Here is a 135,447-nt window from a genome sequence, read left to right as displayed (position 1 = left end):
CACCTGATGCTGCCCTCTGGCCTCCACACACACATGCCTATAAGAACAGGTATGTATAACTTCCCACATACACATACAACTGGAAAATCAAACCCTCGCTCTGCCACGGCTGCAGGCTTCTGAGAAAGGAATGAAACACGAAGAATTGGGAATATGTTAACTGGACACAGAGAAGACAGAATACTGCATGCTATCATACTCTTCCTTGTGGATGAAAATTCCAGGGAATGAAACTCCAAAGTAACAATGCTGTCCTGAATTGCTACTCTTGTTATCAAAACCTCACCCAAGTGGTATGATTTCCCGATCGGGTAGTAGTTTCAGTGTTTAGCCTTGTTTCTAGAAGAGAATATTTTTTTCACGGGGAAGCCACATTTCTTCGCCCTACCTCCTCTTTAATCATGTAAATCAAAAGGTCTTAAAGAATCCAATCTGAAGAACCCCTGCAGCCTGGAAAATAAGGATTAGCTATTTAAAACACAAAGGCTTGTCCCAGGAAGACCGAGGTCCACCCTCTGAGTCTGGACTAAAGTATGGCCAACAGATGCAATGCCCTAGTAGCCCCCCATGCACACAACTGGGCACCAGACTTCTGGCCAGCACTGCAGAACCTGTGGGCAGCTGGCCTAAGCGGCCATGCTCCTGCCTCTGGCTTAGTAAGCACTGCCATCTAGTGGAAACATTCTGTATCCACTCTGTTTTGTCAGCAGACCACCTTTTCCAAATCTAACTCAGCAACACCTAGCTGCCTCTGTAACAGTCAGGGCGATTCTACCATTTTTAGCTACCAGGCTTAATCAAAGTGATGTAACACAAAGCCTCGGGCATCTTTAGTGGTCTTAGCTGCACCGCAAAGACACAAGTTAGCTTTTGTTCTCAGAAGAAGCAGAATTTTCCAGGCCCTGGCAATGTAGATAAATTTGGCTGAAAGCTATTGGTTTTCTCTCCTTTAGTATTGTGGCGCATATAAACCTAATTAGAGCATTTGAAGGTTTATGGCGTGGCTAGTAGGGGCCCAATAGCCTTTACTGCATGAGGCCCACATAGGTCAGTTAGGAGAGAAAGTAAGAGGCCGAGTTCTGAGACAACGTGTGAGTGTCTGTGGAGGCTTCTTTTCTCAGTGAGAAACCGGATAGAACCAGACATGAAGGTCGCCTGGATCCCACAGTGACTGGGGGGCTGGCATGTCTCTCCTGTCCAGGGCCCTCTAATTGCTTTCCTGCCTCTGGGCCTCCTCTGTAAGTCCCCCCCCTCATTCATATTCAAGACCATGATTAGAAGCCTTCAACAGAAATGCAAACTGCTTCTTAAACGCAGACAATTGAAATATAAATGTTCCTCTCATGCACTATTAATTATTTTATAGCCTCCCCAAGCACCCTTTGTATATCTAGCAGCCCAAATGATGACCATAAAAGAGGGAGGGTATTATCCCAGGGTTTCTGTCTCTGCTGCTCTGCTCCCCACTCCATCTGTACCCAGATGCCCACTCTCTGGAGATTAACATTTGTTTTTTTTTATGGAGCGAAGGTTGCATTAATGACACGTTTTGCTTTTCTTTCTGAATGAAAAAACAAAACAAGAAAATAAAAGGAAAGGACACGTTTGCTCCTGGGTGCGGTGGAGGAGAGAGTTTATTGCAGATAGAAGGGAGAGCACAGTCAGAGGCAGGGACATCTGGGAGAGTCTATAGTGGACATGAGCAGGCTGAGCTGGGCCGTGTGGGGAGAAGGGGACAGGGAAGGAGAGGAGAGAAAGCGGAACCAGGTGTAGCATCCCAGAGAGCAAAGGTACAAAAGGGTTTCTAGCCAAAACGGCTACCTGATATGGGGATTGGGGCTCCTGGGGGAAGGGGCAATCCAACCCCTGGGCTGGAGAATTGGGACAGAAGGTGGGTGTGTCAGCCACATCCTGTAATAGGTAGGGGCTGGAGGATGCTGGGAGAGCCTGATGGTCAGGCCTGCTCTGATGTGTTAAATAAGCACCTCAGCCATTTGCCTCGGGATTGGAGATTTAACATTTTGTTTGTCAGCTGACCTTTCAGTCACCCATGACCTTGTGACTCTGGTTAAGTGCACTGGCCAGCCCTTGGCCTGTAGTTTCTCCGTCTGTAAAATGGAGGGAAATAGCAGCAAGAAATTGCAGTGGGAGTTCAATCCAGCAGAGCTGCTCAAGCACAATGACCCAAGTCTGGATCCTGGGTCCTGTGCAGCGAGCCAGGTGCAGACGTCAATCGCGATGCCCAGGAGGCAGAGGGGTAGATCCTTGGAGTCCACTGGCAAGCTAGCCTACCCAACCCAGTGAATGGCAAGCTAGCTTACCCAACCCAGTGAATGGCAAGCTAGCCTACCCATCCCAGTGAATGGCAAGCTAGCCTACCCATCCCAGTGAATGGCAAGCTAGCCTACCCATCCCAGTGAATGGCAAGCTAGCCTACCCATCCCAGTGATCTCAGTGAGACATTCCATCTCAAAAAGGAAGGTGGAGAGAAATTGAGGAAGACGCCCAGGATTCTCTGACCTCCCAACTCATACATACATGCTACACACATGAACACTATACACACGTGAACACCCCCCCCACACACACACACAGCAGCAACAACAAATGGAGTCACTGACTATACTTTTCAGCATCAGGCAGGGGCATGTAATTTGACCAAAGTCATGAGTTTACTGTCTGTTAGACACTGTGTTGTAATTTGAAAATTGGTGAAACTGGTGTGTGAAAAAAAGACACCATGCAACGGAGCTCACTTGCAGGGTTTTTTGTTTGTTTGTTTGCTTGCTTGCTTTTTTTTAATTAGGGGAAAGGGAACAGGAAAAAGGGGAGGGAAAGGGGATCCTAGCCTCTGGGGATAGGAGCAGCAGAAAAGAGAAAAGAGAGGCGGGGTGGGGGAAGACAGAGAGACAGGCAGAGAAAGAGGGGGGGATTGAGGGAGAAGGAGAGGGAGGGAGGGAGGGAGGGAGGAGGGAGGGAGGGGGAAGGAGGGGGAAGGAGGAGGTGGGCAGGGCCCTTTTGAAAGGGAACGTAGTGAATGTGCACAGGTGGTGCTCTTAGTGGCTGCAGCTGGGAACGTGTCCTGTCAGAACCCCAAGGACAGGCCAGTACAGTGCCTGAACGCTAACAGGCTGCCTTGTAGTAATTGAGTGGCACACATCGGAAGTGTCGGGGTTGGTCCACAGTATCCTGCGCCTTTGTCTCCGGAACAGCGTCACCTGTGTGCTCACTCATATCAGGTGCTTACAAACGGTTTTTGCTGACTGCTCACTTTAGCAACACGGTGACTGAACACAGGTGAAAGGTTAGCGGCTCCTTCTCACTCTTGTAACCACATGGAACACTCACTCTAAAGGTCACAACCCTAAGGTCAAGAGAACCTAGAACAGTGAGCCAAATCCCCCCAGTTTTCATCTTAGTTTAAAATATTAGTTTATGTTCCTGGTAATCTCAGTCAGGAATACTAAATCAACCAAGAACATTCATCTGATAAAAGATATGCAAATATGTTTATAAATACACAGTATCATCTATAATGTTGACAAGTCAGATAAAAACACCAACTTTCACTTGAAACTGTATTCCCAATACAGGATACAAAGACCTCTCTCTTTCTCCTCCCCCACCTCTTCCTCTTCCTACACACACACACACACACACACACACACACACACACACACACACACAGTATCTATTTTATTTTCAGCTCCACAGATGGTCACAAATTGCTTATATTTTTCATGCACTCCCAACCCCAACTTACATTCATGTACAAACCAGCTTAAGTACAATAGAAAGCTTCAATGCTAAGACTTGAGTTTTAAAAATTACCCATTGCTACCCAACCCCAGATTCCTTTTGTTGCTGGGATAGGTAGTTGGGGTGTAAGGTACAGAAGGCAGTGCAGTCTCATCTGGGACTATTAAAGAAAACAGTCCAGTGCTTAGTGACACTTTTAAGTAAGGAGGTAAAGTTTGGGACAATGCTTCCCAAAAATCAAGTTGACTGACTCATTGTCAAATTATAACTCTTATCTCCAACTTCTGGACAGTCAAGGGGCAAGTGAAAACAGAAGTGGGAGGAACGTCAGTAATGTGGCTGTGTAGGGAGGGTTCAACACAAGAGCTGGCCTTGATGCCAGATGCCTCGCCAGGGAGTTGACACATGGCTCTGCCTTAATTCCCAAAGGCTGGTTAACTATGGAGTGTGCCCAGGCTTATCGCTCTTTGTCTTGTTTCTGTGAGCACTGACTTCTCTTACGTCCTCACTTCCTCTCCCCCTCCTGAGACTATTCTCCATTCCACTGTACGGTACCAAGAGAGAATAAAAAATAAAAAGAAAGGATGACCAGGGTCCAAGTCTCAGAGGGCCAGTGGATGACGTGTCTGGTCCATCTGATGAGGTTTTGGGCTCTAGCATTTGTGAGAAGACATCAAGGAGGCAAAATTAAGGTGGTGAAGCTCCAGAGTATGTGACAAGACATCAGTGACATCAACGCCGCTCAGTTATAGTGGGTGCGGTGCTACGGGGTTTGCATGCAGCTGTGAAGAAAGAGAAGACACGGCTGAGTGGGTCAGCAAGAGCCTGAGCCAGTGCCCAGGGAGGCCAGCAGCGCTGGGAAGGGAAGTCCTGCACACGAGTGGGAAGAGCTGGAGAGGTAGGTGGATGTGGGCAATTGTGCTGGCACGGTTTATCTTAAACAAAACACCCTCTGGCTGAGGAAGCTTTGTAAAGCCCAGGGAAACATGAACCCCTAAAATACGGCAGAACCCCAGCAGGTGACTACAAATGTCAGCATCAGTTGCTTCACGGAGCCTTTGCCATTGGGTTAGAACACACTAAGAACACAGGCACTGATAGAGACAAAGCCCCCCTCTAATGCCTGTAAGAGAAAGGAACTAGCCTCAAAAATCCTCAGCAGGCAAACAGCAGGGCAGGCTCACAGCAGTACGGCTCACATCAGCAAGTCTCTTAGCTTTTCTCCAGCTTTGTAACTTTCAGATTTTTAGAGACATGAGTCGGATGCAACGTTCCTAACCTTTCCCCTAACTGACTATGCAGTCCCTGTCTGCCAGGCAGGCTGCCCCTTGGGAGGACAGCTGACTCTGCGTGGTGATGGAAGCTATAGCTGCTGCCTGTAACTAAGTCTTAACTGGAAGGGAGTTGTGTGCTTGAAAAGTAGAGTCATTACTTAAACATGAGAACCAGAGGTATATCAAGTTGTCATCAAAGGAAGGCAGAGAAATTAACCAGAGGGCAAGAATAACGGGAACACGCGGCACAGGAAGCCGCCCTTTTGATCATGGCCAGGAGTTTTGTCTGCCCAACACTGTGGCTGAAAGGACAGGGTGACAGGCCCCAAATCACAGAGCAGAGACCTGCAGAGCTGGAACTAAACATTTCCTCCTTCCTTCTGTCTCCCTTTCATAGTTTACACAGAGTAGAGGAGGGGCAGACTCCTAGCCACCTGAAGTATCTATGAAATATTCAGTTACATGTAGAATTAGAGTAAACATGAAACATGGATTTCATTTTTATACAAAAAATACTAAAAAGGTTAGAGTGTAATCATTGCTTAGAGAAGGGATTAAATCAATTTTGTATTGACTCAAAGCTGTAATTTCTAGAACTTATGCTAATACCATCTCTATGGATGTTTTAATTAGTATGCATGCTTACCCTGCTTTCAGAGCTAAATGTAGACATGTGAAGTTTGTGTACTTCCTGAGGTTCACAAACGGCCCACTCAGCCAATCCCTGCTTCCTGGAGTAAATGTTTAAAACTGGAAGAAACTGCCTTAGAATGAGAGCCCGGAGTCATGGGGTGAGGAGGCAGAATGACTCCACCGGCCACTCAGGGGACTGACTGAGTCGCCTTCCCACTGAACCGGTGCCTGTGCGTGTGGAACTGGAAGAGTGGAGAGCCCTGGTCAACCTCGGATGCTCAGAATGCTCTCGCTTGATCAGCCAAAGCAATCTCACCTAACTCTGATGCTCTCACTGCTCAAAACGTCATGTTCAGCTCTTCCAAGCTCCCGGCTTGGATCAGTACGGAACTTTCCCAATTTGGCTCTTCTTCGGCGAATAGCCAGTCCTCTTGGGATTGATGAATTCCAAGCTCTCTGTACTCACCTTTTGTTGCGGGTCACGCTGCTCGAACACCCCTTGGGGGAGGGGAGAAAGATGCAGCACTGATGACACTCATGCACTGGGCAGCCCAGCTTGCTGTAGACTGGATTGTTTAGTTAGACCTACCTTTATACCCCCTCCCAAGGTCCTATTGGCTCAGGCGGCTGGCTCTGCTGCGTTGTCCTTTCCTCGTTGGTCTCTCTGGGTCAGGTGTCTCTCTGTGAGCAGTCTCTGGGCATTGAGGCTTGGAGGCTTGGCTCAAGGAGGAAGTGCCTGCTGCGCATGTGCGTGCTCATGCACAGTCTGGGGCACCAGGGCGGGGCGATTGCGGGTTGGGTAGGCTGGCTGCAATTTCTCCTACAATCTTTCATCATTTTCCTAGCCTTTAGTCTCCTCCCGCTTTCTAATACAGCACATTATACTTACCCAGTATCAATCATTCTCTGTCTCTCTCACCCGTGTTGGCAGACATACCTTTGTGGAACGAAGTGGGTTCTAAGTAGATGGTGGTTAGCTTGCCTCTTAGCAAACTCCTGGGAGGTTGTATATTTTTAGGGAGTCACAGAAAATACTAAGTCGCAAGAGGTAGGTGGGTGGTCTTTGGAAAGGTAGCAGAGCAGGAGCAAAACCACCCACCACAGTGGGCGGAGCTTCTGGAACTCGGGTAACCAAAGTTCCTTTCCACCTTCTTACAAACCTTCACCACTGAGTGCCGCTGGGTCTTGGTGGCTCTGACAACTTCCTCAAGCCCTGAGGAGCCATCACTATTCTCCCTATGTGCTCCCTTCCCCTAGGTGGCTATACTCTGGAATTTAGCTATTCATTCTTTTTCTTTTTCTTTTTTTTTTTTTTCTGGTCTTCCTGCAGGGTTAGTATGGCCAGCAGTAGCAGACAGACAAGGATAGAGCTCCTGATTAATCGTTCAGGTGCAGAATGGACGGCAGGGGTCTATGAGGGACTTGACTCACAGTGCGCCTGCTTTTGCTCCAATCCAGAAGCCTGTGTGTGAGAGGAATCCTTTATGTGCTACTTGTCTGCTGCGGGTGACCCATAAACTCCCGACTTAGTGAGTGAGAAGACCTGGCTGAATGCAGACATACATATACCGCATCTCAGTGAGAAGACCTGGCTGAATGCACACATACATGTACCGCATCTCCATCAGCTAGCTCGAACAAAGCATAGGCAAAGGTAGGACCTTCCAGAAAGTGAGAATCGGGGTGGAAAGCCTACATTTTTAAAAAGCAGGGTAGTCCTTGGGGCAGCGGGAGTGAAGCAAGAGCCCGGCAGGAAACCACACTGACTATGAATAGCTAGTTCCGGGCTGTTTACAGCAGTTATATCCAGTCACCCCACTTTTCTTTCTTTCTATTTGATAGACGCTTTCGTACATTCCCAGGCTGCCCTGAATTTGCTATGCAGCAGAAAATGATCTTGAAGCTCTTTTCTCCATATCGGAAAGCTGGGGTTACAGGTGTGCTCGGCCACACCTGGCTCTCTCCAACGAATTTTCAGACTGAACTGCTCAGTCTCTCCAGGTGATTTGATTCAGAGTAATTAGCTACGTTCCCTTCACTACGTTCAAATAGGGGGCAATAAATAACGTGTGAGGCGGGGGCCTATTTTGGCTCGTGGCTTGAGGAAAGACAGTCCATGTTGGCAGGGGAGGCAGCGGAGGGGAGCGTTTGTGGTGACTGGCAACGGGTGCATGCCCCAGCTGCTCCCTGGCATCTCTAAGGACCAGGAAACAGAAAAGACATGGGAAACACGGTCAGAGTATGACCCTCAAGGCTCTACTGACTCTTGTGACTTACTTCCAACAGCAAAACCCAGCGTCTTTTCACTGCTGCCTGAAACAGTACTGCCAGTTAGGGACCACGTGCTCAAACACATGCACATATGGGAGACATTTCATGTTCAGGTGCCAATAGCCATGTGTGGTGGTCCAGTGACTCACGCGCACGTGTGTGTGTGTGTGTGTGTGTGTGTGTGTGATATAGATGCGGTATATGTGAGTGTGCACCACAACCCACAACTACGTATGTCTAGATATGAAGAGCAGAGTAGAAGCAGACACAGGAGCGTTGTCAGGAAACCACATAGGGTGGTTTCACAGCACCCAGTGATGTGGGGTTGGTGGCCTGAGACCGCGCGGCAGTCTAAAATACTGGGAGAAAAATAGACAGGAGTTCACTCCCAGGGTCTTAAAAACAAGTTCCTATGAACAGCTGCAATTTGAACGGAGGGAAGCCTCAAGGTCATGCTCCGTGCACACTAGGCTTGGTGCACAGAGTACACTTCAGACACCAGAGGTTTCGGCCAGGAGGTAATGAGATCGAGTCCCCTGCTGGACCAGGTGCAGCTGGGCACGGCCACGTAAAAACATTTCAAGCAAAACGTGAAGAGGACATGTTGAGTATAGTAGCGTGCGTGTCTGTGAATGGGGGCCTCACACATTTGCAGATGACACTGTCTCACGATGCCAAAGGTTAAACTCCCTCCCCGATAGACATGATGTGGAGGCAATGGGAAATGAGGCGACAGCAGCCGGAGGCATTGAGGTCCCGGAGTCTCCCTCAAAAGCCTTAGAGGTGCCAGCAGAGCTTTGTCCTCGTCGTCAGGCCGTGTTCGAAAAGATACTAACAATGAGTCAATGGTTCCAGGGTTTAGCCTCACCCCCTCCCCTCCATGCTTTCTTGTGCTGGGTGGTGATGGAACTCAGGGCCTTGCTCATGCTAAGCAAGTGTTCTACCTCTGTCACTGAACAATTACCCATGAGGCCTAGCTTTCCTCTAAAAAAAAGAGGTAAACAAACAAACAAAAACAGCATTATTCAAAGTTGTAAGACTTCTACAGAGGCCAGGAATACAGAAAGGGGGCATAGGGATCTTGGGGAAGGGCATATGACACATGTGACCTAAAAGTAGGAGAGAATACTCGGGGTGGCAAGTTTTATGAGCAGTATGGGGTGGGAGAGGAGGAAGGGAGAACTACAATGAATACTGCATGAAAAGTCCTACCTATGGAAATCTACTTTGGGAGGTAATTAAAAGGTAGAATTTAGAGATGTGTGATCAGAAATAGGTTGCTTCAGTGGATAATGATACTCCAGGAAGCCATAGTCTTTTAAACAGAAATCCAATGCAAGAGTCAGCTCTCCCTATGAGTTATTGGTCAGGCAGACCCAAGATCCCCTGTAAAAACAGGCTATTGCCATTGCTTTTGGTTGCCAGGCAAAATTAGACGGGAAGGCTCCACAGCTGAAGACACCACAGGCCTCAGTCCCAAGACATAGAGAAATCGAGCTTATACTGACCTGGAATCATCTTCCCTGCTGGTTAGCTTTCACAGGGCTGGAAGGAAGGTACCATTCAGGCTTTGTGGGGGAGAAAGTTAGCAATAGTTTTTACCCAGCTGTGGAAAGTGTGTGCTAAAGTACCAACTTCTGGATAAGATGTTCCCACCCGTGAAATGATGGAACAATCGTCAGAGGGTAACTGCTTTCTCACTGGATTTAGCCTGGCAGCACTGGAGGGAACTCATGCCTTAGACTGTAAACCTGGTCAGAAGCTGTGATTGTGGAGGTCCTAGGTCCTAGGTGGGAAACTGCCATCGCTGTGTTGCTGAATAAACAGTTGTCAAACTGTCCTCCACATTCTCACGTTTAAACCCAGAGATTAGTGCTACTCTCAGGTCAGAGACGTTTCAAAGGGATGAGAATCAGTAGCTGTCAGTGCTTGATGCTAACAGGGACATTTAAAACATCCCCTCCAAGGCTCAGGTGTGAAGACTAAAGAGGGTGCTTGAGAGACGGTAAGAGCTGGAGGTCTGGGTCACTCGACAATCCATCAAGGATTGCTGCAATGGAACACCATGACCAAAAAGCAAGTTGGGGAGGAAAGGGTTTATTTGGCTTATGCTTCCCTATCACACTGTTCATCATCAAAGGAAGTCAGGACAGGAACTCAAAAGGACAAAACCTGAAGGCAGGAGCTGAGGCAGAGGCCACGGAGGGTGCTGCTCACTGACTTACTCCCCATGGCTTGCTCAGCCTGCTTTCTTATAGAACCCAGGACCACCAGCCCAGGCATGGCACCACCCACAGTGGGACAGGCCCTCCCCCATCAATCACTAATGTCCTACAGGCTTGTTGGCAACTTGATCTTAGGGAGGCATTTGCTCAGTTGAGGTCCCTCCTTTCAGATACCTCTAGTTGATGTGTCAAGCTGAGGTGACTAGCCAGCACAAAGCCACACTTCTTCCTGAGGTGCTAGAGGCAGGTAATGCCTCATGAATGAAGGGGGTCCTGCTCCTGTGGTGGACCCACTGGTAACGTTGTCTTTGTTCAAGTGAATAAGCCCAACCCATGCTCACGAGGCACCCTTAATGGTAAACACTGGGACTACAAGGGAAGGAAAGAAATGTAAGTAGGAGGGGTGGGGAAAAAGGGATAAGAAAATATCACACAGACACACACACACCGCACAGAGACAGACCACACACACACACACACACCACATACACAGACACACTACACACAGACACGCCACACACCTCACATGCACACACAGACACCACACACACACACACGCACACACACACACACACACACACACACGCGCGCGCGCGAATGCGTGTATAAAACTGTGGAAAATCGCCAGCTCTTCCAATGACTGTTAACCTTGCCCAGATTCGGGCCACAGAATAGCACTTTTTCCTTTTGTTTGAACCTGCTAAGGAGAAAGCTTAAAATCCTTACCTAGATTTATTTTTCTGCTCAGCAATATTAAGCAGCTTATTTAGATTCAGAAATGTCAGCTAACTCTGGCGTTCTGATCCCTTCCATCCATCATATCCCGACAAATGCTCCTCTCCAGCAGCCCAGCTAATTTTTCAAGCTCCTGGTGACACACAGCTGGTATCTCAATTCCTAATGAGTCCCTGACTGTACCTGCCATTGTTTGCCACTTCTGTTTTCCACACAGTCTCCGATGTCTCGGAAAATGCGCTTCATATTTTGCTCAAAGTCAAGAAGGTGACGCCATTAGTAGTCACGCTTTCTTCAGTTTATGACTCGTTCTTATGTAAATTAGTCTCTCTCACTCTACCTGAGCATGTAACCCTTCATCTGCACATGGAGAGTTCAACAGTCACTGATGTTTAAAAATCAACTAACTGTATCTGAAAAAAAAGCATATATATGGCTGTATACATAAGTACATAAATCTAAGTTTTCAATCATTTTCTTAGCCCAAGGCATAGCTTTTCACTGGTACCTCCTCACTAATTCCAAATATTTGCCATGCTGTTTAAAGACTAAGGACCTGACAACAGTCCTGCCACACAGCTTTGCTGAGAGGCGCCATCTCCCAATTTCTCCAATCCCAGCACTGGGGCCACTATGGCTTCCTGGAAAAAGTCCTGGTGCCTCTGTTAATCTAGCCCTTGTGTGCCCGCTCTGTTGTCTAATATCAATTTTCCCCCATGCTTAAGATTTTCTAGCTACTAGTTTCTTGTTACAAAAGTCAAGGTATAAGAAAATATAAACAGGAAATTAAAGCGAAGAACTTCCAGGATGGTTACACCCCAGTCACCTTTGAATCCACTGCTGTACATTTGCTTAGCCCCTTCTCTTTGGACATACCCTGCTTTGTGGAGAAAGCTCACTAGGTCCCAACCCTATGCAAATAACCACGAGAAACTGAGGAGAGCTGGGAGCATCGCAGGTCGTCCTTCCCAGGGAAGAGCGGCTCTCCAGTACCAAAACTCAGCCCTGGAAACTTACACATCAGTAACATTATACAGACACATACATGCATTCAGTAACAATCAAGGAAAAAAGAGGCCATGAATTTGGAGAGTAGGGAAGGGTGTATTGGAAAGTTTAGAGGGAAGAAGGGGAAGGAAAAAATGTTAAAAATAAATTAATCCCAAAATAACAAAATTAAAAATAGGTATTAGGCAAACGATCACACATTGATTGTCACATGCTTAGTTTTATAAATGCATTTGTTGTTAAAGAAGCAGATTAAAACTACATTTTTACACAGCACAAACACCATTGAAAAACAGTTTATTAAAAAAGAGAAAAAGATTATACACAATTTAGAGCAGAAAGAAAAGTGTGTAAAACCTTTTAAGAAGTTAGAAATCTGACCAATGGGGACATTACCTATAATAGAAATTCCTTACTAAAAAGACATTTTCCTCACTGAATCTTTATGCTGAACGAAATCATTTGCACCCCAAATTCCTCCAAGTTTCCCCCGTTACTAAGTCAGTAGTTCTCAACCTTCCCAATGGTGCAACACTTTAATATAGGTCCTCCTGTTGTGGGGACCCTCAACCATAAGACTGTTTCCGCTGCTATTTCATAACTCTCATTTTGTTACTATTGTATGGAATATGAATATTGAAAATGTGGCCCCTGGTAGGGAATTACTGTTCTAAGTTGACATTCGGACATCACCCTCTGTATCTGTTGCATTGCTTCATTTCCTTCCTGCTCTCGTTTTCACTCCTGAAGATGGAGTGACCTGCAGTGGAAAGGGCCTCTCATGTGATTAAGCAGAAATAGCTAAGGTCACATTGAATACCCAGGGGCTGTTAACCAGGAGGACCCTTCGGTTTTATTTAGAGGCTCCAGTGCCCTGCTGGGTATAGGCAATTACATCAGTCTTGCAGATAAAAGTGATGGAAACCAATTAGCTTAAGCCTAACGTGTACTTGTGACTGGTATAATTAGGAAGCCCAGGAAGACCCTTCAGCATGTTTATAAATTAGGGGTTCAAATGTCCTCTTTTCCTCTCAGGTGCTTAGGAGTTTTTTTTTTAAAACAATCTCAGTGATACACAAAGATAAATTCTAAATAATCTGTGGCAAACATTGGAATTCCCGTGACAAGATATTTCTAATAATCATAAGCATTCTCAATGAACTAGAATATGGGGAATGGGCATCTGTGTTAACTGCAGGAAAGGTTCTATGGGAAGGCAAAGGCATGTGTGCCCTCCACCATTAAAACCCCCATGAAGCCAGGATCATACTTTATAAAAGACATGAACAAGAGCAATGCGTGCTGACACTTAAGAGCCTGCTCTTCCAGGCACCACGAGCCGTGTGTGTGTGTGTGTGTGTGTGTGTGTGTGTGTGTGTGTGTGTGTGTGTGTGTGTGTGCATGTGTGTCATTAGAGAAGGGAAAGAAAGAAGCTGTTCTTGCTAAAGGAATTGTGTATATGACAGCAAACTGGAGCATAGCTGCTACGCTATCTGCTGGGTGAAACTGGACAGGAAGTGAAATTCATGAAGCGTCTGAATGTGGTGGGGTCTGAATGGTATTTAACAAGGTGCCTCAAGGAAACATTTAGATCATTCCAGGAGCTCTCATTCGTCCACATACCCCGCGTATCTATTTTCCCACTTATATGACAGAGGGGAGACTTGCCTGGAAGCCTCTCCTTATAATGGGAGAACTACTCTTCCTCTTGGCATGGCACTTCTCATCTCTTACCCTACACCCTGCATTCCTGTAGTCATATCTGTGACTCTATAATTACCTGTTTAGATAAATGATCTCTTCACTGTCATCTACCTGGTAAAAAGCCCAAGGTTCCAGAGATCCTGGTGGCGGAGGTGGAACCTACTACTGTTGATTTGTGAAACAGTCATTTATGTCCATAAGTACGGGCTTTCGACCTCAGACCAACTTTTTCACACTCAGCGCATATAATTGAACTGGCCAAAGTGATGACAGTGAAGTTGAACTGCAGTACTGTATGTTAAACTTCAGTTTTAAAAATACCAAACCTAGGGGCTAGAGAGATGGCTCAGAGGTTAAGAGCACTGACTGCTCTTCCAGGGGTCCTGAGTTCAATTCCCAGCAACCACATGGTGGCTCACAACCATCTACAATTCAATCTGGTGTCCTCTTCAGGCATGTAGGCAGAACACTGTATATGTAATAAATAAATAAGTCTTTAAAAAATTAAAAAAAAATACCAAACCTAATTTTTTTAATTCTTTTTTTTTAAATTTAGATAAGAAACAAGGTTTTTTATATAACTTTTTACATGTTACTCTCAGTTCCCTCTCCCTCCCCTCCTCCCCAAACCCCCCATCCCTCCCAAGCCCCCACCCCACTCCATCCCCCCCTCCGCTCCCCAGGGAGGGTAAGGGCTTCCATGAGGGATTTCCAGAGTCTGTCATATAATCCCAGTCAGGGCCTAGGTCCTCCCCTGTTAAGAGAAGCTTTTTCTTTGCTAGCCGCTTTGGTTTATCCCCCGCCAGCCGCCTGGGCTCTGCCGCATTGTAGTCCCCAAATAAACACACAGGAGGCTATATTAATTATGAAGCTGTTGGCCTTGCTTGTTTCTTACTGGCTAGCTCTGACTTAAGTAATTACCCCATAATTGTTAATCTAAGCATGTCTCTTACCGGAGAATAATTCCGGGCTCCTACCCCATGGCGTTACATCTCGAACTCTCTGTGTTTCTCCTTCCCAGAGTTCTCCTGGACTCCTAGTCCCTCCTATCTTGGTTCCCTATAGGCTCAACAGTACTTTATTGACAAATGCACAGGACTTCCCCCAACACTCCCCCCATGTGTCCAGGCTGAGAGAGCATCCCTCCATGTGGAAAGGGCTCCCAGAGTCCATTTGTATGCCAGAAATAAATACTGATTTACTTTCCAAGGTCCCAGGTTCGGGGGCAGGGGTGTGTGTGTGTGAGTGTCTGTATCAGTCCCATGCTAATTTTTAAGTTATGTTTAAAAGGTTGTTGGGGATCTAGGGGGAAGGTCAGGTTACTGAATATGAAGGTGTAGCTCTGAAGATAGACCGTAGCTGTCGGTGGTAGGTGGTAAGCCTACATCAGAGAGAAACATGACTCATCAGGTCTCACTTATTGCATAAAACACTAGGAGGAGGGGAAGGAGCCCCGGTAGAGCCTAAGCAAATCTCACTCAGCAGGGTTTACCTGCACAGAACTCATAGTAGTAAAGAAATCATTTCCTGAGTCCTCTTTGGCACAGGCATCCATCTATACAATATTGAGTTTGTAAAGGTTTTATCTGACAGTGAGCTTCTAAAGGCTCAGTAGATTACAGGCAGAGCTCATTATCTGACCATGCCGACTCTTTTACACGTTCATGCTCTCATGTGCAATAGCAGATGTGAGAAGTCCATGAACTTCTCAAAGCTGCAGATATTAACCATCATGGCTGGTCCTACACAGAAATAGCCTGACAACCCTGAGACAGGAGACCCAAAACTAACGAAAATGTCCAACTCACCAACATGCCAATTATAAAGCTATGGTAGCCTTGACCAGAGGCGGAGTCTTCATTATCAACAGGGTGGGTCAGAGAAGACAGGGGAAGAGCCAACAGACAGGCCGCAAAGTGACCACAGAGGGTGAAGACTTTTGATCACGAAAAATGGCACTAGCCCATGACGGAGTGGAGAGAAGGGAGCTGCCAGTTACTTCAGGCACAGATCCTAATGATGATTTCAAAGGCTGTTTCTTCTTTGTCATCTCTCTAATCTGCCTGAGTGTTTTATACAATTCGTGCGGATGAGGATGATATACAACAAAGAGTCTCAGGGATACTATCTTGGCAATCATGAAAGAAGTTCCTTTAGAGGTAAGCTTGGGTTACAACTGTGAGAAATAACCATTAGTGGAATTCTCAGAAACTGCAGTAATCCTCCAGCCTTTATATATCCTGTTATTTGCTACAAATTCACTGGGCCTTAAATAAGAAACACTAATTTTCCTAACACAACACGGTCACATGACTACACATGAATGTGCCAGTGCAATTGAGTGTGGGGACACCAGACCTTGGGCAGAGACCCACTTCCCCATCAGCCTGGGAGTAGGCAGCTGTAAGACAATGTTTACTAAAAACATGTTTATTAAAAACAATACAATGCCCGGGGCAATAAGTTCCTGAAAAGGGCGTGCCCACACCCTGTCCTCGACCTTTTCCAAAGACTAACTGCCTCTTCAGACCCATGCACCTCCACCTCTGGTGTCAGGGTATATAATAACCAGCCAGAATAGGAATAAAGAAAAGCCTTCTTGAGGAGCTTCTGGTCTGTGTCATCAATCCCGACACCCTCCGCACATTCTCAGATACAGGCTGCACAGCGGGCGTGGCAATTGAGGTACTCTATTACCAGGGATAGATGCTCCTTTTCTCCAAAAATTCTTCAGAAAAAAGCCGGATTGGTGGAAATTCTAGTCAGGAAAGACAAACATTCTACTTAGGAAGGATACATGCTTGAGCTATTTAAAAAAGATTTCAAATCTCAGTTTGCATAGAAAAATAATTTATTGGGCCAGAGAAATGGCTCGCTGAGTAAAGAAATGTGGGTGCCACCAAGTCTTGCCACCTGAGCTTGGTGCCTGGAATACATGAGGTGGCAGATGAGACTCTACCCCCTCCCAGCTGTCCTCTAACCGCCGCACGAGTCGCGTGGCATGCTGCCCCCACCTCTAGGTATACACAAATACACGTAAAACCCTCTTACAATTTACTGCAGAAAGATAATATATACCGTGTCACATGAGTGGGATGGGACCTCATGTTGGGTGACAGTATCTACAGTCACATCACACTTTCACCTTCCATTTTACATACATGCAACTCAGGAGAGCTGTGAACTGTAGTTTATAAAACAAAACCTCAATATTGGCAGTTCTAAGAGAAATAACCCTTTCTTTAAGTACTGGTTTTCTCTTCACTGCTCTTCTTAGCCCTTATCCTACTCTCTGGACCATGTACCGCCCTGTCTACAGGCAGAAGCAACTGACCCCTACCTGCTCCCGTTGAGCTGCCGCACCCACCTCCACCACCTCCTACAGAGATGCTCAGTGCTGCCTATGGAAGACAGGACACAGAGCACAGGGTCAGGGCTGGGCCAACGCTGCAGACTGCCGAGCCCCGCTTCTCACTACTAAAAGCTTTCTAAAAAAGCAATTATTCAACTGTAAAAAGAATGTACTATGAGTATACAACCTGGAGAAACTGTAAAAGCAAATTATGTAAATTACACAGAAACCAATGAACAAAAATAGGGGCAGGGAGGAAGAGAATGAAAGAGAGAGGAAGAGAGGAGAAAAAAATCTTCAAAATTGAAAAACAAATCAATATGCATATGGAAAAAGAAAACAGGGCATTTAAGATCCAGAGGCTTTACTGTTTCATAACAGAATTTCCTGTAATTTTAAAAACATACATAATTCTCTTTTTATCTTTATACATTATAAGACAAATACATACAATGATTTTTGGCAGGCCCAGAATTTGTTATGGAACTGAGGATGGCTTCAAATTTGCGGCAAATCTTCCTGCCTCAGCCTCCGGAGTTCTGGAATTACAGATGTGAGCTATGGTGCCCTGCTGCTCTGTACACAGTCACTTTAAACAAACCCTCTATGCCAAGGTTTACTTTGCCACAGTGTAACTTCTGGACGCCTCTCTTTCTTGTCCATTTCGCTGATGTCTTCAGCGTCTACAGCAGTGGCTTCTCGTGGGTTTTCTTACTGAGCCAGATATCAGGATGAGCCCAATCCACTTTCATTTTCTCCAGTACTATTAAATTAAAACAAACAAAAGAGTTTACTTCACTCTTCATGAGAAAAGATTAAACAACGACTCATAAAAGTGACTTAGTCAGTTTGCTAAATGTCCCAAAAGAGGATCAGGCTGGAACTGACCATGTATGGGATTCTCGAAGCTTGTGGAGAAATAGGTTTATGTGAGAGAATCTTTGGGAGAGCAGTTGTTGACTCACTGTAATAAAATGTCAAATTATTATGTGGGAGAAAAAAATTCCACTCATCACTGGAAGGCAAACCCATCTTAAATTACACTGCAAAGAGCATGCTCTCAGTGCCACACTCTTAAGACAACTGAATACCTGTCATTTCATCCATTCAGCAAGTGCTGAACTCTTCATTGGTCTGAACACACCTAAAGCAGTCCTGAAAAAACAAAGCCAGCCCACCACAGCTGAGGCCAAGAGGGAGGCATCCAGTATCATCTACACCCTCATGCCTTCAGTGTCTATGAACTGTGTGCATGAGAAACTGCCGGCACTCTGACTAAGCTCAACCCGATACAACTTAGAGAAAGAATACAGTAAAATCTTTAGAAGTAACTTACACTTTCAGAAGCAACACACAAAATGACGCACATTATCTGGAACCTACACGTGGCAATAACCAGGCTGGGCTCTATGGGAACTAACCCAAGGCCTCTGACCCAGCAGCAAGGCCCTACCTCAAGAGTCCTCTAGCCATCAGGAAGCATGCTTCCAGCACAACAAAGGCTGGGCCAGGGTGACACTGTTGAGAGGGACTGCCATGAGACACACCAGGTTCTTTTCAAAAGCTTTCATATGATAAACATTGAAAATGCTCATAAAAGGCAAACTGTGGAAGGCCCACACTGACAAGCTAAAAGTCTAAAGATCCTGGAAGCACTTCAGAAATAAAATCCCCATGCGTGTTTATGTATGTTTTTATGTGTGTGTGAGAAAAATCCTGTGACTGAACAGATGGTCTCAAATGATTTTTAAAACACTTCAAAAGTGTCTGTCGATGAAAAAAAAAAAAAAAAGAAGAATTAAGAATACTAAGTATGAGAGTTGGCTCCAACATTCAGCTCCCTATAGTCTTGAAGAACCAATTTTAAAAGGACTTAAGCAACCCCACACCTAAGGCTCAGCGAACTTTGCAGAAGAGGAAACAGAAAGATTCTAAGAGCCAGAGGATAAGGATAAGGGAGTTGCTGTGAGACTGTGTTTCCTAGCAATGTCAGAAGTTACACCCATAAAGTTTCACCAAGATGACTCCCCAAACGTGAGTTGAACAAGATGGCACCAATGAACATGCCGACCTCAAAAGGGAAAAGTCTACACAAAGAACTATATTCAATGGAGGGATGCTGGAAACAGCCCATCCCCAGCGAAGAGACCATCAACTGGTTATCCACTGCAAAATGGTCAGCTCTAAAAGGGTAGACACGAGTAACACTATATAGACTGAACACATATGGCTTTTGAGCAGTTTAAAGATTTTTAATTTAATATTTGTATTTCCTGAGATGGGGTTTCTGTGCAGTGCCTGCTGCTCTCTCTCTCTCTCTCTCTCTCTCTCTCTCTCTCTCTCTCTCTCTCTCTCTCTCTCTCTCTCTCTCTCTGTCTCTCTGTCTCTGTCTCTCTCTCTCTCTCTCTCTCTCTCTGTCTCTGTCTCTCTCTCTCTCTCTCTCTCTCTCTCTCTCTCTCTCTGTAGGCTTTGAATTCACAAAGATCTACTTGCTTCTGCCTCCCAAGTGCTAAGATTAAAGGCATGCAAATTCATGCCCAACAGTTTATTTTTACTTTTGATAAGAAAATTAGTGAAGAAAAGATGAAAGTATTTCTTTTTTATTTATAAATAAGTAATAATGAGAATAACCCTATTCATGACAAACTCTATTCATGTCTAATAAAGTGAAATTGAGTGCATAGCCACAAAAAAACGCTTTAGTGACAGGTATGGACCTGGACCATGTTACCTACTGGTCTCAGTTTTCCAGAAGGTGAATGTATGTCACAGGCAAGACAACCAATTGAGGTAATGCAGGGAGCACACATCAGTGCTGGTGTCTGATATGTGGTTGCTGCCTCTGCTGTTACTGTTGTTTCTCAGCCATTATGACTGTTGTCTGTCTACTGCTCCAAATGAATTAGGAACACGTGTGGGACATGGGTTGACACATCGCTGTTAGTAGCACACAATGATTAGACCTTTAACTACTGTTCAGGGAATCACCTGGCTCTTCAGAAAATTTCTAAATAAAACACAATGAGTTTTCAGTGAAGATTTTCACTGGTAACAGAACTCAGTATTTTGTTTCGTTCCATGAGAAATTGTACACTGCTATTCTTCAAGTCTAGTGGTGAAATGACTACATAATGGGAACTCACAACAGCATCTACTTCTTTTCTTTTAAACTTACTTTGCATCTAGAAAAGTGTGTGCACCGATACCCCGTGGTCCAAACGGATTGCTTGTTACACACAAAGAGGCACATTCTCTACAGAGGTGAGATAGCAGGCACTACATCTAAGGCGTCTGTGCACTGGGCACCCTGAAGGACTTTAGTGTTTTTGCTTAGAATGCGGCTACATAAGAACAGTCATAACTACATGGCTTTAAACTTTATGGTAAGCATGATTAACAGAGCTAGCAGAATTGGGTTTTACTGGACTAATACACACAAGGAAATGTCAAAATCACAGAACATGAGGTATGGACCCACGAGGGACTACTATGCCAAGTCACACAGTAAAAACAAAATACAAACAATAGAAAAATCCCTGATACTTATCACAAGAGGAACAGCAAGGCTACCTCTGTTCCTACTTATATACTCAGCTGAAGAGCAAAGGCCGCTTAGTAGTTGAAGAATAAAATAATAAATTCATAAAGGGGTATTGTGGAAATTTTTTTATCACTCAGGACTCTTATGTGCTCAAAATTAGCACCTTCTATTTCCTACTTATTTGTTCATAAAACTCAAAGTGGTAATACATGTGTAAGTCTCAGTCTTACAATTTTAAAGATATAGTACCAACAATCCTTATACAAGGTGAGTTTTACATCAGTAGACATTGGCCCTTCTACCTAAGCTGGCTTCATCAGAGAATTTTGTTAAGACTAAATGCCACCTAAAGTTCCTCAAGTTCATTGTCTGATGGATTCAAGTTCAGGAAATAATCAAGCATTTATAGTATTAAGTTTAACACTGCTGTTAATGCTTAAAACCAAACACAGCAACTCTCAAACAACTGGATGCAGTTACAGTTATTAGCAGTACAACACTGGCTTTTTGATTGTGTTCTGAACAGGCAAATACCTGTGTTTGCCACACAGATCCAACACAGAAGAGAACATACACAATCCTCACATATGCCAGTGCATATCTGACCAGAAAACTTAGAATAAAGCTAAGAATGAATAGAAATAGATTTAAATATAGAGAAAGGATACAAGAAAAGCTTTTTATTATTCAAGACATTATCAAACCTAGAAAACCTGCATTAAAATACTCTTCAGGAAGTGACAGAAAAGCAGTAGTAAAGAAATAACAGAGATTTAGTGAATACATACAGTAAGGAAAGACTTCACAGAGAATAAGTCTGACTTTTTGACAGTCATTTTCATAATCATCTCCATTATGATATTCATACAAGGAACGTATCAAATCTGAAGGTCATAATCCAGGGCCGCCATGCAAGTTTCCTTATACACGAGACACTGCTACCATGAATACTGACCCATATCCGATGGGTGTACACTGCTTTCCCTGCCCTCTAAACTCCTTTTCTGATACTATAGCATTTAGCAAAACCACTGAGCGTCTAAGTCCATGTGCCAAGACGTCTGCCAAGCCTATAAGTTTCAAGGGGAACTTTAATGGACTGCATGGGACAAAGACTGCTATGAAGGGGTTCTACAATGCTCTTCCATGTAGAAATGGTATTATTTCAAGATGCTCCCTTCACCCACTGCTAAGAAGTCATTCAGGCTTGGTGGAAACACAAAAGCAGGAAGGCTAATGATGTCAGCCAGCAGGTGAGTGTCTCTTAGTACCTGGCCGGGGTGAGACAGGCACACAGCCCCGGGGACTTACCTGAGCAAACTTGTGGATCTGCTCCACCACCGCAGCAAACAGTGCATGGACACTCTCGTCAATCAGACTCTGCATGTAGTGTACAGCCTCCTCATCTGACAGGTCCAAACGGAACTTATCCTGGACCTGGAGAGAACCAGACAGCATCAACCTTTTAATGGAACAAGTCAGGGATATGCTCTGCAGAGTCAGAGTCAAACCCACAGACATCATCAAGATGCCAAGAGTTATGCCAATAAGGAACTCTGAATGCCTCGCTGCCAGTCACAGACACTGACTCCTTTTCAGAACAGAAATGCCATTATTTTAGCTCAAAGTTGCACTTTATATTTGAGCATTCTGGTTATCTCAAGAGCACTGAGTGACAGAAACAGACACAGCAAGGTGAGATCATATTAACAACTCCTGACGTGCACACACCTTGATGGTCATAGTTCACAAAAAGCAATGTTCTAAAAAAGCCTTCTCACAGCAGCCCCTGATCTTAGTAAGGGATTATTTCAATGGGTCTATAATGTCCAAACACAGGGTTTTTTAAGGCTATATTTTAAGGCATAGTTCGTTTTCAATAGCATTAAGTACTAGAAAAATGAGTGCATGCATGAATGCATACATATGCATGTGTGTTTTTCCTCAAATTATAGAAACCAGTGCGACTGAAGAACTATTTTGGATAAAATCTGAATAAACAGTACACAACCTCTTATTTGACTCTGCGATGGCCTTGCTTAAAGACAATGTCTATATTCAGAAACCAAGAATGTTGGAAGCTTCCATAGAAGCCCTTAACTGGTAAAGAGGTATGTTCTTCCAATAATCAATAATCTGATGTCCCTGCACAAAAATCACTGCACTTTACTCCTCTATTATAAATAACCCACATATACTACTTCAAGGTAGTACAGAAGGAAGTAGGATTTCCAAGTAGACAGACAAACCACTTCATTTTGTATTTCCTTTTATTTTAACAACACTGTGCAGTCATCAAACTCACCCTGTTTCCTGCTTAGCTGCCTCCCTCTCCTGCAAACCGCCCTTTCCCAGCTAGTTTCCTAAGCTGGCAGCTACTCTCCTGTTTCCTGTTTCTTTGGTCTGGGTTTGGTGTCTTGCCGAGTTTATTAGGTCTGCTATGGGGAGTTATTTATAGGATTTAGCTACAGAACACTATCTGAGAAGGAGAATGAGAGGAAATGCAACCCACAGCCGCAGGGAGCTGCGTGTGGAGTGCGGCACGTGGCCTGACTCCAGGGCCAGGTCAGAGGCCAAAGAAAAGGAGATGCAAACTTAGGGACAGGCTGGTACTGCGGAGGGCTCGTCTTCGATAAGCTGGTCTCTCAGTTTGACCCCACAGAACAAAACCACGCTCCTTAGATTTCTCTGAGGCAGGATGTTTGACAACTATGGTACGATTTCATAAGAAAAAAATCAGAAAGCATAAATAAAACTCTAGCCTAACTTACCCAAGTTTGTGTAGTTAAGTCAAGTGCCTATACTGCAGAGAGCAAGCATGTAACTGGCACAGAATATTCTTTACCATAGAGGAAACGTTTTCTTTGGGGCTTCCACACATGCGGTCAGTTGGTACTGCGTTCGCTGACTTGCGCTAGGTTCCCTCATTGCCCTCTACCTTCTGCTAGTTCGTCAAGCTACAGCCCCTGCTCTCCAGACTATGTAACCTTCATAAACCGCCCTGCATTCAACGGCTGTCATGGCTGTGTAAGGTACCTTTTCCTAGGTCCACTCTTCCAGCTCTACAGCTTCCCTTGTCCTTCCCATTAGGTCTTCTGCAGCACCCGCGTGCCCAGACCCCACTCATGTGTTTCCACTAAGCTCGTTCACATGAGCAATAGCAACTGCTCAGCTTTCTCAGGGACATGTGTCACCTCAGCATGCATCCTCTCATTGCTTTTGTGTTTGCTGGATGTGCATCACATTTATCTGTCAATAGACCTATTAACATACACATTCGGGATGGCATGGAATAGAGACTGCAGATTCTGCTGTGTTGATGTTAAAATTCATCCTAGTAGGTAGACAGAGCACCAGTTTTAAATATGTTTACTTACATATACTTATGAGAATAATCTGGAAAATGCCTTGAAGCAAAAAGCAGCAAACTGAGAATTTTCTGCACTGCTGTTTGTCTTTCAAAGTTACACGGGCACTCTGCCTGTGCATGAGGCTGGAAACTCAATGCTATTTATCCGTACCCTGCCTTCCAAGTGCCACCTGCATTCTTGTTCACTGTTGTGAGCTGGGGACTCTAACACTCAGTACAGGTGTTACATCAGAACATCTAAGCATCCAGGGTAAATGTTTCCCATTTCCCACTTTGCCTGATTCTTGAAGGTCCACTCGCAATCTTGTGCCACAGTAGACCCATTTCAACCTCTGCATTTTCAAGAAACACAGCTTCTCTGAAAGACTCACTTAGCCAGCAGTAACATTTTCACAGTGGGTAATTACATTTTGAGGAGTCTACTTCACCACCACCAGATGCTCAAATGATCTAAAAGAGAAAGTGAGCCAAAACAGGTTTGGCTGTGTGCTGCAGACATTCTAGTCACCAACGGGCCACATACTGGTGGTGTCCCTGGTGACTGTAACACTGCAAAGTCCTAGCATCCAGTCACAACAGTCCCAGTCACCGAAAGCAGAAGAGACAGTGTCACTTGGGCTTCTGCTTGTTTTTGAGTTACGTGCTCATGTCCTCAGTGTAATGCACTTTGCAGCCTAGTGCCTTCACCTGCACGTAACATGTACCCTCTCCACATGCTGTATCACCGGCATGTAATATGCACACCCCCTCCACATGTAATGTGCACACCCCTCCACATGTAATATGCACACCCCTCCACATGTAATGTGCACACCCCCTCCACATGTAATATGCACACCCCTCCACATGTAATGTGCCCACCCCCTCCACATGTAATGTGCACACCCCCTCCACATGCTGTACCCAGCAACCTCGGAGCCATTCTACCTCCCCTAACCTGTACCAGCCATACAAACTCCCACCTTTGAACGATGGTGCAATTGTCCCTGCTCCTGCTAACAATCCAATTTAGCCTACTTACAGAGAATGATTTGTTAAATGTGAATTTAATAAAATAAAGCCCGTAGATTGGCCTAAGGTTTCTGTACCACACCAGAATTATACAGCCTAGGTTTGCTATATCCAATGATATCTATCTATCTATCTATCTATCTATCTATCTATCTATCTATACAACTCTTAAACTTGCAGGACAATTCCCACAATAAAGCCCTGAAATACATTTTTATAAGAAGCATAATGGTTTTGTTTAAATTAAGTATTTTTTGAGTGTTCAATTTATACAAGCTAATATAAGACCTTCGAATAAAAATAATGTTTAGGATCTCCCACACAGCAGCAGCTTTCAATGAAATCAAATGCAGACTTTCCCCTCATTAAATTCTTCTTAGAAAGGCAGGTTAAGTTGGACGTGACTCTGGAAGATGAAGGCAGGAGAGTCATGACTTAAAGGCTAGCCTTAGCTACATAGGACCCTATCCCAAAATTAAACAAACAGCAGACAAACAAAGCAGAATGTTTTCTCCGTAGCAACTTCTTGATAATGTAATCATAAAAGTAACTACAACAGAGGAACACCTTTGACCTATCCAGATGAAAAGTTTTCACTTAATATTTCCCTTCTGAGTTCATTTATTTGTGCTGTATTAGAATACAAAACCAAAATTCCAAGGTGTAATAGAAGAGGATTTAAAGGAGTAACTTAAAACAAACAAACAAACAAACAAACGCCACCCGCCCGTGGCTGCAGTTACAGAACCACCACAGGGAACTGCTTCAATAAGACATGCAGCCGCTGCTAAAGCAGACAAAAGCCCGTGTCCCAGACTGCATGGGAGCGGACATGACATCCACAGGCTGATGCAACAGGAGCCATGGTCATCCGACGGGAACAATGGGTAATTGAATTTTACAGGTTGCCACAAATACAGTCTGCTATTTATAGCTTCTTGTAATATATATAATTTCATTGTTTGAAAGTTTAATAGGAAATCAATTTAGACAAAGAATGTCTCCATTAAATTCCCCAATAGAAAACAGTACCTTAAATTACTGCATAAACTTGGCACCACAGTTTAGAGGCTTCTTTTTAATTACTGAAATAAAGGGAACAGGAATGACAAGGCACTGGCTGTTAAGTGGTCATGTTTATATGTGGATCCATGAAACATCTCTTTAGTGCCTCCCCCTCCAACCCTCTGAAGACACGTTTTAAAAAGCTAGGAAGATCTGAAACTCCTGGCAGACTCTAGTCGCAAGGCCAAGGACTGTGAGGGAGCACACACTCTGTGTCAAGTGACGCGTGCTTCCACACTAACAAGTCTTGTTTCAGTGCTGCCCGCGTATGAAAAGTTTCCTCCACATTTTCTCATCGCGAGCGTGCATCTTCCCATTCTCAGCTACGCTGAAATTCCCAACAGCACTGCCAACTCAAGACGCGCCCGCTTCCCTTTCTCCCCCGCACCACCCCCATTATCCAGGAAGTAGGAACTTTCATTCACTTTATCCTGTCTGCGGTCTGTTTCTCCTACTACAATGTCTGAGCACGGGGAAACGGACTCTACTATTATCATCACACAGGCACCAGGCCGTGACTTCACGAGCAGGCAGCAGCTCACAGACACCGTGCAGTCAACGAGGCAGGGAACGGGAAGGCATCTCTTCCTGAGACATCTTTCCATTATGTAGCCCACACTGGCACAGACTCTGCTCTGCACCCAGACGGCCTTGGAACTGGAGTCCTCTTGACCCAGCATTCCACTGTGTGTTCATGTGTTTGTTTACTGTCATCAAGCACACTGTGCAAGTCACTGCATAACGTTTAGGAAAACACCTTTGCTTTCTATCATATGGGTTCTGGGGATCAAATTCAGGTCATCAGGCTCAGTGACAAGCACTTTTGCATAATGAACTATCTTGCCAGCCCAAAAGTGTCTATTTTCCTATGATTTCAGTACTTTACATGTACATTTAAATATTTATAAAACACATATTATACTTATGCAATAAGTTAATAGGACCGATTTGCTCATTGCTGAATCTTAGTGAATTCACTAGCTCTGGTCATATTCACAAAATTCTTGACTTCATCAAACTGTAATTTTATTGATTAAGCTATCTGGCAGTCTTTGCTCCAAGCAATTAGCTTGAAAGTATCAGGACAGTGTTGAGTGAGCCCCTCATATAACTGAGCTCTGCTTGGCACACTGACCCAACAGCTAACAACAAGCTAACTCCTGATGCTCAATGCTGATGATGGTGCACTAACTCCTGGCCTGCAGGGAACAAGAGTTCCCTAACACGGGCTTCAAGCGGTGACCTTTGTGCACGTTAACAGAAAGGTGCACACATTTATCTCTTAGTGGATATTTAGGTAACATTAGAGCTCTCCTTCAGAAGATGAAAATCCAGTGAAACTAGGGGAACTGCGTATATTTCATCAAAGTCTGATGAAGGAAAACATAACAAAAGCTGTCTGCTGTTCCCAGTCTCATGCAGCACACTTGTCCCCCAGTTTGTGGCGGGCTTTCTGAACGGAAGGTCTCAGGATTTACTTTAGATGAAGATCAGCGAATTCTTGAAGGCCACGCCAGGGAGACCTTCCTATTGCTGCTGCTGGATTAAAGGACAAGGTCCATATTTAGGGGTTGGGCCCGGTTAACTCCATTTCACAGTTTAGGGCAATCATGTGTTCAAGCAAATGAACCTGAGTAACAAAAATGCCACATGCAAGGAATCATTTCCCAAAGACCTGTAGAGCTCGTTGCTTCCTCTAAGCAGAGAAGCACGGCGAACGTCAGGGCCTGTCAGGCCACCTGACCTGCACTCCCGTGAACCAACCACCTCATGCACACCTCTGTGTTCTCCCAGCTTGCAAGCTGCCCATCAGGAACACGATGAAGCAGTGGAGGCCATGATGCCTCACTGAAGCATAAAGTTTCCTTCTTTTGAAAGAATCAAATCAACTAACACACAACAAAATTTAGTCAGCTGCAACATACATTTCAAGTACTGTTATGACAGTGTTAAATCTACATCCAAACAGGATACTTCACATTGTGATAAAAGATCAGAAAGCAAAGACATCTGTTATGAAATACAGTTTCAAAAAATATGGCAAAATGCCTTTTAAAGTTCTATTTAACTGAAATAAAGTGGTAGGAATTACTAGTCTAAAAAAATATCCAACAAATTTGCTTTCTGGCTCACTTTCCATGAAGGGAATTGCTTTGAGCTTTAACGCAGAGCTGTAAGGACGGCTGGTGAGAGAGCCGTGTGACTTCCCGAAATAGTGGTGGCACAACCGAGGATGCAAGGAAAACAAGAATTGGCCAAAGAAACCGCTGCCGATGCATGGCTCAGCGGGTCAAAGAAGCCACTGTCTGATAAACACTGCCAGAAATTTCCCGAAGGACTTGTGAACACCCACAGCGGGGGAAGACTGAGCACGAGGGAGATACGAGAAATGAGTTTCAAACAGCTACAAGATGTTCTTAATGGAGCAGGTGTCACGTGAAGCCTGGGGCAGGCCTCCTTCAGAGCGCAAGGGTTTCCATCAGTCAATTACCTTTCCTGATGCCTGGCTTCAGTACAGGCAAATTCAAAAGACAAAAAAAAGTAGGACACACAAACAATTTCTCTCCTTCGAAACAAAAAGAAGTTTCATTGAATATTGCTGACCACACCAAAGAAGAAATGGAAAGACCAGTGTACCATCTGCCTGACTAAAACAGGAAACCTTGAAGAGTTTATTTTCTTAAATGGCTAAATAAAATAACCTCTCTACTCAAATTCTTCTCCTAGCCTGTACAAGACGTAAAACCCAAGGAAAGAACTGGCCTCCTTCCTGTTCAATCATAGCTGAACTTCATTTTCCCAAGTCCACTGGGTTACATGTGGTGTGAGTCACGACTTGTAATGCCCGAGCAGCTCTATTGTGGAGAATGCTACCGTCTTTCAGAGATTTTATACGTCTACAGTTAAAATGCTGCACAGTCTCCTCGGAGGTTGGATACTGACATGCACCATTATCTTTTGCCTTTGGATACATTAAACTGCCTTCCATCTGCTCTCATCAGAAGCAGCTACCAGAAAGTAGCTTAAAGGGAAGTACTCAAATCCACCATCTTTCCTCCCATTCTTGTTGGAATTCTAGTTAAGACAGCAGAGTAACTGCTCACACGCGGCACCCTTCATTAGTTATCCCTATAGGCTGTTGACAAAGAAAACAAAAGGCAGGACTCTACAGGGATCCAGTAAAATCCAAAACAGAGGGTACTAGCGGGACACCTACACAAGGACAGCTCCATGACATGGCATCCCCAGCATGGCGACCACCAGGTCAGGTTCCTTGCTGGAAACGTCAAAGGGGAGCCACCCATCTGGGGACGAAGAGCAGCACTTGCCACAGTGAGCCAGGCTCACACTGTGGGTCCAGACAGAACTGAACACGGTGCCACAGGACACTTGGGAGAGTGCTGCTTCTGAAATGCGAACATAGGACACTAGGACTCTTTTGATTCTGTTGATAATCTATGGGCTGGGAAAAAGAGGGCAGGCATTGCTGAAGTCTTTACTCATTTTTATAGATGAAACATGGACTGCATTATATATAAAAAGGAAGTACAAAATTACCTTTTTTACAGTTTTATCTGGTTCAAGAGCAATATCTGGAATGTTTGCATCAACCATCAAGGAGAACAAGTTCAAAATCAGATTTGAATACCTAAAAGAGCAAGAAAGAAAAATGAGCTAGACTCTTAGATTCTTTACCTTACCAAGAACACTTCCAAAAGAGGTGGCAACTGTAACTTTGTGATGACTATTAATCCAAAGTTAGAGACAGAATGAGTAAATATGCAACTAGTCACTGTACTTCCTGAAGTTATTGTTCAACTCCTTGGAGTCACTCATGAGTGACTCATGGGATGGTATTATTTCCCTTCCATTCATTTAGCCATGGTTAAATGACAACCTAGGTAGTCATAAGAAAGCATACACTTGTCATCTAAAAAGACTAATATTCAATGTTACAAAACTCTAGTTGCAGTGAGAGTGTATTCCCTCCTTGTTCTTATCTATAAAGGATATATTTTCTGAAACGATGGGAATGCCATTATTAGATGGAAACTCTAACGTTAACATTCCATGGTACGAGACCTAGAAAGTGTAATATGAAGACCCCAGCTTTTCCTTCAGACAATGTATGCATTCACTCACACTTAAGTTAGTTACTCTGTGATGCTGTTTGTAGTAAGGAATGTGAGCTCAGCTCTGCACTAATAACTTGCTTTTATTTTCTCTCTCTACCTACTGCCAATGCTCCACCAGCAGTCTATAAAACACTGTTTTCCTTCCGCTTTGAGTGAAGCAGGCATCACTGCAGCTATCAATCTGTAACTTCTTGCCTGTCCCCTTCCTCGGGGCACCCTGGCAGAGCACTAATCACCTACGACCTCTTCTCCTGAGAGTCTATAGAACCTCCCAGGGGTGCCACCCTGTGGTCAAAACCTTAACACTGGGCCATTTGTGCGGCAGACAAAGTTGAAACATCTATCAAAATATTACAGTTAACATTATTTTGAATTACAAAACACTAAATGCTATAACAGGATCCAAGGCAGGGAAGCCTGCTTTCAGTGATCTTATTTAAATTAGTATTAGACTAGTATTAGCTGCTCTATCAACTAGAATAAGGCAAGAGAGAATACATGCAATTCAAAATTAAAACTGTTGCTATGTGTAGATGACATAATACCTGGTTATAGGCACAAGCCCTGTAGGATGGCCACACCACCCCTACCCAGGGATGGAATGCGGGCATACCTTCCTTACATGAGGATTTCTGCTGCACTAGGAAAATTCTTCTTGCATAGTTAGGTGGAACATACTGTAAGAGTTCAGTGATCCTGTCACCTTTGACTAACTGTCAGGGTTGTGTTCATGTTCCTAATATCTTTCTTCCTAATAACTTGAGTCATCCAATCTTTCTAATCAAAACACGATAAAAGAGGCACAGAGTGACAATAAAGAAAAAGGACAGAGCAAAATCAGCCTTGTTCAAAGCACATGAGCCGTGCACGGGGCAGACAAAAGATGAAAATTCTGAATAATCTTGAGCAGCATCCAAAACTGAGGTAGAGAAAGTGCTAGAAAACAATGACTGAAGTATCACGCCTGTACCTAGGCCACCGCAGTGGCTACTGTGTTGCTGGACACCGTCTCCAGGGAGAAAGGATGTGGTAAAACTGCTCCTGGCTAGCCTAGTCTCTCATAACGGCAGCTTCTTAACTGACAGGTTACAGATGTAATAATTAGAGGGAAAGCAAGCTCACCTCTGTTGCTGGGTTTATCACTATATGTAGCAAATGTATACTGAAAAATGCCATTATGTCTTTCCAAGAAAGGTCAGTCAGTAAACAAACATTCCCGAAACCGGCTCTAGTGTTTTGTGAGGCGCCAGTACTTGCCCCTCCCCCTCCCCTCGGCACACACACGTGTCCACACTTGGCTCTGGTGCTCCGTGAAGCACCTACAGCGCCCTCACCTTCGCAGGTGGAGAAAGGCCGTGTAGCACTGCTTTCGGAACTCCTGGTACTGCTCGCTCTGTGTGCCGCCCATCCCTTCCACCATCTCTTTATTCAGCTTCATTGGAGGAGGGAGGGGCTTTGGATCTCGGCCCAAGATATACCCAAAATCTATGTGGAAGAGTTTGCCTGGATGCAAGAGAAACTCAGTCATTTCCACAATTATCTTTATAAACCAGCATGGAGACGTTTTATACAATTCATGAAATTATTCTATACTTTTAAATGTGCCCTTCAAAACAGTGTAATTCAATTATTGGAAATAAAAAAAGTAAGCTTAAAGCCATCCCAATTAATATGAATTTAATTTTTTTATCTCATATTTAGAATTGTATCATCAAAGAGCAAACATCTGGTTAGCTCAGAAAGGAATCAGCAGAGAAACTCTTGTTCGTCAGGGTGAATGAACTGCTCTTTATAAAGCAGATAGTCACTTTGATCTTAGCATTCCTAAAATGAAACCCCGATTGTTAGGAAATTATGACTGTAAAATAACAATCCTAATTTCAAATCATATTGTGGCCTTACTCTCTCTGCTCCCTGGCTGTAGACCGGGATCTGAACACTGTACATAGGACTTGCAAGAGCTGAACACAGCTGCAATTCCTCTAAGGAAAGTCCCACATCATAATCTCAGGGCAGACACACAGGAATAGGATCACTCTGCTTGGTGGTGATTCACCACGCAATCCATGAGACACCTAATGATTTACAAGATGCCATGAAACAAGGATGCTCTAGACGGAATTCTTAGAGCAGAGACTTGAGACTTAGTGTTGTCAAGTCCTGCCTCAGAACAGCTTCTGGGAAGGAATTCACTGGCTTACAAAGCTAACTAAACCCTCTTTAGGGCAACCTGCCCATTCGGTCTTCTGTCTGGAATCCAATATGACTTTTCACGTAGAAATGTATTACCACCTTATTTTTCCCATCAAGGGCACCAGCCCTGGAGGACTGGATTTACTGTTCATGAGCACAAGGGAAGCTGTGCAAATCCATTTTCCACAGTGACTCCCGGTTAAGACGCTGGCTACGCCTGTGTGCCAGCACAGTCACTGTGTCCCCAGAAGACACGAGCCAGTGATGGACACAGAGCCTCTATGCTTATAAACTCTGGGGTCCTTGTCACTGGAGGAACAGGCCTTAGAATCAGGAGTATAACTAACCAAAGAACAAAAGAAACATACCCGCTGGCAACCAGTCCTGGTGCCTCTTTCTAAATTGTAACTGTAGAATCAAAAGAGATACTGTAACACGGTACCTAGCACACGGTAAATGCTCTAAAGGTCAGTTGCCACTACCACACTCTCTTCCCTCCCTCCCTCCCTCCCTCCCTGTGTGTGTGTGTGTATCTCACACACGGCAGAGGGTCAAGAAAAATTGAAAACAACAACAACAACAAAAAACCCAAAAACTATTAAGGGAGAAATGATTAAATCTTAACTCGTTCTAAGGGGGGACAATTTAAATGATAGGATTTACTCAAAATTAAATTAAGCCCTTTATCATCCAATAATCAGGTCTTTTAAAGCAGCTCATAAATATTTATTTTAAATACTTCAAATAACATGCAAAAATGAAAACTCTGAACTTCTCTTAAAAATACATCTTGCTCCTGGCACAGCGATGGGCAGGAAGCGGCGCCTGCTGCCAGACTGGTGATGCGAGTTTCATCCCGGGACGGCGTGGGGAAGGGGAGAACAGACTCTAGCAATCTGCTCTCTGACCTCCACACGCACCCCAATAAACTAACAAAGGAATGGATAAATAGCTACAAATGACAATAAAGTGTATATAACAACCGCTTTAAAGATGCCCAAACAGCCAGAATCCACTGTACCTGAGACTCACCGATGACAGCAACTAGGACAATTAAACACAGATGCCACCTCCCTTTCTGCAAGTTTAGACATCTTTATCAGAAGAAGGAACTTTTAGGGAAAAGAGTCAAGGAGAGTGTTCACAACAGCTCGGCTGCAAACATCAAGCTTGGGAGACCGCTCTCACAGCACAGGGAGCAGGTCATGGGAGCAGGAATGCTTATCCTAACTGCCTGGAGACTCACAGAATAACGGTTGTTACGGTGAAACAGTTACACAGAAAAGCCAACTTTCTTCTGCTGGGTCACCACCCTATCCTTTCCTAAATAAAGAAGTGGTCAGGTCATGTAGGAACTGGGCTTGTGTTTTATGGCGACTTCTGGTTAGATGGTACAAGTGAACCAAAGACAGGAGTTACAGTCTGAGACACCCGCACGTCATCAGAGAAGGAAGCATGCTTTGTAATATGTCACGAGGCTCCTGCAGCCTACAGCGGAGCACACACTCCCTAAGCAGTTGCTACTACACTCAAGACTACACTACAACTCATCTTTCTCCCCTCCTCAACTCACAAAGAGCCAGTAAGAGTCCAAAATAAAGAGTCATATTCCATTGTTACTATCCCAAAGCCCAGGCACTACCTAGTACCAGGAACTCTCAATGTGTCTGTTTGCATCTAACAAGCCAAGGCCTTCTTCATTCCAGCTACAGCCCAGAAATAAATACTTCTTTACCAAAAGTTATGGTAATTTCAAGCATCAGTTCACTTGAGTCCTGTGGTGGTGTGATGAGAATTTCACCCATAGGCTCATGTTTGTATCAGTGAAACTGTATGGGAAGGATTAAGAGGTGTGGCCTTGTTGAAGGAGGAGTGTCTCTAGGAGAAGCTCAGAAGCCCAGGCCCTGCCCCAATGTCTGCTGACTGCGGATCCGGCTGTAAGCTCTTAGCTCCAGTGCCAGGCCCGTCTGCTCCTGCCTGCAACCATGCTCCCTGCCTTGATGTTCGCGGACTAACACTCTGAAACTACAGCAAGATAGTGTTTCACCACAGCAACAGACAAGTAACTAAAACAAGTTCTACCATGACTAAGCTATGGTTGTGTCCATAGACATCAGCCCTGAATAACAAAAATCCCCATCACTCTATGGCAGTTTAAATTTGTAGCTTCCTGCTTCTCCAGATGGTATACCAATTCAGTAACAAGTAAAACACCATTCCAGATCTCTTAAAAAAGGAAAGACATCATTAACCGACTACAAGGCCTTCTGATAAAGGTCTTCAATTTCATGGTGGATACATAGCACCCTCTGCTGCTCAACTAAGCAAAGACCCAAAAAGCTAAAAGAACTCAAACCAAGAAAGGAAAATCTAGGGAGCTCTGGCTTACATTTCATCACATTACCTTTAATCATTTAAATTATTCATATTCACTGGACCACCTTATTTTACACATGCCTAGAGTCCCTTCCATCTGTACTCCCTGGGGGCACCAGTGAGTTAAACCTGAAGCGCCACCTCTCACATCAGGGAACTTCACAGAGGTAACAGAAGACCTCTGATGACTTTGCACAGCCAGCACTACCAAAGCACAGTGTCACCCTGAACTGTGCTATGCTGGCAACGAGAACAGAGCAGACAGACATTCCACATCAGTTGTTGAGACATGGCAGCCATATGCGAGAACCCAAAGTTCTCAGCTTCTAATACAGTGCAAGATTTGTGTTCATGGCATAATGGACTAAAACACGCAAGGGACGATGGTTAAAATGAGGCATTTTAAAATAAAACAACTGAAATATACTTCCTGCAATGAACTAAGTCAAATTCACTTTGTTAAAACTCAGACACACACTATTTATAGACAACATAACTTGAAACATTACCATCTGTGCCCTAAACCAAGAATTTTGAAAGCATTTCTCTGGTATTCTTATTTATTTATTGGAAGTTTTTAGGCAGGCTCTCACTGTAGAGCAGGCAGCCTTGCCTTATAGTGACTGGTCACCTGCCTCATCTTTCCCAGTGCTGGGAGTACAGGTGTGAGTTAACATACCCAGCTAGACTTATGCTTGCCTATACTTATTTTTTTATTACTTTCCCTAGTAAAGAAGACTTAAAATGGTTACTGCAGGATGAATTACTGGGAAGATGAATTAAACAAACAAACAACCTTAGCTGGGTAGTGGTGGTGCACACCTTTAGTTCCAGATCTCAGGAAGAAGAGGCAGGTGGATCTCTATTAGCTCGAGGCCAGCCTGCCTTGCAGAGTGAGTTCCAGGACAGCCAAGCCTACATAGAAAATAAACTATCTTGAAACCCACCCCCACTTAAACACAAAACAAAACAAAACAGCAACAACAACAACAACAAAAAAAAAACACCCGACTTTTTAGAAAGAAAAAGAATATTCCTCACAAACATTTCTTAGAAGTTTGTTATAGGAAGGCAAACTTGAAGCGCCCTCTGGTGGAAACTGATGTAGGCTTAAAACTGTAAAATTCACACTCTGATTTCTACAACAATGAGACCTATGGAAACAACAACAAAAAAACCAACGTGGATATCCTCTCAAATTTCATCTTAAAAAATCAACATATACCACAGAGATCATGTCCCACAATATATAGGAGTTGCTATTTTATCTTATTCAAGTTTTTTTTTCCTCTGAGTTTTCTTCTAAGAGTTTCATGTCTTTTCTTCTTAATCTTTTTCATACAATAATTTTGATCATATTCTTTTCTCTCCCTCCTTACCATTTTTTACCCACCCAACTTCCTGGTTTCTCTCTCTCTCTCAAAAAAAAAAAATCAAAAGCTACCAAAACAAAAAGCCATAAAACCCCAGAGACAGGCAGCATGAGGTGTGCCGGCAAGACAGCTGCTCGGCAGTCTAGTCGGCTGAGACAGCTCAAAGCATGAGTGTCGGGAGCTACTGTAGTTCCGGAAGAGCAAAAGGACAGACGCAAGGGAGCTTCTTCTGAAGGGGAAGTCCTGTGTATATGTCAATAAAGCACTGTTGGCCAATAGGGAAGCAAGGTAGGTGGGACTAGGAGTCCAGGAGGATTCTGGGAAAGAGAGACACAGGGAGTCACGATGTAGCCGCCATGGAAGTAAGAGGTCCGGACCTTTTCTCCGGTAAGAGAAATACTTAGATGGGTTAAATACTTAAGTCAGAGCTAGCCAGTAAGAAAGAAACAAACAGCCAACAGCTTAATAATTAATATAGCTTCCTGTGTGTTCATTTGGGACTGATGAGGCTCTTGGAACCAGGCTGGCCGGAAGGCTTCACTCAACATTCTTCCAAATGAGAATGTTCTCAAACACTTCATGACACTTTCAAATATCTTTTTGCTAAAGTGGTAAACTAGCCAAGAACCTCAGTGACAACGAGAAAATGCAAAAAAGGCAGAAACATCTGCTTATGAGAAAAGAAGGCTTTAAACAGTAATTTGAAAACTTAGATTCTGCAAAAAAGGTACAAACACTTGGATTATTTAATTCAAAGAAAGGGCTACAAACAGCCAGGACGATTAGCTACCCATTACCCCAACCCCACCTTCCTGTTCACTTAGCCAAGCGCTGGCTCCCACTCTCAAGGCCTTGCACCCTGACAGAAAGAAGCAACAAGTATAGAGTGACAGGGTAAGGCACATGCTGCTATGGACCAAACAATGACAGGCTGGATAAGAGCACGCTAACTCAGCCCCACAATAACCGAAGTCTGTCCTGCACAGATCCCAGCAAAGAACTTTCCAGAAAGAGGAAGCAAGGGCACTTGTCCTGTGGCCGGAGTGCTGTGACATGCAGACAGAAGATGAGCTGGTGGCTTCAATAAGGGACAGTGAGAGTGCAAAACTGGCATGCTACTGATGGCCCCGGAGCTGAGGAACAGACCGCCTAGCAAGAGTGAAGGGAGGGGAGGCGCGAGGCTGCAGGGAGGCAAAACTATAGAGAATGTCTGCGCCTGTGTCACTGGACTTCAAGGAAGCAGCTGGCCATTCCACGCTGAAGGGAAGGCACAGAGCGAAGTCTAGAGCGCAGGATTACACACTGCACTCAGTGACGAGGCGGGTGCTGTCAGCTGGGAGCCCAGTACTGGGAGGCTGAGGAAAGAAACCCCGAGAACAAGCAAACAAGATGGGTTAATAAGTTATCATGAGGAAGGGAGAAAGGAGTGACCACAGCTTGTACTCCATGGAGAAAGGAAACCACGAGACAGCTGCTAAAGAGAGACTTGCTCACGAGTCCAGCTGTCTGTATGCATTGCTTTCTACAGAAGCTCTGCACGAGGTAGGGGCGATTCCCAGGCTCGCTGCTCAAGTGCCCTTACTCAGTCTGGGCTTCTCCCGAAGTGTCCCTGCTGTTAAGTTCCTTAAGGAGAATCTAGGGCCAGTGAGATGGCTCAACAGCTAAAAGCACTTTCCACACAGTCCCAGAACCTCAGCTGGACCTCCTGAATCAGCATGGTAGGCAGAGAAAACCGGTACCTGGCAGTTGTCCTCTGACAACCATGCATACAGCATAGCACATGTACAACCACATACACACACAGAAAAGAAATGCATTCTAAACAACCTATACCTCATCAACTGGTATGCAACCTACTTTGTTAGTAAGTTGATTCTAGGATAAAGGAAAAAGCACCACATACAAAAATACATCCCCTCCCCCCCTCTCTCTTTCCCCCCTCCCTCCCTCCCTCTCTCTGCCTTCTGAGTGCTGGGATTAAAGACATGCACCACCACTCTCCAGCTAAACATACATCTTCTGATGTTACTGATTTTACCTGTTTTTGTTAACAGAAGGTTATCCAGGTGCCGGTCTCCAACTCCAAGAATGTACGTAATCACACAGTAGCCAGCTGGAAGACACCACAAGTTGGGAAAGACACTCCACTGACCATAAAAGTAATCCACACTACTTTAATTTTAACTTGGTTTTTATCATCTCCAATTTCCACACTAAGGAAACTGCAGCCTCCCTGGACAGTTAGTCATGATTCCCCTTGAGTTTCAATGTCTCTGATTTCCCCACTAACTAAGGAAGCTGCGGCCTCCGTGTCTCTGACTTGGTTATTGTCCTGAACACCAAGAGATATTAGTATTTCCAGCAACAAATCTTGAAAAAGTTTAGTCAGATTAATCAAGTTTTTTGTTTTTGATTTTCTTAAGTTTCAGAAGCTAAATTAAGCTTTGTGAACTTTAACTCAAGTATCAATTTAGTATTTCTCATTTGAAACAGATATGCTAACGGTTGTATGTGCTAAATAAACACATACAAGATAAACTGTAACTATAACTAGCTTATTTTTTTACATTTGTTTTATTATTTTAATTTTAAATAGCTGTTTTACATGTCAATCCCAGTTCCCTCTCCCTCCCCTCCTCCCGCACCCCCCAATCCCCTCCCAGCCTCCCACCCTATCTCCATTTCCTTCCACACAGGGGATATCTAGAGTCTGCCATTTCGCTCAGGGCAGGGTCCAGGCACTCCCCTAAGAGTCCAGGCTGAGAGAGCATCCCTCTTTGTGTTATGGACACACGATGTCTGTTAGTATTCCAGGGATAAACACTGATTCACTGCTCAGGGCGCCATAGATTGCCCAGGCCTCCTCACTGACTCTCACATTCGGGGGTCTGGATCAGTCCCATGCTGGCCTCCCGGCTGTCAGTCTGCTTTTTTAGTCAACGTTCCAGCCCCACCCGGTATCATCTCTTTTTAATCCCTCCTTTACTTTATAAATCCCTTTACAAAATACTACCTTAAAGAAATGAAAACGAGTTCTTAGGAACAGAAGCTGCACGGTGACTGGCACACATGACAGGAAATGATAAAGAAACCAGAAAGCATGGTTCTCCCTCCCCCCCCTCCCTCCCTCCCTCCCTCCCTCCCTCCCTCCCTCCCTCCCTCCCTCCCTCCCTCCCTCCCTCCCACCCTCCCTCCCTCCCAGGAACAGATAGTTTCAAAGGCCACAAGAGTTGCTGTCCAAACAGATCTGTTGGTTTTGCTTGATGTCAACAGAAATAACTGTTTCTGACTGGGGTTTCCTGCACACTTCACTCAATGATAATGACTCAAATTGAGACTTCAGCGGGACTCACTAGGCTCTAAGACGGCCAAGTGGCAAACTGAAATTGAGGAGGGCAAGCCTGAACCTGTTACGATGAGCAGCACTCACACTTGGCCACCTCCATCATTTCAAAATACCAACATTTCCTTCACACCTTGCACCCTGTACTTGTTTTATTGGGGGACGTTTCCATCTTAACATTCTGTAAATGGGAACCACCCCAGCATCCTCAGCATGGCCAGCCTTCCTTCACGTGTGCCTCTACAGGAGACAGCTGTCTGAAACACTTACCGCAGCTTTTGACGTACGTGTCCATGACTTCAGCACTGATGCCATAGGGTCCAGTCTCACTTGGGGCATGTTTCCTGAAAAAGTTCTTAAAAGACATTTAAATGGGTTAGGCTTACAAAGTCATGGATAACATCAGGCCACCGTCTAGTCTAACTGGGGTCAGAAGACGGTGTGAGGCTGTGGAGACACGGAATGGCAGGATTCGGTAACGCATGGTGTTGGAGTCACAGAATGGCAGGGTTTGGTAACACATGGTGCTGCAAGAGCCTGGAGACCCCTGGGCGGGTGACTTCACATTACGGTGGACCTGCATGTTTGCAGTGGGAGCTTGAACCCATGAGGTGGAAAGTCCACAGCACGCTTGAGCCACAGGCCTGTTTTCAGCTTCCTGAGACCTCGGGAACCTGATGACCTGATGACGGATCTGGAGAATATGGGGGATTCCTACCCACTGATCGACACACACCAAACAAACAAGAGGGGCGTGGCCATGTGAGGGAGCACGTCACAGGAGGACGAGGGAGCACTTCACAGGAGGACTGAGGGAGCACTTCACAGGACTGAGGGAGCACTTCACAGGAGGACTACCATGTGCACCTTTAAGTGCTCAACCTTGTACTCATGCAAGAAAATGCCAAGGAAGGCTACACTGAGATTCCAAAAGCTAGAAATCTCATGGTGAAGAGTGTGCCAGACCTTTCTGATGGGTGTTCTTATGTAAGTGGGAATGGAGACAGAAAAGGTGAAAATAACTTAAATTCAATTGAATCTAAAAAAAAAAAAAATGGCACGAGCTGCTAAGCTATCTGCAAACATCGCGATAGAATCATCGGGGGAATCTACACTTAAGAAAACTGTCGTCGGTGGAAGGCAGCGTACATAATCAACACCTTTAGGAACAGGTGACATGAACAGCCCTGGGCAATCTGACGGCTAAGGGAACTGCAGGCCGCTAAGGCACACTCCGGTGCCGTGACTACTGTTTGCTACAGTGAAAGGTCAGAAGGAAAGATGGGGAAAATTGATGTGGAAGCTGCCTCTTCTACGGGGGAAGTCAGCATAATTTCCTTGCAAGGCCAAGGTGGGGGTGGGGGAGAAGACATCTCCTGAATTAAAAATTTGCCATAATATAGGCACAACTGTACAAAGGATGTCTGAGGAAAAATTTTAGTGTAGACCCGTTTTAAACACAAAAACTGAAAATAACTAAAAACGTTCAATTAATGGCTAACTTCAAGTATTTCCACATTCTGGAACGGAATGTAACTATTACCTTGAGTTTGTACGATGTGAGGGGCGTGAGCTGTGTCTGTTTACAGATACTGAGCCCCAGTTTTACCTCACACATTTTAAAGGCTTGAGCATCGAATGGCGAACAGCATAACTGCCAACTACAAACAGTTCTGACTTCCGGAGAGAACAAGACACGCAGAAAAAAAGTAAGAAAAGGGGACTTGATTTTAACAGTCCTCCTTCATCAGCTGTGTGTATTTCATATGACGTCCTTACCTGTATGCTTCCCTCCGTGTCAAGGACTTCAGCAACAGGAACTGACTGGATGAACTGCATGAAGCCTACATGGAAAGAAACACACAGCACTGAGCAGCACACTGGGCACGGCCTGGTCCCATCAGGAAGATCTGGTACACTGCATTGTACTGGGTACCGTCAGGCACCCGTCAGGAAGGTCTGACACACCACCACGTTCGTTCGTTTCGTTCTTGTGGGCTCATTAGCAGACGAATCCAAGGCTCTGCTGGGCACACCTTCACCCGTCGTGGACATTCTATACTGTTCCCAGAGCGAGAAGATCCGAGGCCACTGTGCTAACTTGACATTGGTCACAGAGCCACTGAGCAACCATTTTCAATTGCTTTGCTTCATCTGTATGTCTCCCGAGAATTTCTATCAGTTAACATGAAGAACACAAAGTAACAGACTATATTCCTCAAACCCAGCATCCTTCCCTAACTTTAAAACAGTACAAATTTAAAAGTCATTCTAAGAAATTTGAAGTTGTGTCCACTCATTCCATCTTCTACTGTCTCCTGAAAACAAGAGGAAAGGATGTACAAACTCCTTAGATTAGAAAAGGAACTGGAGAGAGAGAGAGAGAGAGAGAGAGAGGGAGGGAGGGAGGGAGGGAGGGAGGGAGGGAGGGAGGGAGGGAGGGAGGGAGGGAGGGGGGAGAGTAAGAAGAGAGGGCCCGCCAACCTGGGACAAGATCATTAAACAACAACCACGTGAAAAAACTAAGTGAATGAATGAGTCACCGGCATTTCTGGATTCACCAAATATAATCTAGATTTGGTGGCCCTGACATTCTAACAACTTGTGGGCAAGGGGTATGCCTGCAGAGTACAAATACGGAAGGAAATAAAAACAACCTACACTCACTCTCTTCAACAAGCATTTATTAGTTTTCTAACATGTAGTATAAATTATATGTGGAAAAAAAGATGTAGCTTTGCTGGAATAAACATAAAGTCAAGGAGGGACTTGTAAGTTACACGAGAATCAAACGCCACCAGGCACTAGGGTCATGTTTTTAAGAAGCAGTGTTAATGGGTGAAGCTTTACAGGAAACGAACCGTCACATACTGATCACAACACCTCAAAGCCCTGAGACAGAAAGAGCATCAGCGAAACCCAAAGGTTCCACCACAACAAAGACCACAAAATAGGGGGTAGAGGCAAAGAGATGGCTGGACATAGCTACAGGGGCCTGCCAGCAAGTCACAACTTGGTTAGGTGGCCTCCTCTTTTTCTTTGTCCCAAGAGCGAATAAAGCTAGAAATAAACTTATGCAGGAAAGCAAAAAGGCACACCCACACACACAAAAAGCCCAAGTGTACTTTCAGAAAGATCATTCTGAGGAGAAAATGAGAAGAGGACAGCATCACCCACCAGACCTGGGAGTGGAAATGGAGAGGTAAAACACGTAGGAGGTGCTTGATAAGTGTCTACACCTGGATGAGCATCTCCACTGACTCGGCAATCCAAATCATACCAAATTAAGCCGAATTAGAAAAAGTCCATGTTTAATGGATACAAAGCTCTCCTCCAGAGAGGAGATGGGAAAGGGAGACCAGAAAAACCATCAGTCTGTTCTCTGAGGGAATGTTTAAACACCCTGTGGGAGTGGTCTTGAGTATCTCCGGGGAGGGGACATGATTTGGGGGGCTTTCTGAGATGCAGCAGGGTTTGAAGGGAGATGGGGGGGGCTTAGGTGGAACCTCCATCATAACATCCCAGACTCTTTGGGTATATGGATGCCAAGAGCTGGGGCGAAGCTTTCACCTTAACAGTGCAGATCTATACAACTCACAACACGCATCCGCCAGTCTCAAACTATCCAGTATCATGAAGACTTGTAGGTGCACACAATATGTGTGCACAAAGGTATACATAAACATACATATGAACATGTTGTAAAAAGCAGCAGACAATACTCTAAATGGCTCTTGTAAGCCTTTCTGGGCCACAGAAATTCTCAAAAGGACTACACAGGCAGACACGAGAAAATACCATCAACAGCCAGTCAGAAGGCAGAGAGATGTGTTATTCCCATGTGAAAAGTTAAAACAGGAGGGGGAGAAGTATGGAAGGGAAGAGGTGGGGAAAGGAAGGAGAGAAGGAAGGAGGAAATGAAAAGGTAAGTGAAACAAAGAAGAGAGAGGAAGAAAGGAAGAGGACGGGAAACTGAAGAAAGAAAGGGATCATGATGGAAAATGAACTCACCATGCTTTGTACTGGTGGCTAATACCTTGTAAGGCGTCAATTTCAAATCCAGATTTTCTTTCCGTAGCAGCTTTTGATTGAAAGGTAAAACACATTAAATGAATGTAAAGACTGGAGACAGGCTCACGGACACATATCACAGCACAGTCATACAATGAAAACACAAGAGGAAATCTTACGGGTAACACCTTACCTGACTCTCAGTGTCAAAATGAGTTAATTTGTTTGGGTGACAACACACGGTTTTCATCTATTTATGCCATACCCTATCAATAAACATCATTGTTCTTCCTGATGCTTCATGCTGACCTTCCAGGACACAAAGTGACATAGACAGCAGAAGCAAAGACAAAGGGACCCGTGTTTCTCTAAAAGCCAGAGGCCGCGATGGCATTTAGCAAAGATCTAGCTCATTAGATTGCTAAGTCTGTAACCCTGGGAACATCGGGATAAAGATCATAAGGAACATGAGCAATCCCACTTGCCCCGAGAGCCACTCTTGAGTGACAAAGACAAGCTTACTCAGGGTAAAGTGGAGATTGCTGAGCTTCGTAGCACTGTAAGTAAATGACACAAATGCTTCTGTGTCTGGGAACATGAAAAAGTATAGTTTCCAACAGAGGCTACGTCCCCACCAGCACAGACTCATGATCACCTTGTCCATGAGAGAGATGATCTGAAGAATCAGCTGATCTTGACGCAAGTCATCTCCGTGCTTGAAAATAACTGGGTATTTGCCTCCGTCTTCTGTCTTGAAGAACAGCTGTGCAGGCATAAGAGCACTCTGCAAAAGAAAGACACTGCTTGAAAACTGGGACGGAAAGTCGAGAGTGAACATCTACTACATACAGGAGGGAATGCTGATCTCTGCTAAAAGCACAGAGGCACAGGGCCTTAGAACTGACTCAGAGAGAAACGTGTGCTGCCAGGCTAGGAACCACAAACAAGGCACCAATCAGGAGACTGTATGGCGGAAAGATCAGTTTTTCAATCAGACCAGAAGGCACAGGATTATACAGAATTGGAGAGATTTATAACATAAATGAGTCCAATGTAATCTATGGCGTATACAATCCAAGTAACATAAAAGGAATCAGAGGGAAGAACAGACAAGTGGACAAGCAACCAGCAAAATGCTCGCTACAGAAGGAGCGGTGGACAGACAGCTCTTCCGCGAAAACCCGTCTTTGCTGTGTACTTGAAAACCACCTACAAAAAAAATCACTTCTGAGAAGCTGTGTAACAGAAACACGGGTGGACTGACAATCTGAACTTCAAACCACCTTCATTGCAGGCATCCTGGTATCAGCCCGGCTGAACTGTCTTTGTAAATCAGCTCTAGCTGACACCATGACGAAAAAGGACCCAGAGCCAACTTCTGAAGGAGCCATCGTCCAAAGGAGGCCGAGGACCTCTGCTCTGCTCACACAGCACCGATCCCAATGCCAGCAGTAGTCAACACTCCACCAAGATGTAGCTTTGGCTACCAGAATGAGGTCTACAAAATACTCTAAAAATCTTGGTGTGGGGGGTGGTGCCCTCTCGGGAGACTCAAACTCCAAAGCCACGATGGGCAACTCAGTGAAACCAGACTCAATAAAAAGCAAGGAAAGAAGGAGAGAATAAACCCTCAAAGCATCTTAAGACGCCGGCTGCTACGGTTCTGCTGTGTGGTGAGCTGGAGGTCTTTGCGGCTGTGGGACCTCAGCGGGACAGGATGCTCTGCCACACCTCTCTAAAGTTCCTGTTTGCCTTAGGGGGTCTCTTCCGCCATGTTCTAGGAGCTCTTCCTTACCAGATAGGAGGAAATGTCAGTGAAGCTTATCTTACGGCTGTGTGCTCCTAGAATCACAAAACTTTAACCACAATGTCTCCCAGATCATCCTGCATGAAGTCTGCTAAATTTGATTCTATCTGTACAGTCAATAGCCAGTGACAGAACATTTGGCACATTGCTAAGAACAAAGACAACTGGTACTTTAACCGACAACCTCCAAAACAATACAGAGAAACCCTGTCTTATAAAAAAAAAAAAGTAACCAAAGCAATGTAAAGTACAAAGGAATGAGTATTGTGCTATGCTTAAGATTGTAAGTGGGCCTCATAGCTAGCCATTTGAACTTATTAACTGAATATATAATTCAAGCCTTGAAATTTATCTTTAAAAAGTACCATATATGAATTAAATAGTAACTGTGGCTCTAGTACTGTTCAAAGAAGTAAATATCTAAAAAAAGTTTCAGAGACAAAAATGACATATTTTCATTAGAAATGTCTCTATAATTGTAACACAAAAGATCTTAAAGTATAATAATAACAGGCCAGAATGATAGCCCGGTAGTTAAAACACTTGTTGTTTCTGCAGAAGATCCACCCAGGTTCTATTCCCAGCATCCACACGGTGGTTCACAACCATCTGTAACTGAGTTCCAGGGGATCCAATACCCTTTTCTGATCTGAGGGCACCAGGTACACAGGCAGTACGCAGTGCACACATACATACATGTAGGCAAAACGCTCATATAAATCAATCAAAAAATTAAAAAAAAAAAACAACTACAAGAATATGGATAATAAAACACAAGATGAAAATAATAAAACAGCACCTTTTAATCTAACATTTATCAAGTGAAATGTGGTTTCTTCCCAAAATGTTCTCACTTTCCAAGGTGACAATTCTACTCGGATTCCAAACCCCGGGCCCCAGTGGTGCACAGGATGATCTGTCAGCCTTACCTTAAACAGTGTGGCTGTCTCTGGTATGATCCCTCTGATTTTCACCTGTGGCTCTAATGGCAATGGGATCAGCTCCACGTCTGACAAGTTCATTTTTTCATTATCTCCAAGCAATGCTTGAAGCCTCTCGTTCTAGAGCAAATCAGAAAGGAGTAATGAGATGGAATGAAAAAGGTTGACAAGCAGATAATAAAGGCCTAAAAGTGTGATTCTAGTGCTGCTTTTGCAAAGCTCATAAAACTATCAACAAAGGACCGCCTTCACCACGAGGCAACCAGAGCTCCACACAAACCACGCTGCTTCGGGAGTCACCGCACAACCCTCACCCTTTCTCGTGCCTGGTACTGGATTTTCACTCCTCTATGATTCTTGTAGGGAGCGCTATCAGTCCAGGTTACCTAATTCTCTTTAGGACACACACGCATATACATGTATGAGCCTGCTTATGTAAATGTATGCATACATATGCAATATTATTTATGGTATATAACTTGAGGTAAATATAAAAGAATAGAGTACCTTGAGGCTTTATCAAACAACCCTGGTGTTCTTTGCCTCTATTGCTGGAGACATCCCACACTTAGGACACCTGACTGGCCTTGAGCAGGAGCTGACCTGAAAGCCTCTTTTCTGAGGTCTGGCTTTCATGTCCCAGGAAACACTATGCAAGCTGCCAAGGGAGAGAAGCAACAGTCCTACCAGGATGGGGCACTTAGGAACCATGACTACCAGCGTGGCAAGAGGCACAGAGACTCCAGAAGCTGCACTCACACACCGGCTGCCACCAGCAGCGGGCATCAATCTGACGCAAAGCCCACTCCACGGGAGGAAAACCGCGCCTGGCACTGGGAACCTCGCCTACCTTCTGGGGCTAGAGAGGCCGTGGACCCTGGAAAAGAGTCTTACTCCACTTTGCCAGCTAATTCCCTGCTCCACTCAAAATCTCCTTATACCCACAGGCAAGTGGTACCAAACCTTTCCAGCACATGGAGGCCGTCACAGAAAATCACAAGAGGACACAATTCAGAGACTGCGGGGAGCCCAGTGCCAATGCATCTGCATCATAGTTTTCGCATCTTTGGCTCAGCGAACATAGTGGGGAGGGGTAAAGAGACTGCAAGAAGAACCAGTATCAGGGTTAGGAACAGGGTGCAGGAATGGAGTCAAGCAGAGGGGATTCTGAGTGTCTGTGAAACAACTCCAAGAAAACAAGAGGCGTCTTGAGGGCTCAGTTTCTTCAAAACAGAACTGTACCTGGAATGAGCTCTCACGCCCCTCTGGCATGTAGTGGAGAGAAGTACTTGCTTCAGATTATTCATTATTGCTGCTGCCGCTACTCAACTACACGTCTATGGAGAAACACGGTTCTTGCTACATGCAGTTTGTCCTTAAGACTGCACACAGCTTGGGACCAGGAGAACTTGACTCATGTGACTTTCTTACCCCTCGGAGTATAGCTGTCTAGGCTTTCAGTAAGACTGACTCTTTCATGTGACTTCAGTCCACTCATTTATCAGCTCCATTCGCCCAGGTCCCACTGCATCTAGAGCTGTTACACCAGGAAGCCTGCTAATGAACAGTCTCTGCTAGAAAAGGCTGTACAAACACGGACTGGGACAACAGCAGTATCGATGGATGTGTCAGCACGGAAGGTCCCAGGCCTAGACAGGAACTGCAGCAATTACTGACTTCTGGGAGGAGAGTTAACCTCTTAGGAATGAGCTCCCTTATTGGTTGTACAATGCATAGTGGCCACCAACTTGAGCCGAGGGGCATGAGGATCCAGGGCAGGGTAGCTGGGAGGGATGAAGGGAGGAAAGGGGAGCAGGAAGGGATATAATCTATTTCACTTAACAACATCTAAGTGTATGAAAGCACATGAAGATGTGTATATGCATCTCGCCCGAGGGTGAAGTTCAGGATACACACGAGCAACAGTCTCTTAGAGATAACCCACTTCGTAGCAGCGTGCCTTCAGGAAGTAGCTCCTTACGTGAAGCTAGACTCACTTTTCAAGAGTGACAGGGAATGTATTTTCTAACTGCAGCTGAGGAAGAACCAGGGATGCACATTCAAGTGGAGATTAAAGGTTAGTTTCTTCTCTGAAGGACTTAGGAAGCCACGGAGAAGGGTAATTTCATTTGACCAAATATTAGCCAAGTATTCCAATCTGCTACCCAGTGCATCCTTTAGCTTCAACAGGAATATTTAATTAATTTGGAGGAAACCACTACCTACCTACTAGCCCTGATTCTCATTTTGCTAGCGCATAGATATGCTGGACAGATCACAGATCTCAGAATCCCAGCAATCCAAGCGTCTCTAACATCGATTCAAGTGCAGCTACCCAGCTTCAAAACAATCCATTTTCTCTGAAGCCAGCAGAACCCTGCAGTCTTTAAAAGGCAAGTGCATGCTTTAAAGAGGGAAACCCAAAGCTATAAAGTGTTTCGTGATGTATGCATCAGATATATGGTACATGCGCCAGAGGAGGAAGTGTTAGGACCCATAAAGAGGTCCACTTCACCTCGCCTCAAGATCGGAGTCCAAAACTGTCCTTAGACCTAAGGGTCTAAGCAGGATGTTTTGGCCTTATCTATATAACAGACTTGGGCTCAGGTGTTTACTCTTGACCCTGAAGGCCTGGATAGTAGGTGTGGCTACCAAATCCCTGGAGAACTGAGGGAAGTAAGTCTGTTTGCTCCTTACACATGATAATAGAAGTCTTCTGCCATTGTCCCCACTTTTGGTTGGGTACTGAAGAATGTTAACAAATAAACAAAGGGCATTCAGTGACTGGGTTTGCCCTCCTGACTCCATCCTGTGTCTCTGTCTTTCTCCATCCACACTCCCCCCTCAGGCATGAACCAGGCAAGTCGGCTGGCTTTGACTGCAGCCCTGCGAAGACAGCTTCCCACAAGGAAGTTCTAGAATCACTAAGAACTAGATGGTCAAAGAACAGTATTTTAGGACAACAAAACACAAAATTATTTCCCTTCAGTAATACTCCAGGCCTGGGACATTAACCCTCTGAAACCAGGATCAATTCTTCACTGGCGCAGATTTATCTTCTCCTGTGCAAAACACAGCAGACTGCTCACATGAAATCCAGATCTCGCTGTCACTCAGCGTTCATGCCTCACAGTCTCATCAGACTATCCAGGGCTGCTGCTAAGACCACAGGTTCAAGCTGTGGACACGCCCACTGCTGGGGACACACTGGGGACTGCTTCTCACTGTGGAGACAGGCACAGTCGGGGCGGGGAGCAAATGGCATGAGGGAGTTCTTTATTTGATCCTGCTCTATGACTCTGCTAAACAACAAAGAAAATGCCAACCTGATAAAAAACTATTGTTCATCTTCTCTTGTTGGGTGAACAACTGTCCTGATCTTGTCTGTTTGATTATCTCTTGCCTTTTAAGTTTTGACTCGATTCTTGAACTTTTCCTGTTTTAGTTTTCTCTCATAGATGTATGTCCATCAGATGGGCTGCAGTGTCTGACAAAGGCCACCAAGAAACATCTGCCTGTTATCTTACAGGAGTAGAACTGAAGATACCATGTGCATGTAATACAGATGAAACTATGCTTGGGGATAAACAGATCCAAAACTTGGTAGTTGGTGTGACACTGGACCCACTGATCGCTTAATCCTCGATGCCCTCCGTTCCTCACAGTTAGGCAAGGAACACCACCCCATGTTAGCTGATGACGACCTACAAAGCAATCCCAGTATCACCAGTGCTTTGGGCTCCTGGAACTATGATTACCCGTAAGCAGTTCATATAAATCTAGGTATAGTGGCTCACGTCTTTAAACCTAGTACTCAGGAGGCTGAGGCAGGAGGATGAATTCAAGGCTTGTCTAGGCTACACAGCAAGTTAAGAAACTGTCTCTAAAAAGGAAGCAAACAATGTGATTGTGTACAGTATGGCAACCCATAAGGACAACAGTCCAGGCTCGGGACTTTAGGCTGTGAAGCCCCTTTTGGCACGAAGCAGGAAGCAGCGCCGAGGCTTGCCTTTTTCTTGCGGTTTCCGCTCTCCCGCTGAACAGCCTTCATCAGATGCACCAGCCGGTCCACAAAGGTCTGCTGTGCCGCCAGCAGGGAGCGCATGACTCTGACTGACTTGTCACCCTGAGTGAGTGAAACAAGGAAAATCAGCTCTACTTTTACATTCCCTTCCCCTTCGAAAAGTAAACTTCAAAGCCAAGCGAGGCTGAAAGAGACCAATTATTTTGGTTGAGAAGTAACGAGAAACCTGCTGTCTGGGGTAAGCACCACCAACTGGTTAGGATAATCCGTAATATAAATGACCATGTGACAGAACAGGACTTATTCATCCTAAATGCTTCTGCTTACTGAGGTAATAAAGATCCTGATTCCAAAACAGCTTTAAAACATACATAGTACATTTTCTCGTTCCACCAGCTACCTGGGAAGTGCAGCTGAGAAAGTGCTATCATTTAAAACACAGGGGAGCCTAGGCTCTGGGAGAGAGCAAGGCTGTGATGCGGTGAGGGTGAGGGCTCACCTCTTAGTGGGAGCTGGACACAAGCTTAGCCTAACAGTGATTGACAAGCTGGAGTTTAGCGTTTCAAGAACCTGAGTCAGGAAACAGCAGTAACAGTAGGAAGATACCAGGAAACATTTCAAAAGCAGAGCTGCAGAGTACCTTCAGCTGCTTTGTCCATGCGCCCTCTGCTGGCCTGACCTGGACACTGCTTAATGGAAGCAAAAGCAGCAAAAAAAAAAAAAAAAAAGGCCATGTAAGACATTGCTGAAGTCAGGTGCAATGTCTACAAAAGAACTACTACACTGAGTCTAGATTAGAAGAGAGGACAGAAAATGTCAAAATAAAAGAGCATGGATTTGCTCATTGTTTGGTCCATGTAAGGTTTACTTAATAAAGATCAAAAACCCATGCATTTCAAACAAAAGCAGTCACACACACACACTAGAAAATGAGTAACTATGTGATGAACACTGAACTTGGGATTTCAAATAATCTTCATGTAGCACAAATATTAATCTCCTTTGTTAAAAAATAGGTTTCTTTAATTGTATTTGTCCAGGTATTTCACCTACATGTAAACCTGCACAGCAAGCATGCCTGGTGCCCACAGAGGCCAGAAGACGGTGGGATGTCAGATCCCTAGAACTGGTTACGGATGGTTTTGAGTCGCCATGTAGATACTGAGAACTGACCCTGGTCCTCTGGAAGAGCAGCCAGTGTTCTTAACCATTGAGCCATCCCCCCAGCCGGCTCTTTACGTTTCTCTCAGCTCACGAGGTCAACTGTAAGAAGAACCAGCCATCTCTGGCCACCCCAGCTGCGCTCCTGAGTACCTTGAGCAAGGCTTGGCTGAATCTCCTCATGACGCTCAGGTACATCTCATGAGTCTTCGGGTCTCTTTGTTGTGTGTCCTGATCCTCACACTCCACGATCACGTACCTGTGGTGATCACATGTGGTGAGAAATGAAACTCAGATTCATCCAATAAATATCTGTACATTTCCTAAAATACATCAACACACAGTTACAAGAGTTGAGTGAGAGTAAACAAGGTTTCTGTCTCCATCCCTTTAGAAATGAACACTAAGTAAGCTACAATACAAGCAGCCATCAATCACAATGCTCAACAGCGCTAGTACCAATCTGCCTCAGTTTCCTACGTGATGCCATGGAAACACTCTCCACTATGTTATGAAACACCTGGAATACTACCGATGCCTTCCTCTGTCGATGAAGCTTGCACAGTGTAACTGTACAATAAACATATTGCTTCCCCATCTCATATTTGGCACCGCAAAAGGTATTCTTACTCTGAAAACCCCACTGGAGCTACCTTTTTCTCTGACATATTTTTGCAAGATGATAAAAAGTTCGCATTGATTTTTATCTCTCCAATACAATTTCCCTAATTCTCAAAAACTATAAAATCTACGTTTCTATTCTAAAACTTATTTTAGACAGTTAGCGTGTTTTCCTACATCTAAATTCCTCGTGTGTTTACAAAAGTCACACACACAAATATACTAAGTGAGAGGTATTTTAGCGTATGCTCTCAAATGTTCTGATGGTAACAAAAGTCACACACACAAATATACTAAGTGAGAGGTATTTTAGCGTATGCTCTCAAATGTTCTGATGGTAACAAAAGTCACACACACAAATATACTAAGTGAGAGGTATTTTAGCGTATGCTCTCAAATGTTCTGATGGTAACAAACCGTAATGCATAACCTAGGTGTGGGACGTAAGAAGCAGAGCCCTGGGACACTTACATTGTTTAAGTGGCAATGCTACTTGTAAAGAGCGTTACATCACTCTCAGTGGGCCATGACAAACACACTTAGATCAACGTGCGTGCCTTATCCACAGTGAGACGCGAGAGCAGGGGAGGGAGGAGCAAGTCTAATTCCAGCACTCGGGAGGCAGAGTTATCAGTGCCGGCCTGGGTTAGTGAGATCATGATTCAAAACAGTGAAAACTGGAAGACTATATAGGTATTTCCCAGGGTGGTACATGTGGATGACTCAGAAGACAGCTGCCAAGCCAAGAGGATTTCTCACCGAACCTGGAGCTCACCAATCTGTTAGGCAAGCTGGCTGCTGAACTCTGGGCATCGGTCTCTCGTCACCCCCAAGGAAGGCAATTACAAGTCACCTAGCGTTCTATACATATTTGGGACCCAAACTTATGCTTGAACAGCACATACCCTGTCCTATGAGAATCTCTCTATGGCCCTGGCAGAATTCTTTCTATTCTGCTAAGCTTATTCAACTCCAACTTCAAATACCACAAGAAACTTCCAAATTTCTTAATTGATGGCATTTGCACATACTGTTGTCCTTTGTACTGTTACTAGAAGAAACCATTCAGCCACCTAGAGGGTAAACTGCCTAAGACACTCACGTGTCTTGTTCTATACCCGCTCATGCCCGGTAGAAGATGATTTTTACTGCTGAATGACTGGAGTGTCATGGATTCAGGCCGAGTCTCAGTACTGGTAATTCTACAACATGAATATATATATCTTTTGTTCATGTAAGGTATAATTTCCATCATATTATATGACCTGGTTTCATATTCATCCAGGGATTTGCAAGCACTGGAAATTTAAAAAGAAGACACTGTGGTATTTTTAAACAAAATACATAAAACTTACCAAATCGGAATTTTTTTTAATTGAACTACTGAACACCCAATCAATAAATGACCCATGCTTTTAAGATGGATTTTTTTTCATGTAGTAAATAAAATTAACAAAACTTGTTTTCTCAAAAGTCAAGCAGGAAATGCCTTCATCACACGAATAAGAGGGGGTGAGTCACGACAGCCGAAAAAGAGAATACCTGGCTAGCAGCTGCGCTGCCTGTGCTGAGCGCTGGCTCACACGTCCAGAGGCATACACAGCTTGTGGTCCTCCACCCACCCCTAAGAAGCCCGAGCTCAGTTACTGGGTGCAGCTGCTCACTGCTTCCACTAAATGCTCATGGTGCCTCTGCACCAGCCAGCCCCGCCCTACCCGGAAATTCAACAAGAAAATTCTTATTCCTCAACTTAACCACCTTCAGATTTTCTTTAAAATGCCGTAACTATGCCCTGCCTAGCTACAATAGCAGAAGCATCGGTGTTCCCGCTTAAAACAGACTGAGTTCTTGAGCTTGGGGAATCAATCCCATCACCAGGCATGCACTCGGGCCACCAACCCTGACTGGGCACATATGGCAGCATCTGCCAAAGACACCTACCTACCTACCTTCCTTCCTTCCTTCCTTCCTTCCTTCCTTCCTTCCTTCCTTCCTTCCTTCCCTCCCTCCCTGCCTGGCACCCTCCCATCCTCCATTCAGTCACAGCTACATCCGTCTCTCTCAGGAAGTCCATGCACCTCTGTAAGCGACCACTTGTCCTGACCACAGCTCCTGTTTGTCCCTGCTCCCCATGTTTACTCGCAGCACCCTCCCAGGGTCAAAGGCATTGACGGAAGCGCCAGACCTCGAATGCTCAGGGGAACTGCCGACTGACTATCTGACACGACCGCGCACACAGATGACTACTGTGAAGGAGGTAGGAGCTGTCCTCTCCTCTGCTCAGAGCTACGCTAATGCTATGCCACAACAGCAGATGTTCTTGAGGTTTGGCGTTGCCAGAAAAGTGCTGTGAGGAGTTGAAGCATGACCCTAGATATACTTCATCATTCTCAACAAGAGTTGTAAACTAAAAATTAATAAAAGTATGAAGAACTAGAGATGTTTTATAGAACATCTGCAGCGCCATTAGGCACAAGACTCTTTAGATTAAAATGAATCCCAATGTCCCAGGTACTGCCATGCATGCCTACAATCCTGTCATGTGGGAGGCAGAAGCAGGTACAACTTGGCTTCTAGACGAGCACACACTATGAAACAAGATATCATTTCAAGAAACAATGGAAACAATAAGAATAAATCAACTGTTGATGTCTTGTTTCATACTGCCCACATTTCAGGTGCTCAGAGGGCAGATGAACAACTCTACAGGTCACTTATCAAGAAACAAGGTTTAGAGGATGGCTCTGTCGTCCCCAAACAAAAGGTGAATCAGATTGTGTCACCTGAGGACCACATAAGAAGGTCAGAACAAAGCCATGCAGTGGTGGCACACGCTTTTAATCCCAGCACTCAGGAGGCAGAGGCAGGCGGATTTCTGTGAGTTCAAGTCTACAAAGTGAGTTCCAGGACAGCCAGAGCTGTTCCACAGAGAAACTCGAGTATCTCGGAAAAAAAAAAAAGAATGTTAGAACAAGAGTATTTGCAAACTCCAGTCACCAAATCTAAGCCTGGCTGCTTAACTTACTGATGGCCCCCACCACCATTATAATCCCTTTTCTTTTCCTATGTACTTAGGTAGCAAAGTCATCCACAAACAAACATGACCACGTCCGCAGGCCTCACCACTATGTTCACCACCTGCTAACTACAGTGTAAGCGGCTGCAGCAGTTTCCAGAACCTGAAGGTGCACGCTAACCTCCACGATTAAACAAGCACTCTGCTAATGCTTCAAGTCAACCTTCTGCTGAAAGAAATGAGTCAGCTACAGTACAAATGACATCATCTCCATGGACAGATGAGGACTGAAGACCCAGAGGCTAGTCATTTTACAATTCGCTATTTACACCCACCAACCAAGTTTCACAGAGCTCTGCATGGCATTTCCTGGAAAGCTGGCATCTAAAGGGGAAGAGTGACAACCTGCCCAGGTGCTCAGCATCGTCAGGCTCCCTCTTCCCTGACAATCTCATTTTGTGGAGTAACTACCTCCATTACTTTCAAAGGCCTTAGAAGTCAGAGAAAACATGTCACAGCATCGAAAAGTTTACTTTCCTTTCAACACACCACGGTGACTATAAAAATAAAAAACTCCAAGGATTTATGGATTCTGATGCTAACATTTTACAGCTAGAGACATAACTCCCCTCTGTGGAGTACAGTGTTGGCACCACTCATTTTAAAGGGGCTGTCTGCACAGCTACTGGCCCCTCAAGGATGTAGCTATAGCAAGAATCCTACTGAAACAGGTGGAAAGGGGAGAAAAATGGCAAAGAAGTGCAGGGTGTTCAGAAGAAAACAGTACAATCAGTTAAACCTGAGATTTCAATTCATCTGTTAGGACAGAGGAAGCTTGGTGAGAGGGTCTACGTCCTCACTTAGTTCACACTCGGAGGAAGCTTGCCCACTTTAGGAAAACCTAGAGATTACTTCCCATATAATTCTTCTACACTCATAAAAGAGCAGTGTCTACCAAAGTCAAGCATCACTATCAATAGTTTTTCTCACCAATGAATAGTACTACATACATAATATGTAGACTATAATATTGTTGCCCTCTGAAAATGAGCAGACAGTTCAAGGAATCAGAGGCAGAGTAGAGAAACCCACAAAGAGTCTGGGTCAGATGGACTGTTCTCAAGAGTATGGAGTGTGGCTGTCCATGTTTTCTGTGCCCTGCAAATTTTTTTCTGTCTTTTCTCTTTTAAATATTTACTTAGCTTTTCACAAGAAATGCTTTTCTGTAGTAGTGTGAACAGAAGCACACTAAAGCATTCAGATAAAAATGCAAGGGACATTAACTGCAGGTTTCTATTATATCAAAATAGCCATTTGGCAATATGAAAATTTGTAACTAAATCTTAAATGAAAAACTGGTAATTACAACTAGCCAAAATGTTCTGTAATGTATTTTCAAGTGCATCGTCACATTTACTGCGAAGGGAATATATTTTTATGACTAATACATTCAACTGCGAAAGCAGACACCTGGAGATACTTTTGCTTTCCACTAGTTCCATTATTGGGCAAGGGGAAAACTCATAGGTCCCATTGGAGAAAACCATAAAGGCTCAGACAGTACTGTTTATGCAGGCCAAGCACCTGTATCTTTTACAAGTGCCCTGGTTCCTTTCCTTTTTGATAAAGAGAGAGTGAGCAGGAGCCTGACTCAGCCCATATAACAGGGCTTTCAAACCCGGTCTAAAATAAGATGGCACTTTATTTTCTTCAACAAAAGTAAAATATCTTGTGATTATTGAAAAATGAGAAATTTTCAAAATGAACATCTATTAATCTGTGCTGCTTAAATTAAGGTCATGAATTAAAAACCCAGGTTTCCAATCCAGCTCACCCAGCAGGCTGTGCCCTAAGATCCTCTACAAAAGAGGACAGGACTCATTTGTCGGAATTTCAACCCAGTGATTCTTTTCCACTGGTTCAATGCATTTATCGATATGGCCTCCACCTTAACGTTCTAGACAAAGAGGGAGCCACAGTTCATACTAACTTTGGTACAGGCAATAACCTCCGCCTTTCAGCACCTTTGTTTTACACTGTTTCCATGTAAGTCATGATAGTTAACCCCACGTAACTACTTGGGGCAGAGTGGAAAATGGTCACTGAGTCGCCTCTACAAACGGCGGATAATGTATGGTAATCAATACCTGTCAGATTCAGTTAGAGCATCCTTCTACCTAAGCCCCTTCTTCTGTACAACGAGAGAAAGAGACGTTTAATTTCAAGTTCTGTTTTTGTAGGGTTCTAATTGTTTGGTAAATAATGTAAAAATACACTCATGAAAAGTTATAAAGTATTGTATACTACTGAAATAACAAAAAAGAGAAGCAGACCAAACTGGGAGAAGGGGGAGTCACCACAGACATTTATAACTTATTGAAAATTAGCAGAAGAGAGAGTCTGAGGACACTGACTTCTATGACACAGTTATGGTGGTGATGGGTGGCATTTGGTGATGGCCTCCACTGTGAGTTTTCTATGTTTACAGCACGAGAAAAGTAGTTCAAAGGAGTGATCTGAAACAAACGAAATTATTTTCACATACCAGTACAAATAATTAGCCAGCGTTGAGTTCTTACAGGCTCTTGATATCAGGAAGGTACACAGATCTTGCTGAAAAAAATTGAAAGAAATATATATCACATCTGCTACTAACAGGAGGCAAATGAAAGGCCCTACGGCAGCCATCAGTTTTCATCTGAAGTCATAGTACAGATTTTCATCCAGCCATCCATCTTTCCCATCCATCCTACAATCCACCCACCCAAAATGACTACAAACTAACATAGTACATAAGAGGACATGGAGCTCTTTGTTCTCCTAATCAATATATTTGGTAATGGACAGAGACAATTAAAAAAATCATAGTTCCAATGGTAAAACCATCACATCTAGACCAACCCCAGATGGCTGGGCATAAAAAGGCTCTATGCTTGGCATGAAGCTCAATTACAGTGATCAGTAAACTAAGAGATTTAAGAGCTGAACAAAGGTCAAATTATGCAACAGCTGATGGGTACAATAGAGTAGGAACTGTAAATGAAAGGACAGGAATTCCAAATCCAAGAAAAGATCTTAATGTGACTGTGTGACAGTCTGACTGACGTTTGGTTAGTTCAGATGCCTGCGAAGTGCAGACCTGAGGTCAGGTAGCATCTTTAACAATAGTCTAAAAAGAACTGTTCTGAATCATAACTAACAGGGATTGCTGGTGAAGAAGAAATGAGTAAGAGAGCTGCATTCAGTAAGTAGATTGCTTTGTTACATCAGACAGGAAACATGGAGAGTAAGAATTTGGATACACAAATCAGAAACTCAGACAAGAGATCTGAGCTAGGTACTGAAGTGTGTGCTTATTAGTATGACTCAGGGTAAACATAAACGGTGACGGAGGACCTTGGGGAGCTTTACAATGTCAAGTACAGAAGTGGAGATGGATGAAGGGCACTGTACAGAAACACACATTAGAGTTGAAAAGAGTGACAGATGAATGTTACTGCCTAAAGCCACAGGAAGTCACAGCTTCCCAGACAGGAGCCTTTGATAGAACCGGGCATGATGTGACCATGTCAAAGCCCCTTAGAAAACTAGCAAAGAAAGTGTTAAGCAAAACCAAAGCGATGGGTCTAAAGCCTTGGAATGACGGGGTGGGAGAGTCAAGATATAAAAATCACTGAGTTCGTTCCAAAGGCACATAAGCAGCTAGGTGCCAAATGGAATGGGCACCACGAGGCATTTCCTGAATTAATGCACATCTGGATATTTCTACAATATCTCTGTAAGAGAAAAGGAGGAAAGGATGAGGAGGGATTTGTGTCTACACATCTGGAGATAGAAAATCATCACTCTTCCGAGTGGTTTCTATTGTGTCAACGACCATGGAGCCTACTGTTGCCTAGAGAGTGTGATGTGGAACACTAAGAACAGAGGAGAAGGTCACTGAGGGGCAAGGGCACCAGCCCACCTAGGGCAACGCAGGACAGCAGGTGCAGTCTTAGCTGATGCTGAGGCGAATGACTGAGCATTGACACTACACACCAAGCTAAGCGGTTTCCTCTGCAGCATTCAGACATGGAGAAATTATGTGATTAATTAAGCTTTACCAGGAGTTAAGATCTTTCCAGAAGAAATGAAGATGCTCAGAAAAGAATGACTAGTACGATGAGACGTAGGATGGAAACTACATTAAAAGGAAAACAAATACTGAAGAAGGCTGAGCTGACGGACAATGAAAAGGACATAAAACAGGGATCAGAGGTCTCAGTGCAACAGAGCTCCCTAAGTGGAGAGAGAAATCAGAGGTTATCAGGAAAGACATGGCTGATGTTCCAGTGGTGACAACAGTATCCCCAATTCTAGGGATTTTCTTTTCTTCTTAAGGGAATCGTGAGAGAAGAAGGGCCTTCAAGCACAGTAAGGAAGAACTCCACTCCTAAGCTACGTCCCCAATTCAAGAAGAATGTTTTTAATCTACATTTTAAACATGTACCGAGAAGCCAACGAAGATACTCTTCAAATAAACAACTATAATATCAAGTTCGTGCACAAGTTCAACACACGAAAATCTAGGCTCAAGATTCATCCTCAACCTATGATGAAGACATTGCTTTCCCTTTTTAACTGAAAGTAATGATTTTCATACAATATATTCTGATAAGTTTCCCCGTTCAAATTTCCTCCCAGATCCTCCCCACCTGTCCACCTATCTGACTCCAATTCTGTTTTCCCACTCTCTTTAGAAAACAAACAGGCAAATAAAAAAGCTAACAAACCAGAATTTTAAAAAGAAAAATAACAAAACAAACAAAAAGCACAAGAAACATACACAAAACCCCATAAAAACACAAAATTAGAAAGCATAATATATAAGCAAAGGACCGATGAGAAACAAAAATGTCCAAACAAAGTAATATGAGACAAAAAACTTAAAAAATGTCATTGAGTTAATTTTGGATTAGTCATCTACTGCTGTCATGGGGCCTACAGTAAGAATTAACTTTTCCTTTGCTAGCAGCTGTCAACTGGAGATACATTTTTATAATGAAGTATTTGTTTAACACATTTCATTTGTTACTAAGATTTTTTTCTTTAAAATGGATTTCAAATAACAAAGATTAAAATTTTAAAACTGTAAAAATTACATTATCTTATAAATTTAAAAATTCAATTTAGATAATTAAAAAAGTAACAAGAGAAAGCCATACAATGGGCAGAAAAAAAATGAGCTCACACTGCAGATCAGAGACACCAGAAGAAATAGAAGGCTACAGGTACTCTTAGCAGCGTGTAGGTCTATACATTCCCAGATTGTCTAATAATAAATAACAATAGCATCTATTTTAGAGGTTAAGAATAGGGCTAGAGAGATGGCTCAGCCGTTAAAGACCAGGTTCACAACCAAAAGGAGAAGAGTACAGAACTAAGACACTTGGTAACTAACAATGACGTACCAGTGGAGACTGGGTCAGCACTGCTTCCAATATTATATAGAAGAAAAGTAATAATTATGAAAGCTAAGAACGTAACTTAAAATATCTACGTTAACTACAGCAAAAAAAATACATATATATATATAGACAGAATCTATGAACTAGGGATCAGGTAGAGATAGAGGACTGGAAGATGGATTTAACCATAGATGTACAAGGAAAATATATATTTATATATAACTAAGAAAGGAGAGTATTATATCAGATACTCTATTAAAATATAGCAATAATTACCAAACAGCAAAAGAAAAGAAAAGAAAAACGAGTGAGGTAGAAGTTCCAGCTAAGACAAACTACTAAACAAGATTTAAAACAGAGATTTGACTATCTGGCATGTTGAAAGATAAGCTTGAAATACAAACATATGCTGCATTTGATTAAAAGGAGATTGAAAAACATTTCAAGAAAATACCTACAGGCATGCATACAACAAAACAAACAATAGCAGAAACCCTCACAATTCCCCCATCTTACAAGCAGCCTTCGCTCTGTGACAGATGCAACTGTCAACTTGGCATAATCATGTGGGAAGAGAGTCTAATGAGGGGTTATCTAGCTCAGGCTGTGGGCATGACTGCGGGGATTATCTTGGGTTACATTAAATGAGGAAGGCACTCCCACCCACTGTGGGTGGCATCATTCCCCGGGCGGGGGGGGGGTCCTGACTGAAGGAGGAGGGAGTGAGGTAAGTACAAGCACAAGAGCTCTCTGTGCATGACTGTGGGTAAGCTGCTTCAAGTTCCTGTCACTGACTCCACCCCTGCAATGCTGGGCCTGATGCCTTCTATCCAAGAACTCAGAAAACTCAGGCTGTATCATGTTTTTACTGATATAAACTGATGTCTGAATGTTCAAGAAAGAAACGAGGAAGGGCAGAAGAAATGGATCAGGTGTGGACAGACTGGGGTCTCAGTCTATGATCCAGAGAAGTAAGAGGTGTGACCAACCTCGGTGAGTACCAACTAGAAAGCTCTGATGGCATGCATACCGTTATTTCTCTGAGGCCGAGGAAGAGGGAGGGTCATCACTCAAAAGGCCCCCCAGCACTCTGTGATGGTTTGCATTATGTGAACACTCTGAGTAGCAGTCAGCCCAGATGTTGGTTCATCAGTCACAAGAAAAAAATGTTGGAAATAGATAAAACTGTTTAAGCTACAGTCTGCATTCTAGGTAGTAAGCAGGGTGACATTCTGAACACATTATTGTTAACCTGGTCACGTCACAGCACTCCCAGAGTAAGGTAAGAATGCTGAGATGTTCACCTCAATTGTTTCACCAGCTGCTAAAGAAAGCTCGCGTGATGACCTGCAGGCTGGACACCAATGACACCTGCTTCTCCCTCGGACCCCATCTTCCATGTTCACGTCCTCACCTATGGCTGGCCCTGCTGTTTACCAACACACACAAGAGCTGGCGTGTTTTCTTCAGACAACGGCTAGTCTAGGAGAGCTGTTTCCCTTCAAAACTGAGTTTGCCTGTCTGCATGAATTAAAAACATCTGCTCAGTGTATGATTTTATAGAATCAAACATTTCTATGGTACAATTACAAATACTGACAACTGCACTAAGGTGTTCATTAATATATTAAAATGAACATCCTGAGTCTCCCTGATAAAATATTTGAGCTTAGCTTATTTTCATGCTGCATAAACCTATGTGCATGCCCAGAGCACCAATAAAATGAATCAAATAATAGCCAGCATATTACACGAGGGGAAAGGTCATAGCATGCACCCAAAAGCCAGCTATTGAAGAAAGTTACAATGGTTAGTTTGCTAATCAAGCCAAGGTCTTAAAGATCAACACAGAATGTCGACTGACAGGCCGGCCCTCTTGTATCCTAATTTTGGAGAGCTTTTTACTCACCTCTAGATTTTCCCCATCTGAAACTTCTTTTGATTTAGATGCAGGAGGAGGGGAGGACACCGGAGGAAGAGGGTTGGTTAGAATCTGGGAGCTGGAAACCGAAGAGAAGAGATGAGTGAGATGTAAAACCTTGTACGATCATTTTACCTGCAAGCAAGGAGCTGCTGCGACTGTTATCCTGGTTTTTAGCAAAGAGACAGCAGTCACATAAACGAGTATGTAAGAGTAAGTTTGCACAGCTAGGAGGCAGACTTGACGCTTTCACTCCGGTCTTCTGGCTAGAAGCAGGCAAGACTGGTCTCTGGTAATCTGTGTGTATATATTCCTAAATTCACTTAGTGAGTTCCCATGCCAAAAGTCAAAATCAAAATTAGAAAGGATAGAATCTGTTTGGAACGTGAGGGAGAAAGGGAAGAAGACAACAATACAAATGAAAGAAGAGGAAAACATGGAAAGGGACAAGTGTCACAGTAAAAACAATCTTCCCTGGAGAGCCATACCTATCTATTTCTGCCGAACTGGTTCCAGAAGTTGACAGACTTTCTGACACTGAAGCCTGACTGTCCTTCTTGGTAGGTTCCAAACCGTTCTTTATGTCATCAAAGTTTTCATACTTCAGAGCCTGGACCAGCTGCAGTAAGTACATCAGCAAATCCTAGAAATACGCGAATGAAAAAGAAACTGGTATTAGAAGATCAGAAGCACACTAAGTACAGACTCACGCATTTCTAGCAGTCGGGAAGCACCTGACTTGGACTTCTGCCTATCTATTTGTTACTACTGGCTGCTGCTAAGCTACTCAACTTCTGGGTGCATCCTTGTGTCTGTACTTATACAGAGACCAGGACAGCAAAGAATGCAGAAACAGTCACAGAGAGAGACGAGGGAGTGCTCAGCACACAGTGAGGGGCCAACGGATGATTCTCATGAGTAGGGCTGTCTGGACAACAAAACAAGGAAGCGGGAAAGTGAGGAGGGAGCTGGAAATGGCTCCTGCAGAAGCAAGAGATTAAAGAAGAGACTTGTTATCTGCAGAGAATCAAATGCATGCCATGTCTAACACTGCTGGAGGATGCACCTCACATTTTCAAAGAATTTCTGCTTCAGGACAATTCTGAAATAAGTTTTGTTCTTCTTTCCCTTAAAAGTCAGAGTTTGAAGAACCTGGAGCCCCTTTTCTTCTTCTTTGAGAATTTCATTCATGTATTATATGTTACCAATGGCCAAAGGTTTCACTAATCATGGCAATGTGAGGAAGTGTCCAGAATACAAAATGAGAGCATGAAGAATGTGTCTACAGAGAGGATAATGCTGCACCTAAGCCTCCATGGGAACAGAAAGTCCGTGCTCAGGACATCTCTCAAGGATTCCATTAAATGCCCTTTGTGAGTAACAAGCTCTGGTGCCAATGGAAAGCCCTGGGGGAGAGGCCCCACCATGTAACAGACCTGGAATTCACTTCAGTTTTCCTCTCACAGCAGCCCTTGCCGAAGTACTTTAAATACTTCTGGAAACCTCACTAGCACACCTAAATGCATATATTTCCCTTAGTAACTCCCTTCTCCCAGGTCCCCCCGCCCACCCCCCACACACACGAGTCTGTAGCAAGTGACTGGTCTTAGACTCGACACTTTTGAATGTACGTGTCAGACAGTCAAGCGGGAGTGAAGAACAGTCATGTACCTCATCGTCGGCCTGCCGCAAGCGGGCCACCGCGTACCGCCTCACGGTTGGGTTGGTATAATGTGAGGAAAGCAGCTCCAAGGAGTCCTCCACGTCCATAGGCTTCCATTTTCCCAGAAGCTCCAGGGCCTGCTTGGCCTCCTGGGGCAGGTCCCAATTAACACACTTCAAGAACTTTGTCAAAGCCTAGAACCAGAAAAGATTTGGCATTTAGAAGCCACACCCTCCTGCCAAGGGACATTGCACAAAGGTCTGGTTCTAGGGCGGCAGTGAACCACACAATAGAAAAGCATCTTCCTTATGACGTTGTAGCTTCCAGGATAAAAACACTGCAGGGCAAAGTAAGTTTTTAGATTGTTTTTGTGGTTTAGAAATACTGGAGGCCTCAAAACATGGAAAATGCTGAGGTAAAGTCCATGAAGTTTAACATGTCTTGGAAGCAACCTTAGCTTTACAGTGTCAGCAGTGTGTCACAAGAAACCCCACACAAGCCCTAAGGAAGGTCCCACAAGTGGCCTCACTCACTATCTGATCAGGTTGGTTCCTTAGCTTTGCTACATACTCTCAAAAAAGGGGGAAACAGAAACCAGAATGTCTCTCTGAGAAGCAAGTCCTTAAAAAGACATGCAATTAAAACACTAACATCCGAACACCAGGACAGTTAGGTACAGAGCCAGCCACAGTCTGTGAGGCGGCGGCCGCACCTCTCTAGAAGCCTATTTCTTTGGCTACTCCATGTCTGCATGTGGCTGCCCAGCAGACGTCATTCCTGATTGCACAATCAACACATGCTCACTTCAGTTGTCCTCAAGGTAAACCCTGTTACAGCCAGGTCCCCTGGAAACACTCCTGGCAGAATGCATAGCTATGAGTTGTTACTAATTTATTATCTACACATTAGCTCTTAAAGAAAGATAGCTGTAATACTTTCAAATCCAGTCCCCAGAAAACTCTACTCAGTTCTCTCAGAAGAGCGAGCTCCATAAGCATGAAAAACTTCGTATGGATGGGAGATGATGACAGTGTGGCTCAGTGGTCAGCCACTGGAGCCGAATGGGTAAACTGCAGCTCACTGAGAGAAATAAAATGGAGACCGAGCAAGGAGGAAGACACCTGATTTTAACTGTACATGCAGATTCAACTCACCGCCCACTGCATACACACACAAGAACAACACACACACAACACACACACACACACACACACACACACACACACAGAGAGAGAGAGAGAGAGAGAGAGAGAGAGAGAGAGAGAGAGAGAGAATGAGAGAGAGAGAGAGAGAACGAGAGAGAGAACAAAAAAACCACCACCTCACTCTGCTTTCCTGGTTACATTTCTTTTTCTCAGACTGTCAGACCTAACCCCAGGTAATAAGCTTATTTTGAGCATTCTGTGTCCGCACACTCTTCCCTTGGCACAGCATGGTGCAGCTAACTCAAGTTTACAGAACACAGAGTCACAAGCCACATGCCGCTGAGGAGGACGACCAGGCCCCCAGAGCTTGAGCAACATCAGATCCCTCCCCTTTTCCTAGATACAAAGGACAACAGGCAAGACTCATCCACAAAGGGTTTCCAAGCCATCGATTAAGGAAACAGGAAAAGCTGAGGAGCTTAAGATGATACCTATCTTCATTTTACTTTTACCTTAGAAAAATGAACTGAAGCAAGGAGAGCACGTCATGAAACTGCAACACGCTGGTTCAATCTCCGCCGTGAGATGCCAAGCTTTCCTAATGCATCTCTGCTGTCCCCTAGTGGATGCAGAAGCCCACTGCTAATCTCCCATGTTCTAGTCTCTGGGTCTCCACTGAGCCCTTCCCTTCTAAATCACAAACATGAGCATCCCAAGAAGCAGCATGTCTGCATACCTTCATGGCCCTGTAGTAGATCTTTACCTGTGTGACAGTGATTACACTGCACACAGTGAATTTGCTCGGGATATAAAGGTTGCTAGCATCCATCAGTTATTTAAGAATGCAATTGGTAAACATACATTCATGCAGGCCAAACATTTGTACACATAAAATAAAATAATCTAATTTTTTTAAAGAATTAATCTTTGACCCTCAAATTAAGATAGAATACTTCAAGAGCTGCAAGAGACACAGAATCATTATCATGGAATCATCTTGTATTAAGCACAGGAAACCAGAGCTTCAATACAGCAAACAACTGTCCTACAGTTAAAACCGGCTCAGTGTAACAGTTTATACAACATCAGGAACTCTGGCCTAGTCCCGGCAATCCATCACCATGCTCCCTCCAGAAGCCCCAGCCCTCCAGTTTCCCTACCAAATGGCCTCACTTCTATCCTGCAAACTAGCCGTCTGACACTCTACTAACTCAGCTTCCATTTGACAAGGTACACTGCTCACATCTTCCTCTGTCCCTGTTATCTCCAGAAGTATACGCTTCTTTATTTTAAATCACTATGACTGCATTCCTAATCACAAGGGAATACAGAGCAAAGAGGGTAAGAAAGGAAGGAACCAGGGTTCACTCTGTACATGCTATGGAACAGGTACCGAGTCATCTCACCCACGATGAAAAGCTGGCTCCATCAGAACAAGAAATACAGGATGCCACCCTATCCTGTCTCATGTGCACAAACTGCAGAGGCAGAAACTGAGCCTGATTCCATCTTCCAAATTCATTCCCACATCTTCTAGGAGCTAACAGACAGGAGCGTGTGCCTTTTCTGTCCACACCTTTTACTGCATTTTTAAACGCCGGTGCAGCGAGCGTACTGCTATGTAGCGCGTTTGCTTGACCACAGCTGCATTTGTAGTGCAGCTTTACTTTGATCGCTAGAAGAACATCTATAGGTAAATCTGATACATGAACTATTCAAGGAACTTACTTTTTCTTGATTGGTAAGATAATATCTAAACTTCCAGACAAGATCTTGTTCTTCATATGTGAGCTGCTTGGTTGGTGGATAACTCACAATAATCTAAAACAAAAGATAAAGAACTACACTTATCAAACATACACTTAATGCATATTTACATTTCATTTCATGTTTCAGGGATCATTTCAAAGAACATGAAACTCTGAAAATATTTACCATTTTCTAGTTAGTCTCCACAGTGACAGAATTACTGAAAGTTGTGAATGACTTAAAGAAGACGCACTCTGCAGACAACGTGAATCTGCTCAAGTCAGGAAGTTACATAATCCATAAAACATGGAAATAACGTGCACTGCCGGCTACAATGAAATGTCCACTTAGTATGTCCACACAGTCTGTAAGTGTCTTACACTTAGTGTGTCCACACAGTCTATAAGTGTCTTACACTTAGTGTGTCCACACAGTCTCTTAAGTGTTTTCCACTTAGTGTGTCCACAGAGTCCCTAAGTATCTTACACTTAGTGTCTACACAGTCTCTTAAGTGTCTTACACTTACTGTGCCCACACAGTCTGTAAGTGTCTTACATTTAGCTGGTCTCTTGTGGCAGCATTGGGTTTGAGGTCGTGGTCAGACGGTCCACTTCTTAAACTCCGAGCAAGCTTGTGGTGTTTGCTTTCCACTAAATTCTCCTACAAACATATTATGAAGATATACAGAGAACGTAAACCTTACAAACGCAAGCTTCAAAAGTCAGAAAAGACAAAGCCCTCTCTTAAAGCCATTTTATGATGCCTGGTACCACTCCAGCCCTATGGACCCACTACAAGACTGAGAAACTGTAAGTCCAGCACTGCAATATACAGCGGACACCCCACTTACTAGACCTTCCAGACACCCTAAAATCCTTACATCCTCTATCAGATATCATCACTTTCACACTAGTATCTACCACCACCAGACAGAACTCACCAGCCACTCAACACCTGTAAAATATCACTCTACAACTAAGCGTATAGACAGTGATCCTGTTGCTTGAATGCCCTCATCTGCCGCAGACTGTTTGACACAAGGCCAAACTCATCAACCATACTCTTAATGCTACCCATGGAACCACTGAAATTTACCTACATCTGCGTGGTGGCGCACTCCTTTAATCACAACACTCCGGAGGCAGAGGCAGGCTGAACTCTGTGAGTTCAAAGCCAGCCTGGTCTAAAGAGCTAGTTTTAAAATAGCTGGGGCTATACAAAGACACCATGTTCTGAAAAACCACAAATTGATAGATAAATTACTTATAGGTACACAGGCAAAGAAAACAGGATATTTTTGATTTTTACTTTATTAAAAACACATTTTTATTAACGTTTGTCCTTTTACTAATTTTTAATTCTGAATCCTTTGTCTTTGCCCTTAACATCTCTTTGCATAAGCCTCTTGCCTACTAGATCTGGTAGCTGTGGCAATCTTATAAGTCGATCTTCATAAAACATGAATCACTGATCTTACTTAGGGCTATTCACCTTTCCACGACTGTGCTATTTGGGTTGGTTTTTGTCAATTTGACACAAGCATGTGGCATCTAGGAAGGGGAACCTCAGCTGAGAAAATGTCCCATCAGAAGGGCCTGTAGGCAAGCCTGAGGGGCGTTTTTAAATTAGTGATGGGTTTGGGAAGGCCCAGCAGACTGTGCCACTCCTCGGCAGGTAGTCCTGGGTGACAGAAGAAAGCAAGAACATTCCTTTATGGTCTCTACTTCAGTTCCTGCCTCTAGTCCCTGCCTTAGCTTCCCCTGATAGTGGACTACAGCCTGTAAGTCAAATAAATTCTTTCTTTCTCAAGTTGCTACTGGTCGTGTGTTTATCGCAGGAAAAGCAAACCTGGACCACATAACCCTTACTCAACAACCCCATCCACCAGCCCTTCACAATTTAAATAAAGTGGTGCTTGGTCCTTTGTCCACCAGTCAGACCCACTTTTAGGATGTCACCGTTCCTTCTGAGCATCCCATTTAAATTTCACTACTAATAGCTGAAGTGCACCTAATACAAACCGAGTCTGGCTAGGTGAGATATGTATTACTATTTCAAAATATATTACATGGCTCTAAGTTGTGTTCATTCTAGAGGAAAACATGTTCTTAAAAGCCTTGTACAACAGCTTACCATAGACATTTGAGGATCAGGAACTTTCACTAACTCAAAACTTGTTAAAATTGGAGATGACTCATCACCATCCTAGAATGTAGTACAGGGTTTAAAAGATAAAAAGGAGAGATTTCACCCAAATGAGAAGTGGACTTGATATTATAAAATGCTAATATATTCAAATTCTATCCTTAAAACATCACTGTTCATTTATAAACTTTTTAAATTCCATATTTATTTTTTAATCTCTATCACGAATAAAACATTTTAGAAAATAAAAAGAAAAATTAATAGTTAGAAAGATATGAAATCTGGAAACAAATTGCTTTGTATTGTTTGTGACTACAATTTCAAAACTTAGTTTATTATGGCAATGGACAAGATAACACCCCAGTTTGTTAGCTTAAATCAGTGAGCACCAGAGCTTACTCAAGGACTCAAGCATGGGTTACATTTCTGGGCAACCAGACAGCAGCAACGCGGCATCTCAGGGGACAACACAGGCTATCACAGCAACAAGAGCACAGCACTAGTTCCTGACACACGTCAAGGATTACGGCTGTCTTATCTGGATGATGTCACCATTCTTGAGGAATGAGCTTTTGTTTTAAATCGGACTCAGCGTATTTACATGTCTCTGGCAAATGTACTGCAGTAGGCTAATTGTAGTCACGATTTATTTCCCAGGACTGTGTACATAGCACTGTGTTTCGCTATTTCCAGAGATTAGTGTGTTCTCAATTTTACATATATGCAAGGAAGTCAGGAGGGACTAAAGAAGTACCACGACTTCACTTCAGTAGTAGAGTCTTACAGGAAACAACCAATTCCCACAGCTGTTGTTTAACAGGCTTGTTCTCGGTCACAACACCAGAAAACACATTTATCAGCCCAATTGTGACAGGTAATCTTCACTAAGGCTATCTGTCACAGAAGACAGGTGACAAGAACGTCTGTTTCCATTAGACGGTGATGCACTGGCCCAGCAACCCTTACACTAAGTGGAAATATGACAGAATGGGCAGACAGGCATTAATTCACAAGCAACTACCCAGAAGCAGTAACCTGCCAAGCTTATCGAAAATTCTAATTCTGTTCTGTTATTATCCCATCTGTTGTCTAAGCTGCCTTTCAAAAGACCCCTCCGTCTTTGAAAGTATCACCCAATTAGCAGGTTCTTCACGAGGAAGCCCCATTCAAGCAGCAGTATGGCTTTAATAAACACGTATAGCACAAACTAGAAAGGAATTTTAAAATACACTGGTGAAAATTTGCTCAATAACTTTTTCCTTTCTTTTTGAATGATGTTTTCTAATGCACTAATATATAATATTAAATAACCTACAATTCCATCCTTCCTGTTCCTTCTCATATATAAAAGGCTGAAATAAGTTAAATTATCCTAATGTTTCACCAAAGTGAAAAGAACTAATTATGAATGAAGGGAAAACGTAAGATGATTATCTAGAGAAGGATCACAAAGCAATGATAAATTAACAATGCAAATCCAGATCCTTTCTTAGGAAAATCTTCCAGCTAACCGTCTTCAAAGTGTACAACCATGAAGTCACTGGAGGCAGTGTCAATAAATGACACTAATATGTAAATGTAATTTACAACTTCTAATGAACAAAGCCTCATGTATAAGCTATACTGTGTGCTACATGTGTTTATCTCTCATGTCACATACAAGAATTCTGTTCTTATTTAACAGATTTAAACACTATTTCCACAGCAATGACTATACATAAAGGATATAAGCATACATAAAGGTATGTAAGTACACATTTAGGTATGTAAATATACTTGAGTATGCACACTACCTAAGTATACATATAAGTCTACAGGTATTCATTTACGTATCTAAATATTTCTGTAGCATTTAAAGGAAACCCCTTCAACATGAATTTAGAGCAAATAATTTGAGACAGCTACATTCTAAACACTGGGCTATTTCTTCCCATGATGAGTAAGCACAAACAATACACAATCACTATTTCAGTCTAGTAGAAACACTGTCTCCAAACTATGGGTAAACTATATAAACACATGTCAATGAAGATTTTCATAAACAGAGGCACATATATAGTTCCAAAACATTACATACAGTGTTAAATAACTGACATCTGAATTTTCAATATCTTGCCAATGAAACATTATCTTTTCCTACTTTATTGTGCAAATGGATAGCTGCAAATAAAGCTATTACTTTAGTGTCATGATCACTAGCCTGCAGAACAATTAATCACAAAGTTTTAATCATTCATGTGCTTAATAAATTTTGTGACCCAGAATTGCATGAGCCAAGTGGGCCGCAGCTATGTGACAGGATTGTCTGTGCAGAAGCAGCTGCTGCAGGAAGCTGAACTGCTCTCCTGCCACCAAACCCTGAGTCTCAGTGAGAGAGCAGTCGTCTGCACCCCAGTGCTTGATGCCAGAAAGCTTAAAGAGTCCCAAGGAAAATACCTTTTCATAGTACACAATACCATACTCCTTATCATCGCACTTGACACAGCGGAACTCAACCATCAAGTACATGAAGTTGGAGCTTCGTTTCTCGCTCTAGAAAGAAGAAACACACACAGGTGATCGCTTTCAACCCTTCTTAAAAATGACACGTCACCACAACGCAGCGATGTAAGAGCCAATCAACTACTACCTAAAATGTAGCTCTCGCTGTTATCCATATGTAATAGCGCCTACGGAACCACTGCTCTACCTAGAAGAGTACTTTACTCGGCAGACCATCTCCAAATTCAATAAAACTCAGGGTTTAATCAGCATTTTGGAATCTACGATTTTAAAGCTCGAAGGTATATTGAGAACTATTTTATTTTAATTCAAATATAAATACAATTTGAACTTGTGACAATTTTTAGAAACTTCAAACTTTATACTATATAATCACCTATTCAGGGAATTATTAAGTGTACAGAAAAGTAACCTTGCTTTATTTTCTTTTTTAAGTTTATAACCAAAGATAAGGGCTTAAATAATTTTAATAAAATGTTCACAATTTCTGAATATTCCTAAGGTAACTTGTCACTAACAACTTTTATCAACACTGTATGTGCACTCAAAGATACTTCTCTCAACACAAACAAAAAATAGATTCATTCTCTCTACCTCTATATATCTGCATATTTACATATATACATTCTCAAAAACATAAATAAAGCAAAACGACTTAACTAATCGTCCCAAAACATTTTTTACAGATTTCATTAGATCCAATTCATAGAATGACAATGTATAAACAGGTTACTTAGAGGAGAGATGGTTCAGTGGTTAAGAGAACCACCCTCTGTGCTACAGGACCAGGATTCAATTCCCAGCACATGTAAATTGGGTGACAACCATTTGTAACTCCAGCTGCAAGGGGATCTGACTCCCTCTGCTGGCCACTGCCAGCTCTGCGTGCACACGATGCACAGACATAAAAGCAGGTATGCGCCAATGTCATTTACATTGTTACCTCAGTAAAGCATTAGTCTACTGTCTGGTGAAGAGCAGCAGGATAAAGGAGAAAAGTAAACCCAATGCTACATTTCTACACACAAAGCACAGACATGGAAGAAAACATACAGGGTTAAAGAACTATTTTTTTAATTGAACTATTACAAAAAGTGCAAAAGTTAACTCTCCAGTAGTTTTGTTGAAAACATAAATACATTTACAAAGGATCTCAATTTGACAATCAATGTAAGTGTCAAGCACTCCCAGGCTCATCTAAAACAGGAAGAGCAGTCCCTCACATTCAATCTCCACCACCTTCCCCCGCCCCCTTCTCTACTGCTGAGAATCCTTGGAGGTGTCCCAAGAATTAAGTCCTGTAATGTGTACATCACAGCTGTCATTATCATGATCACTGGCATTGTCCTCTAGGAATCGGAGTCATAAAGTTGGCTCAATCCTCTAGACACAAGTTCTTATACCAAACATATGGTATTCCTAAACCAAATATACAAACTACTCAAATATAATTTTGAAAAGACTCTCTGAAGCCATCTTTTAATTAGATGTTTACATGGCCCGATACACAGGTCAAGGAAAAGTGAGCTGTGCGCAATGGAGACTTACTGAGGAGCCAACATCCAGTTAAGTAGCTAATGCAGGAGAGGGCACTTCTGAAGTGCTGCGCGGTGACTTCAGAGAGGGGACAGCACTGCTGCGGTACTCAACAAACAGTGACAGGCACACGAACAACAGGACTGAAACACACGGGAGCCTTCACATACCACAGGCAGCCGCTGCTAAAGGTCCAGGTCACATCAGCTTTAAGAGGTCAGGTTTGCTGCTTACTACTGTAAAACTCGGAGCTACGAAGGAAGGACTTACTTTTTTGCCAGATAGCTGGCAACAGATTTGTTTCTTTTTTTTAAATGTTAACTTAGGAATCTGCAGAATGTATTATGACAGAAGAAAGGAAGAAAACTACTCACCTCGTTTATCATTTCTATCTCTCTAAACGTTAATCTGTCCAGCCAATCCACTTTGACCATGTGTCCTTGCCGATGAGCCTTGGTAAGCTGCAAAAAGGACAACAGGGTTAATCTTAGCACAGAGCAGACAAACAGGAAGATGAAGGACAGCAACTGATCACTCAACTGACCTGAAAAATCAAGAATCTATAACACTAGAAACCTAAAGCGTTTTAGGAGGTCGCACTGGAAACTCCAAATCAGTCTCATAGGATTGGTAACTGTACACACTACATTAAAAGTAACGCTTACACTACTTAAGACACTGTAATATAAACTATAATAAGTGAATTTTATGCTTATATTTGGGGTCTACACTTACGATAATCTCATCAAGTATGTACAAATACTTCAAATTCTGAAATTATCCAAAACTCAAAACACGTGTGGTCTTTGAAGAACTAAAACAAAGAATCCTCAGTCTGTACTATCAGTTTCACCCAATATGCCCGTCTGCACAGCCAATCCCACATACAGTCTTCCTACACATCACATTATATGCACGGAGCCCTCCTACACGTCAGAGATAAACCCACACATTACAGCATCAGATTCCACATGTGAACCATTCCTACACCTCAGATTCCCACATACAAAGCACTTTCAAGGATCAAAACCACGTACAATATCAGAATAAGAAACTAGGCAGGAGACAAACCTTTTACTAAAAATGAAAAAAAAAAAAAAACACTAAAAAGAAGTCTTTAAACCCAAGCCTGCAATCTTGCCATTGTTATTAAGCAAGAGAAGAACACAGTCGTTCCTGAATGTTATCTAAAAGTTCTATAGCTCTTATATTTTGATTATCACACATGAAATTATAATAGATCGTCTAACCCACCTTTTCTCTATTCTTCTTATCTGCAATGTAATAAATATTCTAAAAACTAAGTTATACACAGAAAGGTAATTACTGTGGACCCACGAATCATTACTCTAAGACCTAAGTCCATACACATTCATGTGTGCCTTTATTTTAGGAGACAACAACGGACTTAAAAACCTAACATCATTGACGTTTGCATGCACTGAGATTACACACTGTCTTGCCCTAGTTTCATAAATTATATCACAGTGGCTTTTCAGATTCCTAGAGAAGTCAAGATAAGCTACAAGGTTCTCAGATTAGAACTACCTTTGATATTGACCCTGTAAATTTTAAACATCAGCCTTACTTATATATCAAAACTTTCTCAACAAATTCACAGAATGAAGCAATACTAGGCATCAAAACCTTATATCACCACTCCTCTTAGCTCATCGAGTTCCTCTTCACTGTTCGTGACATGGCAGCATCCCCATAAAGACATCAAACAGTACCACTAGCTATGACCTCACTCAGAACTGAAAGCCACAATCACTAGTATTCTTTATCACCCTTGACACCATCCCAACTATGAGTTCACAGTAACTCAGAAATAAAAAAGGCACAATCTTATGTAAAATGTTTGAGGGTTAGGAGCTAGAGAGATGGCTCAGTGGTTAAGAACACTCGCAGCTATTGCACAAGACCAAGGTTCAGCTCCCAGCACTGACATACTGTCGCCTGTAACTACAGTTCCATGGATCCATTACCCTCTGTGAGCAGGGGACCCACAAGGTTCAGCTCCCAGCACTGACATACTAACTGTCGCCTGTAACTACAGTTCCATGGATCCATTACCCTCTGTGAGCAGGGGACCCACAAGGTTCAGCTCCCAGCACTGACATACTAACTGTCACCTGTAACTACAGTTCCATGGATCCATTACCCTCTGTGAGCAGGGGACCCACAAGGTTCAGCTCCCAGCACTGACATACTAACTGTCGCCTGTAACTACAGTTCCATGGATCCATTACCCTCTGTGAGCAGGGGACCCACAAGGTTTAGCTCCCAGCACTGACATACTAACTGTCGCCTGCAACTACAGTCCCATGGGATCCATTACCCTCTGTGAGCAGGGGACCCACAAGCAGTACACTTACGCATATGCAGGCAAAACACTCACACATATACAATAAAATCCCTTTTAAAAATTTTGAGGTCCATTGTAATACAAAAACACTACTTAGGAAATAACTTTCTTTGAATAGCAAACAGCACCTTTGTCCTCAGGGTAACCTCTAAATGAGACTAGATAAAAGGGATCTTAGTAACTACTACTTATATTTATAAAGAAATGGAACCAATCTAGAAATCCATCACAGATGAATGGACAAAGAATATGTGATATGCACATATACATACACACAGGAATTTCAGTCATAAACAATGAAATCACACTGAGAGAAAACAATGGAACCGGACAAAGATCGTTATCTTAGATGAAATGTGATAGATTCAAATAAATACTGCATGTTTTCTCATAGCCTGAATCTAGATGTGAGTGTGTGTGTGTGTAAAACATGAAAGTAAAAAGTGGACTGAAGCTAGGAAGAGATCTTTAAAACGGGAGAGAGGACAAAGGGTAGGATAATGAACAAGTGACATGGACAGGAAAGCAGAGGGGACTGTTTGGGAGAAGGAAGGGACGCAGTAAATCAGCGGTGGGAATGAGAGAAGGCAGAGAAAGAGAGAGTGACACAGTGAACAGAAACGCTACCTTGAAGCACATGATTTTCATGCTAACTCAAACACCAAAAGGAGGACAGCAGTGAGGGACTAGTATAATCACTCACACACAGCAAGGGCTACATAGGCTGTTAGCTCTTGTAGAAGATCACGGGATGCGTGAGCTACATCAATGAGACTGATAAACACTCACAAGAACCAAAGACCAAGCAGTGCAGCTTACAGGAGAGTGCCACACTGCAAGTTGGAGATCTGGTCCCAGCACTGACAAACTCTTTTCAAACTGTCACTTATGAGCCCACACCAATAAAAATATTATTTTCTATGTGTGTCCTAACATGCAAGTGTGCAAAACATGACAAATGGTACCATCCCATAGTTACTACAGGTTGATACGTGTCATTTTTTTCTTTCCACTACAAGCATATAAGTTCTTTCTGATTTCTACTATTACTTAGCTCATACAAGCAAAAGCAATGTTTATATAGCTTTTGTATTTTCACTGTAAGAGCCAGTTTGGAATGATGTGATGAGACTCGCAGACACTTTCTGCCTCCTATCTTTGCTAGCCATTCTCCGATGGTACATGGTTATTATGCAATCGCAGTTCCCCTGGTTTCTGTTATTTACTAAACATTAGTTTGTGTTTTGACCCAACATTTGGTCCCCACAATGATTTGCTGTGAGGTGAGTTGTGTCCTGATGGGGAAAATGAAATGAGGCTTCCTTCTTCTCCAGTACGCATGCCCAGATACATCGGGGACTTTCTGTAGCTGTTCGTACCAGCTGAATCTATGTCTCCGACAATACATGTCACTCCCTACACATGCCAGGCCTTCTTTTTTTCTTAGTTGCATACCAAATATGACCTTTCTCAATCTTCTGAACAGCTGTCACAGAAGGAATAATAAATTTGGTAAAGCCACCACAAAGGCCAAGTATAAATTCTTTCAGACCTCAGTTACAAGAGCTGTTCAGTAAGTGATGGGAACACATACACTCTAAAATGCAGTAATCAGAAACAGTGAGTAATGCCTGCATGTATGCCTCAACAGAGGAAAAATAATGATGAATTCAGTTGTGAATGGAAAGTCAAGAGTCATTTACGTATGTTATGACTGTTCAATAGCTCCTTCATTACACCTTGATATTGAAAGAAATTCTAGGTATTTCTCAACCTAATTTAGTTACAGAAGTTCTGCTGAACTGAATAATTACCACTGAAAACGTCTCCCAGTCATTCACCCTATTTACCTACCAGTATCAAGCATGCCCAGTTAGAGGCTTACAGCATTCCCTTCACTATTTCCCATGATTTCTGAAGAAGCTACCTCTTGAGAGACATGGAGCTGGAGTTAGATCATCCAGAATGGCTTCTCTGTAGGTTGCACACCATGGTAGGAATGGCGGACTTGGTGGAAAGCTCTTCTAAGTAATCCATCCAAATTCAATACACTTCAGCTACCAAAGTCCCTTTTAGATCTTCAAAACATAATGACTTTGATTTTTAGGTAGGGCTCAAGGCACATGAAATAATAATTATTAGTAATTAAAAGCTAATTTGTATTAACATGCATTGACTTTATATAGCTATAATCATTGAAAGCAGCTCCTGTGTTACTTTATCTCTTGTTGGTGCTGATAACAACGTATCTAAACAAGAATAGTCCTCCAGTCTACAGCAGCTTCTAGTTACCACCATTTCCACCAATGCTGAGGATCAAAGGGGACTTCTATCAACACAGGTGAGTGTAGGAAACTTGTATGTGTTACTGGATTAAATTTCTAATTCATTCTGAGTCTTTTTTTTTTTTCCTTTTTCTTTTTAAGTATCCTGAGACAGTATTCTCTGTGTGTAGCCGTGGACCTATGTCTTTCCAAAGTAAGATCTGTACCCTGTTAAGCAGCAGGGTGAGAAATCCAATATATTAAAAATACTTGTGAAGAAATCATCCTTGCTGTATATCCATTCTAGGAAGAGCCAGTAAGTGTGACTCACTTTGTCAGGCATGAGGATTCTAAAGAATTCACAAGAAGCCCCACAGGGTTGGAAGAAGATCGGTGTCCCCTAAATATGGAAGAACCATTATTCTCTATCTCACGAGGAACTAAACAGAAAGGAGCTGCAAAGACTATTCACATAAAAGAACCAATAGCAACACTGTGATATCATCAGATATCACAAAAGATGTCATGATGAAGTGTTATATCACAGACCAGTGGGTGTTGGATAAAAGTACAGACAAGAGGCTAAAGTAGCCCAGCTTGCCAACATCCAGACCAGGAGCAGCGGGGACAGGGCCTGTCAAACATCAGTCCTTGGAAACAGATGAGCTCCCTCTTTTGCTAGGCCCAATGTAAACACCGAACATGCTAAAGCCATAAATCTGACAGAGCCTAGTACTTACCACTGACTTATATCAAGTGAGAGGAACAATGGAGAAGGATGATGAATGGGATGGAAAAATGTTTGCACATTTTTTAACTCTGCCTAGGATGTTTGCTGATTTAGAAGTAGAAGAAGGGAATAATATAACAATTAGTATAAATAAAGTAATAAAAAGCATTCGACAAAAAGCTGGAAACCAAATTAAAAAAAAAATTGCCTCAGCCAGATCAGACAGTTGCCCTCATACACGTAACAGAAAGCGCTTGACAATGGCTCACAGCAACCACCAGAAAGGAAAGTGTCCCAAGCAGGGCTGCCCTCATTTTCACAGTGACAATGGCATGCCTGGAAACTGTAAAGAGGTTTGGCAGAATGTAAAATCTACTCCACAATGGAACACCACACCCACTGCCAGTTATGCGCTGCTTCCAACACCCTGTGCCAGTACAGCAAACGAACCCTGCTTTCTTCCCTTTCCAGTCCAAAGTGCCAAGGTTTTCACTGGCTTGCCTAATCCCCCATCATTCTCTGATACTTAAGAATGAGTAGAACTAATCTGCTCTTCAGCAGAGGGTGAAACCTTCAAATTCACAGAACCTATGTGAATAAGCCAGGCTGTCCAGGCCCTGCGCTTTTCACCACAGACACTGCATGGCCATGCCAGTGTAGTTCTGCAAGTGGCTGTTGCTTTACTCCACACCCCCAAGTTAAAAGGGCATTACTTTACTCTGTCATCTCCAGTACTTTTCTTCCTTTTCGTTTTGTCCATCTGAATGAATTAGCTCTGGCTAATTCAGAACTCATTATATAGACGAGGCTGGCCTTGAACTCAGATCTGCCTGCCTGCCTCTGTCTCACAAGTGCTGGTATTAAAGTAAAGAGCCACTGTTCTTGGTCTAATACCTTTCTTAAGCCTGGAACAAACTGACATAAATACTGACAAAAAAATTTTTATTCCTGATCCTAATAGATGATGTGAGTCAGGCGCAAACAGACAGACGGTGGCTGTCTCATAGATTTCTATGATTTAAAGATGTATCTCTGAAATAAACAAAAATAATGAGTTCCACATGTATCAAATACAACATAAGCTATGAAATAATTTGTAACTAAGACATAATATAACCACACACAAAATTAATCTGAACAACTAAGACTTAACTATAAGAGTATGTCAAAGTCTGCCTGTGCCTATATATTTAATTCTTAGCAAGCAAAGGAGTTTTATCTACATTTTTCTATCTTCTTGATTAATGAAGTCTTGTCCACAGTTCTTTAATTTTACTTTTAAGCATTACTCATTATTCAAGAAGACTAGTATTTGCCATATAAAAGTTTCATTTAGTTAAATTTCTCGGAAACTAATCTCATTTTAAAAGCATGCTACTTTCTTCTCCTCAGGCAGAAACTAGAGCTGTAAAAACAGAACAGATTTGTCTGAAAATCAATCAATAATGTTTTAAGGCTCAGTATCACACTGGCATCAACACACTCAGTCTACTCAGTGCCACGAGTTTTAAGGCAAGTCTGAAGGCTTTGACAGTATTGGAGAACTGTGAGTAACCCAAGTGAATTATTGAAAAGATGCCACTCAGGAGAATGAGCAAACAATTGACAAGGGATTCCCAAACCCTAGCTGTAACATGAAGTAGTGGGGATATGTAATTGACTCAAGCTATTCATAAAGGTACGTTATTTAGAGCAAAAATTATTCTTTATGAGTTTTGTATAAAATGATATACATTAAGGTAATGTCAATTGCCTTAGTTACTTTTCTATGCTGCCCTACTACAAGATGAACAAGGCAACTTATACAAGAGAGCACTTAACTGGGCTTACAGTTTCAGAGGATTAGAGTCCACTACGGTGGAAAAAGGACAGGGCTGCAGAACAGCTGAGAGCTTACAATCTGCTCTGCAAGTAGGAGTCAGAGAGAGCTAACTGGGAATGGTGTGGGTTTCTGAAATCCCTAACCCTGCCCCCCAGTGACACCTCTCCTCCAGCAAGGCCAGACTTCCTACTCCTTCTCAAACACTTCTACCAACTGGGAACCAAGTATTCAAGCACATGAGACTACAGGGGCCATTCTCATTCACACATAACAGTAATTGTCATAAGTCTAACGTTTAAAATCATTGTCACATAAAAAACATCTAAAGGGATAAATGAAATAGGAGAGTCTCTCGCCCAAACCAAATGTTAGGCATGTATTTTTCCTATTTGTACAGGAATGAATTTCTCTATGAACTCTAATTAGTCACTAATTCTCTTGCTCTGTAAGACAAGCATTTAAAAACAGAAGGTTTGCTTGTTCATTGTGATTAAAGTCCAAAACTACAGCCAAAGTATGTGAGCGGGAGTGTTGTATTGTATTCCTTACTGTAAGCTGTCAAGCCTCAACTGTTTCTCAGTTAGAACTAACTCCCTAAAAGTACTTCCAATTGAGTCTTCTCTGTGTCTATGCTCTTTTAAAATGTGTGTATTCTTTGAAAAACAAAACCTGTACTTCATTAGGTCTTCACTTGGTTAGACACATCATACTGTACTGTCAGCCATCATTTCTATACTGCATTTTCTCTTAAGGATTTAGGATTATAGGTGAATGGCTTGACTGAAGGCGGGAAGGATGCCTTCCTCTCAGTTTTTACAAGCTGCCCCGCTAATGATGTGGCGGCACATGCGATGCAGTGCTACAGCACACAGCAGGATGATGCAGGGTTGTGTTTGTCCTCTGGCTCCTTCTCAGACAGCCTGAGGTCCAGACCCCCCCCCCCCCAGTGACCAGAGTAGCTCTGTGAGGTACCATGGCTTCTATCACCCCATTACTGCAGTGCTCAGTCCCTCCCACCCCCAACATCTCCACACAGACCACAAAACACTGTTCATCTCCTTGGTACTTTCCCTTCGCCTCCTCTTAATCTAACTGACAGACGGGAAGCACACTGCGAAGACATCACGCAGAGCTGCTAAAATGAGAGGGAGACAGTGGGAAAGCATGCTTCTGCGCTATTTCAAGCTGAAGACAGGAGTCCGTAGAAACCAAACACCCGAGCCCAGTGGCCACATCCAAAGCCCCAGGAGGATATGCACCCTAGCATAAAATTCCTACAGAGTGACAAGCTGAAAGGAGAGTTGAAGGGGACAGTGTACACACTGGATCACCATTACCAAGAGGCTGGTCCCCACTGCGAAAGTTAACAGACAGCCCTGAAGTGTGGTCTTTCAAAGAGACGTAAGCATTAATTATAAAAGTTTAGAGATGGTAAAAAGGAAAATAAGCAAGATGTAGGGGGTGGCATATTTTAATACACACATTTCTTTCTGTTCCCTATTAAGACTCTAGGAAATATAAGTTAAAAAAATAAGACCTAAGCTGAACACTATACAACAGTATTTCTTTTTATCATACCCATTTTTCCACAAAGGAAAGGTAGGTAGGTTTATAAAACAGTCTAAATCATCAGAGAGATTGAATACATTAAAATCACTATGACAGGACTGTTTGTAAAAAGTCAAACTTAAAAGTGGGCTTCCAAATGTTAGTTATTCATATTGTAGTTAGAATTTAACTTCCACAGTTGAACAACAAATCAGAGTAAAAGCATTAAGTCCAGCTTGGAACTGACACTCTTCCTTTATTAATTACCTAATACCATCTTTTCATAGGATATTAAAATTTGGTCTTCATTTCACAGTCCCATTATCCTTAGGTAGCCAGACTAAAACTATATTCTTACAACACTTAAAAACCAAAACTTACAAATTTTAGTAGCACAGAGTATATGTGAAATGATTCTAATAAAATGTCTATGTGTAAGTCATGGAAAATAGCCAGATCGAAGTCCACAGCTGATAAACTCTTAAGGAGAGGGCAGACATAAGAGAAATCTGTGATCTGTCGCAAGATCTGGAAGTGAGCAGCTGAAATACCTACATCTTCAGTTTTCTTCATTTGGAGAGAGAGGAAGGAAGCTGAAAGATGATACCAGTAAGCACACTTAGGAGGGAGCTATGCCACCCTTTTCCCTTAAAAGGGCAAATCGGAAAACAGACACAACAGTGAAAATACCAGAGACCCACACGTCCAAATCTGAAGCAAGTCTCGAAAAAAGGCCACAGGGTGTGCGATTCCAAGCAAGCATTAGTCCACAGCCAGAAAGCGGACCAGCAGCCATCACCAAGTGAGGGAGGACGGAATGGAGAGTAACTACTGAGTACACGGAGCTTTCAGGTGTCCTAAAGCCATACAGTTAGGATGACTATGTAAGGTTTAAAGAGAGACAACAACTGACAGGACTTGCAACGTCAAGGGGCATGGACTAGCACCAGTCATTCTCCTTGTCCCAGAAGCCTGCGTACCTTGGCGAGGCGGCTCATCTGGTCTTCTGAGAGTGTGCTGCTTGTCCTGCCAGGAGTTCTTGTGGGTTCTGAGCCATCTGCCTCCACGTTAGGCCAGACTTTCAAGTCATGCATTCCTTGGCGAAACATGCTATAAGGGAAAAATTCAGAAAAGTAAACTGAGGAGGTTCATTATAAACAAATGTCTGTCAAGTCTGCCAGGTTCCGAGTCCTCCACGGTTTGTGCAGCCCTGAGCTACGCTGCTAAAGATCCACAAATCTCTCCTCAGGGCAGCCTTTCTCCCTTGGATAATCAGAAAATGAGAGACCTCTAAAACCAATGTATATGCTATCAGTGTTGAGGGAACTCCTCGGCAGACTTAAGCAAATGTGTACCTCCTTCTTACACAGCTCCAGTGGCAAACCAAGGTAAAACTAAGCGCCTAAGTGAGCAGTTACTTACAAGAACTTAAGTGACCAAAGGCAGCTAGACATGGGCCAGTCTCACCCGAGAACAGACGTCCCCATGGTCTCACCAATGTAGCCCTGCTTCAGTTAGCCTTCCACAGTCTACGTAAGCTATCGCTTTCTTATACCGTGAGGCCACATACAATCAAGGCAGAAGTGTGCATACAAATGGCTGGGAGACGTACGAGGGAACAGTGTGAATCCCAGGTGAGGTCCAGTGAATCTCCCCATGCCCTCCTTCTACAAAGAGTGGCAAGTCAACATGGCCAATCAAAGGGGATCCCTCCCTGCAAGTATTCACAATTGTTCTGAGGAAAATGGTGTCAGCCATGCTTGGAGGACAGCACCCAACAACACCTCCGCAGTCGTCTTAGAATAGCAGGAACTAAATTTCTATCCAGTAGAACAGTATCACATTTACAGAGTGGAAATGAGAACTGCTGAGTCACATAATTTTTCGGTAAGTCTGCCTGGGTTTGGATGCCAACTGTACCATCTATGGCATGTGTGGCTGTGATCATGACTGGATAATGTTGACTCTCTAGTAAAAATCAGGTTTCTCATTAATAAAAATGTCACACTAAAGATTTTCTTAAGCTATTGCAAAAACACAAATACAAGCTCTTACAAGGTTAAATTTCTTTCTCTTTTAATATCAAACAGATCAGATCGCAGAGGCAGGAGGATCACAGACTCTAGACTAACACAGGCAATCTAAAGAGGCCTTGTCTCAGACGAAACAAAACGGAGAACAACCTTAGAGCAAGCTCTGAGGAGCTGTCTGCCAGCGGTGAAGTCACTAAGAGCACTGCTCACGGTGCGTACCCTCACACACACCTTCAGAAACAGCACGCCATCCCTTCCTCCTCTCTCCCTCTCCACTCTTCAGTCAACACACCAGCGGGATTTAACCAGGAACACATTTGGCAGGAAGCTGGTCTACTAAATGGTTTAGCCACCTTGGGATGGATCTAGAAGAGTTTAAAACAGGTTTCGGGAAGGGGCATGCTGAGTACTTGTGGTGACAAAGTAATCCCACCACTTTCTTTGAACACTAATGGAAACTTGCCTAAAATGACACAGCCCCAGGTGGCGAGGCAAAAGATGTGCAGAGCATTGCGTACACTTGGGAGATTCAGTCAAACAGACTAGACCGGGCAATAGCACAGCAGGCCCTCCTTCAACTCCATCAAAGGCCCAGTGCCAGCTGCCGATGTGACTCTAGCTGGCAGGGCCTTGTCACCGTAGCAGCCACCGCCATGACCTCAGAATTCACACACAACTGCACATCATCCGCAGTCTGCCCATGGTTCTACCAATCCAAGTAATAACCAATCTGCTCTTAAGCTATTAGAAATCTCTGAAGCTGGGTGTTTAAGTTACAGACAGCTTGCTTCTGCAGAACTGGTATAAAAGACCAGTTTTAAATTATTTATCAGCACTCTCTAAGAAGTCCCCCTCACTGACTCACAAATACCAAACAGATGTCGGCAAAGAGCGCAAATTGGCAGTCACTGTGCCACCTTCCAGTATTAGAAGCTTTAAGGACCACTTTTACAGTAGTACTAGGTGCATACCAGGTCCTTTGGAAGAAGAGGCCAGTGACGACATTTTCTTGCTAAAGAAACATCTGAGAAACTATGGCCAAAGCAGTACTGCCCCAAATCACAAAACTGTGGTGACACAGGATATGACTACACAGAATGAGCAATTTCCTAACATTTAAATCTTAGCTCAAGGCAAGCCAACAAATTTAACTCCTAATTACTACTACCAACTTTATGGAGAATTGTTACTTAATTTGTCTTTCAGGCACATTTTCCATTTCCCTTGGATGAGAGGCAAAAGAAATTTCACTCAACGAGCTATACAAAGAATTACAGACATATTTTGCCTGGGTCCAGGCCTGTGAATTGATCAGCCTGATCCTCCCTAAGCTGCAGACCTAGCCGGGGTCAAATTCCCAGTGTCCCTGCATTCTCTAGTCAGCTGTAGGACCCTACTAGCCTGTACAAACCCTCCTAGCCTGATCATAACTTCCAGGCCCACCCCACACCAAGTTAAGCCTCTCACCCAGCAGAAGCCATGAAGGAAGGCTGCTTACTGGCTTGCTCCTCCTGGCTTTCTCCGCCTGCTCTCTTAGACAACTCAGGCTCAGCTGCCCTGGACTGGTGCTACCTACAACGACATTCCACATCAACCATCAATCAACTAAACAACACAGTATTATCTGTGAATAAAACATTCGCTGGGCTCATCAAATGTTCTTACATCATCACTATCAAGCATGAAGTGAAGAAACTGAGGCATACGGTTCACTAACCTGCCCCAGGAGACCGGATACTGGAGAGACAGCAGCCTCCCTGCCTCACACACTCCTCTCTGCTACTATGCTGCTCTTCTCAGGCTCAGATATAATGGCAGGCTTTTTAAACTCGCCAGAGATGGTGGTGACGTAAGGAACTGAGACAAATGTATACAGATCTGAGCTTTGGTTGTTGTTAAAGGAGATTCATGATGCACTGCCCTATTTATAAAAGTTTAGATCAATTACAGATCCTAATATGAAGAGCTAAGAGAGTAATGGAAGAAAGGCTCCCATAAATCCAATCTCGTAAATATATATGTATCTCAGAGAACAAACCAGAAGAAATATTTTTTAAGTAATTTTTTACCATAGTACACAAATGGTCAACCAATTTCCTTCATGGACCAAGACTCCTCCCTCACACATCACTAAGAAATAACAACTAGAAAGAAGGCACTATTAGCGGTGCATGGTGGTACATGCCTTTAAATCCCAGAATTCAGGAGGCAGAGGCAGGCAGATCTTTGTGACTTCAAGCCTAGTTAATCTATAGAGAGTTCTAGACAAGCTGGGCTATCCAGTCAAATCCTATCTTAACAACATCAAAAAAGGCACTTCTTGTGTGAATGTAATTTATTTAAAAATGGACAAAACTCATCACTAAATCAATTTACAGAAAATAGTCAAGAAACCTATTAAGATAATTCTCATTTATATTTACTTATATGTAGATTAACATCTTTAACTATTAAAATGTGCAAAAGTGAAGGCACCTGGTAACAGCCTGCAATAGTTAGTCACTAGGACTTTCCACTGAAGGGGACTCCATCTTTCAGTTTCCAGATCTGGACCCTAAGTTATCATTCCCAATAACTCCATTCTAATAGAGATGACACTAGCATTCACTTAGCAGTAGAGAAAACAAATTGTGTTTCTTGACTGATTTAGCTTTGGGGATGGTTACTTAATTATCAAATGTGTAGGATGTAGAACCTCCTAAGAGACAAATGTGGCAACATGTCTATGAGGTGGTATTTAGACTGGGTCAACTCGGGCGACCCACCCCAAGGTAGAGCAGTGTTCTACAAGCTGGTATCTCAGACTACATGAACAGAGGGAAGGTAAACTGATCATCCCCACCCATGATGGATCATACCCTCAAACTTGTGATTCTCTATGTTGCTTTTGTCAGAAATACTGTCACTGATTTAGCAGTGAGAAGAGTAACTAATACAGCATATCTGGTAGGAAATCCATTTCAGATCCGATCTCAGAATTTTGTGGAAGGCCTGTGTACCTAACTGGTTTTCACAGAGAAACCGGACTGCAAATACAATCAAAGTTCTTCAGGAAAGAAAAAGAAACAGCTCTATGTGGACTAGCAGGCAGAATGCTTACCCATATTTTCCAAAGAGTGATACAGTTGTTCCTCCCACCGGCACGGCTTTTCCTGGTCCATACACATCCCATATAGTCAAGGCCACTTGGGCATTCCTGGGCAGGTCAGGGTATTTCACGGGGAGTTTTAGCCATTCATTCCAACTATGGAAACAAAGTCAGAGTAAATACGCATCATTCTTTCAAGTTAACCCATAAAGATGACTCAGCCAGATGACAAGGCTCCAAAAAGATTAGATTTGTATGCTAAAAAATAACGTGTAAATGCCCTCAGTTTTACTTGTTCAAATATAAATTCATGAATTTTGAATATAGCTCCTAAAAAATAAGCACTAACATATCATAACATTAATCAGGACACTCAAGTTGAACAGTTGTGACATATGCCTATAATCCCAGAATATAGCACGAGGCAGAAGGATTATTTACTGTTAGTTCAAGGCCAGTCTAGAGGAGATTTGTGGGTTTGTTTGACTCCAGCTCAAGCTACAACATGATACCCATCTCCCACCCCCCAATAATTAAATAAATAAAACAGAAAGAAAGAAAAAGTTGTATCACTAAGATGTATGGAAACAGAACAGCAGAAAAATCAAGATAAACAAACAAATCGGAAACATGTTTCAACATGTCAAAATTCTTAAGCCAAACTCTCGTTTTCTTTAAAAATTCTCCAGAACATAACTTTACATTATGAAAATAACCAAGTCATATTGCAATTATAAGATGATCATTCATGGTATGTTATGGCATTCCTGAGGATAATAAGACAACCCAAAATAACCAAACCTCACGAAGCCAACGCTAACTTGCTTTTATGACACATGGACGTTACCAACAAATGTTCCTTCCCATTAAGGTCTTTCTTATTAAAGATTTTCACACTATATTTCGATTACTGCACCTTGGACTTCTTTCACTGGCACCGACGACACTAAGCTATTAGCCTTCTATGCTTCCTAAGAATGCCTGCTGATATTAAATGTTAAACTCATTAGTGCACGTTTGTGAGTAATACAGAGTAATGCAGGAATATATACTCAACTTTGTAAATATTCTTCTGCATTTAAAATGGACTCATTTGATAATCTCCGCTCCCTTAAGCAGATGGCTTCTAAAATCCCAAAAGATTCCACACAAATAACATGAGTACTCAGTAAGCAGACAGAGCTCTCTCTATTCACTCACAATTACCCTCAAGGCAGCTTATCTTAGATCAAACGCATGTATCATCAGGGAACAGCAAAGTTTTCAAAGACTCAACAAAAGTATTTATGGCCACTGTTATATTTTGAAGTTCCAGAAAAATTAGAGCTGTCCATCAATTTTGATTAGAAGCAAAATATCATCAAATCTTTTCTATATAAAGTTCTTAAAAAATCCAAATTGCACATTTAAGAAAGCCATTATCTCTACAGATGAGTATAAGCAACTGAGTTTATTACTATTCACATGTCAGGACAGACTTAAAATACTAAACAGTGTCATCAATTGTGGATGAAGAAATCACCGCAGTTGATTCACATGGAGACAACTAACAAGAGGCAAAGCTAAAGGAAAAAACTAGTGTCGATACCCACATTATCTGTGGAATTTCTCATCTTTGTCCACTCTTTAAATTCTGGGAGACAGTACCTTGATTAGTGGTCCTTCCCCTTAAATCTTCCTCTGTCTAACTCCTGGCCCCAAGACCAAAGTAACTGCAATTCCATGTGTTTCACGGGCTGTTTCTGCAGTTCAAGTTGTAGAGAGTGGTCTTTCAGCTAACTCATATAAGAGCTAACCCAGACACTGCAAAACCTACGAAAGGTCTATTCAAACACCAAAACGCTGTGTGTTCTCAACCTCATTTTGTCATCTTATTCCCCATCCATCACTAGTAGCCCAATCTGTGAAAATCCTTGTCCTGGTTACAAGACCCCCACCAGACTTACTCTCTAGACAGATGAACACACTTTGAGATGGAAATTGTTAAATTAATACTAGCCTGCTACTCTCTCCCAACCTCTTGCTTGCTCTCTCACTCTTTCCTTCTTTGTCTCTGTTTCAAATGTTTTAGAAAACAGGATAGAATCTAAACATTTTTAAATATTTTAAGGGGCTGGGGTTATACCTCAGTGTTAGAGTACCTACCTAGCATGCACAAGCATTGTGAGTTCAATTCACAGTTTTGTGTAGGAAAACAAGAAAGAACCACCTAACGAATGATCATAAAAACAGCAACAATACCAAATCTCTTAATTTGAAATACAGAAAACTAAAAGCGAGACCTTGAAGATCTGCATTAACTGTGACTAAGGTCAGAGAACAACTTTCAAGACAGTCCTCTCCTTCCAAATTGTAGAGTCCAGGGATAGAACTCGGGCTCTCAGGTTTGATGGAGGTGCCTTTACTCCCTGGGCTACAGCCTCCTTCTTTGAGATCTTATGGTGAGACACCACAGGGGAGGATGCATTCAGATAAGACTTGGACACATTTTGGGTAAATTTCTTATTACTAGAACTCACACAAGTCACAATCAGACATTAGATAATGTTGAACCTTACCGTACCCCTAAAAATATCAGCGAAATCAAGGAAATACAACAATTCAAGTAGTAAGAGTTCTTCTACAAAATAACTCCCCAAACCCCATTTACAGACTGCTTCTGGTAGGCAACTACTTATACAGGACAATGGAGGTGTAATATGTTTACTCATCATTTTTATTTTGGTGAGCTAGGCAATTTACCTTTCAAATACTAATAGAAAACTGGACAAAATCTGTCTTCTCTCAATTTCAATCTTTGTTTTTAAATGCCTATTTTCTTGTTATATACCCCAAATATTTTCTACAGTTGTCTTAGATCTTTTAGTAATCAATGTTTTTTCCCCTAATCTTACAATCTTGTGCACATGTAATAGTAAAAAAAATAAATAAATAAATATAAAAGAATAAAAGACCTAACAGATAAGGGGAGACAAAGCTGTTTTTGTTTGGCAGTGTGAGGAATAGAACAAAATTTTTCCATAGCAAAAGAAAAAAAATGTATTTACCAAAGAGAATGACTTTCCACATCTAAATGAGGAACTCTGGTCCATTGTTTTAGATGCAATCATGTTTTGGATTTTTGAGTCAAAGTCTAACTATGTTAAGCAGGCTTACCTCAAATTCAGAGATCCACTGGCTATAGTCTTCTGAGTGCTGAGAGTAAAGAGATGCATCACCACGCCTGGCTATACGATTTTCTATGTTTTTGTATAGTTGAAATTTTCCACAATACAATATATTAGATATGTGTGTGTGTTGTATAGATGTAAATATTTATACGTATTTGACACCAAAAAGAAAATGAGAGAAATTATACTACTGAAATAGTTCATTTGGCTGTAGTTAGTCCAGTACTGTTAAAGTTTCCTCCTTTGAAAGTCTTTCCCAGATTCTGATCTATCAATAGAGATGTGTTGTCTCTCCAGCCCCAAGTGTGTGCCCATTAGGAATGATGTATACTCTCAATGTCATGGGAGATACAGCACGGCCCTGTCTCTGTTTTGGGGAATTCAGAACTCTTTTCATGGTATAAACACATGTACATGCACACACACATTAAAAAAAAAAGTAGCAAATACCTATTCACCAGTGGGATGCCACAAGACCATGGAAGAAAACTGTCTGGACACCAGAAATGCCCCATAAAAAAGCTATCAGTACATTAGATTAAGGGTCCTCAATACTATTTGGAAAAACAGTTTCCTGTTACCTTACACTGGCCCTACATGTCAACAATATATTGCTAATATACCATGCAAATACATGAATACAAAACCAAAGTTCCACTTGCGAAAAAATAAAGTATATAAATCTTAGCTGAACGTATGATAAGATCTACTTCTAAAGATCCAAACAACAGGTTGCCCATTTCAAATGATCTAAAGTATTTGTGTTAAAGGCCATAGAACAGTAGAGAGGGTCCAGACATGGTTGTGTTCTGGTTCATGTCGTAAAAGAATAAAATACTTACTCTGCAAAATGTCAACATACTAAACACAAACATGAAGCCACCACATCAACACAACTATCTTTACATGTGTAACACACACTTTCAACAGTCTATATTTATAGACTCTTAGGTATACAACGAAGAAACTCCTTGGTAATCCCTGCTAAACTGTCTATACTTAGAGCATCATTAAGGCTATGGAAGAAGTCTATAATCTTTCACATGGTAAATGAAAAAGTAACAACAAAGAAAAAACTTACTTCCATCTTGTACTAAATGCCTTGTAGGATGTTCTGACTGGTAAGGCTAGAGGCTTCCCTTCAGCAAAAACTTGACAGGTCACATAGAGGTCAGAGCATGTCTCCTGGTACAGCCCGGAAAATTTTAACATCGGATCTTCTAGGACAGCTTTGTAGCTCTTTTGTTCTCTCTTCCCTTCCAAGCTTCCTCTGAAAGCAAAGATATTATTTCAGATGCATAGTTTTAAAGCATGCACGGACATATAAAAAGATAAGACGTTTACACCTGTTAAAGTAACCACAACTAATAATAACTTCCTATTTCTAAAAGTAACGTCACTTTTACAAAAAATAAAGGACACTGAGATTTCTAACAATCGTAGGCTTATTCTAACTTCATTAAAAGATTTCTCTTCTCCAGGCATCATTTTAAATACTCCCAACCACTCTTGATCCAAGGTTAAGACTAAATTTTACTGATTCCAGCACTTGGAGGGACAGAGCTAGGTTTATCTCTGAGTTCAAGACGAGCCTGGTCTACAAAGAGAGTTCCAGGACAGTCAGGACTGCACAGAGAAACCCTGTCTCAAAAATAAACGAAACAAAATTTTACTGATTTCAAATTGACAATTTTAAGCAAACATTTAACGTATAGACAGACTAGAAACATGAGAAAAGATACACAACACAGTGTTGCAAGAAACTGTTAAGCCACAAGTGCTAGTATATACCTTACATTCTAGCACTCTGGGCAGAGGCAGCCAGAGACACACAGTCAAAACCAAAGCGTATTTACTTATTTGTTTGCTTTTTTTTTTTTTAATTGTCGAGACAGGATTTCTCTGTATTGCTTTGGAGCCTGTCCTGGAACTCGCTCTGTAGACCTGGCTGGCCTTGAACTCACAGAGATCCCCCTGCCTCTGCCTCCCGAGTGCTGGGATTAAGGGCGTGCGCCACCAACGCCCGGCTTTCCTCCCCTTTCTAATAAAACTTACTAAGCTCTGGCTGCCTGGCATGTTTTTCCGTCCCTCCTCGGTCACCCTCGCCTGCCATGGAATCCGCCAAGGCTCCTCATGCACTATTCGTAACAGAAGGCAGGGGCAAGAGGGGTGGAGAGCAGCACACACAGTCTGTTCCCTCCATGGAGGAGTTTTAAGTCTCCCCCATCAAAAGACTCTGACCAGACACAGCCCTCAAATCTGCCGAAGTTCTGGCGATGTGCAGACTGCACAGCAAAGCTGGCGTGGCCTCACGGCTCACGCAAGCGCTGCTACGGTGCTGAAGCCTCCGCTGACTTCTCCCGCTGGTTCCCAGAAGCCAGGCTCCTGACCTCTGTCTAAAACGCTGCCCGGAGGACTGGCTACCAGCCTCGGGCCCCGACTCCCTCTCAAACCGCCCACAGGCTCGCTCGCCTGGAGTAAAAGCTGCGCCCCCGAGCTCAGGGACCCCATCTTCACGATTCCGGGATTGCACCACTGAACTCGGGGACCGCATCTCCACAACTCCCGGACTGCACCTCCGAGCACCGGGACCGCATCTCCACAACTCCCGGACTGCACCCCCGAGCTCTGGGACCCCATCTCCACGACTCCAGGACTGCACTCCCGAGCTCGGGGACCCCATCTCCACAACTCCCGGACTGCACCTCCGAGCTCGGGGACCCCATCTCCACAACTCCCGGACTGCACCCCCGAGCTCTGGGACCCCATCTCCACAACTCCCGGACTGCACCTCCGAGCTCGGGGACCCCATCTCCACAACTCCCGGACTGCACCCCCGAGCTCTGGGACCCCATCTCCACAACTCCCGGACTGCACCCCCGAGCTCTGGGACCCCATCTCCACAACTCCCGGACTGCACCTCCGAGCTCTGGGACCCCATCTCCACAACTCCCGGACTGCACCCCCGAGCTCTGGGACCCCATCTCCACGACTCCAGGACTGCACTCCCGAGCTCGGGGACCCCATCTTCACAACTCGCCAAAGCCCGCACCCCACCTCCTGGCCCTGCTCTAAGGGAAAGGTCGTCCCCCTCTTTCCTAGGCGGGGGAACCCGCTCCCCCGAAGACTCGGCTTCTTCTCAGCCACAGACGCGGAGTCTGCAGACGGCTCCGTGCGCCTCGGGGACCCGGGTGCGGGTTCTGCACGTTCGGCCCCAGCCCGCCGCCCCCCGTTCCCCCCGCGGCTCTCACATCTTCAGCTGCACGTTGATGTCCAGGTCGCAGCTGTAGATGTAGTGGAACTTCTCTGCCTCCCCCATAGCCGGCTCGCGAGGCAGGAGCCACAAGCACCGCCGGGATACGGGACAGACTCCGGGAAGGAGCCGCCGCGACACCAAAACACCGGAACTTCCTGTCCCGCCCCCCGCACGCAACCTACCAATCGCTGTCCCGAACGCCAGCGAATGCGACCGAGCCGCCGCTCGGCTGGCTGCGGCACGCATGCGCAGGAGGGGCCAGCCATCTTGCTTAAGGGCAGCTGGGAAGGCAGGAAGCGTGGCTGGTGTGGTTACATACCAGTCTTCCTGCTTTGACTTTTTTTTTTTTAATTGAGTCGGAAGAGAGGTGAGGCGCAATAAAAATGTCATAACATTCCCCTAGTGTAAGACGAATAGAGAAAGAACGCAAAACTGTTTTTGCCTGATTTGTAACCCCGTTTCCATTAAAAGAGAGATTTGATTATTAATTGCCTGTTTCCAGTACAAGTTCTTTATGCGTAGTGAAGAGGATTAAAAAGCACTAGGCAAAGACCGGAAAACATCTAGGTTTCACTTTGACAGTCCCAATATTTGTGCCTGTGGTGCTTTGTATCGGGTGTATTGTGACCTAACCAGTAGTTGAGGACCAAACTCTACGACTATAGAAACTGCCAATAATTGCCGGAACCCGGTTTCTGAACCTTCTAAGTTCCTGTGGTTTATTCTCGTAGCATTTAATGTACTCTAACATTCTGTTCTTCGTTTACAATTGCGTTTAGAAATTCTTTGAAAGCAAGTGAGTGCAATTCCTATTTATTTCTGCAGGTTCTATAAACATAAGTGTGCCTTTTCTGGATGTCCTTCAAAGTTTACACACACACACACACACACACACACACACACACACACACACACACCACGAATGCATGCCCCACACCCACTCGTGTTAAAGTGTCAGAAACAAGGGCTAGTACAAGCACACCAAGTGGATTGGAGACAAGAAGGCTACTCTCAGGGAAGCTGGTTTTCTCCTTCCACTTGTGGTTTCTGAAGATCGGAACTCATGTAGTCAGTCCTAATTAAAAAAAAAATGCCTTTACCTACTGAGCCATCTTTCTGGCCCTGTATATTTATTTCTGAGTATTCTATTTTAAAATAATAACGCCCAAGTAATCATAAATACAAGTTATTTAGAATTTTGAGTGGTCAAATTAAAAATAGTCAAAGAAATTTGAATGGAATGGGTCTGTCTAGATTAGAAAGGGGAAATTATAAATGTATGCTGCTGTTCCCAAAGTAAATTCTGAAAATTATTCCTTGATGCAATAAAAGCCACATGTATGTTAACAGAGATCATGATGGTTATCCTTCTGTAACTGAATATTTAAACAACCAAAAAATCAGAAACAAATTTGAGTTATGTCTATGTGTAACTACCATTAAAGAGTTAGGCCATACAGAAAATTTGTTTTCAGCAATAACATAAGAAATTTATAAACATCAGAGCAGTGAAACAGTAAACAAATTATGACAAATACTCCATTTTGGTATACTTTTGACAGACACTGTGAAACTGTCTTTAAATCAATTTTTTAAGCGTTAGTAATGATTTTTTGAAAACGTGTGTATGTGCCTGTGTGGGTGTCTGTCATGTATATGCCTGTGGAGTCCAGAAGAGGTTACTATATCCCTGAAGCTGAAGGTACAGAATATCGTGAAATGCCCCACGTGGATCTGGGAGCTGAACTCGGGTCCTCTAGAAAGAGAAACAAGTGCTTTTAACCATTGGTCTACCTCTCTAATCCCATGAAATCCTGACATGTGGAAGTAACTAAATTGTCTGGTTCTAGACCTTAAATTGCTTTTGGAATAATTCAATTTAACTTAGAAAGTTAAACATTTATACATAATACATACATATACACCACCAAATAAATGTATAAATTAAATATAAACACTTCAAATTAGGAATTTATTAAATAAATTTTTTGTTGGAACTCACTGGCTTGCAACATGCACAGCGTCCAACATTGAGTTCTTACTGAACTGGCACTTTGAAATTTGGCAAGTCTACGTTGTTGCATTACACTTTTCTAGTATCTCTTTTCTATCTAGATTAATCTGACATATTTGATAGTTCAACTATTATGATATCATCTGACTTTAACTTGGCTCCAAAGTGTCTTTATATTTTACTTTAATTCTATCCTTCTCTCACTAGTTTATAACAATTAAAATAGTAGTAATAGAACCCCAAGTAATCATGAGCACAACACAATACTAAATATGCCAATAATTCAAGAAAAGCAAAAGCAACATTAGGCATTGTTTTGGTAATCAATGATTGCATGGTAAGCATCACATAAACTCAAAAGGATAGTGTCTCTTCTAGATGACAAGTTAGTCAGATTATTGGTGGGTTTTAGTATTAACATCTAACTGGCAAGAATCATCCATAGAGAACATGGGAGCCTCAGACATCTTCATTTTGAAAAGAATGGTTTTTTCCTTTCCATTCATGAATATAACACACACTAATAATAATGCCCCACAATTTGTACTGCAAGCAGCCACAATTTCCTGTCTGTAGAAAAATAGCTTACAGCTGTGAATGCTTTCTTTGTTTAATAGCCAATCCCATTGACTATGTGATCTGGCATTTAATTTTCCTTTGGAGGTGCAGTTTTTATGTTGTTTTTGTTTTCCATTTCATTTCAATTTCATGTTTAATTATTCTAATAGCAGTTTTTAATAATGCTTTAGAAATTTGTTCATTGTGATCTCTTCTTCCAATTGCTCATGACTCACAGTGATAATCAGTTTAGCTTTTTCCCATTTCTGAGATCCAATTTATTCTCTCTAGTTTGTAATTTTTAAAAATGCAATTAGAGCTTTAAAAGAAACTGTCTATTATTGGGTTTCCATCATGAACAAATTATGATACTGTAAGATTAAGAATGCCTCAAAAATCTTTTTACCTAATTAAAATTTCCCTTATAAGTTTCCTAATATCCTTAACTATTTTATGATTCAATAACTTAATAGAACATGCAGTAGTGCTAAGAAATGCTATAAGTCTTACCCTAATTCAAGATATTGACAATTTTTTCAAGTGACAATGTGGGAAAGCCTGGGTTTAAAAAATATCCACCAGTCATTTCAGAGAAGGAGCCCTCAAGGCCTAGGGGATTCCATTCAAGAGTACAATTTACATTAACTATAAAAGAGAAGGGATAAAAATGGGTTTTTCTGAAAATATTGGGTCATACTTAAGTGTAAATTTCATTGCAATCATATCATATCATGATACAAGTGAAGAAAGGAAAGCTAAATTTAAATAATACCCTTGTTAAACACCTCAACTATAAAGCAGGAATGGGATGAGACATATTTACCTAGAAAGTATAATCCTGGGATCCAGGAAGATGGCTCAGTCAGTCACATACTAGCCATTAAGATGAGGACTTGAGTGTAAACTCCAGCCCTAGTCCCTAAGTAAAATTCTGGGACAAAGTGGTGAAGGCAGGTTAATCCATGAAACTAACCAGTCTAGCCTGGTTGGGTAGCTCCAAACTAGTAAGAAGAGTACCTGGATCAGATGAAATCAGGAACATTCAGTGTGGTATGGCCCTAGATGAGAGGTCCTGCCTGTAAAACTAAAATCAACGTTTTCTCTGAGGAATGTGCCTGAAGTTGATGTCTGGTCTTAAAATGCTGGTACTTACACTCGAACACACACACCATCATTTAACAGGTGCAAGCATGCAGTTGTGCAGGTGTGTGTGTGAGATGTATTGTGAGAATATGTGTTTGTAGGTGTGCTTGCCTGTGTGTGCACATGTAGAGGCTAGAGATCAATGTTGAGTGTTCTATTTATCACTCTCCACCTTGGTTTTTTTTCAAACAGGGTTTCTCCCTGAACCTGGAACTCATTGTTTTGCATGACCAGAGAGTCTTTGGATTCATTTTCCTCTCCCCTCCCAGTATTAGGATAACAGACATGTGATACAGACATGAGTCCCATGTCCCTGAAGTTAGATCCTGATGATGCTTGCACAGCAAGACATATCAGTCTGTTCTGTATTTTAAAGTTATTAAATTTTCACTTATTTTCTTGACTTAGTTAATTAATTGACACATAGAGAGCATCTTCACTGATTGCTGAAGCAAGCACTTGCTATAAACATATTATCACTAACAACCCTTTCACTGTTACAGTGATCCATAGCTTCCTTGTGATTATAGTTTGTCTCATTAAGTGTTCTTTCTGCCTCCAGCAAGGCACACCTTCTAATTTACTACAGATATAACCCCCCAACTTCCAGAGGCAGGGCCAGTTTTGCCTAAATCCCTGGACACTACATATTTGTGACTAGCGATTACCCATATCCTCTTTGAAGAGAATGACCTGACAAAATCCAAGTTCTGAGAAGTGTAGTATGACCACAGGTCTCTATGTCAGGTCTCCAGTGATACAGAACTCTTGGAGAAAACTCACACCACATCTGGCAGTTATAGTTATAGATTCCCAGATCCCAAACTCTGCTGACCACACTCTTTCTACAAGCTCTGCTTCACTTTGTGACTCTTTCCATGGTCCTGACCCTAGGCCTGCTTTTTCCTTCAGAGGCTTACCACAAGTTCACACTTCCTAATTATTATTTCCTTAGGAAATCTGTGGTCATATGTTGGCTTTTCTCCTCCTCTAAGGTACCTTTCAATATTTTATCTTGCTTAAGCCTTTCCACTTAAACAAATAAAAGGTTTCTCATCCTTGTCATCACACTCCATAATAAACTAGAAATTTAGGATCATATCATAGGCTATGATATGACTCATTATCACCATATATGCCATACACCATGGCTTCAAGATATTTGAGCATGTCTAGCTCAGGAAAGAAAGTGTTTCTTTCCTGAGCTATCCCAGTGACTTTCTGTGGCAAAGGGGACATCATGTAAGTGCTGAATTTCATCGTTTTTCCTTGAGGAATCTGGAAGATCACATTTCTCAATCCCACTCAATCCCAGACTATAGCTACAACACTCAATCTAGAAGGTGAAAACTGGAGAAAGGAAAAACTATCACTCTTGCAGTCTTGGTCATCAAACCTGAGTGTCATTTAGCATCTCTGTCATTTAATCATCTCTGTATTAAATCCTAGTGGGATACATAGGTCATGTAGAGTTGTGTAAAGCTCTGAAAGTGGGCAGGACACAGTATAGGAAAACCCTCAGTCTCTAAATCAGTGCTTGGGAAACAGACACCTATGTGGTCTGTGATAATATGAATCAGCAAAGTACATTTCGTGTTGGTAAACAGTGAGGTTCAGGGCTATATTATATTGAGCTACATTAGCTAATAACTGCTTGGCTCATGTCCACTCTTCTGTAGTCTCTGTCATGTCAACACTTTCATTAAGACCTCTTAAAATCTTTTAGGATATGTCAGCAAATGCAGGCTAACCTCTATTAGGGGTTACAAAGGCAATTTGTTCACTTGACATAGAAAAAAGAAGTTAACCGCAATCATTTGTGCTTAGCAGAAAATCTAATGAAATCAGAGAAGTGTAAAGGATTAAAGCCGAGAAAATGGAAATCTTTCAGCATGACCTGGATGGAAGCTGTTGGCAAGGAGAAGCTGCAAGCCAGCTGGATAAAAGGCATGGTTTATGATTAGCTGGTATCATACGTGCTTTTCTCTGCTTGTTCCAAAATTGGAAGCTGAGCAGCAAGCAGGTGGAGATAGGAAGGCCTGTAGTCATTAAGTCATGATCCTTTCAATTACACTGTTACCGAGACTTTGTTTGGCCTCCTGGACTGGCTGGTGCAGAATGTGGGTCACAGTTCTTTTTTGTTAGATCTGGCCGTTTTCATTTGCTTTGCTGTTTTCTGTGTCTCACGAGAACAAACTCCAAATATGAGCTTTCACCGTTCACACCTCCTGTTGAGTTTTAAGCACACCCTTCCTTTGTTAGTAAAGCTCCAATTTAATTTGTAAACAACTGTGTTCACCCTCCATTCTCACATACAAAGTTGTCACAATAGAATGAAGTGTGGAGACCATATGGAGACTTTCAGATGTGATTTGATAATACAAGTTAAAAATCAGAGTTCGCAGAAGGGAAGTATATGAGGTTCCTGCATCTTTGGCAACATAATGGAGTCACCAAATAATGCCATAGTTGTTAACATTTGGATTTCCCATGAGATAAATCAAAATTATATTTGAAGTTAAGCCACTTTAAGTTTTTCCGTTACAATAAATAAGATCTTACTAATTATAATAGAGCATTAAAGTATATTTTATGTCCTGTCACAGACTTTAATCTTTAGGTACTTGCTTCAGTTTAATAAAAAAAAATCTTCAAACTTCATTAAGACCAGAACCTTCGTCTACTATGGACCTTGGGATAATTTCCATTCTTCTCCCCAACTCCTACCAAAGAAACTTTTGCCAGAAGTTTTGAATGAGTAGACTAAATCACTCAAAGCCTCTTCATGATACATCACATGCTCACCACTAGGAAGTGGTGTCACTCAGAGAACTATCCCTTCATCTGGATCAGAGACGTAGCCCTGTAAAACCGGCCCTCAGGAGGAGCTCACCAGTTCAAGTCCTATCTCAGAAGTACAAGCAATACTTCCACATGCTTGTCTTTTGCAGCACGTTCAAGACACAATCATAAAAATTCAGTTGATAACGACCCCCCAATCCTCAACTCTGAACTCTATTAAAAGTGGCTTGGGTCAACTTCATTTGGTAATTTTTGTGAAAATAATGTGTTCCCAAAATTCTTATGCTGAATCAAAGCACAGATGCCAACATGAACAAATTAGGTGATGAGAGTAGAATCTTCATGAAGGAGATGAGAACTCTTACATATAAGAATCCAGAAGAGGCCCTATAGATTAACCAGACCTCCAAACTTACATCCACATCACCCTCTCTACAACTGGTTTCCAGGAGTTCAGTGTTTAGCTGTGGGTGTCTACCTCTGCTTCCATCAGTCACTGGATGAAGGCTCTAGGATAGCATATAAGGTAGTCATTAATGTCATCATCTGGGGAGGACATTTAAGGTAGCCTCTCCACTATTGCTTAGATTGTCAGCTGGTGTCATCCTTGTAGACCTCTGGAAATCTCCCTAGTGCCAGATCTCTTCTCAAACCTATAGTGGCTCCCAGACTCAACCTTCCTGTTCCCCCATGTCCTCCTCTCCTCTCCTCTTCTCCCCCTCTTTTTTTCCCCAGCTTCCTCTCCACTTCCCTCCCTCCATGTTCCGAATCCCCTCAGGATATCCTGTCCCATTACCCTTCTCTGGGGTACCATGCATATCTTTCTTTCTTTTTTTTCTTTCTTTCTTTCTTTCTTTTTTTTTTTTGGTTTTACCAGACAGGGTTTCTCTGTATTGTTTTGGAGGCTGTTGGTCCAGCCAGGCCTCGAACTCACAGAGATCCGCCTGCCTCTGTCTCCTGAGTACTGGGATTAAAGGCGTGCGCCACCACCACCCGGCCCTTGCATATCTTTCTAATGGTCCTCCCTGTTTCCCAGACTCTCTGGTGGTAGGATTGTAGACTGGAAATCCCCTGCTCCATGTCTAAAGTCCATATATGAGTGAGTACATACCATGTTTGTCTTTTTGTGGCTGGGTTACCTCACTCAGGATTGTTTCCTCCAGTGCTATCCAATTGCCTGAGAATTTCAAGATTCCATTGTTTTTTTTTCAGCTGAGTAGTACTCCATTGTGTAATTGTACCACATTTTTTCTAATCACTCTTCAGGTGAGGGGCATCTAGGTTGCTTCCAGGTTTTGGCTATAGAGCTATAGTAATGAAAACAGCTTGGCCTTGGCACAAAAATAGGTAGATCAATGGAATCGAATTGAGGACCCTGATATTAACCCACACACCTATGAATACCTGATCTTTAACAAAGAAGCTAAAATTATACAGTGAAAAAAGAAAGCATCTTCAGCAAATGGTGCTGGCATAACTGGATGCTGGCATGTAGAAGACTGCAGATAGATCTATATATATCACCATGCACAAAATTTAAGTCCAAATGGGCCAAAGACCTCAACATAAATCTAGCCACACTAAGCCTCTTAGAAGACAAAGTGGAAAGTACCCTTTGATGATCTGGTACAGGAGACTGCTTCCTGAATGTAACACCAATAGCACAGACACTGAGATCAACAATTAATAAACGAGACCTCCTGAAACTGAGAAGCTTCTGTAAGGCAAAGGACACAGTCAACAAGACAAAACGGCAGCCCACATCTGACAGAGGGCAACTCTCCAAAACACCAAATGATCCAATTAAAAAGTGGGGTACAGAACTAAATAGAGAATTCTCAAGAGGGGAGTCTAAAATGGCTGAGAGATATTTGAGAAAGTGCTCAACATCCTTAGCCATCAGGGAAATGCAAATCAAAACAACTTTGAGATACCATCTTACTCCTGTCAGAATGGCTAAAATCAAAAACACCAATGACAGTTTATGCTGGAGAGGATGTGGAGAAAGGGGAATACTCCACTGTTGGTGGGAGTACCAACTTATACAGCCACTTTGGAGATCAGTATGGAGATTCCTCAGGAAAAATGGGAATCAGTCTACCACAAGATCCAGCAATTCAATTCTTAGGCATATACCCAAAAGATGCACATTCATACAATAAGGACATCTGTTCAACTATGTTCATAGCAGTATTATTTGTGTACGTATATTGTTTCATTTAGTGATTTCAATATGTTAGTGAAGTAAGTTTTCATAAAGGTTTTATTCTATTTATTCTATTTTATTTCTTTGTGTTGGTGGAGGAAGGTGCTGCAAAGGACAGCAGATAACGCAAGAACCTTTGAAGCTGCAGTTACAAGTGGTTGTGGCCCACACTATGTGGGTGCTGGGAACAAAACTGTGGCCTCTGGAAGAGTAGCTAGTGCTCTTGTTACCCTATTTTTACACAGATAATAGCAATTGTGATGCAGAATGTATGATTTATTTGATGAATACCTGTAATGTTGGGAAGCTAGAGAAGTTTGATTTACAAAAGCATAATGTCTTTATCAGGTAGGCAAATTGACAACTAAGTCTATCTGTAATACATATTATCCACATACTTTAGTAAGTAGACAAATCACTAAAATAAGAAATTAATGAGTAATGAAAACTAACTCTTATCACATTGTATACAGGACAGATATTTCAGTCAAGGAGAGATCACAGATAGATCCTGGAAGAGTATAATGGAGCAAATAATGTCTTAGTACCCAGCAATCCTGTGGCCTTTATTAATACTGTAACATTACATATTTTTGGCGACCGTGCTAAAGATGGTGGCCTATGAGAGTACGGCACATACTGTATTACTTGGTAAAGATAATAGAAACAGTAATTGGCTTAGATATGTACTATCATTATTCCAGTATAATAACAGTTATAAAAAATCTTCATTGTAAGCAGTATGGTGTGCCATACCAGGAGCACTTTCATAGAGTTTGTGTTTGTCTAAAAATGGAATCATTTCTATGAACTTAATTTCACTTTGTTGAGTTATCCGTGGTCCAATGAATAATGATATATTATAAACACAAATTTATAAAATATTAAGTAACAACATAAACATCTCTCCACATACATACATACATACGGTATAGATTACATAGAGGGAAAGAGAGGAATCATTTCAAATATGTGGTGTATCCCATTTATATAGTCAGGTGTAAGTTTTTCAAGTGGTATAGTATAACATGATGATCTATATAACTATATTTCATAATGTTTTCACAATGACAAAACTCATCTTATACCACATTTCTAAGAACACTTGACCTTATATCCATGGGACTGTAACTTTTTGTTGTTGTTTAATTTCCTTCCCTGTGAGATTACACTCAGACAAGGCAAGGCTCTATTTTGGAGTTTATTTTCTCTTCAGCAGCATGTCTGGCTTGTGGCAGATGCCCAATAAATATCTGCTGAAACTGTTAATAGATGTCAGGTGCAATAATAAATATGCATGCTGTTATGCAGTAGAAAATACAAAGATAAATTAATTTTGGCTCCCAGCCACTTATATAAGATGAGAATGCAAATGTATTCATATCAATAAGTACAGGGATTTTGGTGCTACCTAGAAGTTTGGAACAGTTGCATCTGAAGATCAAGGGTGGCTACAGGAATGAGTTAATTCTTGAAGTAGGACAATGAGAAAAGGGAATAGCTTTTAGGAAAAGGATAGATCATTTTGAAGGTATTTGAAGGAATGTATCTTGAAAAGAAATCGCAGACTGCTGTAGAAACAGAATGGTCATGTTTAGGAGCAGTAGAAAAAATAATACAAAGGATTCAAAAATAAGAATCTAGAAGATTACCAACAAGACAACTTTATTATTATTAATATTAACACTGCCCTCTCATACACTGCATCCTGACCACAGTTTCCTCTTCCTCACCTCCTTCCAGTCCCTCACTCACTCCTCTCCTCTCCCCCACATTCACTCCTCCTCCATTTCTCTTGAAAAAAAGAGAAGACCTCTGAGGGACATCAACTGAACACAGGATAGCAAGTTACCATAAGACTAGGCACAAACCCTCATATTAACACTGGATAAGGCAGCCCAGTAGGAGGAAAAGGGTCCCACAAGCAGGCCAAAGAGTCAGAGACACCCTCTGCTCCTCCCACTTCTAGGAGTATAACAAGAAGACCCAGCTACACAACCATACTATACTTGCAGAAGACCCATCTGAGATCCATACAGATCCATGATTGTTGCTTCAGTCTTGTTTCTATGATCTCCTAGGAGCTCTGTTTAGTTAACTCTGTGGGCTGTGTTCTTGTGGGTTACTTGATCCCTCTGGCTCCTACAATCCTTCCTCCCCCCTATTCTGTACAGTTCCCTGATTTCTGCCTAATGTTTGGCTGTGGGTCTCTGCATCTGCTCCAATCAGTTGCTGGATGATGCCTCTGTGATGACAATTAGGCTAAGCACCAATCTATGGGTATAGCAGAATATCATTAGGAATAATTCCATTAAAATATTTTTCCTTTTCTAGCTGTGTTTGGTTCTTTTCTGGCATTCTAGCTTGTCCAGCCTCTCATCCAGGCAGTGTCTGGCATGGACTGCCTCACATGGCTAGGCCTCAAGTTGGACCATTCATTGGTTGGCCATTTGTACAAGTTCTGTGTACTCTAGGGTATTAAATTTGCCATAGGATGTTATCAAGCACAGAAAGGAAACAGTAGGTGTGCATCCCTTTCGGATAAGTTTAGAATTTAGGTGGAATGGATATGTTTAGTTTAGGATAAGTAGATTATAACTTAATTATCACCCTCTATGTATATATGTTGTATATGTTTGAGTTTATATCAAATTTAAATCTTCTATTTAGACTAAAAGGGGAATTGTAGGCGTGAACCCCACAAAGCTACCCGCCCAACAGGGCGGGGTCAAGGTAGAGATAAAAGGTAGTGAAAGGAAAAGGGGCCTCCCTCTTTTTCTCCTGGAAGCCAGCCACGCTTCTAACTCATGGTATGTGCGACTCTCTCTCTCCCTGATAAATAAATATATTGTTTTTTCCCTATATAGCCTCGATTATCGTTATAAATGTGTCCAACATAGACCTGATAGAAAGGATGGAATTAGCTCTTATCAGAACTTGTTAGAAATATTTTAAGGCACTTAAGAAGTGTGAGGAGACCCTTCCTACTTTAGAGATGTCTTCAAACACCTCAAAGAGTATTGAGAAAAGGGTAGTGAAAGATAGAATCAAGGAGTATCCAGGGAAACTCAAAGGTTCCATGGCTGCTTGGGCCATAAAGACTCAGTCCTTGAAGCATCTCAAACAGGTATCAAAAATGGATGTGGAACTGTATTGAACTTACAACTGTATAATTCCATAATTATGAGCATGACCATGGGCAGCCTATTTATGTTTGGTACAAGATTAAATTTCTCAAGCTGCAAGGAACAAGAAATGAGGAAACCATAGGAGGATGCTCAAGGCAGTTTGAACCAAATCTACACCTATGAGATCATGAAAGATTTCTGAAAGAACTAAGTGGATTACACGTAGAGTAGAGCTGGTTTTCCTTTCAAGGAAAAATACTGATGGTTGCCATTATTCAAGGATGCTACAGCTGCACATTTGTCTACATGATTAAATGCAGTTGCAATCCCACAGCAAATACTAATGTAGAGTGGGAAAATTGAAGGCTGGACTGTACATTCTCAGCGTAGGTTAAACCATGGGTCTCCCCTTTTCAGCTTTGACTCTGCAAACAAGTGTCCATTTTGTGTTTTATTTGATATTGTGCATTCACAATTTTGGGCTCTATGTTGATATATTCAACGTTTAAAGTAGATTTCCTATGTGGTTCCTAGTAACTCAAATCTATGCTGTACTTTTTCAAAAACTACTGAGTTGGATAAGTTCTCTTTGGACAGTAGCTACAGCACTGATGGTCATAAACATGCTGTTAATTAGTCAATACACACACACACACACACACACACACACACACATGCACAAAGAGGCTTTTATGTGGAAACTTAGAAGATGCCCATGTAGTGGTTTAAATAAGAATGGACCCCATAGGCTCATATATTTGAATGTTTTGTTGCCAGGGAATGGTGATATTGGAGAAGGACATGACCTTGTTAGATGTGGCCTCATTGGAGAATGTGTGTCACTGGACATGGACTTGCAGGTTTCCAAAGCTGCCCACATCCAGGCTCTCTCTCTCTCTCTCTCTCTCTCTCTCTCTCTCTCTCTCTCTCTCTCTCTCTCTCTCTCTCTCTCTCTCTCTCTCTCTCTCTCTCCTGCTACCTGAAGATAAATAAGGACATTGTTATCAACTACTTCTCCAGTAACGTGTTTGTCTGTGTTCTCCAGCATTATGATAATTGGTTAACTCTCTGAAGCTGTAAGTAAGCCCTCAGTGAAATTCTTTCTTGTATAATTCTTGTCTTGATCATAGCAATAGAATAATGACGAAGCAGTCAATATATTCATAATTTAATGACAATATTGTGCCAGAGGTTTCCAGGAATATAGTCCTGATTTTATCTGGCAACAACAGTTCAGAATTTGCAAATTTTCTGTTCACTTACTATGTTTTACAGAGCTACAAAAAGGGAGATCAAATATATCACTACTGGGAAAAGATAATGGTGTGATCTAAATATATGAGACAGAATATTATTCCAAACTGGCATCCTCAAACATTGAAATTTGGCAATAATACCAAAAGTAAGTAAGGCATGGCTCCAAGTCCCACAAGTTTCCATGAAGAGTCAACGTGGAATAACACTTTGGTTTCATTTTATGATAAAAGAGACAAACTTGCACAGCTGTGCTCTGGTTTGACTTGGTGTCTCTAAGAACTTCCACGTTGAAGTCCAGGACTTTTACTTCTCCTTGGAATCTTTTTTTTTCTCTTACCAAATCTCATCTCCAGCCCAGACAAGCATTCCTTTCTTCATTGTGTGTGTGTGTGTGTGTGTGTGTGTGTGTGTGTGTGTGTGTGCGTGAAGAATTGAACAATAAGACATGGGTTGGGGTAAGATTGTCATACAGTACTTCTTGCTCAGCTATGGGACTGCAGGCATTGAGGAAGGATAGAGTCTACATACAGAGGTTATTATCAGCCCAGATGAGAAGGGCTTTGGCAGAAACAATGTAATCAATTGAGGCCAAAACCAAAACAATAATTTTGGAGTTTTCAACAACCATACCCTCCCTCCCTGTAACTTTGATCACCCTCCAGTACCTGCTAGAGGTGACTGAGGGTCTGGAGGAGACAGGCCACTGCACTTAGAGCCCAGGTACTGCTCACCTAACACTAGGTCCTAGACTTGATCCACAGTACAGGCAGAAAAATAATTTCTTGCATTTCAACCTTGGTTTCAAAGACTACAGCCTATTCCCTGAGAATCCCATGGCCTACAAGCAGCCTTCCAGTTTCCAAGGTGTCTGAACATAGCCTAAGGGGAAGAGCAAACATTCTTCAAAATGGAGCCTGGAAAAACAATCCTGAAACTGTATTCCCTGGAACCTGTCAGGGTTTGTGCAACTGGCTTCCCACACCTTGAATTCCAGCCTGAGGCTGATAGGTGGGAATCATTAGGCAGGTAGAGGAGAAAGCCATCCTTCAAGGTGCAAAAACCTGGGACAAAAAGTAACACTGTGGCAGATGGGCTGTTTACTGGGTCCTCTAAGGGAGGAAAGATTGCTTAATGTAAGACAATGAACTTGCCTCAGGAATGTCTGTCTCTATCTCTATCTCTCTCTTACACTCACACACACACACACACACACACACACCATTAACACCATAACCTGCAGACGTGGCTTATCCTAAATATGATTTTATATGCCATAATTTATTTTTAATAACTTATGTTTGAGAATTTTATGCAAGAGTAAACGGTGCGCTATTTACATTATTTCCACCCCTCCTTCTTCCTCCAACTCCACCCCCTTCAAACACCTTCTTGGATTCATGACGTCTTCCTCTATAATTATTATTACAATGGTGATTCTCTTTTGAAATAGAGATTTCCACCTAAGAAGCAGCTCGGCTCCTCAACATTGAAGGCTCTCTCTGTGCAGACACAGCCTCTGACGGATGAGGTGTGGGGAGGAAAGAGGAAGAAGGATGGAAAGAGTTTATGAAATCTCTCTGAGATTCAAGTCACATAAATGGCCCTGCGAGCCTCCTTCTGCATACAATTTGGTATTTTGGAGAATTATTCTGTAGGTGGGAAGTCTTCCACTGCTTTGCAAACCTTTCTCCAATTCTGGGCTCAATCACTTAAACTATTGAACGTGCAAACACAGCCTTCTTATGGCCCACTCTAGCCTTTTCACATAAGGAGGAACAGAAATTAAGGTGATTGCTTTTTTAAACATTGACTTTATGGTATTTCTTCTGAAAAGAGAAAGCAGGACTTTCATCCAGTTTCCTCCAGTGGGATGCCTTGAGGTTATTTAGTTTACTATTCAGCCCACTATTTAAAAGATTAACAATTAATAAACACAGGGATTTGTAAACTATCACTGTCACTCACCAAGAAGCCATTACTCAAAAGATAAGCAATTTAGCATCAATCATTTTTCTTTTGAGTGTCAATGTCTGCCACTATTCTTGGATATTTAGTGAATACTAGAAGGCAGCGCTCATATCCTATGCTGAAGGGCATGTTCCAGAAAAGCAAATGCATGTGTAACAATAGCAAATAATAAAATAAGAAGTACCAACAGACACAGCAGTGTATGTTATGAATTCTAAGTGCTCCACACAGGCGCTGAATAAGTAAAGCTTATGACTTATGTATAATACTCACCTGAAATATACATTGGCTTTTCATGGTTGTAATCACCTCGTCCACCCAACTTGCAAATCCCAGGTGCAAATGAAACGGGAAAGGGCGAGGTCTCTTTCTTGTTGAGTTGAGATTGTTTCTGATGATGAAAAAAGAATTTAAAAAGACAGAAAAAAATTCACTCATAAAGGCATTTTTATTTTTACATGTTTGGTCCCTGTGTAAGATTTATTAAATGCCTTTACAGAAAACTACTAATCGTGTGGATGCAGCTGCCAAGACTTTATTTTTGGTTGTTTTACGAAGTACAGGTCAACATATGGAATTTTCACACATGTTTAATTTTTGGTGGCTCTTCACACCATCGCCCAACCCCTCTCCCGGATGTGCTCCTCATCTCCGAGCATCCCCCCCGGCTACTTTGATCTCCTGTCTTCTTTCCCACCTCTTTTCAAGCCTCTTCCAAGCCCACTCTCTTCAGACCCTCTCTTGTTTCTTCTCCTTTACCTGTATTCATGCCCACATGGCCACACATATTTAACAGTTACAGCCTGAGATCTATGACAGAGGAGACAGAGTGCTTACCTTTCTGAGCCCGAGTTACCTCACATGTTTCCAGTTCCACAGAAAGATTCTCAAGTCACGAATTGACTTACTGTTGAATCAAGGTGGAAAAGATTCGTCCTGGAAGTGGTTCCTTCCACAGGAAAAACTTTTTTTATTACATTGAAAAGAATTTCCAGATATTCTGGAGTATGGAGATGTGTTCAAAACATTGTCAAGTCACATGAAGCACTACATGCCAAGTGCTATCAAAGATCAAAACAGCATGTAGCTTAATGTCACCATCAGGCATTTTTCCATATATTTATGTAACTGTAAATTAATTTTACCTGAAGTTATAAGTAATTAAATATACTAAGATGCTTTTATTTTATCACAGGGATGCTGAGAAGGGAGATACCAGTACTCTTACAGAAGGTCATAATAGAAATTACCCAGTAGTTATAAAAATCATAAAATGAAAAAAATCACAAAATGAATAAAACTACATATATCTAAAGAGAACTGCCTGATGTGAGATGAACACCTATAATCCCAGCACCTTGAGACTGAGGCAGGGGCATTTCTGTGAGTTTGAATTCATCCTCAGTACGTAGTCTATTCAAGCCCATACTGGGGCAGACAGATATACCCTCTTAAATCCATTATCCCATGAAGAAGGAGAGGGGGAGAATAGAGCTGTTATTGTAACAGAGGAGGGAAAGAAACAAATATGCCTGGATCTGCTGACTAAACCCAAGATAGCTTTGAAGAATTCGTTGAAGACACTTGAACTCTACTTTGGAATTTAACAATTAAAGAAATTAATTTTATTCCAATTACTCGATATCAAGAACAATCCAGACTAAATTTGCTTAGCCAGGTTGCTTTATATTAGACTTCTATAGTGAAGAATAGACAAGTTATGGGTGGGGGAATTTTTAAGTTGGAACTAATTTTATAAATGTAAGGGGTCCTAGTCAACCTTCAAAACAATATTCACTCCAATGTCTAGATAATTGGGGAGGAGAAACAGTTCAGATAATCAGTGGAATGCCAGAGGGTTTCCGTCTAATCATAGTCTAGTCTAAAAGAGTTTATTAATATTTGTCTCTATCATGTTAGCAAAAATGGCGCTTGGCGGTAAGCCATTTACCTCATTGCCGTGTCTAATTTTCTCAACCATCCCTCATTTCTAAAAACATGAGACTTGCAAAGTTCATGCTCTTTGACTAGGAAGAAATCATCTTTCCTCTTAATAGCAGAACTACTGTATAACCTGACTCACCCACACACATTTTCCTTTGTTGACTTATTACTCATTGAAGGCTTTACATTGTTGTACAAGACAGTTTTCCAGAAAAGGTAAAAACAGTAACTTTTATTTACATGTACAAATTAGTATGTATTGATAATTGCTTGCATAGAGAAACATGTGTTAAAATTATCTTCTGCTCAGTAATCAATGAATCCAATAGCTGTCATAACTATATGCAAATTATGAATAAAAATCCAAGCATGATTTTGGTAAGTCAAATGATTTGTCTACAGGAATTATTTGGCATTGTAAACTATAGTTGCAAAACATTAAATTAGGTCAAAGATAACAGAAAAGTAATGTCATATAATCTCGAAAAGTATCACTAGGCAGAGTATAGTTCTCCACTAAAGCACATTTTCCCACTACACTGCCTTTAGAGTCAATTCCACACTTAACAGAGTTCTTAGGAAGACCCCAGCTCCAAATCTCTCAACCATTGTTTGCTGTCTTTCCTCCTTTGTGTGACTTGATTTGTGTTATCCCCAATAATTTGATTTTAAACTCTTAGCTCTCCGCCATCTCACAATGTAACCTTACTCGAGCAAAAGGTATTAGCAGATATGCATTTTATGAAGTCATACAGAAGTCCCCAACTCCATCATGACTGCTGTCCTTAGAAAAGAGAGGAATATGGACTTAGTCAACCACAGAGAGACTATCATATACAAGTGACACCGTGTAATCCAATAAACGCACAAGTTATAGGCAAACCACCAGAAACCAAATCAACACTAAATAGATTATCATAGTTCTTTGATGAAATTTACCTTGTTGGCCTTGATCTTGTACCTTAAGGCCATGAGTGGTATTTTGTGGACCTATCCCAGATGACTAAATTGTCCTCCTTTATGTCATGATTCTATCATAGCATCTCTCTCAAGGAACTCAAGTTCCTTTCTCTGTCCAGAACACATCCCCACCCAGACAAGTTGTGTTTTTCAGTTACCTAAGCGATGTTTACCCATCCTTAATAGCTGGGTTGCGCCCACCCTTTCTTCCCGTTTCTCATCTGCCTATCAACACTGTAAGGATGAGCTTCTGCAGGTGGCTTACTGCTTCCTACACCTATCATAGTTGCAGATGGCTCTGTTATTTGTTGAAGTGATGCGCTACAAAATATTTTAAGTACTAAGCTATCGAACGCACAAACGTCACTACAGTGGCATACACAGAGTCAAATTTCCACAAGTCACTGGTCACACCACCTTCATTAACCAATGCCTAATTTCATTTTCTGCATGTTTGTGTTTAAAGGAAACTCATTTGATAAGTACTTTCAGTTAAGTAGTGTTGAATTATTAGCAAACAGCACCAGAGTTCCATCCTGAAGGAAGTCCATCTAATGCAAATGTTCCCTCAGTAAGGCATATGTCAACCTTCTTATATTTACAAGCATCTAACAGGACAGCATTGAGGTGTTGGACTTGAAAGACCTTTTAAACAGGGAAAATCAAACAAAAGTCACAAATGGAAAGAAAAGACTATTTAAAAAGTCATTTTTTTTAAGCAAGGAGAATCTACAGCAAAAAGACAGAGCCTTTTCTAGTTTGACATGGCTGGCAACGTGTATGTTGGGACACTGTGATATTCACTTTGGTATTGTTCTACTTTGCCTCTCCATTGCTGTAGTAAGCACCACAACCAAAACTAACACAAGGCATAAAGGGTTTATTTTGTCTTACAGGTTCCAGGCTATCTTCATGGAAAGCATGGGCAAGAACTCATGGTATAGCCTTAAGCAGAAACCATGGATGGATGCTTTACTGGCTTGTCCCCACAATCTGATCTGAGATATAAGAGCTACATGGCTTTTCCAAGTAATACACACTTTCTGGTACTAAGTTATGCTGTAGTTTGATTTTTAGTGCTGTGATAAAACTCTATTCAAAACAACTAACTTGGGAAGTAAAGGGTTTCTTTCATCTTGCAGACTAAAATCTATCATCAGCTAAAACCAACACAGGAACGAAGCGGAGTCCGTGGGAGAGTGCTGCATAGTGACTTACTCTGTTGATTCTCAGTTACCACTCTTAGACAGTTCAGGCTAAGTGTTCCAGGGATGGCATTCCCCACAATGGAGTGGTGATTTAAATGAGAATGCCCCCTGTAGACTCATGTATTTAATGGTTAGTACCCATTTGTTAGAGTTGTTTGGGAAGGATTAGGAGGTATGGACTTATTGGAGGATGCTTCACTTGGTGGGGGTGGGGGTGGGGAGGCTTTGTGGTTTCAAAACCCCATGCCATTCCCAGTTGTTTTCTCTCTGCCTTGTGTCTGTGGATCAGGTGTAAGTCCTCAGCTCCAGCACCAAGACTGCCTCCCTGCTGCTGTGTTCTCCACCGTGATGGCCATAGAATCAACCTCTGAAACTAAGTCCCCATTCAATGTTTTCTTCTATAAGCTGACCTTGTTGTGGTGCTTTGTCATAGCTGTAGAGAAGTAACAATGACATCAATTAGCAATAAAAAAAACCCCAGTCATTCCCAGAGTCCATTCTGATGGAGGAAATTCCTCAGTTGAGATTCCCTCTTTCCAGGTATGCCCACATTTCAAGTTGACAAAACTGATGGGCATGCCCATGTTATATTGGAAAAGGCATCTCTAGCTACCTGAAATTCATGACTGAGGACTTTATAATTAAGATTTATAAATAAAAGAAAAATCGTATCTAATATCAAAACATTACAATATGAAAAGTTTATCTAGGAGCATTTTTCTATGATACTAGGCTCTTCATAAGGTATTGATGATCTAAAGAAAAATTTATACTTGTATGTTTTCCTGATGGTTTGGTGGGTCAATTGACTACTGAGAATTGTAATTAGGCATGAACAATGATGGAATGAATGCTCATAAACTAAGGAAGATTTAGTAAGGCATGGGTACTGGGATTCCTCTCTGTGGTCTTGGCTTCAGAGACAAACATGCTTCAGACAAGACAGCATTCAAGTGTAAATTTCAGGACCTGATTCCAGGGGTGATCAGAAATACTTTCAAGGTTCTGTGACCTGATTATTTTACAGCAAGCCCTCTTACCCTGATATTTTCTCAGTTGTCATGGTGTTGAATTGTAAGACTGTGTCCTGGAAACTGTTAAGAGAAACACAGAAATTGGAGGCTTGGTAATGCTTTCATTAGTCACAAAATGTTGTTTATAAGTGTGTGGGTAGTCTGCTGGAGGTGTGCCTTAAGAGTGGAATTCTGTGGAACTCTAATATCAGCCATGGAGGACTTCTTGCTGCCATGGATGCTTTTAAACACTGCATCTCATTTCATTCTAATAATGACCCATCTTAGGAGAACACAGAGAAATAGCAATAAGTTTGCCTTGGGGCACTCATCAGTGAGGCCTCCCTGTCTCTATGTACACAAAGACATTGTGTTTTTAATGGATGCGTATGCACGTGGGCATGCATGTGTGTGTGTATGATTGGGTCAGTATGCTGTCCTTGGTGTTGTTTGAAGTGTAACATGAAAAAAAAATGGGTTTCTTATTTGTTACTTTGTGGTCTTGCAACCTATTAGGTTAAAGCTTTTATTATTCTAGGTTTTAGGCCCTTTATGTGTCCATGCACCTCATAACGTAAGTGTCTTGAAGTCTATCTTCCTAAAGTGAAGAGGCAACTGTCAGTGTTTTGCAACAGTGAAAAAGGAACTTTTAGTTTCCTATAGTAAAGTTATTGACTCAGTCTGTGTCTTAGTTAGGGTTTTTGTTGCTGTGAAGAGACACTGTGTCCAAGGCAACTCTTATAAAAGAAAGCATTTATTCCGGGTGGTTCACTTACAGTTCAGTCCATTGTCATTGTGTCAGGAAGCATGGCAGCATGCAGGCAGGCATGATGCTGGCTGCATCTTGATCAGAAGGCAACAGGAAGTGGACTCGTCTGTCACATTGAGGGAAGCTTGAACAAAAGAGACCACAAAGCCTGTCCCTACAATGACACACTTCCTCCAACAAGGCCACATGTATGTACTTCAACAAGGTAGCACTTCCTAATAGTGCCACTGCCTTTGGTATTGTGGGGGCTAATTACATTCAAGCTACCATCGTCTGTGATCATGGTTGATTATTACAGTGGGGAAAGAGTGAAATTTCCCACAGGACCTTGACTCAAGCCTGGCTTGTGGAGCTAGAGCTTCTCCAACCAAGTGGTATGTGCTATTTGTGTAACAAACCATTGAACAAGTAGCTGCTCGGGAAGTTTCAGCAATTATGAGCTACGAGTTATGTCAAATCTCTAACACGTGACAGGTACCTAGGTCTTGAGAAATCAAGGACACCCTTAAGGGGTTCTTTATCAAGGGCAGAGACAGTGAAACTAAAAGTTTACCATCCCAGGAATGAAGAAAATGTATACATAGTGCTGCAGAAGACTTCTGAATTGCAGCAAAACCAACTACATAATAATAATAAAAGCCAAGGAACCACCCTTAGAAGATGGTATTTATCTTAAATTTGTGCAGCGTGGTGTGTGTGTGTGTGTGTGTGTGTGTGTGTGTGTGTGTGTGTGTGTAGGGCGGTCATCGCTGTTCTAAAGCTGTCATTTATGATCATCTCTGGAAGAACAAGGCACTGTAGAGAAGAAAGGACACTACACAGTGTTAAAGTTCCTACTCTGGGCCTCATTCTGCTCCCTACCTCTTTCTTGCCGTCTTAAGGCCATCTCTCAAACTTTTCAGAATAAGACAGACTGCTCGATAAAGAGTAACACAGGACACAGGGGAGTCTTTCCTGTCTATATCCCCTTTCTGTTCTTCCTACCTCTCTCTTGTAAGTTTATTCTTGCTAAATGAGCAATGAGAACTCCAAACTTAATGCTTTTCGGAATCAACAGTAAAGAGTTCTGTGTTGCTGACAGTGTTTGGAGTTTTTACCTCTTTGGGAATACAGGCCTTTTCACAATGCTGATGCGTGGGTTTTTGGCTGTTTTAGTTCTGTGAAGTTAGTTCTGAATGTTTCATAATATTCCCCTGGTAGTTAGAAGCGGGAAAAGATTTATTTTAAAGGGAAGAAAAATAGATCATTATTTCAGCCCCAGAGTCACAAGTTAAGAAAAGAAACTTGGAACGTGTGAATACAATACTCTCAGCTCAAACTCTAAACCACCCTGGGCTCTGCCCAGATCATTTCAATTACAGAAGGGAGTTGCTGCTACAGAGCCATAGTTATATTGTTTTCTAAAGTAAGAAAAGGCAATTTAATATTTAGACTCTATTATTCAAAAATTTTCTACACTGGAATTTGGAAATGAAGAATTATGTATATCAAGCTTCTTATAATTTTAAAATCATTTAAGTATAAACAATGTATTTCTCTATATACCCTTTTATTGATGCACAGTTATGCCTTAGAACATAAACAATTTCACCTTTAAAAATCATATAGTTCGAACACAGGAAAGATATTTAAAAAGGTTCATGGATTTGCATGCTCCCTATGCATGTCCTTATCAAACTGTGTTCAACAATGCTTTCCCAAGGGCATTAAAGATTCTATTTGGTATGTGTTTACTCATGGTACTATAAGAACATAGTATTGCCAGCAAGACCATCCCCAAACAACTACGTATTCAAGAATACAGGATGGAGCATTGTTTCTCACCATTCCTAGTGCTGTGACCCCTTAATAGAGTTGCTCATTGTTGTGGAGACCCTCAATCATAAAATTATCTCATCGCTGCTTCATAACTGTAATTTTCCTACTATTATGAATCATAATGCCACAGGTTAAGAAGCACTGTTTTTTTAAGGCATCATTATTTTTCAGATTAAAATGAATACTCACATTTCAATGGGAAAAATCAAACGTCAGTCAAGAAACATTCATCACTAATTTGACACTTGTAATGCCAAAGCACTGAAGAGCTCTGAGACATAAAGTGTGAGACTAAATATGTAAATGTGAACTAGAAACATGAAGTTCTTACTTTCAGTGTAAAAACACATACACTTGCATGTCTTCACAGAGTACTGGAAAGTCCAGAATGTGGAAGCTGCCTGTCTATTTTCCCACCTTTACCCAACAGATAAAAATACTAGTATTAATATGATTGGAAACACTCTTTTGAAATAAAGATGGACAAGAAATCTAGCCTAAAAAAAAAGAATTAGGGAGGAAGGAGAAGGAGCTCATTGAGGTGGGACATAAATACCTCCCCATTTCCCCATTACATTTCAGTAGTTGGACTCCTTACCATAAGCGACCGAGGATCAGGGGTACTGCGACCTTCTTTCTTCAGAATCAGGACACATTGAGCATAAATTTTACATCAAGATCTAGGAAAGCCACAACCTAAATGAAGGATGAAAACAGCTAAGAGCACTGACACGAATGATGTGTTACAAAGCCTGACAGAATCTAAAGCAACTGCCACCAAATGCTTCAATTAAGAATTCCCTTGAAGTAAATAAACACGTGGAAAATCCCAGCAATGAAAGAAAAAATAAAGATATTAATGGAGTACAATGTTAGAAATAAAAAACCACTATAACAGGAATTGCACATTAATGCATAGATTCAGAAGTAGTGAAGACAATCTGTGAATTTGGGGGCAGGTCAATGGAGTTTGCCCTACTTGACCAAAGAGAAATATACTGTAAAGCTTAGAGTATTTGAGATCTTGGCTAATCTCTAAAGCATTAAAATCTCCTAAAGACAAGAAATTGTGAAGAGTTATTCAAAGAAATGAGGACTGGCATGTTCTTAATATTTGTGAAAGACATAAATAGCATAGATTAAACATCTAACCCTATCCCTAATAAGCATGTCTTAAGCACTGTCTTCTTCATGCCTCCTCTCATGACTATAGGTACGAGAGCGAAAGGGCAAATAGCTTCTGGGTTACAGAGCACACTAAGGAGTGCTTTCTTGTGTTACCCGAAACCCTGCTTATGAAGTAGATTTTATAAACCAATATTTGCATAAGTTAGTTGGCCAGACCCTTCACAGAAGAACTCAGAGAAAGCAGAACAGTCTTCTCTCTTATCAGGCTAGAAATCTCATTAGATTTTCAGTCTCCACAGCATGAAATCCAAAAAAGAATGGAAATTCAGAGTTTAAAGGGTGAGAGAATACATTATTTATAACTTGAAAAGTTGAGACAGCTAATTCCTCTGAAAAATATTAATGATAAGGAACCTTTCCAGTCATTACCTAGTAGGAATCAATAATTTATTCATGATTTTTATGAAGCTGACCTGTATTTATTCTTAATATGTGAGGAACTGATTCCATCAGCACCATTAAAATAGTCTATTTGCACATTCCACATAACTGTTACTGAATTGAAGATTGGTTGTATGCCCATTTTATAGAGCTGAATAGTCTATTAGGGCTGTGTGTGTGTTGTAATCCCAGAGCTTGGGAAGCAGGAGGAGGGGAAATCTGAGCTCCAGGATAGTCTAGATTAAAAAGTAAGACCCCCCCTTTTTAGTCTTAAAATAGTAACAACGACAGCAACAACAAAAGGAAGAAACCATTACTGTCCATTGATGCAACTGAGTTTTCCTTCCTGCATAAGTTAGTTTCTCCATGATGTTTTCACTGGGACACCCATTTACTGCTGGTCTTATTTGTCTCTGAACTAGGCTGACTTTGACCTATTGTGCTCAGTATTGTCAGGATGATTTCTCTACAGGGATGGGCATGATTCTATTTACCTTCCCCATTTTTGTGTCATGAATCATATTCTAACTCATCTATAATGTATAAGTACACAACTGCTGGACGCCTGTCACATCTACCCTGCAATCTACATTCTGGGAGACCCATGATTTACCCAGTGTGCTCCCTTTAGGTGTGTGTGTGCCCCATGATTCAGCTTCCTGGATTGTGGCTAATTGGGTTGGAGAAACCTGACCAGAACAGAAGCTATTTCTTTGGGATTAAGTGCTGGAATTTAAATTGATCAGTGTATGACTGGAACTGGAAAAAAAAGGTAAACAGGAGATGAGAACACCTTTCTGTGGAATGAAACACACGTGTCAAGGAAGTCAGGATAAATAAACGCTTGCAGAATGTAACTCCATTAGATTCCCCAGGTCTGGAGAAATGTTTCTGAGCCTCAGAGATCTTGAGTATTGAAGTGCCTCCAGATGTTGTTTTCAGCATCTCCCCTTGTTGCCTTGAGTCAGTGGAAGCGGTTTCTGCATTTTCGTCACTAATAACTCTTGCACGAGGCATTCCGTGTTCCAGTGGTTGTGATCTGAACCTTTATGCCACATGCCAAAACAATTCTTCTGTGCTTTAACACATTCTTTGTTCTCTGCTTTCGCGCACTGGGATATACACTTCTCCTTTTACTCAGTTTTCATATCCTAGCCTGAATGTTTCTTTTGTTTTCCTTCTAAACAATAGTCATTCTTGACACTGCTCAAATGGAACACCCTATTCATACAGTGCCCAAATTTGGGCTCACATTAGTCAAGATTGACAGGCTGTATCACAGCAACACACACCAGTCATCTAAGGAATCTATTTGTTGTTTCAATGGTGTTATCACGGATCCACATGATCACTCTGCATCCAATACTCAAGAACAATGGCAATTCTGAAGGTTCCTAAACATGTACTAATCAGTACTTATTACTTCTTGCCATGCAGATGCAGAGAATATTAGAGTACTGTTTGGGATGTTGAAATTATGGAACGGTAACAAAGGAAAACCATGAATAATAGCAAGAATTTGGGAAGTTTGTCTCAGTGGATTAGTATTTCCTTTATTTAGAAGAGGAGATAGAAGTTAAGCCCTTCCCAATACCCTCGGTTCAAAGACAGAAAGTATGACATGAACAAAAGAATAATCCTGTTTGTCAAAATGAAACATCCAGAAGAATGTGACACATTATTTAAATTGTATTTCTAAGAAATACTGGGAAACTAGTAGCATGCTCTTTTATCTCCTATACTGCTTAGCCCAAGATAAGGACTCTGTTTCTAGCTCCTGGGTCCCTCAACACCTGCTAACATCTCTCTTACCAGCCTTGTTATCCTTAGTAAGAACACACTGGGGAGATGGGGGGAGATGGGAGAACGTGTTTGGGTCATGCTGTTGTGAGAAGCTACATATCCATATTGTGGAGATTAAATCTTGGAACCCAGCTCTACTCCTCTGTCACCCGTTGGGGTAGAAATGGTGGAAATTTATCCATTCTTCAACCTAGAGCCATTAGAGAGGAAGAATAACTGGACTCCAGGGCCTTCCATTTCTCAGGTAAGAATGGAGTTACAGTGATACAGAGCAACGGACAATTTCATTTCATTTTATTTTTACAAGAAAAGCTTTTTTCTCCTTTAAAGTAAACCGACATAAAATAATTTTCTCCGTTGCTGCGTGAGGAAGGGCTAAAGAGAATGGAAAAGCTCTCATGTATCCCCTGCAGTGCTGTCATACATGACCACTAACCCTGTGAGCATAATCCCCCCACACCCACAGCAGCCTTGGACAGGGCTTAGCAGCACAAGGCACGGTGGCCCCAGTTCAAGAAGGAAAAAACACAGTGGTTTTTTTTTTTTTGCCTCAAAAGTCACGGAAGAGTGCATTTTGGAGTTGTTTCTAACAAGTAAGACAGGTAGGCTCGACCATAAATAGTTTCCAGTTGTTTGTAGCATCTCACTCCTTCCATTATAATGACAGGCTATAACATCACCACATTTTGATTTACATGAAGGGTTTTCCTCAAATCACATGAGAAAGAGAATATATTTTGTATTTAGACATAAAGCCTAGGAGGGGAATGGAAGAAAAATCAATATTTAGTAATGGAACTCTTGGGTTCATTATTAAATAAAACTGGGAGAAATGTCATAAAGCTACATCACTGGATTGCAAGCCTTCTGATGAAAAATGTCTAAAGCCATCAAGGCAGGCTGCAACGTACCCTCCTCTGAAGTCTCCCTGAAACAACTACCTGTGTTTTTCTTAAAGTTTTCCAAGAAAAGTCTCCTGGTCCTAGCAATTATGTCTTTTAAGTTATTCTTTGCAAAACCTAAACATGGGTACTAACACTGTCTTCCTTAAACCTTTAAATGTCAAAATGGAGGTATGAATGCCATGGCCTAACCCAGTTAATTTAGGTCCCTTTAACATAATGATAGTTGTAGCATTTAATTTTATTGCATTTTCATCACTTCAAAACGAACCTTGTGTCCATTAGCAATCACTCCTCTGTTCCTTCCCTTGCTCCCTGAAAATCACAAACCTACTTTAAAAAAAAAACATAGGTTTATCTATTGTGGGCTTTTAATATTTTTTGAATCATGTGCTATGGACTGACTTAGTTCATATGAGCTGTTACAAAATATAAACAGTGTACCTTATAAACAAAATAAACTAATTTGAGAAGCCCAAGATCAAGGTACTAACTGATTTGGTATCCAAGCCTCTTCTCTCCCAGATGGCAAAGTTTGGTATTGTGTCTTTTTTTTAAATAACTTCTTTATTGACTCTTGTAAATTTCCCATCATGCACCCCAATTACATTCACCTCCTGCCCCCATCCTCCTCTCATCCCTGCCATTCTCCCCCATAAAGAAACAAATCAAAGTAAGCAAGCAAACAAACAAAAGCAAAAGCAAAAAAATAAACAAACAAAAAAACCCAAACTCCAAACCAAAACAAACACACACACACACAAAACCCCAAACCAAATACAAAACAAAAGCCTCCACAAGAGAAAAATCTCTTTGCTTCTCCTCCTTTCCGGCTTCTCCAACACCTCTGCTCTTGTCCTGGTGCAATGGAGGCTTCGGTGTGCCATATACTGTACCTCTTTGTCCCGTCAGTTTTGCTGGCACGTATCAATTGCAATGAGTGACCGGTCAGGCTCAAGGCCTCTTCAAGGCTTCTGGTATACCACCATCACTGGATCGGATCCCCACCTGAACGCCTCTGGAATGCCCTGCAGCTGCCACGAGTCTTGGAGACCTCGCGGGTACAGTTCCACAGGACCAGTTCCTTCACCAGCTCCAGCAGGTCGGAGATGGGGTGGGGTGGGTAGATGCTAGGGTAGGTCAACCCATGCCTGGCTATGGGCCTGGATAGTAGTAGCCAAGCTGGTCAGTCCCGGCACCTGGGGCCACTCACGTTGGGCAAGTAGGTGGAGTCAGCTCCCCTTCATGAAAGCTCTCAGGGTCAGTTCACCCTGGCCTGTGGTGAGGGGTGGGAGCCATCATCTCTCCAGGGTGCAGGCCCAGCTTCCTTGCTGCAGTGTCTAGCAAGAGGCAAGACCAGCTTTCCCAAGGCCAGCAAATCGTGTGGCTGGATAGGCACGGTCCTCTGATTTCATCTTGCAAGCTTCCTAGGGCTTCCTGAGGTGACACAGGCCATAGACGTTCACACAGAGCCCAGCTGTATCTGAACCATGTATCCAGACTTGGCTCTCGGCAGCAGCTTGGGCCCGGTAGATAGACATCCTGGCTCTGCGTGGAGGGACTGGCCGCTCAGGTGGGGATGGCTGGGACCCTTGGTGCTGTGCCTTTACAGGGTAAAACCGACAGAGCCTTGAGGTCTTCTTTTTTTTTTTTGAAGGGCACTAATTTCATTCACGAATTCACGAGCATGAGCCAATCACCTTGAAGGGACCCCCATCTCCTAATCCCGCCACAATGCTGCGGGGTAGAACTTCCAAAGATAAATTTGGGTAGTATTCCAGTTTGCTTTATGTTGCTGTGATAAACACTCTGACTAAAATTAACTTAGGGAGGAAAGGGTTGCTGCCAATGGGTTTCGAGCCCACAGGAACCTGGAATGACGGGACAAGAGAAGGTGACAGCCAGACAACATGGCTGATCAAGCAGCGATTAATGAGAATTTTGTACAGGCTTAAATAGGGGAAGTGAGGTAGGGGGATGGGGCAGAGGAATGTAGGACAATAAAGGAGGGGTCATTGCCTAGTAAATGGCCGAGGAGGGTTCTTGGTCATGTACTTAGGGGTGTTGATAGTTGCAGACCACCCCCTCCCATGCTGAGCAGTAGGCATGAAGATAAGAGGTGTTAGTAGGGTAGGTGCTAAATAACCTAATTGCATGGAGGAGGGTTAAATAACCTCACTGTAGATTGCTATCAGCTATTCCTGTGAGCCCAGGTTTTATTCATTAGGAAGCTGGGGAGGGGATGGATTATTCTTTAAAAAGGCTGGCAATGTTTACAGGAGGTCCTAAATAACAATGATCGCTCCACAGGTTGCCTTTTAGGTTGCAGTATATCATCAAGAGAAGCCAAGGTAAGAACCCCAGGTAGGAAACTAGAAGCAGGCACTGAAGAGGGGTGACACTTAGCGGCTTGCTCAGCTTGTCTTGCTTGGCCTCCTTCCTTATAGCGCCCAGGACCACCAGCCCGGGATGCCCCACCCACAATGGGATGACTTCTCTCACATCAATCACCAAACAAGAAAATCCCCCTACAGACTTTGGGACAGGACAATCTGACAGAGGAATTAATGAGTTGTGGTTTCTTCCTCCTAGACAACTCTAGTTCGTGTCAAGTAGACAAAACTAGCCAACACAGGTGAGAAAGGAATTCAGAACAATTCTTTATGTCAGACTTGTAATAAATGCCATATTTTCAATTTGGTTAACGTTACCTGTATCAGTATTCAACTGCTTGTGGTGGCTAAATGATATCCCCACCTGAACATATTAACTTTGTTTATTCACTCAATACTTGGTTGGCATTTGAGTTGCCTGATCTCTGGCTGTTACAAACAGGCTGCTATGAACGATGGTATATAAAACTTAGTGTGCATGTGTGTTTTTAGTTCTTTGGGGAGTATTCCCATGACTGGAATTGCTGAGCAATATGGTAAATGTATACTTAACTTTTTGGGAACTGTGTATCTGTTTTCCCAAATGACTATTACCAGTTTACACTCCATGTGATGATTCGTTTTTTTTTTTGCTTTTGTTTTTTTTTAAATTCCTTTAGCTTTTATTGATTCCTTGTGGATTTCACATCATGCATTCTGGTCCCACTCATCTCCATGTCCTCCACATCCACCTTCTGCCCTCGCAACCCACTCACCCCCAAACAAAACAAAATTTAAAACAAAAACCAAACCCAAAACAAATAAAAAGGAGAAGAATTTCATTGTGGAAGCTGTCGTGTGGCCCATCGAGTCACATAGTACCCTTTGGTCCATTCATCTTTACTTGCAAGTGCTCATTGCAAGTAAATGCCGTGAGTCGTTGGTCTTGTTCAAGGCCTCTGATTTCTGCTATACCACCAAGAATGGGCTCTCACTGGGCCTTCTATCGGGGCTTCTATCGGATGTTGCTGTCCTGTGTCATGGGGATCCTGCTGTTTTGGATTTGTAGGTTCTTCACATGCTTCGACAGGTCATAGATAAGGTGGATGTTAGGTTGTAGGACCACAGATCCAGATATGCAGATATATGGTCCTCAGCAGGCACCCAGCCTGTCTGTCACCACTGCCCCAGGTGGCTGAGCAGGCCACTGAGATTGGCATGGCACCCTCAGCAGAATGACCCTCAGATACCTACATGGTCCCAGGAAGTAGCCCAGATTACAGGCTTCTGCACAGCCCTCAGGTGATGAGTTTTTCTTTCTTTCTTTCTTTCTTTCTTTCTTTCTTTCTTTCTTTCTTTCTTTCTTTCTTTCTTTTTTTAATTCTCAATTTGCCACAATCCGAGAAGAGAGCCTCAGTGGAGGAATTTGTTCAGCTCTGACTGTCCTGGGAATGTCTATTAGGGGTTATCTTGATTGTTGATTGATGTAGGAAGACCCAGACTATGGTACCACTTCATTAGTTGAGTTTTAGGTTGTATAAGAGTAAGGAAAGCTAGCTGAGCAATGAGATTGAGTGAGCAAGCAAGGATCTTTGCATTTTTTTTTCTGTCTGCCCTTGGCTGTGGGTGTTATGTGACTAGTTGCTCATACTTCCTGCTTTGATTTCCCCTCAGTAAGGGAATGTAACTTGTAATGCAAATGACCTTTGATTTCTTATGTTGTTGTGAAAAGAGTGTTTCTTGCAGCAGTGGGGAGGAGGCTAGAGCATGCAGCAAAGGATACTTCATTTGCTTTTTGAGTATCACATATTGGTCTTTCCTGAATACCTGTACCACTTTATGTACCTGGACCCCATATGAGGTTCCAGATTGTCCCATCTGTCACAACTTGTTTTTTTTTTCTTTGTAGGCATAGTAGTTGTGGCTTTAATTTTTCATTTCCATAGAGGCTAATAAAGTTGGGTGTCCTTGTATAGGTTTTGTTACTTGTATATGAATCACACTGTATTTTTATATAAAGAAATGTCTTCTCAGATACTTCATTGATGTTAAAAATAGTTTTAAATGTAGAGTTTAACTATCATTTATGCATTTTTGAGTCAAGAGACACAATTTGAAAATGCTTTCTCTGATTCCAAGTGTTGCCATTTCCCTTTCTTGATGGCGTCTGTTACAACACAGAGGTTTTAAATTTTGATGAAATTCATTTTATTTCTCTCATGTCTCTGATGCTAGTGGTGTGTCTAAGAAAACATTGCCTAGTTCACGACCACAAAAATTTTACTCTGAGAGTAAATTTGTTCTCCAGGAGATTCATTTCTAGCTCTGACGTATAGTCTATGGTCTATTTTGAGTTACATTTTTCTTTGGGTGAGATATCAACTCAACATCATTCCTTCACCTGAGAATATCAAGCTGTCTCAGTATCATTTGTTGAAAAGCTTGCTCTTCTCAGAATGTGTTGGCACCTTGGTTAAAAATCAGTTAACTGTAAGGACCAGTGTTGATTTCTAAAATCCCAGGCCTATTACTTTGACATGCATGACCACTCTTATGCTAGTACCACATTAATGTACCATAATATCTTGGTGCTGGCCACCTTGTAGTGCTCCTGCCTCTGATTTCCTCCTACGTCAGAGAGACTAGTTGCTTGGTGTGTCCCAGCATTGTAAATTTGCCAAACACAGAGGTGTGGAGAATCACTGTGTTTCAAGGGAGCTTGGCGACTGGGTGTCCCAAGCAAGTCTTTAACGGATGGTGACTCTAAGCTCCGGTTTTATCCTGTGATGTGTTTCTTGGTGTTCCCTGCGTCCATAACTGCGGGTTTAAGACACCCTGCCCATGTGTCACCTTGCCACATTTGCCTCAGCTTTGTTTGAAGGAGATCGGTTATCAGGATCCGTGTACTTCTGTCTGATTCTGTCCTTGAGCAAACTGTTATCTCAGTTTAGTATGTGTGATTCCAGGTTTTGTGTTTCCTTGGCGCCGCTGCAACCCAGCACTGTACGTTCTCTTTTCAGCAGTGTTGTATTAAGGGTTGCTCAAGTAGATACATGTAGCTTTCATCTGTTCATTTGAGTGTTCTACTGTAACCCATGCGAACACACGTTCATGTAGCCGTTCTTTAGGGAGGGATTTAAGGTTTTGCCTATTATACACAGTATTGTATGTGTGTCCTCGTGCTTAGAGGTGTCAGTGTCTCTACTGGAAACACGTGCCTGGGAAGCAATTGTGGCATCCATCTTCTTTCACTAGATGTTGAAAACCGCTCTCCAAAGGTCTTTACAAGCCCCTTGCCTTTACCAACCTCACTAGCACTGGTTTTGTTGACTTGTTCGTTTTCACCATTCCGGCAGGTGTGTGACACAGTCTTCTTTTCAGTCCTCATGAAACTGATCGCCAGTGATACAACTTTTGAAAAGTGAACATGTGTTTCCCCCTTGCTAGCACATGTTTAAAACGATACATTACTGGGCAGTGTAGGGGTTTTCCTTATAGCACAACATTGCCAATTCTTATTTAGCGTGTGGTTAAACATGACTCTCTGAAGGGCTGTCCTCCTGCTGTCGCCACTGTAGTGCCTGTTGCCCCATAGCCAGCTCCACTACAGCTGCACCAAGCAGTCACTCTGAGCCTAGAATACTTATTGTTCTAACTCTTACGAGAGAATTTCAGAGCCGTATACTGAACTTGGGAGTAGGGATGTTTGACCTTTCAGTTTTGTTTTTAGTTTTGGGGTAGCTGTGCACATATGACCGGGTTTCTTGGGCATGGTATCGATGTGAAGTACAGAACCCACCTTCTGTATGTAGTCTTCAGGTGATGCCTTATACGTGTAGTGTGCTTTTATTCAACGGAAGTCAAGGGTAGAATTGTCCCATGCGTGGCATCATGTTGATGCTCAGAAAGCTTCTAATCTTTGGATGGAGGATGTTCAGTAAATATTATATTTAATGTTTACTTTTGTGTGTGGTTTGCATGTCTGCACATGTTTATATAGTGTTGGTGTGCTTATAGTGTCCACACACACATGTGGAGTCATCATTGGATATATTCCCCAATCCCATCTCCACCTTGTTGTGTGAGACAGGTTTTATTTTATTTTAATTAATTTATTTTTATTTTAATTGTAAAATTCATTTTTCCATACCAACCACAGTTTCCCCTCCTTCCCCTCCTTCAGAGGGCCTAGTCAGTCCCATGCAGGTTCTCCAGCGAGACAGGTTTTCTTACTGAACATAGTGTATGTCCACTCAGCTAGACCAGATGGCCAGAAAACTCCAGGGACTCTACTGTTTCTACCTCCTCTGTTCTGGGATCACAGGGACTTATAGCCAAGGCTTTGTGTATGAGTACTGGGATTCTGAACTCAGTTGTTCGTGTTTGCATAGCAAGTGCTAAATGGACAATCATATTCCCAACCTCCTCCTTTTCTAATTAATTAATTTGTGGTAGTGAGGTTTGAACTGGTCTTGTTCATGCTAGGAAGAAGCTCACATTGAGCTATAACCGCCTCCCTCTCCCGCCCCCTCTGCTTTTTATTTTGAGACTACATCTCACAAGACTTCCCAGGCAGACCTTGAATATACTCTGTAGCCCATGTAGACCTCGAACCACAATGTCCTCCTGCCTTAGCTCTCATGTAATAGAATTGTACCACCAGACTTGAACAACTTTCATTTTAAAGATAAGAAAGCCAAAGTTCATGTTTGTAAAGTTGCATTCTTCTAAAGTAGTGGTATTTTCAATTGCTAATTTGTTTTTTCCTTGAAGATCACTTTCCCCAAGACCCTTTTTTCTATTCAGCTCTCTCTCTCTCTCTCTCTCTCTCTCTCTCTCTCTCTCTCTCTCTCTCTCTCTGTCTCTCTCATTTTCTCCACATTTATTGTGCTGCTCCCACTGACTCGGCAACTTTTCAGATTTATCAGGGATACATCAAGTTTTCCATTTTTAAAGACTTTATGATAATTGGGGTTTCTTAGCCATACTCTTGGGGTTTTGTTTTATAGTCATTCATTATTTTCAGTGATGGGTCATTTAGTCCATAATTTTAAATTGTATCTTGAAGAGTGAATTGTGTCAACTAGCTTCATGTTATTGAGAAAGTACTCACAAGAGTGAGCCTGTGTCTCCTTGAGCAGTGTTGGTGACTACATCTGATGGTTTGTGAAAGCATTCAGAATTTCCATTTGTGTTATCTATGCATGTTAAAGCGAAGTGTGAGCTGCTCTAAACTGCTGTACTGCTCTAGAAACTGTGTTGATGCTTAAAGGATATTTTATGCATAAAATAATTGCTACTTGATTGGTGGCTTGTTCTGGCACTTTAGAAAGTGATAACAATCTGGGATAATTTGTCTTTCTTTATCTAGTCTATTCAACAATCACGCATTTAACCTCCATCATGTGGAAGGTATTTGCTTGGCCCTGGGGTAATTATGTGGTATCTAATACTTAATGAGTTACTGGTATAGGTGCCTCGAGTACATCTTATCCAGCCTCTGAGACAGTAACTGGTGCAGTTTTACAATTGAGGAAACTGGAGTTTGAAAAATTAGGCAATAGGCTCAAGGCTACAAAACTTGTGAGTGCTGAACACTTGATCAATTACACATTAAGCAGTTGCTAGTTAGGCTAGATTAATGTTCTGGGATACCTTTGCTAGGGTCTTAAGAGGAAAGAAGAAGAAGAAGGAGAAGAAGGAGAAGGAGAAGAGGAAGAGGAAGAGGAAGAGGAAGAAGAAGAAGAAGAAGAAGAAGAAGAAGAAGAAGAAGAAGAAGAAGAAGAAGAAGAAGAAGAAGAAGAAGAAGAAGAAGGAAGTGCCACCAGGACAGATGAAGGAAAAGAAGTCTGACTTGACTATCTGAGTCTGATGCTCCAGGAAATGTTAGGTGTAAAGAGAAACCTTTTTCCTTGCGAGAAGCCTTCCCGCCAGCCTGGTTCCAGAGCCGCATCAGTCCCAAATGAACACACAGGATGCTGTATTAATTATGAAGCTGTTGGCCTTGCTTGTTTCTTACTGGCTAGCTCTGACTTAAGTATTTATCCCATAATTGTTAATCTAAGTATGTCTCTTACCAGAGAGGCTTCCGGACTTCCTACCCCATGGCGTTACATCTCGACTCCTGTGTTTCTCCTTCCCAGAGTCCTCCTGGACTCCTGGTCCCACCTATCTTGGTTCCCTATTTGGCCAACAGTGCTTTATTGACATATACACAGGACTTCCCCCATCAGTTAGGTTTCTGGAAAGATGCCTAACCCAGCTTTATAGATGCTGGAAATTGAGAGTTGGGGGAGCAAATGGCCAGCTTAAAGTTGTGCTTGGAACAAGACACTTGTTGGCTTTAGTTGCTCTAGATTGGTGGAGTAGAGATCAGGGGCCTGGCTACAGAAATGACAGTGAGCTTCTACCCGTGTATCTGACTTCTCATTCAGGTTTTATTTTCAGTTCACCAGCAACTTTGGAGAGCCATAAACAAGTACTCGAATGTCCACGTGTTGTAAGCCATCCTCTGACTTACATTGCCTTGCAAGGGATTCTGATCAATAAAAATTTATTGTGATTAGATCCAGGGTTTTTATTAAAGGTAAGATATGACCAAAAGGATTGATTCTTATCAATGAAGCCACTTAACATTGTACAGGTATCTTTTTCAAATGTGCCTTTGCAAATGTGAAGCAGAAAAATGACTCTCCTGTGATGAAACCACACAGCTCTAACTTCATGGACCCCATGACTACATTCCCCACAATGTCAATTAATTTTGCTTCCTGAAGCATGTTCTTTCATGTATAGTTCCATCCATGCTGTGTGTTATGCCCGGAGTGATTAGAGGCCTGCTAACGTGGATAAAAATAACAAATTAAAAACAGAAAAAAAATCCAACAAAACATAATAGCTTTTCCTGAGCACGGTCAGTGTTCAGTCTATTTGCTTTCCATTTTCCATGTTTTAATTTGTAGTGTAAATTAATCGCCCCCCCCTTGATAAGAACGGTCCTCTGCACTCTATTAACCCCAGATTCTGGAGAGAGGCAATTTCCTAACAGGTGAATTAACACTAGATAACATTACCTCAAATGCCAAGTCATTTAATGTGTAATTGAAAAAAAAATGTCTTAGGAGGGAGAGAGAGTATGGCAGCTTCTTTAAAAAAAATTATAAGGAATCTTTACAAACTCTGAACTTCTATCCTCCCTAGGGCTATTTCCGCGCTAACGAAAGACAAGAATGGCTCCCTCCACCAGGACTGGAGGCAGAACCCCGAGTTCCAATTACTTTCGTAGCTGACACTTCACTGGACTGTTGAGCTGAAGTTTTTGCACCATTGTGGGGAAGTGGTGAAGCCAGACAGCTGTGCGTGCCTCTCTCTTTGATACGCAGTAATTAGACTGTTCCACTAATGGAAGAAAATTTCCAGCGAAAATGACTTCTAGTGTGTGTGTGTGTGTGGGGGGGATGGTGAAGGCACCTTGGGGAAGAAAAAAAAACCACCACTGGAACAAAAGAAGAAAAAGTAAGCCTTTGTCGCGAGTACTGTGAAAGGATTTAGGTGTTAACTAAGCAGCACTAAAATGAGAGAGAGAAAAAAAGTTGGAATCTCGAATTAGCTCAGGCATGACTTGTGTTTGCTTCCAAATCATAAAGCAAATAGGTGATTCAGACAAGCTCATCAGTCAATAATGAGGGCTTGCCGGGATGGATGCAAGAGATCCGAGTTCTCGAAGAAGCCCCCATTTCCCTCTGCTAGGTGAGTTCATTAGGGATCCATGGCAGTGCCTTGCCGGGGGACTGGCAGCTTGACTCTTTGTCCTGGAACTCGCCTCCTCTGAATGCTCAGCTCTTTCTGTGTGCTATCGAAGAACCAGTTGTCCCGGAGCACTGCTTTGACTGAGGTTTTGGCTGGAGGTTTCCATTCCTAGACCCCTTAGGGTTAAGCGCTCAGCCCACTCTGGTCCTTCAGTCTTGCCTGATGCTCGCCCACAGGCTTCTTCATCCCTTCCCAACCACAGTTCCCTCACTTTAACTTTATATTTTTAGCTGTGTGTGTGAATTTGACATTTTCCTTATTTCCTCTCCTTTCCCCATTCTCTTTCCACCGTGAACTGAAAACGGCGACTTCCCTATTCCGGAAGTGTTGCGAATGACTGCCAATCTATTGTGAGTACTAGGGTAACCAAATGTCTCCCTTTTCATTCTTATATATTCTCGAATATATAAAGCCCTTTTCAGCTTTTACTCCCCCCCACCTATGGACACAGAGAAAAGGATTTGGGGAGAGGAAATGTTGACAGCGTCACCTAAATATGTTGCTATAATGAAGGAGAATCTTTAATTGTGTTTTCATATTCTTGACTTGTCCCTGATTTACACTGTAAATGTCTATGTGATGGCTCTCTGATCTTGTTTCTCATATATGACAATTTAAAACACACAGTTTTATCAGGCTTCTATTGTGACTGCATTTTGCAAACAAATCTTTAGGGTGTAGGCTTGACAAAAGACTTTTGTGCCCACTGTGCAATTGAGAAGTGTGTTGCCTCATTTAGGTCTTGAACAGGTTTTGGTGCGAGTTCTTTGTTCCTGAGATGAAGAATGTTTGAAGTGAGGATGCATGAAAGTTTGTCACCATGAGACCATGGTGTGGACATAACAGACAAGTATTCTTTACAATTTTTAATATACCAGTTATGTCTTCATTTTTTCCTCTCCCAGGAGAGCATGATTTCAAAACGAACGAATGAAACTTTTAAAGTTTGTTGGAGCACCTCAGATAGACTGTCTTTTAAAATCACATTTTAGTACTTTTTCTATTAGTATCTAATTACATTGCACACTAAGCCCAATCTTGAAGTACTCCCCAGCTGTAAGGAAAAAAAAATGAGTGTGTCATGACACCTTGGCTGAGAGCTGGTAATTTGAGATTCAGTCCTGGTCCTTCATGTCAAGGAGTATAATGCAGTTTGAAATTATTTGTGATTCTCCACCTATTATTACCAATGGAAAAATGAAAAAAAGAAGAATAAGAAGTAGAAATGACAATCTGAAAGGGGCCATTTCAAAAAATGAGATTTTCCATCTCACCAGCTTGAACATGCTGTCTTCAACATTATTACTGCCATTAACATTATTAGTTTGATCGCTCCCACCATCAGGCCCTCGAGATCTGAGAAGTCACCAAAAGAACACCTTGGATATTTGTTTTAGGGAGCCGCACATTGTTGTTTTAGCATTGAAAAAAGGATAAATAAAAAATTGCAAACACCAGAAACTTTTCAACCAGCGCTTAGAGAAATATTTTTTAAGGAAATGTCTGATGTCTCTGGCATGTACTTTGTATTGTCTGTGCCATTTATTAGTAAGGCATGTGGCATGTAAATGATGTTGGGTAGCAAGTATTTGGTGACACACATAGTAGAGTTGCTTCCTTGTGTGCAATATTGGTATGAGTTGGACTTTTGTAAATAGATTTTTAAGGCAAACTTTTACATAAACTTGAACTTTTGAGTATGCTCTGGGTGGTCAGAGAGGTGGCTTAGCTATTAAGAGCACTCACTTGCTACTCTCTCAGAGGCCCCAGATTCAGTTCTCAGCGCAGTGGCTCACAACTGTCTCTAACTCCAGGCTTTAGGAATGCGGGAAGGTAATAACATAATTTACAGGTCCCATGTAAGTGTGCTCTACATAATTTACTTCTGGTTACTAATGCTATATTATAGAACTTTTGTGGCTATGAGAATGTGACCCAGGATCTCATGCAAGCTAGGCAAGTCATTTGTCAACTTAGCTATATCCCCAGCCATTTTTCTTTGAGACTTGGTCTTGCAAGGTAGCACAAACTGGTTTCAAAATAATCATCTTGCCTTCATTATTGTGTTCTGGGTTCATAGGCTTCTGCCATTATCTCTGGCCTTAAGAATGTTTAGTTTATATATTTAGTACTGAGAATATAAGGAATTCCAAATTTTGTTATATGTAATTATATTGCTATTATATTTATTAAATTATTATTTAGAATAAATTGACACATGTACGGTTGAGCCCATATACATTTAAAAGGCAACAGCTGACTCTAATTCTTTGTGTAAGCATAAAGTGCAGTCTAGTCATGAGGGATAATTTTAGACATCAAATAGTCAATATTCACATGTTTTTTTCCTGTGTTCCTTTCTGTAACTTTATTTGTAGTTGAAAAACTATGCCAGGACTTAAACCAAATGTGTTTTTGATCTTTCATTCTGAATATACTTGGTCTTGAGTTATAAAAGACCAGTACTTAGCATATGGAAAATGACATTCTGATGGTAGCTGACACTTGAAAAAAACCCCACCATGTATCCTGTCAATAATCATCTGACAAAGACTTCCCTTTCCTGTTTCAAGAGAAGATTTTTCAATCTGTCCATAGCTAGCTGCCAAAACTTTTGGATGAATAGGGAAAACTGCAGTCAGATGCCCAGATGTTCTTCCTACATGAGGCCACACACTCGGCTATCTGTCACAACCAGGTGCCTGGAAGATGAAGCCAGCACATCTGGAGTGTGTGTCTATGAACTTTTAAAGGAGATACATAGATATATTGATATACGTATTAACACAATTTGAAGCGACCAGCTTTAAGGTTAAAATGTGCACAACACAGTTTAGACGAACATTGAGATGATGATCATATTACATGTAGTCTTAGTAGTGTTGGTAATTCCATCTCAGGATGTCTACACATGCTGTTTAGGAAATGTCCATTTCTAATTGAACACTGAATATTGGGCATTTTATCATTTCTGCCTGTGGTTTACTAAATAATGTATCTACTGCAAGTTTTTCTTGATTTTTTTTTTCCTCAGGGTCTCAACGTTTTACTTCACCTTTGCCAAAGACATCTCATTGTCAGTGAATTGAAATGACCAATAAAGATAAAAGAATGTTTGCTTTCTTTATCTCTGGAAACAAGAATTATAGTGACAGATACACTGTGAAATTCTATAAACAGTGCCTGTATGTGGCAAAATGCTTTTTAAATGTTTGTGTTTACATGTTCAAACATATAATGGATTTAACATTATGAAACAAAAATATGCTAACCCTGATACATGTGAGCCACTACAATCCTAATGTTAGAGGGGCTAGGATATGACAGTCCCATTCTTAGGAGTATAGGTGAAGCCATCAGACTTCTTTTTCTTTCTTCCTTCCTTTCTTCCTTCCTTCCTCTTTCTTTCTTTCTTTCTTTCTTTCTTTCTTTCTTTCTTTCTTTCTTTCTTTCTTTCTTTCTGTCTGTCTGTCTGTCTGTCTGTCTGTCTGTCTTCCTTCCTTCCTTCCTTCTTTCCTCCCTCCCTCCTCCCCCCCCTTTCTTTTTCTTTTTTTTTTTTGAGACAGGGTTTTTCTGTGTAGCCCTGGCTATCCTGGAACTTTCTGTGTAGATCAGCCTGGCCTCACTCACGAGATCTGCCTGTGTCTGCCTCTCCAGTGTTGGGATTAAAGGCGTGTACACCAGCACTGCTCAGCGTCTGTCAGATTTTAAACAGAGCAGGTAGAACCAGGCAAGAAGAAAGGCGAGCTGTTTCCAAGCTGAGATTTGAGGGGAAGAGGGCAGAGGGAATTGGACGTGGTAGTCAGTAGGGCTGCTGTGCTTTCATTCCACGTGGTAATCCACTTTCTGTCTCTGTGACAGTTTCTAAGGCAACGTTTATTTGGGCTCTTGATTTCAGAGGTTTGGGTCTAGGATCGCTTGGCTCTGCGCTTTGAACCGATGCTGACATGGTGAATCCTGACCCAGTGTGTGGTGAGGGAGATTTGTTTGCCTCATGGCTGTCGGGAAACAGAGAGAAAACAAAGGACTGCTGGCCCCCCATATCACCTCAGGGTAGACCCATAGTTACCTCCATTCTTCTCACTAGGCCTTGCCTCCTAAAAGTTCTGCCATGACCTAGAGAACCATAGACTTCAGGAGACACTTTGGATACAAGCTGGCCTTTGGGGGACATTTAAGTTCCTAACTATAGCACTTCACTGTGTTAGCTTTGGACTAATAGTGAGCGAGCCTACAGGCAGTGTTGACTTCTGTACCACAGAGTTTGGGCATATTGCTGAGCAAAATGACTAAGCTCCTGAAAGCAGCAATCTTGACTTCTGTGTTTTGTGTTCCTTCTCTCAGTATATATTTGCTAAGCAGGATTAAAACTTTATTGTCTTACTAACAGTGCCATAGTCACGCTTAAAATAAGGAGTACCATTGTTTAGAAAACTATCTCTGTGATCCCTTACTAGGTCTACATTAGCCTAAGCAACAAATTTGGAAATAAGGCAGACACTGAGAGGGGAGGGAGGGAAGATGTAAGAGGGAACCATCAGTGGGAACACATAGAGCTGAAGCCTAAGGGGTAAAGTGACCGATGAGGAGTATAACAAACAGAACATAGCACTAAGGCTACCAGGGCAGCTTTGAGATTGTTTAGACTTCTGTAGTAGAAGCTTCCCCCAGCCGTCAGGGATCTGAATGAGTTTCTAGCGGGAGCTGAGAAAGAGCTTAGCTTCATTCTTGGGCCGATGCGATGTAGAACATATAATATACACCTGAGAAGGTGACACACAAGGCCTCAGCACGAGGGGGCATCAGGAGGGTACATCCTTTCCCAGCCTGCTTCATCCTACCAGTGATGGAGAGAAAATTCAGTGAG

The 135,447-nt window shown here is 42.3% G+C and overlaps 1 protein-coding gene and 2 long non-coding RNA genes across 3 annotated transcripts in view; 1 reads left to right on the top strand and 2 right to left on the bottom strand.

Annotated features, from left to right (window-relative positions):
• Window positions 1-6,382, bottom strand: part of LOC110343724 — a 42,842-nt gene extending 36,460 nt beyond the window's left edge. The window contains exon 1 of the long non-coding RNA XR_002386039.2: window positions 6,256-6,382. This is a non-coding gene — a long non-coding RNA (uncharacterized LOC110343724). The remainder of the gene's footprint in view (window positions 1-6,255) is intronic.
• Window positions 6,383-16,442: 10,060 nt separating this feature from the next.
• On the bottom strand, window positions 16,443-93,490 carry Pik3c3 (phosphatidylinositol 3-kinase catalytic subunit type 3). The gene is made up of 25 exons (XM_013124577.3): window positions 93,333-93,490; window positions 91,163-91,351; window positions 86,924-87,067; window positions 82,771-82,900; window positions 73,433-73,519; window positions 71,457-71,552; window positions 69,009-69,080; window positions 67,431-67,535; window positions 66,855-66,947; window positions 63,990-64,175; window positions 62,807-62,961; window positions 62,307-62,397; window positions 57,496-57,563; window positions 51,467-51,572; window positions 50,138-50,254; window positions 46,117-46,248; window positions 44,036-44,164; window positions 43,381-43,450; window positions 41,149-41,213; window positions 39,640-39,724; window positions 38,065-38,139; window positions 31,419-31,587; window positions 29,507-29,597; window positions 21,814-21,939; window positions 16,443-17,724 (listed from the first exon to the last, which is right to left on the bottom strand). The coding sequence occupies exons 1-25, from the start codon at window positions 93,398-93,400 to the stop codon at window positions 17,710-17,712; spliced, it is 2,664 nt and encodes an 887-aa protein (XP_012980031.1). The 5' UTR covers window positions 93,401-93,490; the 3' UTR covers window positions 16,443-17,709.
• Window positions 93,491-122,708: 29,218 nt separating this feature from the next.
• On the top strand, window positions 122,709-133,696 carry LOC110343725. Its single transcript, XR_005881723.1, has 4 exons — window positions 122,709-122,750; window positions 122,847-123,034; window positions 129,972-130,930; window positions 133,615-133,696. It is a non-coding gene; the product is annotated as an uncharacterized LOC110343725 (long non-coding RNA).
• The last annotated feature ends 1,751 nt before the right edge of the window (window positions 133,697-135,447 follow it).

Source organism: Mesocricetus auratus, unplaced genomic scaffold (genome assembly GCF_017639785.1).
Source record: "Mesocricetus auratus isolate SY011 unplaced genomic scaffold, BCM_Maur_2.0 Super-Scaffold_100015, whole genome shotgun sequence".
Taxonomy (NCBI): Eukaryota; Metazoa; Chordata; class Mammalia; order Rodentia; family Cricetidae; genus Mesocricetus; species Mesocricetus auratus.
This window is presented reverse-complemented; position numbering and strand designations above follow the sequence as displayed.

Coding starts and splice junctions, on each gene's coding strand:
- Pik3c3 (XM_013124577.3), bottom strand. CDS start 93,400: ATGGGGGAGGCAGAGAAGTTCCACTACATCTACAGCTGCGACCTGGAC. Junction 71,553..73,432: donor AGATAGAAATGATAAACGAG/GTGAGTAGTTTT, acceptor TCTTCTTTCTAG/AGCGAGAAACGAAGCTCCAA. Junction 66,948..67,430: donor CCACAAGAGACCAGCTAAAT/GTAAGACACTTA, acceptor CTTTTGTTTTAG/ATTATTGTGAGTTATCCACC.